The sequence below is a fragment of the Xenopus tropicalis genome, chromosome 6, assembly GCF_000004195.4.
Source record: "Xenopus tropicalis strain Nigerian chromosome 6, UCB_Xtro_10.0, whole genome shotgun sequence".
Taxonomy (NCBI): domain Eukaryota; kingdom Metazoa; phylum Chordata; class Amphibia; order Anura; family Pipidae; genus Xenopus; species Xenopus tropicalis.
Window position 1 is genome coordinate 11779947 of NC_030682.2, and position 144179 is coordinate 11924125.

General features: G+C 43.3%; 5 protein-coding genes and 6 long non-coding RNA genes across 14 annotated transcripts; 8 read left to right on the forward strand and 3 right to left on the reverse strand.

Moving 5' to 3' along the window:
- The first annotated feature begins 13584 nt into the window (after positions 1-13584).
- Positions 13585-23310, forward strand: LOC101732654 (protegrin-3-like). The gene is made up of 4 exons (XM_018094755.2): positions 13585-13836; positions 13931-14029; positions 22386-22469; positions 22992-23310. The coding sequence occupies exons 1-4, from the start codon at positions 13591-13593 to the stop codon at positions 23160-23162; spliced, it is 600 nt and encodes a 199-aa protein (XP_017950244.2). The 5' UTR covers positions 13585-13590; the 3' UTR covers positions 23163-23310.
- LOC116411565 lies at positions 22104-88223 on the reverse strand. Its single transcript, XR_004223204.1, has 3 exons — positions 87920-88223; positions 84473-84577; positions 22104-23273 (listed from the first exon to the last, which is right to left on the reverse strand). It is a non-coding gene; the product is annotated as an uncharacterized LOC116411565 (long non-coding RNA).
- LOC101732593 (cathelicidin-related peptide Oh-Cath) lies at positions 25060-28489 on the forward strand. Its single transcript, XM_004915519.4, has 4 exons — positions 25060-25301; positions 26905-27006; positions 27353-27445; positions 28274-28489. Exons 1-4 carry the CDS (start codon positions 25113-25115, stop codon positions 28385-28387), a joined length of 498 nt encoding a protein of 165 aa, XP_004915576.2. The 5' UTR covers positions 25060-25112; the 3' UTR covers positions 28388-28489.
- LOC116411563 lies at positions 32645-34144 on the forward strand. The gene is made up of 3 exons (XR_004223202.1): positions 32645-32824; positions 32992-33041; positions 33935-34144. It is a non-coding gene; the product is annotated as an uncharacterized LOC116411563 (long non-coding RNA).
- On the forward strand, positions 67008-70152 carry LOC101732500. The gene is made up of 3 exons (XR_208742.4): positions 67008-67187; positions 67367-67437; positions 69949-70152. It is a non-coding gene; the product is annotated as an uncharacterized LOC101732500 (long non-coding RNA).
- Positions 77224-81290, forward strand: LOC116411560. Of its 2 annotated transcripts, XM_031904029.1 has the most exons (5): positions 77224-77433; positions 78437-78814; positions 79904-80126; positions 80239-80283; positions 80996-81290. In XM_031904029.1, the coding sequence occupies exons 1-5, from the start codon at positions 77364-77366 to the stop codon at positions 81039-81041; spliced, it is 762 nt and encodes a 253-aa protein (XP_031759889.1). In that variant the 5' UTR covers positions 77224-77363; the 3' UTR covers positions 81042-81290. The 2 variants fall into 2 exon arrangements, with proteins under 2 accessions (XP_031759889.1, XP_031759888.1); XM_031904028.1 differs by lacking the exon at positions 77224-77433 and having other exon boundaries at positions 78345-78814.
- Positions 88224-93646: 5423 nt separating the features above from the next.
- On the forward strand, positions 93647-96644 carry LOC116411562. Of its 2 annotated transcripts, XM_031904031.1 has the most exons (4): positions 93647-93756; positions 94611-94988; positions 96067-96289; positions 96397-96644. In XM_031904031.1, the coding sequence occupies exons 1-4, from the start codon at positions 93687-93689 to the stop codon at positions 96443-96445; spliced, it is 720 nt and encodes a 239-aa protein (XP_031759891.1). In that variant the 5' UTR covers positions 93647-93686; the 3' UTR covers positions 96446-96644. The 2 variants fall into 2 exon arrangements, with proteins under 2 accessions (XP_031759891.1, XP_031759890.1); XM_031904030.1 differs by lacking the exon at positions 93647-93756 and having other exon boundaries at positions 94504-94988.
- A 3023-nt stretch (positions 96645-99667) lies between these two features.
- On the forward strand, positions 99668-100742 carry LOC101732461. The gene is made up of 3 exons (XR_208741.4): positions 99668-99850; positions 100030-100100; positions 100533-100742. It is a non-coding gene; the product is annotated as an uncharacterized LOC101732461 (long non-coding RNA).
- Positions 100743-105289: 4547 nt separating this feature from the next.
- On the forward strand, positions 105290-106375 carry LOC116411564. Its single transcript, XR_004223203.1, has 3 exons — positions 105290-105463; positions 105643-105713; positions 106166-106375. It is a non-coding gene; the product is annotated as an uncharacterized LOC116411564 (long non-coding RNA).
- Positions 106376-117272: 10897 nt separating this feature from the next.
- Positions 117273-120413, reverse strand: LOC116411579. 2 transcript variants are annotated; one of them, XM_031904078.1, is made up of 4 exons: positions 120218-120413; positions 118642-119019; positions 117779-118001; positions 117273-117671 (listed from the first exon to the last, which is right to left on the reverse strand). In XM_031904078.1, exons 1-4 carry the CDS (start codon positions 120285-120287, stop codon positions 117623-117625), a joined length of 720 nt encoding a protein of 239 aa, XP_031759938.1. In that variant the 5' UTR covers positions 120288-120413; the 3' UTR covers positions 117273-117622. The 2 variants fall into 2 exon arrangements, with proteins under 2 accessions (XP_031759938.1, XP_031759937.1); XM_031904077.1 differs by lacking the exon at positions 120218-120413 and having other exon boundaries at positions 118642-119209.
- Positions 120414-129367: 8954 nt separating this feature from the next.
- Positions 129368-142448, reverse strand: LOC116411559. The gene is made up of 4 exons (XR_004223201.1): positions 142294-142448; positions 136766-136872; positions 136091-136163; positions 129368-129815 (listed from the first exon to the last, which is right to left on the reverse strand). It is a non-coding gene; the product is annotated as an uncharacterized LOC116411559 (long non-coding RNA).
- Positions 142449-144179: the final 1731 nt, after the last annotated feature.

The following is a 144179-nucleotide window of genomic DNA, read 5'->3' on the forward strand; positions in this document are numbered from 1 at the left end:
GCAGGGTGCTGTGTGTTTAGGTGCCACCCATCTACACCCAGCGTCAGCCTTCTGTCTGGGTCTCCTTATGTTTCTGGCCGGCTCCTCTGTTCCTCTCAACACAGGCACCCACCCACTCACCCACCCACTCACTCACCCACCCACTCACTAAACCTCTCTCTCTTTGGCTCAGGGGTTGCCAAGGTTTTTCAGTTCAAGCCCCACTTGTAGCCCGAACCGTTGGCCAGAACCCCCCCCCCCACCCCTGGCTAATAAAATGGGCACAGATACAGCAAACAGTGTATCAGCCATGGCTGTAAGAATATCTTGTTCAGCAAATACATCTTTCTATAACCTATCTATCTATCTATCTATCTATCTATATATCTATCTATCTATCATCTATCTATATGCCTATCTATTATCTATCTATCATCTATCTATCTATCTATCATCTATCTATATGACTATCTATTATCTATCTATCTATCTGTCTATCTATCATCTATCTATCTATCTGTTTATCTATCTCTCTATCTATCTATCAATCACCTATCTATCTATCTATCTATCTATCTATCTATCTATCATCTATCTATCTATCTATCATCTATCTATCTACCACCTATCTATCTATCTATCTATCATCTATCTATATGCCTATCTATTATCTATCTATCTATCTATCTATCATCTATCTATATATCTATCATCTATCTATCTATCTATCACCTATCTATCTATCTATCTATCGATCTATCTATCATCTATCTATATGCCTATCTATTATCTATCTATCTATCATCTATCTATCTGTCTATCTATCTGTCATCTATCTATCTATCTATCTATCTATCTATCAATCAATCACCTATCTATCTATCTATCTATCTATCACCTATCTATCTATCTATCTATCTATCTATCTATCATCTATCTATCACCTATCTAACTATTATCTATCTATCTATATCTATCATATATCTATCTATCTATCCATCTATCTATCTATCTATTATCTATTTATCCATCTATCTATCATCTATCTATATCTATCTATCTTTATCTATCATCTATCTATCTTTATCTATGCATATCTATCTATCTATCTATCTATCATCTATCTATCTATCACCTATCTATCTAACTATTATCTATCTATCTTTATCTATCATATATCTATCTATCTATCTATTATCTATTTATCCATCTATCTATCATCTATCTATATCTATCTATCTATCTATCTTTATCTATCATCTATCTATCTTTATCTATGCATATCTATCTATATATCTATTTATCCATCATCCATGTGTGTGAGATTGCACCCAGCGTATCAGTAGAGTAGCCGGGAGTTGTTACTGTACATCTAAATACTCTGGTGTCAGTCGTTCCCGGCAGCTGCAGCTTCAAGTTATATTTCCCTTATAAAAGATGTAGAAGTGACTATAGGATTATGTGCCACTCGCTTTTATGAAACTGATGCTGCCGCCCTACATTATTACCTCCCATAATCCTTCTATTGTGTTATAATCCCCATACAATAGTAAGCCAGGAGGGTGCTGCTGGGTGCCTGGACGCTGCCGTAGGGATCTGTGTTCAGAATTATTTGGGGCGAAGGGACTAAACCATTGGTGCAACAGTGACACCTAGTGGTGAGCAGGGAATTACATATATACAGATAGTAATGATCACTGCCCAGGGAACAGATGGAATTTATTGGATTTCTCTGCTGCAGCAGATCCATATGATACAGAGGTACCGGACTGTAACGGGTCAGCCCAACCCACATACAGTTCTCAGAAGCTCCCCGTATCCATGGTGCCTTCAACTGCCCCTCCAACGTATCCAGCCAGTTAATAACCCAAATGCAACTCCCAACCTCAGTCCTGAAAGCCAATGTTTTGAGCTTCTTGGTTTAAAAAGACCCTGACAAATGAGATTCATTCAGAGAAGCTGGAAGTCATTTTCCCCCTCTGTTGCCTTTAGAATGGATGGGAATTTCCATGAGAATTTCCCATTGAGTCTCTATTGGACCATAGGGATTCCCCTGTACTAAGCACAATTCAGCAGGAACAGCCCCCTAAGTTTGCTCATAGCCTGTACAGAGATATACCATAAAACTATGGCACATAGGGATTCCCCTGTACTAAGCACAATTCAGCAGGAACAGCCCCCTAAGTTTGCTCATAGCCAGTACAGAGAGATACCAAAAGAACTATGGCACATAGGGATTCCCCTGTACTAAGCACAATTCAGCAGGAACAGCCCCCTAAGTTTGCTCATAGCCAGTACAGAGAGATACCAAAAAAACTATGGCACATAGGGATTCCCCTGTACTAAGCACAATTCAGCAGGAACAGCCCCCTAAGTTTGCTCATAGCCTGTACAGAGAGATACCATAAAACTATGGCACATAGGGATTCCCCTGTACTAAGTACAATTCAGCAGGAACAGCCCCCTAAGTTTGCTCATAGCCGGTACAGAGAGATACCAAAAAAACTATGGCACATAGGGATTCCCCTGTACTAAGCACAATTCAGCAGGAACAGCCCCCTAAGTTTGCTCATAGCCTGTACAGAGAGATACCATAAAACTATGGCACATAGGGATTCCCCTGTACTAAGCACAGTTCAGCAGGAACCGCCCACTAGTGCTCACCTGACCGTGTGTGCTGCTGGGTGCTGATCGCAGTTTGTGTGGTGCTCGTTGAGCTCAATCATGAGCAATTGCAGCCCTGGAGGGTGTGGTGCGCCCAAGGATGCTGATCCAGGAAAGCCCCAGGCCTCATCTGAGTCACCTAGGCCTCGGGGTGCTTCTGCAGAAGGAGGAGTTTCTGAGGGGCCCCAAGCGGAGTCCCCAGTGCAAGTTGCGGGGTTTGACCCTGATATGCTGCCGCATGAACCGGGATTCCAGGAAAATCTGGCTAAAGGAATTCAGAAGTTTAAGGAGAAAAGGGCTGAGCTTGCGGCTCTGAAATCTCTAATAAAGACCAAGAGGTACGAGTGCGCTAAGGCCTACAGCCTGGCCCGGCCCCGCAAGAAGGTAGAGATTGCTGCCCTGTGCGACAAGCAGCGCACTCTGGAGCGGGAGCTGGACTTCCTTGGCAAGGGAATCGGTGCGGTAAAGGAATCGTTTGATAATGCCGAGCGGTTCCGGGAGATGGAGCAGAGACGCCAGGAGGAAAAATACAGGGCATCGCTGAGAAGCAGAGCCATTACTGAGGTGTCCAGCGATGAGGAGCCTGAAAGCTCTGGGGCCCTCCAGCCAAACCGGCCAGCTCCAAAGTGCCAAGGAACACCCACTGGCACTCCTACTGGTACCCCCACTGGTACCCCCTCAGGTACACCGGGCCTCCTAAGGGAGATCAGGCAGGTGGAGTCTCCTTGCTCCCTGAGGCCGCAAAAAATGGTCTTTTCTATGGAAGAAATTGAAGATATTGACCCCAAGGAAAAGGTGAAAGCAAAGGAAAAGAAACAGCAGCTGGAAGTAAGTAGCTTTGTCTATACAGAATCTGATTTCCCTGTCCTGCCCTAACCCCAAAATCAGCCTATGTCTATGGGTGTCTCCCAGGCTGCCCCTCAGTCAGCTGAGGATGTTGGGGTGCAGTCAGCCCCTGCTGCGTTTGCCAGTTGGGCACAAAAAGCAAATGCCAATGTGGCTGCAGCAGGGAACAGTGAGAATCTGCCATCTGGGAGGAATGCAGGGCAGCCGGCGCAGAACATGGCTGAAAGGGAGTCAGTTTGCCACACTGCTGCAAACATCGGTGCAGAACAACAAGCGGGCCCTGAGGGTGACATCTCACAGCAGCCAGAGGCCACTACATCCACTACTGTGTCTCTCCCAGACCAGGAAAAAGCCAGTTGTGATGGGAACAACTCGGAGCGGAACCATAAAGGCAAAGCTGCAGTCGCTGAGCAGCAGGAGGAACAGCGAAAGGGAAACAAGAAGAAGACCAAGCCTGCTCCTAAATCTGGCAGGAAGAAGGCGGCTGCAAAAGACTCTGCAGCGGACTCTTGTAGTTCAGCAATTCCAACTGCTGCCATTTCCAATGGTGCAAGTGTGCGTGGGCGTGACTGCAGTGAGGGGATCGGTGAGCGACTGCCTGAGGCTGGTGAGTGCACTGGGAATGTGAATTCTGTGGGTGTAAATGTGTGTGGGGGGAAAGTGTTGGGGGGCTCGGGTCCAACTGTGCAAGGGTCAAATGCTGTTGTGCAAGAGGTGAATGTGGGTGCAGATACAAGTGTTGTGGGTGCAGGTATGAGTGCTGTGGGTACAAGTGCTGTGGGTGCAGGAACGAGTGCTGTGGGTGCAGGAACGAGTGCTGTGGGTGCAGGTACAAGAACTGTGGGTGCAGGTACGAGTGCTGTGGGTGTGGGTACAAGAGCTGTGGGTGCAGGTACAAGAGCTGTGGGTGTGGGTACAAGTGCTGTGGGTGCAGGTACAAGAGCTGTGGGTGCAGGTATGAGTGCTGTGGGTGCAGGTATGAGAGCTGTAGGTGCAGATATGAGTGCTGTGGGTGCAGGGGTGAATGACCCAACTGGTGCAGTTAATGCCACAGCGGCGGGTGTGAGTGCAGTGAATGAGGTGGCGGGAGTGAGTGGCCAAAGCTTTGCTAATATTGTCCGTGGCAAGGCTAAAGTGCCTGGCAGTGTGAATGTGGCGAAGGTGGCAGTGAGTGGGGTGCGTGTGGGTGACAAGCCTGCAGTGGGGAATTACCCCCGACGTGGGAGGATCTACCCCGCAGACTCGGGGAGGCGCAGGAATGTGGTGCGGTTGCAGTGGGAGGGTCCCTTGCCTGAGGGAAATATTGTCGTTGATAAGATCTGTGATATGGGCTTCACTGCAAATGATATTTATTGTTTTGTGCATAACAAAGTGTTCAAAGATTATACCATCAGCTTCATGAGGCCCCAGGAGTTAGACGAGTTCTGGGAAAAGTTTAGGGATGCCACAGGGATGTGGGAGGGGTTTCGGGCAGTGCCCGTGTCTAGGCCTGGGGTCTGCAAGGTCACCATTCTCATAGAGAACGAGTCCATCCCCCCCGCAGACCTTAAGATCTGGCTGAGGAGGTATGGGGATGTGATAGGGGAGCTGGAGAGGGACTTTGGGTACAGGGGGATATGGACGGGGGGCTGGCAGGCTAAGGTGCGCCTACGCACAGTAGGCAATGTCACCCAGCACATCCCCAGCTCCGCATACATTGGCCGGGATTTAGTCTGCTGCTTTTATCCTGGGCAGCCCAGGGAATGTTGGAAGTGCGGCTCCACCAGGCATTTCAGTATTAGTTGCGATGTACTGAAATGCGCCATGTGCCTTGGGGTAGGTCATGTGGCAAAGCACTGTCCCAAAAGTATCCGGTGCAACTTGTGCGGAGAGCTCGGCCATGCGTACGGTTCCTGTCCTATGTCGTGGCAAAGCATTGATGAGGAATACCGCAAGGAAATGGGGGTACTGGAGTCTGAGGCAACACAGGGTCAGGTGGTTGGGGAAACTCAGCCTGTGCCTGATCCTGACCCCCCGTTCATCCCCCCATAATTCATCTCATCCTTCCCAGGGCCCCCAGCCTTCCCGGGCCCCGCAGTCTTCCCAGGCCCCACAGTCTTCCCGGGCCCTGCAGTCTTCCCAGGCCCCACAGTCTTCCCAGGCCCCGCAGTCTTCCCGGGCCCCGCAGTCTTCCCAGGCCCCGCTGTCCTCCACATCCGTTAGGGCAACACGGGGAAGGGGGAGAGGGCAACCTAGTGGACGGTCACTAATGTCCCAAAGGGTAGTTCAGGAGACCCCCCCTTCTGAGCGGCCTAGTGTGGCTAACAACACATTGGGGGATTGGGTTAAAGTAGGCGAACCCCAGAAAGCCACCTTGGCCAAACAAAAGGCTACCAACTCGAGTGGGGGGAATCACAGGAAGAAAGAGGAAAGGGCAGAGGGTGCCCATGCAAAGGAGGGGGCTGATCCCTTTCCTTTATCCGTAAATAGAGTTGCTCCTTTATCTTGGGGGGAGAGGGCAGAGTTGGAGGAGGAGCTAAACAGGGAGCTGGCACGGTCTGATAACGCCAACTCTTCCTCTTCGGAATTTGAGGACATAAGTCCGGCTGAAGCTGAAAAGCTTCCATCTGGTCTCTCTGCAAAGAGGGAATGCTCTGATGATGATAGGAAGGTAAAAAGGAGGGTGGAAACCTCCTCATCTTAATCACCCTGTAAATGGCTGTTCCCCCTCCGATACGCGTCGTGACCATTAATGTCGCGAGCGTTAAGTCTGTAGGCGCAAGAGACACAGCCTTTTTTTTTCTCTCCCGAGTTGAGGCAGACATTTTATTTTTGCAAGAGACCAGATTATGCAATCTTCAGGTGCTCCATAGGGCCAAGAAGGAATGGGTGCACGGTCCTTCCTACTGGTCTCTTGCGGCCGAGATGTACAGCGGAGTGGCGGTCCTTTTTAAGACCAGAATGGGCAGAATCTTCGCCTTATTAATGTGTACGGTCCTCAGACCCTAAAGGCGAGGAGGGACCTGTTTAGCAGGATTAAGCCCTTTCTTTTTACAGCCCGGCCGATAATTTTTGGCGGTGACTTTAACACCGTGACTAGGCCTATGGATAGGGGAGGTGCCGCAGGTCGGCTGGGCTATGATAGCATTTACCTGAATAGCATAATTAGTCAGGCCGGCCTAGAGGATGTGCACATTCGCCACTTCCCTGACCGCACGGGTTTCACTTTTTATAGAGGAACATGTAGAAGTAGGATAGACAGGTTTTTTGTTAAACAGGACTTCATAGTGTCTCCTCCTGAGGTGACAGCCGTGGAGTTCTCCGATCACTGTATGGTGAGTGTGTCCTTGAATGTTTCAGAGTCCCCTCAGAGGGGAAGGGGTCTTTGGTGCCTGAATTCGGCCCTCCTGGGGGAGGAGTGTGTAAATCAGTCCTTCAGGGAGTTCTTTCAGGCTCAGGAATCCTTATTAGATCTGTGCAACACTAAGGCGGAGTGGTGGGAGATGGTCAAAAAGAGGGCAGCAGGACTCTTTCGAGGCCTAGCAAACAAGATACAAATTGATAAAGATCGTGCCTACCAATCTCTCAGGAGAAAGTTAGACAGACTGGTGTCTGATGGGGCCCAAGGTGGGGAAGTTGCCAGGGTCCGTGCCCTCATGAAGGAGTATCAGTATGACAGGTACTCTTCCCTGGTTTTGGAGAGGGACTACGGGAAGCACCCCTCGCCCGACAGTTACCAAAACTGCCGGGAAGTGTTTTCCCGCAAGTCCATACACGGCTTGCAAAATGAGGCTGGGGTGCTAGTGACTTCGGTCCCTGGTATTCTCAGAGTTGTTAAGAACTACTATGCTGAACTCCTGAAGGGGCAGGGGCTCTCCCGGGCCAGTATGTCTTCCTTTCTGGAAGAGACCCCTATTCTGCAAGATGAGAATATTTCTTTTGATGAATTGGAGTGTGACATTGGAGTTGAGGAGGTCAGGAAGGCAATTGAAGGCTTAGGCCTCAAAAAGTCTCCAGGGCCTGACGGTTTAACAGCCGAATTTTATAAACAGTTTGTTGATGTCCTGGCCCCTCGTCTCACAGAGGTATTCAATAGCACCCTGGAAGAGGGCCTACTCCCTCCCTCTATGAGACACTCAGCTCTTATTCTCCTCACCAAGGGTTTGGACCAGTCTAAGGTTGAGAACTGGCGCCCCATCGCTCTTCTCAATACAGACCGAAAGATTCTGGCAAAGGTCATGTTCAACCGCCTTTTTCCTTTTGCAGAAAGGCTTCTTTCCCCCTCTCAGCACTGCACAGTGAAGGGCCGCAGCACCTTTTCCGCTGTCCTTGGCATCCGGGAGGTCCTAGAGCGGTGCAGGATCTGCGAGTGGGGTAAGTATCTGCTGACTTTGGATCAGTCAAAGGCTTTTGATAGGGTAAACCACGAGTATCTCTGGTTGCTCCTTGACAGGTACGGTCTTCCGGGTAAATTTGTTAATTGGCTAAAGATTTTGTATAAAGGGGCCGAGAGTTTCCCACTTGTGAATGGTTGGTCCGGGGAGAGCTTTGGGGTTTCTTCTGGGGTCCGACAGGGCTGTCCTTTGAGCCCTTTGCTTTATGTATTTGCCATTGATCCCCTCATAAGGCGGATAGAGTGCGATGCATTAGCAGGGGTTCCTCTGTCTCCCGGGAGGGCCCTGAAGGTCTCCGCTTATGCAGACGATGTCACAGTAGTCGTGTCTAGTGGGGAGGAGGCAGAGACTGTGGCACGGGTGCTAAGGGACTACTCAAGGGCCTCTGGGTCCTTGATTAATCAGAATAAGTGTGAAACTTTCTGGATGGGGAAGGGAGATCCTGCCTTCGATCTTCCGGATGTCTTCCCAGTGGCCCAGCCCAAAATTAAAATTCTTGGTATCGAATTTGGCCATGGCGATTATGCCAAGCAAATTTGGGAGGGCAAGTTGGAAACCGCATCTGTTCTGGTGAACCGGTGGAAAGGGTTGAAATTTACCCTCAGAGAAAGGGTGGATCTTATCAAAACCTACCTGATTCCAATCTTTTTGTATCTCAGCCATGTGTGCCTTTTGCCAGAAGCTTTCTACGTTAAGATCAAAGGTCTCTTCTTCCAACTGTTATGGGGGAATAAGACAAACCTCATCAAAAGGAATATTACCTACCTACAAAGGAAGGAGGGGGGTCTCGGTATGGTGAACCCCGTTGTGTTCTTCGTGAACACCTTTATTAAGTACAACTATAACAACCTCCTCTTGGAGAAGCCTCCTTTGTGGGTGGAGATCTTCAGAGTTTGGGCCCTTCCTTTTCTTGAGTGTTGGAAGAGAGGCGGCTTGGTAAAGAGCGTGCGTGCTCCTCATGCCCCTCTCCCGCCTTATGTTGCCGTGAGTCTGAAGGTGATGAGGCGGTGGTGTGTGTCTGTTGGGGAGATCAGGGCTTCTCCAAGAAGGGACATCGATAGGAGAGTCTTGGGTTCCTACTTTCATGCATCACTGGCCCTGAAAGACTGTCCAGACGAAGTGTTGAGATCAGGGCTCTCTTTAGTCAATTCCCCAAGGGTTCCCCCGAAGCTCAGGGATGTCGTCTGGCGCTCCTTCCACGGGAAGCTCTATGTTAATGGGAATCTGAAGTACAGACGCACTGATGACCGTGACTGCCCACGAGAGGAATGCTCTGGGGAAGTGGAAACGATGGACCACTTCTTGCTTCAGTGCCCCTTTAACATAGATGTTTACAAACAAGTCTCTGCTGCCTTGGGCATTCCTTGCCTCTCTGGTTGTAATTACCAGGAGTGGGCCTATGGGGCATTCAAGCGACACAGGGGGTATGATTTGGGCACCCTTTTCTTAGTCAGCTCTGTTGTCCGCTTTTACACCTGGAACGCACGGTGCAAGGTTTCTCTCAGGCGTGAAGTCCTCCCCGGTCCAGTGGTGGTGGATATGGTACTGGGTGAGCTCGGGAAGATACGCTCTTTGGAGAGACAAAGGATGGATGAAGCAAGGTGGAAGGGTCTGTGGAGGGGCATTCAGTTTGACCCACCGTGAGTCTCTTGCTAATTCTGATGTCTCTTTGGTGATGGGCTAATACTTTTCACCCCCCTTAGATTTTTGCCTTCGTCGTATTTTTCTGATGGGGCTTCATACAGTTTTAGGTGAGTAGCCCAATCTTTTGTCTTCCTGGAGTCAGAGCCATGTTTTGTGTATATAGTTGTTTATAGTAGGGTGGCACCCAGCCAGGCTGAGCCGCTCATTGAAGTTGAGTTAAAGTTGGAAATTGAGCAGCGTTGTATAGCTCAGGTGCAACTATACATCAGCTTTGTAACATTTGTACAGTTGCCCACAGAGCAAGCGGATACGTTTTATGGATAAGCTAATTATGTTTACTGCATGTAAATCTATTTAATGCTTTTGCTTATTTGTTATGTTATTTTAAGCTTTATTGTATTAGGATGCAAGAACTCAATAAACAAAAATTTCCCCTGTACTAAGCACAATTCAGCAGGAACAGCCCCCTAAGTTTGCTCCTAGCCTGTACAGAGAGATACCATAAAACTATGGCACATAGGGATTCCCCTGTACTAAGCACAATTCAGCAGGAACAGCCCCCTAAGTTTGCTCATAGCCTGTACAGAGAGATACCATAAAACTATGGCACATAGGGATTCCCCTGTACTAAGCACAATTCAGCAGGAACAGCCCCCTAAATTTGCTCATAGCCTGTACAGAGAGATACCATAAAACTATGGCAGCATAGGGATTCCCCTGTACTAAGCACAATTCAGCAGGAACAGCCCCCTAAGTTTGCTCATAGCCGGTACAGAGAGATACCAAAAAAACTATGGCAGCATAGGGATTCCCCTGTACTAAGCACAATTCAGCAGGAACAGCCCCCTAAGTTTGCTCATAGCCTGTACAGAGAGATACCACAGAACTATGGCAGTGTAGGGATTCCCCTGTACTAAGCACAATTCAGCAGGAACAGCCCCCTAAGTTTGCTCATAGCCGGTACAGAGAGATACCATAAAACTATGGCACATAGGGATTCCCCTGTACTAAGCACAATTCAGCAGGAACAGCCCCCTAAGTTTGCTCATAGCCTGTACAGAGAGATACCATAAAACTATGGCACATAGGGATTCCCCTGTACTAAGCACAATTCAGCAGGAACAGCCCCCTAAGTTTGCTCATAGCCGGTACAGAGAGATACCACAGAACTATGGTAAATGAGTCGCCAGTTTAAATTTAGAAACAAAATTTACAAGGTTTCCTTTATTTCCTTTATTTATTGTTTTATTTCTCTGGTTTCTGTTCTTTTCTACATAACAGAATATTTAATTTTTCAAATTTCCATTCCTTGTTACATTCTTTCTTGGCTTGCTCACAGCGCTACCTAGTGGCACATCAGGACATTGCCACATTACTGTAAAAATTTGATTATTTACCCGCACAGTGGGGCAGGTTTGTGGGTAAGAGACAGTTCTAGGTGCTTCTGTGATAGAGACACTGGCAGAGAAGCTGGAGGGATGCTCTCTATCTCTTATAATATACTGGCATGGTATAAGATATCCACAGTACTTGGGCCCTAGCTAAACTGTATTTAAATGTTGATTTCACTGTAATTCCCCTTAATATTGTTTTAGCACCTGCAACAATCTGACTTTTGCTGTAGCGTGCAACTCTGCTGCAGAAGCACAGACCCGGGGCAATGTATGTAAATACTGTGATTAGGAAATAGGGTTTCCGAAGCAGAAACAGCTGAGCGAGCAGTTTCCTAAGAAAGTTTCTTTCAACAGAAACAAGCAGAAAAAATCCATGCACCATCATTTCCCACCAATATCTTGTTAAAGAGATCCACTGTGCTGTGTTGCCACACATAAGATATTCCTTTCTGCTGAGCGACTGTACCGTTCTTTTTGTAGAGTCGTAATTTGACCTTCTCTTCCCCTTATTGGGGCGACGGTCCTTTGCTGTTTCTATATTAAGTTCGTTAAAGTGATTTCCTTTTCTCTGTAATAAAAAACAGTACCTGTACTTGATACCAACTAAGATATAATTACCGGGTCCGATACATGGCAGAAACAGTCCTATTGGGTGTTGTATTTAATGGTTTAAATGATTCGCCTTTTTCTCTGTAATAATAAAACAGTACCTGCTACTTGATCCCAACTAAGATATATTTACCCCTTAATTGGGGGCAGAACAGCCTATTGGCTTTATTTAATGGTTAAATGATTCCTTTTTCTCTGTAATAAATACAAATCCATTTCTACCGTGTACTGTGAATACCAGGAGACTGCATATTGCCCTTATGTGGGGCTGGCAGAACAGCTATTGGGTTTGTTAATTGGTATAAATGTTTAGTCCCTTTGTCCTCCTGTAATAATAAAACAGTACCTGTACTTGATCCCCAACTAAGATATAATTACCCCTTATTGGGGCAGAACAGCCCTATTGGGTTTATTTAATGGTTAAATGATTCCCTTTTCTCTGTAATAATAAAACAGTACCTGTACTTGATCCCAACTAAGATATAATTACCCCTTATTGGGGCAGAACAGTCCTATTGGGTTTATTTAATGGTTAAATGATTCCCTTTTCTCTGTAATAATAAAACAGTACCTGTACTTGATCCCAACTAAGATATAATTACCCCTTATTGGGGGCAGAGCAGCCCTATTGGGTTTATTAAATAATTGATTTTTAGCAGACTTAAGTTATGGAGTTCCAAATTGCGGAAAGATCCCTTCTGGATAACAGGTCCCATACCTGTACATGGAATTGGCACTGTATTTATCCTGCTGTGTGTTTTGGGAAATGATGAAATAGTGGTTATTTCTCTCACACAGATACAAAGCCGGCGGAGCCACAAATGAGGAAACTGGGGACACTTGCGACACCGCACAACACAACACAACACAATAACACGCAATGCATTTCCCTTTCCCTGAATATTACTGAAAAGTGTATTTTTTACAGGCAGTTTCTACAGTTTGTGCCATTTTTTTCTGCCTCCTATAACTGCCCCGTTACATATCTGTAGCTGACACAGGGGCACACAGTCATTATACTGATGAATTAAACACTTCAAGCCAATCATTTATTACTGAGTCCCAAGGAACTGACACTCAATGGTAGTCATTAGCTAAATGGAGTCAGGTCTCTAATATTCCCCAGGATCCGGGAGCAGGTTAAGGTGGACTGAAGAAGGGAAGGGTAATGGGGCTGGAAGGCAGGTTATACGGTTGCAGTATTCTGGGTGGGACAGGATGAGAATTTAACATCATGAGTTTAAAGGAGGTGTAAAGCCTAAACATGATTATGGTTGGAATTTGCAGGAATTCATTATTGTTTAGCAAAACCAATCCAAATGGTAATACAGTATATGCGGGATACGCAGAGCCCCTCACCTGTATAACTCAGCCTGCAGCCTTGTGCCTTTATATGGGCACAGAACCCCTCAGTGACTGCTAATATCCTTATCATTTACAGTAGGGGGTACATTATCCCTTATAATACATGAGTGATACTCAGAGTTCCCTGTATAACTCAGCCTGCAGCCTTGTGCCTTTATATGGGCACAGAACCCCTCAGTGACTGCTAATATCCTTATCATTTACAGTAGGGGGTACATTATCCCTTATAATACATGAGTGATACTCAGAGTTCCCTGTATAACTCAGCCTGCAGCCTTGTGCCTTTATATGGGCACAGAACCCCTCAGTGACTGCTAATATCCTTATCATTTACAGTAGGGGGTACATTATCCCTTATAATACATGAGTGATACTCAGAGTTCCCTGTATAACTCAGCCTGCAGCCTTGTGCCTTTATATGGGCACAGAACCCCTCAGTGACTGCTAATATCCTTATCATTTACAGTAGGGGGTACATTACCCCTTATAATACATGAGTGAAGGCTTTGACAGTGGATAATAATAGGGGGATACTGTAGAATGGACAAAACAAACTTCCTTTTTCATGAAAGTTTCTAGGAGTTTTTCCATGTGCCCGGCGGTACCCAGAACACGGCTGATGGTGCAATAATACAGTAAATGGCGTAAGGGTGTTTTTTCCCAAAGATCAGATTTGTAATATACAAATATTTCTATGCAAAGTGTAAGACGATGGGATGAGTATAAAAGGGGCTCCTGTCCTGTACAGAAAGCTCATGTATCCAGCAAACATGGGGGCCCCGCTGAGACCCCTCCTGCTGCTCTGCCTTTGCCTAGCGGCACATTCCCTCTCATTGCCCAGAATACCCATGACGGACATGGAGGTATCGGCCATGGCGATGGTCAGCACCGAATACTACAACAGAGGATCCAGTGACAACTCTGTCTTTCAGCTCTTCGAATCTGATATTAACTACTTTACGGTAAGTAATGGAAACGTAAATGTAGCCTGAAAAATATTCTTTTTTTAAAGGGGAAGTACTCATATTCCAAATATATCACTTTCCCCATTTGCAGAATGGCTCTGATGCGCAGATACAGTTCACTATAAAGGAGACTGGGTGCCAGAAATCAGACAACCAGGTCGTACAGGAATGTGACTTCCTTGAGAATGGGGTGAGTTATATCTCAGGTACCCCGGGGCAATAAAATATCATCTATGCATGGGGGGGGGGGTTATTGAGTGTCTGTTAGATAGAATTAATCCATTGAAGCCCCCTTTCTAGTTACCACTGATCTACCAGTTAACGAACACGTGATGCCAATAAGGAAAGGAACATCCCAGTGCAATGCATTGTGGGTTATGTAGTTCCTGCATGCTGTCTGTAAGCTGTGGGGAAGTTGTTACAATTTGTAACATCAGTGTTTTAGTCCCTCCTCCCCTGACAGGATTTCAAATGATGCAGAAAGAGTAGAACTGTTTTGCCGGATTTCAGCATAAAATAAATGTATTTATTCATAGTTTTTAAAGGAACAGATTGGGGGTTTTAGGGGTTTTTGTGTTGTTTTGGTTCAGAAGCCGGAGTTCCCCTTTAAACAAACCCCTACCCTTGAACTTTTTCATATAAATTAATTGTTTTACTTTGAGACACTAATTGCATTTCAACTAAATATGTGAATTATATGTGATATTTTAAAAAGTGTAATGATAGTGACAGCTGGAGCAAGGCTAAATATATACTGGGGCACAGAAGGCTAAATATATACTGGGGCACAGAAGGCTAAATATATACTGGGGCACAGAAGGCTAAATATATACTGGGGGCACAGAAGGCTAAATATATTACTGGGGCAGCAAAATGGCAGGCTAAATAATACTGGGGCACAGAAGGCTAAATATATACTGGGGCACAGAAGGCTAAATATATACTGGGGCATAGAAGGCTAAATATATACTGGGGCACAGAAGGCTAAATATATACTGGGGCACAGAAGGCTAAATATATACTGGGGCACAGAAGGCTAAATATATACTGGGGCACAGAAGGCTAAATATATACTGGGGCACAGAAGGCTAAATATATACTGGGGCACAGAAGGCTAAATATATACTGGGGCACAGAAGGCTAAATATATACTGGGGCACAGAAGGCTAAATATATACTGGGGCACAGAAGGCTAAATATATACTGGGGCATAGAAGGCTAAATATATACTGGGGCACAGAAGGCTAATATATACTGGGGCACAGAAGGCTAAATTATACTGGGGCACAGAAGGCTAAATATATACTGGGGCACAGAAGGCTAAATACTATACTGGGGCACAGAAGGCTAAATATATATGGGCACAGAAGGCTAAATATATACTGGGCACAGAAGGCTAAATATATACTGGGGCACAGAAGGCTAAATATATACTAAATATATACTGGGGCACAGAAGGCTAAATATATACTGGCTAAAAACAGAAGGCTAAATATATACTGGGGCACAGAAGGCAAACCTATATGGGCACAGAAGGCTAAATATATACTGGGGCACAGAAGGCTAAATATATACTGGGGCACAGAAGGCTAAATATATACTGGGGCACAGAAGGCTAAATATATACTGGGGCACAGAAGGCTAAATATATACTGGGGCACAGAAGGCTAAATATATACTGGGGCATAGAAGGTTCAGTGTAACCTTTTATGAAACAAAACAATTTTTCAGTGTGAATGAAATGTATAACCCACTCCAGATACCTTGTGCTTCGGTTTAAACAAAAAAATACTTAACTCTGGAGCGCCCTCCTCTGTCCAGACATCCCAGATGAGGTCTTATGGGGTAAAATAAAATAAAATATATAGCGTAATACAGTAATATGATATTAATAATCACCCCTCTAAACGTGTTTGTATCTAAAACAAATCTAGTGAACACCGCTACTAAATTTACTTCACTTTTCTGTGAAAACACATGAATACAATCCACCGCAAATTGTTTAAAGTTCGTGTCTATTTGAATGAACTTCCGTATTTCACACTTTTCCGTGACTTCCTTTATCCTTAGCCAATTGTGCAGATACTTACAGACCAACACTGTGGTCTTGGAGCTTATAACAAATTCCCTCGTGGTTGAACTATAACGCCCAGCTTCTCTTTTTCCACTTTCTCCTGCTGCTGGACAAATATACAACGGACATGTGTAAAATCCTAAAACTTTATTCTAAAACATATTAAAAGTTAAACTCACAAACGCCATAAAAATTGCGCCCATCGGGAGTCCTTTTATAAACAGCGTCGGATCCTTGCTTGCTTATCAGTCTCTTTATGCGATCTGCAGTACTCGCTTCCATCCTGGCTTGCAAATCTCTCCGTTCGCTTTCTCCCTTTGGCGTCTCTCTCCACCGCTGACGCGTTTCGCCGACTGACTTCCTCTGAGCGATGATGTCATGTCCCTTGGTCCGTGTATTTAAGGGGTCCCACAGTTAAGGCTGATGCCACACGTGGCGTTTTTCCGCTGCGTTTTTTCTCGGCCTAAAAACGCCGCACAAGCCACACATGGCGTTTTTCAGCCTAGTACTGGTGACGTAAGCAAATCCCGTTTCCATGGTGCTAATAGTGCAAAATAGCACAAAATGCCGTGTATTTCTGCTAGGTCTGGCAGCTGCCTTTGCGTATACATAGGAATAGCTTGCTTTGCAAGTACTGGCGTATTTCGGCCTACGCTTGAAAAATCTGTGCTAAGGCGTTTTCTAGCGTATTTCGGCTTTGTGTGGTTTGCTTCGCGTCTTTTCAAGCTATTTCTATGGATGGTGATATGGGGCGTTTTCCAGCCGCCGAGAGAATTAGAAAAAATGCAGCGGAAAAACGCCACGTGTGGCATCAGCCTTAAGTTTTTAAAACTTTATTAGTCCAAATGTCTCTTGATTGCACCCTCCAGCTGAATCCCATTTAGTGTTAGATGGTAATGCTACAAACCATGATTGAATAACATAGGTTGTATAAAAGAGGAAAAAAATATATAAATAAATAAATTGTAAAACCATTATAAAAAAGCTCTAAGATTGTAATCTATATTGAGGCCAAAAGGGGTTAGGGTTTTCAATTTATAAATCATGAATTGTCGCGACTTTTTCATAGCCATTATGACTTTCGTGAATTGTTGCGACTTTTGCATAGCAATTACGACTTTCGCGAATTGTCGCGACTTTTTCGTATTGAGCGCTCGAAAAATTCGCAACACTTTCCGAAAAAATCGCGAAATACCGATCATTACGAAAAAAACGCATTCGGACGCTTTTCGGACGTTCGTGGATTAGTAAATGTGCCCCATAGTGTCTCCAAGCATTCCAAGTTAGTTCACAATAGCAACCCTAGTGGATTCAAATGTTTGGGCATAGAAAAGGTTAATTTGGACAGGAGAGGAGGAGATATAGTAAGAACCACGTTACGTAGAGATAGTTGGTGGATTTATAAATTGAAAACCCTAACCCCTTTTGGCCTCAATATAGATTACAATCTTAGAGCTTTTTTATAATGGTTTTACAATTTATTTATTTATATATTTTTTTCCTCTTTTATATAACCTATGTTATTCAATCATGGTTTGTAGCATTACTATCTAACACTAAATGGGATTCAGCTGGAGGGTGCAATCAAGAGACATTTGGACTAATAAAGTTTTAAAAACTTTAACTGTGGGACCCCTTAAATACACGGACCAAGGGACATGACATCATCGCTCAGAGGAAGCCAGTCGGCGAAACGCGTCGGCGGTGGAGAGAGACGCCAAAGGGAGAAAGCGAACGGAGAGATTTGCAAGCCAGAATGGAAGCGAGTACTGCAGATCGCATAAAGAGACTGATAAGCAAGCAAGGATCCGACGCTGTTTATAAAAGGACTCCCGATGGGCGCAATTTTTATGGCGTTTGTGAGTTTAAACTTTGAATATGTTTTAGAATAAAGTTTTAGGATTTTACACATGTCCGTTGTATATTTGTCCAGCAGCAGGAGAAAGTGGAAAAAGAGAAGTTGGGAGTTATAGTTCAACCACGAGGGAATTTGTTACAAGCTCCAAGAACCACAGTGTTGGTCTGTAAGTATCTGCACAATTGGTTAAGGATAAAGGAAGTCACGGAAAAGTGTGAAATACGGAAGTTCATTCAAATAGACACGAACTTTAAACAATTTGCGGTGGATTGTATTCATGTGTTTTCACAGAAAAGTGAAGTAAATTTAGTAGCGGTGTTCACTAGATTTGTTTTAGATACAAACACGTTTAGAGGGGTGATTATTAATATCATATTACTGTATTACGCTATATTTTTTATTTTATTTTACTCCATAAGTCCTCATCTGGGAAGTCTGGACAGAGGAGGGCGCTCCAGAGTTAAAGTATTTTTTTAAGTGTAACCTGGGGCATAGAAGGTTCAGTGTAACCTGGGGCATAGAAGGTTCAGTGTAACCTGGGGCAAGGCTGAGTATAAAGTGGGGGAAGGCTAAATATACTGTATACTGGGGCATAGAAGGTTCAATATATACTGGGGCATAGAAGGCTCAATATATACTGGGGCACAGAAGGCTAAATATATACTGGGGCATAGAAGGCTCAATATATACTGGGGCATAGAAGGCTCAATATATACTGGGGCACAAGAAGGCTAAATATATACTGGGTGGCCACAGAATGGCCTAAATATATACCTGGGCATAGAAGGCTCATATATATACTGGGGCACAGAAGGCTAAATATATACAGGGGCACAGAAGGCTAAATATATACTGGGGCATAGAAGGCTCCCAATATATACTGGGGCATAGAGGGCTCAATATATACTGGGGCACAGAAGGCTAAATATATACTTGGGGCATAGAAGGCTCAATATATATACTGGGGCATAGAAGGCTAATATAACCCTGGGGCACAGAAGGCTAAATATATACTGGATAGAAGGCTCAATATATAACTGGCAAAGAAGGCTCACACACACTCACAACACGCGCGGCTAAATATATACTGGGCACAGAAGGCTCAATATATACTGGGGCATAGAAGGCTCCAAATATATACTGGGGCACAGAAGGCTAAATATTACTGGGCACAGAAGGCTCAATATATACTGGCAAGGAAGCCAGATATATATCTGCGGCACAGACCACACACACTCACCACACACCTAAATATATACTGGGGCATAGAAGGCTCAATATATACTGGGGCACAGAAGCTCAATATATACTGGGGCACAGAAGGCTAATATATACTGGGCAACAGAAGGCTCAATATATACTGGGGCATAGAGGCTCAATATATACTGGGCACAGAAGGCTAAATATATACTTGGGGCATAGAAGGCTCAATAATATTGGGGCACAGAAGGCTCAATATATACTGGGGCATAGAAGGCTCAATATATACTGGGCACAGAAGGCTAATATATACTGGGGCACAGGAAGGCTAAATATATACTGGGGGCATAGAAGGGCTACATATATACTGGGGCACAGAAGGCTAAATATATACTGGGGCACAGAAGGCTAAATATATACTGGGGCACAGAAGGCTCAATATATACTGGGGCACAGAAGGCTAAATATATACTGGGGCACAGAAGGCTCAATATATACTGGGGCACAGAAGGCTAAATATATACTGGGGCATAGAAGGCTACATATATACTGGGGCACAGAAGGCTAAATATATACTGGGGCATAGAAGGCTCAATATATACTGGGGCACAGAAGGCTACATATACAGGTCCTTCTCAAAAAATTAGCATATTGTGATAAAGTTCATTATTTTCTGTAATGTAATGATAAACATTAGACCTTCATATATTTTAGATTCATTACACACAACTGAAGTAGTTCAAGCCTTTTCTTGTTTTAATATTGATGATTGTGGCATACAGCTCATGAAAACCCAAAATTCCTATCTCAAAAAATTAGCATATCATGAAAAGGTTCTCTAAACGAGCTATTAACCTAATCATCTGAATCAGCTAATTAACTTTAAACACCTGCAAAAGATTCCTGAGGCTTTTAGGGCTCTGGCACACGGGGAAGATTAGTCGCCCGCGATTAACTCCCTGTTCGTGGGCGACTAATCTCCCCGAGTTGCCTAGCCCTGCCATCCCACCGGCGAACATGTAAGTCGCCGGCGGGATGGCAGACGCGGCGGGGCGATTTCCGGAAGTCGCCGAAAAAGACTCGCGAGTCTTTTTCGGCGATTTGCGCGAAATCGCGCCGCCCCGTCTGCCATCCCGCCGGCGACTTACATGTTCGCCAGTGGGATGGCAGGGCTAGGCAACTCGGGGAGATTAGTCGCCCGCGAACAGGGGGTTAATCGCGGGCGACTAATCTTCCCCGTGTGCCAGAGCCCTTAAAAACTCCCAGCCTGGTTCATTACTCAAAACCGCAATCATGGGTAAGACTGCCGACCTGACTGCTGTCCAGAAGGCCATCATTGACACCCTCAAGCAAGAGGGTAAGACACAGAAAGAAATTTCTGAACGAATAGGCTGTTCCCAGAGTGCTGTATCGGGCACCTCAGTGGGAAGTCTGTGGGAAGGAAAAAGTGTGGCAGAAAACGCTGCACAACGAGAAGAGGTGACCGGACCCTGAGGAAGATTGTGGAGAAGGACCGATTCCAGACCTTGGGGGACCTGCGGAACCAGTGGACTGAGTCTGGAGTAGAAACATCCAGAGCCACCGTGTACAGGCGTGTGCAGGAAATGGACTACAGGTGCCGCATTCCCCAGGACTGGACTGTTGCTCAGTGGTCCAAAGTACTTTTTTTGGATGAAAGCAAATTTTGCATGTAATTTGGAAATCAAGGTGCCAGAGTCTGGAGGAAGACTGGGGAGAGGGAAATGCCAAAATGCCTGAAGTCCAGTGTCAAGTACCCACAGTCAGTGATGGTCTGGGGTGCCATGTCAGCTGCTGGTGTTGGTCCACTGTGTTTTATCAAGGGCAGGGTCAATGTAGCTAGCTATCAGGAGATTTTGGAGCACTTCATGCTTCCATCTGCTGAAAAGCTTTATGGAGATGAAGATTTCATTTTTCAGCATGACCTGGCACCTGCTCACAGTGCCAAAACCACTGGTAAATGCTTTACTGACCATGCTATTACTGTGCTCAATTGGCCTGCCAACTCTCCTGACCTGAACCCCATAGAGAATCTGTGGGATATTGTGAAGAGGAAGTTGAGAGACACAAGAGCCAACACTCTGGATGAGCTTAAGGCCGCTATTGAAGCATCCTGGGCCTCCATAACACCTGAGCAGTGCCACAGGCTGATTGCCTCCATGCCACGCCACATTGAAGCAGTCATTTCTGCAAAAGGATTCCCGACCAAGTATTGAGTGCATAACTGAACATAATTATTTGAAGGTTGACTTTTTTGTATTAAAAACACTTTTCTTTTATTGGTCGGATGAAATATGCTAATTTTTTGAGATAGGAATTTTGGGTTTTCATGAGCTGTATGCCAAAGTCATCAATATTAAAACACTAAAAGGCTTGAACTACTTCAGTTGTGTGTAATGAATCTAAAATATATGAAAGTCTAATGTTTATCATTACATTACAGAAAATAATGAACTTTATCACAATATGCTAATTTTTTGAGAAGGACCTGTATACTGGGGCATAGAAGGCTCAATATATACAGGGGCACAGAAGGCTCAATATATACAGGGGCACAGAAGGCTAAATATATACTGGGGCACAGAAGGCTAAATATATACTGGGGCACAGAAGGCTAAATATATACTGGGGCACAGAAGGCTAAATATATACTGGGGCATAGAAGGCTCAATATATACTGGGGCATAGAAGGCTAAATATATACTGGGGCATAGAAGGCTAAATATATACTGGGGCATAGAAGGTTCAATATATACTGGGGCATAGAAGCTCAATATATACTGGGGCATAGAAGGCTCAATATACTGGGCATAGAAGGCTCAATATATACTGGGGCATAGAAGGCTCAATATATACTGGGGCATAGAAGGCTCAATATATACTGGGGCATAGAAGGCTCAATATATACTGGGGCATAGAAGGCTCAATATATACTGGGGCATAGAAGGCTCAATATATACTGGGGCATAGAAGGCTCAATATATACTGGGGCATAGAAGGTTCAATATAACCTGGGGCAAGGCTGAGTATAACGTGGGGCAAGGCTAAATATAAGCTGAAATATATAAGGCTAAATACTCATTAGTTATAAAACAAAAAGAGAGAACACAAAGCAATGTTTTAAGTGTGTTACTACTCAGTAGTCAAAGCATTAGAATATTCAACAAAAAATTTCCCATGGCCCTGGATGGTTCCAAATGTCAAAGGACCGCTAGACTCGCTGCTTGGGGAAGGGTACAACTGCAGGCTGAGCCCTTGGTGGAAACTGAAAATAAACATTCAGTTCTTAATATTTCCATTAGGAATATCCACAGGGCAAGTAACAAATTAAGAAAGAGCAAGAAGAGTAACATCCATGTTCAAAGTCTGTGTTTCTCTTTGATCTTTCTTCTGCAGGTAATGAAAAGGTGCACCTCTAGCTTCTTCCCAGAGGATGAGCTCCCAGCCATTGTCATAACCTGTGATGCCGTCCAGAATGCTGTAAGTGTGTCTCTAGTAACCATGATTGTGTTAGTGTTGGTGTATAAAAGAAATAGGGCTGGCCCCATCCGGGGTTTGGAGCAGTGGAAGGGCTCAGCCAGTAGGCCACTTAGGGTGAGAACCAGGGAAGTTGCCATTAGCTCTCCTAGATACACGTTAAAGCCCAGCTTAAAGGTCAGTTAAGCTGAGAATTGGGGTAAATATGTATTTGCTGCCCTAGATATTCTAGGAGATATTTTTATATATCTGTACTAATGGGCTAAGGGATAGTCCTGACCAAAGGTTGGACCTTTGACATTGATGGTACATAGTGATACTAAACCTGCACCATTGCCCCAAGCAACCATAGCAATCAAAATCTTTGCTTCCATTGTAGTCGGCTGATCAAAACAAAATTTTGATTTGGTTTCTCCTGACAATAGCTCTGGGCAATTTAGCGCCTAGGTTAGTAAATTAATGCCCACTGTGTTTTCATATAAACATACCAGAGTTTCTATCAAATGCATTCTTCTGCCTACATAGCCTATTCGTGTAAGAAGATCAAGAAATGGAGGCCGCGGTGGTGGAGGTCGAGGTGGTGGTCGTGGCGGTGGCGGAAGTCGTGGTGGTGGAAGCCGTGGTGGTGGTGGAAGAAGTGGCTCTGGATCTTCCATTGCTGGAGGTGGTGGAGGCCGTATGAATGGATATGCATAAAGTGCCTTCCTCTGAATGAAGCTCTTCCATGGGTGCTATTGGCTGCTCCAGATGATGCAATGCTCCCACAAAGGTTCAGGGCCAAATGTTGCCTCTTCCTTGTGTACTTCTCTACATTGAATGCAATAAAAGAGCAGTTTTAAATTGGTCTTCTTCATAAGTGTTGCTATGCGCTATTATAACAAGTAACACACCCTCATTTATATAACTGATGACCTTATTGAATTGAGACGGCTCAATTTGCAACATGATTGTTCTATTCTCAGAATTACATTTGCGCTGACAGACCTTGTTACGTGAATACAGGATGATTTGGGTCGGCACAGCTTGTCTCTGTCCATTATTCTTTGGGATGGATCAGTACAACTTAATAGCCAATATAGTTTAGTACAACTCCTCTCTTATTTATATTCCAGTCATATTGTTGGCTTTACCGATCACATTTGTATAGTATCTGTTCAAACAGAAAGAGTATATTCTAGTAGCCAGAACCAGATGCAAACAACTGATCCTTTGGGCAAACTGTATAGACTATCTCTCCAGTAAAGCAGGCCATATATGCCCAGATCTGTTTGGACAGTTTGAACCTTATTGTCCATCCATCTGGGCATGAATGTCAGGGTCAGGGTTCAGTTGGAAACTGGAAGAAGAAACATAGCTGCTCTCCACTTCCTGCAGTTCTGTCTATTTGGACTGTTGGGCTGCACTAACAGAACCATAGAACTGTATGGCCAGTCATAGAGTATCCATCCATTTGGCCCATGGTGGTCAGCCATTGTAAAGCCACCTTATTTGTATTCCCTGTAAAGTGCCCATACACCTTCGGATCCGCTCGCTTGGCGATCTTCTCCCGATATCCCCCACCTACGGGTGGGCGATATCGGGAGAATCCAGGCTAATTCGGTCGTTTGGCCCTGGGGCCAAGCGATCGATTATAACGAAGGGTATAGGCAAAGTCGGTTTGGGGACCGCATCAACGAGCCAATACCGTCCCCGATCCGACTAGATTTTTTAAACTGCCTGATCGATATCTGGCCAATTTCAGGCCAGATATTGGTCGGGCAGGCCCGTCGGTAGTCCCCATACACGGGCCGATTAGCTGCCGTATCGGTACCCATATCGGCAGCTAGAATCGGCCGGGACCTTAACTCTCTACCTAACTACTGTAGTCATTGTTTCCTAATCTGCGTGCCCAGTAAGTGTGGTGGCCAAATGAAAAGGAAACATTCTGAATTAGTGGGCAAAGGGAAAAGCAATACTGAACCAAATGAGTCTACTATCTGTGTCTTACTGCAGAGGCTGAACCAGCAGCTACTAATAGTGCACAGCTAGTTCACTACCTACCTACCAATTCAAAGTGGGCATTGCCAGGCAAGATCCAATAACAACTGTTGTTTTACCCCAGTAGGAAGCACCTCTGCTTTCTAGCAATGGTGCCATCTGTTAGGGACTGTACCCAACAACAGTGAATTTATGTATCTAGACCAGTGGTTCTCAACCTTCCTAATGCCGCGACCCTTTAATACAGTTCCTCATGTTGTGGTGACCCCCAACCATAAAATTATTCCTAAGACCATTGGAAATATGTGTTTTCCCATGGTCTTAGGCGACTCCTGTGAAAGGGTCGTTCGACCACCAAAGGGGCCGCGACCCACAGGTTGAGAACCACTGATCTATGATCTATGCTATGACACATGGTTACTGGTAGCATGTGGCACAACATGTTCAGAGGACCCTGGTAGGGAAAACATGACAGATTTGGGTGGGCGGAGCTATAGGACAAATACAATATTAAGACATTTGCATGTGTCAAGCATCTGGTTACAAATGGCCGATGGTGTTGCAAGTGTTTGGTTTCTCAACCACGCTATGCACTTAAGCAAGAGACTGAGGCTTCTAAAGTCTTTATAAGAAGAAACGCAAAGTATTCAAGTCCCAATAAACCACAATATGGAGAGCTGGGTGACAGTCAGACTCCTGCTTACTGTGGGTGCCATATTCAACTCTCTGTCTCTGGTGCAAAACATATCCATCCCGGACAAAGAATTAACCCAAAAGGCTGCAGATCTCTACAATGAGCAAGAGAATGTCGCTTATATATTCAGACCAGCAGAGAATCACCCTGAGAGAGACCTGTATGTAAGTACAACGCCCTGAGCATTAAAGGGGGACTGTAGCGCTGGTTGGTGTAAATATTTTCATCACATTAATATTTATATCTCATTAAATAAAATATTAAATAAAATACTCAATGTAGCATCTGCATATATTTGTTTTATGCACGTTTAACAATAACTAACACCAAATTTATCTGCAGCAATAGAGCATTATGGGAGCAGTAATCATAATATGGTCTCCTTTGAGATACTGTATGTTGCAGAGACAACACTATGATGGAGTAACTAAGGCACTACATTTTAGACTAGCTAAAATAGAGAATGGAAAGGGTATTGCAGCAAAGGGAAAAACAAATCAAATTATTTTTTACATGATAAAGAAAAAAAAAGCAAGAAGGGGTGGGAGTCAGAGGGAGGTTAATTGGTCAATGAGAGCAGGGAAAAAGCACAGATTCTGAACTGTTATTTTTCATATGTCTACACAACTGAGGGGCCTTTTTAACAGACCAAATTCTAATACAGGAATGGGATCCCTTATCCGGAAACCCGTTATCCAGAAAGCTCCGAATTACGGAAAGCCTGTCTCCCATAGACTCCATTTTAATCAAATCATACAGAATTTTAAAACTGATTTCCTTTTTCTCTGTAATAATAAAACAGTACCTGTACTTGATCCCAACTAAGATATAATTACCCCTTATTGGGGCAGAACAGCCCTATTGGGTTTATTTCATGGTTAAATGATTCCCTTTTCTCTGTAATAATAAAACAGTACCTGTACTTGATCCCAACTAAGATATAATTACCCCTTATTGGGGCAGAACAGCCCTATTGGGTTTATTTAATGGTTAAATGATTCCCTTTTCTCTATAATAATAAAACAGTACCTGTACTTGATCCCAACTAAGATATAATTACCCCTTATTGGGGGCAGAACAGCCCTATTGGGTTTATTTCATGGTTAAATGATTCCCTTTTCTCTGTAATAATAAAACAGTACCTGTACTTGATCCCAACTAAGATATAATTACCCCTTATTGGGGCAGAACAGTCCTATTGGGTTTATTTAATGGTTAAATGATTCCCTTTTCTCTGTAATAATAAAACAGTACCTGTACTTGATCCCAACTAAGATATAATTACCCCTTATTGGGGGCAGAACAGTCCTATTGGGTTTATTTAATGGTTAAATGATTCCCTTTTCTCTGTAATAATAAAACAGTACCTGTACTTGATCCCAACTATGGTATAGTTGCTCCTTATTGGATGCAAAACAATCCTATTGGGTTTAATTAATGTTTTATTGTTTTTTTAGTAGACTTAAGTTATGAAGATCCAAATTATGGAAAAACTACTTATCTGGAATACCCTTGGTCCCGAGCATTCTGCATAACAGGTCCTATACCTGTACATTATATCCTGCCCACTACGCCATTTGCTTGGCCATTTTTCATATTCCCTGATTCTTCAGGTTTCCATAGAAAACATAGATACTTCAAATAAGATACTGATGAGAAGGTTGTAAACCAAGGTCAAAGGAAATTAGAAGAGGTTTATCTGTAGGGTGAATTGAAGTAGGGCCCTAAACAATATTGCTCCACTGATTGCTCTGCTTCCTTTCTCAGTTGGAGGAGAATCCCCCGCTGGTGAGATTCATTATCAAGGAGACTGAGTGCCTCAGGGCAGAGACCAACACCGATGCTGATTGTTCTTTTAAACCGGATGGTGTAAGTAGTAGCACATAACAAAAGTCAGTAGGATCCTAGGGCAGGTTGGGGGCTCTAACGTCTATCAGAGAGTAACTTATAATAAAGTGCCCCAATGTTACAGCCCTGGGCTAAATTCTTCCTGCCCATACCCCACCCAGTTATACCCAGGAATGCCCCAATCCATCCCAAACTCCTCCCTCTGTAAGCTCCACCTCTTTTCAAGTCCAAAACTCAGCACTATTAGAAACTATGGTCCAAAGATATTCAGCCAATGGCTGAATCCACCAGATTCTCCACCTTCTGAGTGGTACTAACACTGTTTTATCTTCTGCTAATGACCTTTTCCTATCTGCTTGTTCTACAGGAGACCAAGCTTTGTACAGCCTTCATTTCTGATCAAACTCCAGTAGAAGTGACCTGTAACCCCCTGCCTTCAGAACCCCAAGTTAACTCAAAGGTATGACCCTAAAACATTCATAAAGGGACATTATTACATTACAGTCCAGTTAAGGATGTTGATGAAGGATAAATATCCATTATGGCTTTTCTAAGAGACAGTTCCTTCAAACGTTCTATCCTGATACCAAAAGTCACCAAGGAGAGAAGCCACGGGCCTATTAGAGGCCACAGATCTCCAAGGTGGCTTCTAATATCCTTATATTTCAAAACATGGGTTACGTGATTTTGTACAATATGTACATTTAATGGGTCACATGACACAAGTGACATTATTTATAACTGATAGCATCATTATGTGCTCTTTATAAGGATATATTTTATAGGTTATTCATAGCTTTTGAGTAATATACACCTGTACAAGCCTCATTTATGAACCCAATGAAGTGTGCAAGTACAAATTTCAGATTCAAATCATCATTTTCTACCAATAATGCCCAGATTTCAACCTCATTTGAGCCCAGTGCTTCAGAACGAGTTGCAGCTAGCATCTCCATATTGGGGACGGGGAGACTTCTGGTGCATGTATTAAGAAAAGTATCAGTGTCTCTTGTAGTGGGAGCGAGTCTGTTGCGGCTATGGACACAACCCTGTAATTACCGCCGTGTGAACTGTGGGGTTAATACCAGGGTTCCCTAGCATCAATAGACACACTTAAGCTCCATTTAGAAGAGGCAAGTTGGACACTCTCGTGCATAGAGTAACCATTAGGGATGCACCGAATCCACTTTTTTCGGATTAGGCCAAAATCAGAGAGTGAGAATCTTGGGAGAAATCTATAGACATTTGCGTTAAATGTTTATACTAAATATTTGTGTTTCCTTTCCAGTATTCCCGCACTAAAAGGTCCACAAAAACAAAGAAATGTAAAACCAGTGGCTGCCGATTTACTGGAGCTGGAAGCGCAATAGCTGGTGTAAAGCCTCTTCGCTCAATTGGCTAATTACTAAAGGGATAGGCTCTCCCCCAATGAAAGCTTTCTTCTCCATGCACTTCCCATTAATGTTGGGCTGTTTTCTGCTAATAAATATATCCAGTCATCATATAATTGTGGTGTTTTCTATTTACAGTGTAGTAAACAATATGTTTCAGATTATAAATGTCACATAAAGTCTGTGCCACTGTGACAGAATGCTCTGTTATACAGATAGCTAGAATCTCAGCCATAAAGCAGGGCAGGACTGCTGCTTACAATGGGGGGGATCAGATAGGATCTGTGCCACTGTGACAGAATGCTCTGTTATACAGATAGCTAGAATCTCAGCCATAAAGCAGGGCAGGACTGCTGCTTACAATGGGGGGATCAGATAGGATCTGTGCCACTGTGACAGAATGCTCTGTTATACAGATAGCTAGAATCTCAGCCATAAAGCAGGGCAGGACTGCTGCTTACAATGGGGGGATCAGATAGGATCTGTGCCACTGTGACAGAATGCTCTGTTATACAGATAGCTAGAATCTCAGCCATAAAGCAGGGCAGGACTGCTGCTTACAATGGGGGGATCAGGTAGGATCTGTGCCACTGTGACAGAATGCTCTGTTATACAGATAGCTAGAATCTCAGCCATAAAGCAGGGCAGGACTGCTGCTTACAATGGGGGATCAGATAGGATCTGTGCCACTGTGACAGAATGCTCTGTTATACAGATAGCTAGAATCTCAGCCATAAAGCAGGGCAGGACTGCTGCTTACAATGGGGGGATCAGATAGGATCTGTGCCACTGTGACAGAATGCTCTGTTATAGAGATAGCTAGAATCTCAGCCATAAAGCAGGGCAGGACTGCTGCTTACAATGGGGGGGGGGGGGGGATCAGATAGGATCTGTGCCACTGTGACAGAATGCACTGTTATACAGATAGCTAGAATCTCAGCCATAAAGCAGGGCAGGACTGCTGCTTACAATGGGGGGATCAGATAGGATCTGTGCCACTGTGACAGAATGCTCTGTTATACAGATAGCTAGAATCTCAGCCATAAAGCAGGGCAGGACTGCTGCTTACAATGGGATAGATCAGACAACATATGTGCCTAAAGCAGGGCTGGACACACAACATGTTTTCTCTTTATTAGCAAAAACTCTGTTGTTCCTGAAATGTATGTCCCTGGGGGTGAGTACTAGTGGAACTAATAGACGGTATAATTACCCATTGGGTGTAAACTGAGTTTAAGAACTGATTGATACTTGGAAGCAGCAACTATTGCTGTCATTTCTGTGTGTCTTGGGAGTGTGAGGAGGAATCCTGATTGGTTATTGGCAGACACCAGGGGAACGGGATTAATTTTATATTTAGGAAGCTCCTGTAACCCCAATCCTGCTAATCATATAGCGGCACCCAATAGTGATGTAATATACAATAAGTGGATTATCCCTGTGTGACCTGCACCAACCAGAATATCTCAGTAACAGAGTTGCCAAATTTGTCAAAATGTCTAACTGCCCGGGGCGAGTGAGGAGCAGGGTAAATATCAGGGCTGTGGGTGGGAAACTCCCCCAGACTACAAACAATATCTCTCTAGTGATGAGTCTAATATAGATTGCACCATAGTTATTGCCTACAAACAGGCCTTTAGGGCCACCTTCCGCTCTTACAGGGCCCCCTCGCATGGACTTCTAAGGATGAGTTCTACCCTCAGTTTCGAGCAGCAGCTCCAAAAATGTGGGGCTGACCCCCAAGGGGCATTTGCAGCAGTGACTGGGAGAGTCCAGCTTGAAGGCCATTCATGGTGAGATTTGGCAACTACACCTACAGTACATAGTCCCTTGGACAAATGAAACCTTGCACAAAACAAACTGTAAGGAGTGCACAGACAATTATTCACAACTAACTCAGACTCATTCGCTTATTTGGGTTTTTTCAAAGACCTTCACAAAAGAAATTAGAACATAGCTCTACTGGAAGGTCATCTTGGCTGAGATTTGCAGTTAACAATTATTTTACATCCTATATATACTTGGAACTATGGACGTACTGTGCATCCTCTCAGGCCCTTTAGTCTTTATTCCATAGGGACTGGGAATACTGTGCATCCTCTCAGGCCCTTTAGTCTTTATTCCATAGGGTCTGGAAATACTGTGCATCCTCTCAGGCCCTTTAGTCTTTATTCCATAGGGTCTGGAAATACTGTGCATCCTCTCAGGCCCTTTAGTCTTTATTCCATAGGGTCTGGACATACTGTGCATCCTCTCAGGCCCTTTAGTCTTTATTCCATAGGGACTGGACATACTGTGCATCCTCTCAGGCCCTTTAGTCTTTATTCCATAGGGACTGGACATACTGTGCATCCTCTCAGGCCCTTTAGTCTTTATTCCATAGGGTCTGGGCATACTGTGCATCCTCTCAGGCCCTTTAGTCTTTATTCCATAGGGTCTGGACATACTGTGCATCCTCTCAGGCCCTTTAGTCTTTATTCCATAGGGTCTGGACATACTGTGCATCCTCTCAGGCCCTTTAGTCTTTATTCCATAGGGACTGGACATACTGTGCATCCTCTCAGGCCCTTTAGTCCTTTATTCCAGAGGGTCTGGACATACTGTGCATCCTCTCAGGCCCTTTAGTCTTTATTCCATAGGGTCTGGACATACTGTGCATCCTCTCAGGCCCTTTAGTCTTTATTCCATAGGGTCTGGACATACTGTGCATCCTCTCAGGCCCTTTAGTCTTTATTCCATAGGGTCTGGACATACTGTGCATCCTCTCAGGCCCTTTAGTCTTTATTCCATAGGGTCTGGACATACTGTGCATCCTCTCAGGCCCTTTAGTCTTTATTCCAGAGGGTCTGGACATACTGTGCATCCTCTCAGGTCCTTTTTGCTGTTGCCTTAGGGTGTGTGTAATGTATGAATATATCGGGGAAATAAAATATACTTTATATTGTTATACATATGGTAGATATTATTTGTACTGTTTTTACAGGCACTATGGGAACTGGGTCTCTATGGTAATGGTGTTTGATGTCACTACGAAGCATCACTGGGGACTGTGCCATTATGTAAAATGGCACCTGTATAGTAAATAAGGCCCTGTAATATTTGTATTGGGGTTTTAGATTTATGCTATAAACACATTTATATTAGTTATTATCAAATAACAAAGATTTAGAATAGGACACAAGTAAAGAATAACTGCAATTGTAGGATGATTTTAGACATCAAGAACAAAGGTGGGAGTCCATAAAGTTCAACCCTTCCAAGTAAACCCAGCACACATTGATGGCAGGATCTTTTAGCCACGTTTTTAGATAGTGGTATCTGAGATATAGTGGTTTAGGAACCTAGTACAGGTATGGGATCCCTTATCCAGAAACCCATTATCCAGAAAGTTCCAAATTACAGTCTCCCATAGACTCCATTTTAATCAAATAATTCAGAATTTTAAAACTGATTTCCTTTTTCTCTGTAATAATACAACAGTACCTGTACTTGATCCCAACTAAGATATAATTACCCCTTATTGGGGCAGAACAGCCCTATTGGGTTTATTTAATGGTTAAATGATTCCCTTTTCTCTGTAATAATAAAACAGTACCTGTACTTGATCCCAACTAAGATATAATTACCCCTTATTGGGGCAGAACAGCCCTATTGGGTTTATTTAATGGTTAAATGATTCCCTTTTCTCTGTAATAATAAAACAGTACCTGTACTTGATCCCAACTAAGATATAATTACCCCTTATTGGGGCAGAACAGCCCTATTGGGTTTATTTAATGGTTAAATGATTCCCTTTTCTCTGTAATAATAAAACAGTACCTGTACTTGATCCCAACTAAGATATAATTACCCCTTATTGGGGGCAAAACAATCATATTGGGTTTAAATGATGTTTAAATGATTTTTTAGTAGACTTAAGGCATGGAGATCCAAATTACAGAAAGACCCCTTATCCGGAATGCCCTAGGACCTGATAACAGGTCCGATACCTGTACATATGAACCCAGTATTCCGAGCATTGAATACCGACATTTCGGAAGAGAGAAACACATATTGTCAAATATATATATATATATATATATCTCTGGAGGATTATAAAACTATAAATACGACAATATTATGTAACATTATTTATGCTGATAGTTACCACAATCAACTATAATTAACAATAATCATTGACACTGAAATAGAAGCGGATTAGGAATTCCTGACATGATAGGGCGGGGAGTGGGGACAGGGCTGTATATAAGGGGCTGGGGCTTTGGGGAGACACCAGACTGATCCCTGCAGTAACAGAGCAGCACCAGTGGGTCCAACTGCACAGAACCATGAAGTACCTGGGAATCCTGCTGCTTCTTGTATTCTCTGCAACTCTCATCTCCGGGGAACATCCTGAGGAAACAGGATGGCGGCGTGAATGTGATCGCTGTGAGGAATGCTGTGAGATGGTAATGCTACTTCATCATTTTCACTTCATATTAGGCTACGGGCGCCTTTCAGCTCAGCATTATTTAAAGAAGCTCCGGCCTGACTTGTTACCCAGGGGCTGGGAATGTGGGCAGGGAGTTGGCACAGGAATGGGGGCAGCAATTCTCACTCTGTTTAATGCTTACAGGTGCGACGGTGTGAACAGTGTACAAGGCAGGAGTGCTGCGAATGGAATAGGTAAGCCATTTTTATTTTAAATTCACTGAAATTACAAATAGGGCCTTTCTTTCTAATAAGATGTGGGAAAAACACAAAATTCTAACGTTTTCTGTCTGAATTTCCCCTCTGTGTATGTGCTGCTCCCCCCGGGGAAGTCCGGGCTGACCCTTATATCCCTTATAGCTTGGCTGCCCCATAATGCCCATTGTCTGTCTATCTGGGTCCCAGTTTAAAGGGGAAGGAAAGGTAAAAACTCAGTAAGCTTTATCAGAAAGGTCTATTTAAATACATAAGCACTCACAAAAGAAACACAGGATTTTTGTCTTTTTTTTTGTAAACATGTTTTTTGGTATCAGACTTACTGCTCTCAGAAAAATCCTTCAGGACAGGGGCAAGAGTTTGCTCAATATGCTCCTCTCTCCCTCCTTTCTCCTGCTCCCCCCTCCCATCAGAATTTGCCCCCCCCCCATCAGAATTTGCTCCCCCTCCAAACTGTGCTGTGTTATCTGAGCTACCAGCAGCCAGAGCTGAAGCACAAAAGCTACTGAGACCAAGCTAAAATGGCAGCTGCTATCTTAAGCAAACACAGGGAGATTCTAGAGCCATTTACTCAGGTATGGTAAAGCTTTCTGCAGAATAAATATAGCGTTCTAGCTTTGTAAAATGCCAAAATTCCTTTCTTTCTCCTTTAACCACTGTGGACAGCCCAAACAGTCCCAGGGCTGATCTAGAGACAAAAGAGAGCCCCCCACTCTCCCCTACAGCCCCAGTATATGTGCTCCACGTAACCCAACATGGCAGGATCCATGGGATACACTGTAAATGGCTGTACAGAACTGTCTGGTACTAACAATAATGTACTGTAAGGTTCTGTTATCCCCCTGTGTAACATTCCCTTCTCTTTATTACAGACGCGGCCATAGAAAATAGGCGACCGACTCATAATGGGACCCACCATCAATCAATAACCAGAGGCCTTTGGTTGGTTCCTGTTGCGAGTCTGGGGCAGCAGATTATATTATACTGTATGTTGTACCTTCTCCATGTGCTGCAGAGAATTCTCACAGACTGGATACTGACAAATCCCAATAAAGTTCCCCTGAATGTGCTATAAACCCTCACACTGTGTATTTCTTACTGTGCCGCACACAGACTGGGCTCCCTCTGTCAGGGGATACTGTACATATTTATTATTGTCCCTGCCCCACTGCAATGTTCTACCTGCCAGGGCTGGGGTATGTATGGAACTGGAGCAGGCTGGCTGCTATCACCATCAAGAAGTCAATTCCATGACCTCCCAAGGTTCAAGGATTCCATCTGTTCCATTACTGAATCTTACCTGCAATAAGCATGTGCCATTGGCTGCTGCATTTGGCCCAATCTGTTTTCACTCCTTGAGACTACAAGTAAAATGTAGTCCCTAGATGAAAGATGAGTGTAGATGTGCCCAGACCAGGGATGACTGTGACATACTTTAGTTGGCCAGCTTAAATATATTGCAATATATGGACAAACTATCTGCTGGCCAGGGTGTTACATCTATGGTCCATATATCTCTGCAGGTACTCAGGGCCAGGGCACTCATATTGTGCCCCCACTCTATCTAATTTATTTTATAAGGTTCCATAATTAGTGGAAACAAATTCTTTACCTGCAAATGATGCAATTAGGTCTAATCCTAGCTTTCCTGTTAGAAGACACTTTAATTTGCACCTCGTCTTTTTTTTGAATAGCAAAGTCATTGTCAAAAGATCTGGAGGTGCTTCTATGACAATAGTATTAGATGGGCCCTAGGAGAGTCAGTTAACTTAGGCCAAGGAGCTCTTGCTACAGTTCAATATGCATTGCTGTTCAATATGCTATAGGGCCAAAAGTATTTAGACACCCCTTTTAAAATGTCTTCTCCTCAGCTGGACCATGCACTGTCTTTCAGCAACATACTGTAAGTACAAGAACTATTTATTGGGTGCATTTTTACATCTTACCTATCTTATGCCTTCATGAACACAGCAAGTCATGTACGGAATATGTTTGATCAGATGGCAGAAGAATAAATTGATTGGACTGCACAGAGCCCTTACCTACACCCAACTGAACACCTACATGATGGATTGAAACCCAAAGTGCTGGATAAACCTGATCAACTAACATTAGTGCCCAATCTGTAGTGTAACTTGGACACTCCAGGCCCCTCTGCATAAAAAACTGAGGGGCCCGGAGCAAATAGTCCCTCCTACCCCTGTCCCTCTTGCACCAAACCTCCCAACCCATGCTGCAGTGCTATTTTAAAGGTAGAAGAGGGTCCGGGGAGGGCGGACTATGGTACAGCAGACAGGGATCTGCTGTATAGATAGTTACACGCCATGCCCAACTTTATAAATACTCGTGTGACTTAACAGAGATAAATCCCATGAACAATGTGTTAACATATAGAGGAACTCAGCACAGCATAACAGATATGATTATACAATCATAGGAAGGAAAACATCATATTAATCCTCTTGGTTTGGGAATGAGATGATGGGGGATGCAACAAAGGAAGAATATTTTTGGCCATATAGTAAATATGTAGGCAGACAGGTGTGTTCTTAGACATCTATCCTTAATTATATCCATTTTCTAGGAGGGTCATTAGATTGGATAAAGGAGTACCCATCCATCTGGGGTTTATACATGGTCCTTTGACTTTCCAAGAGTGAGAAAGACACACATTAAATAGTATGAGCTTCAACTGAGTAGCTAGATGACAACCGGATCTTTTCAACATCTTTTCTGGAACATAATCAATCACATTGTCTAGAAGATCTGCACTTGGTTCCATCATTTCTGTGTGAAATATATGATATACATGAGAATAGGTTAGAGATAAATGGAAGAATTAATTCAGTGGCCAAGACCATTTTCTGTCAAAAAAGGGCACCAATTTGTGGGTTTTGTTCACTCTTTGTGAACTGGTGACTGGAAAATGGTTTGAAGGGAGATATATTTCCCCTAGGTTCATCTCCTACTCACTCATGTATAGCGGTCCTGAGTGGGTTAATTCCCCAAGGAGGTCTCACCTGGGGAATAATAAGCAGGTTGGATCTGCAAGCAGCACAGAGAGAGTGAGTGCCCCAAGGCAGACAGAGAACTGAGACCTGAGAGAGGAGAGTGGAATAGCTTGGAGTGAGCTTCATCTGATTTCCCTCACATCTTACAGATGCTGCATCAGATATTTCTCTTTAATTATTCCACCAATCACTTAACTCATTTATGAAAGCGGCCCTTCTCTCGTTCTGTGGCTCTACCATCATTTCCCACTTAATCATCCACACTCATTTACAAGGGCTTGCTCCCTAAGTGGGAAGACACACAGAGCAACTAGTAGCAGCTACTTGTCGTGGCTACTAAAACAGACATGCTGATCATTTACTGATTATTGTCCCTACGTGTGTTTTAGCAGAGGCAATTCTCAGTATTGTCTATGGCAGGGGATTTTCTGGGGTGCAGTAGCCGTGACAAGTAGCTGCTACTGAGTAGCTCTGTGTGTCTTCACCCTAACCCTAGAGGGCTTGCTAAAAGTAAGTAAAAAAAATTAGGCAAGAATGGGACTCTTAGTATCAGAAACAGGTAAATTTGTTGATGAGAGCAGGGAAAAAGTGCAGATTCTGAACTGTTACTTTTCGTCTGACTAAACAACTGAGTGAATAATCCTAAGTAATTTCAATTAACAAGGAGGTGGAAAGATGATAGCAAGAGACCTTAGATCATAGTATGGCTTAGATCTGACTCACATTAGCTTTTAGCTTGTGCTCAGAGCCAGTAGGCCCGCAGGAGATTGGATGAAGGGCATAGGCGGAGGGTGACTTTTTTGTTTGGGGAGGCTAAATATGGCCCATACACAGACTGACCTACAGCTAATGTGACACTTAGTGGATTCGCTGCTGGCGTAAAAAATTAACCTCCCAACTACCTCTTGCCGTTCCCACTGACTCCCAGGGATACTGCGCAAAAGTGCGGGTGGGGGTGCTTTTAACCCTAAAATGCTTAGGATGTAAAAGTATTCATATGTGCTCTTCTGTTGGGGGTTCTCTATACATTTGTGTTTGTGATCAGTTAGCTTCAAGGGGTAGTTCACCTTTAAATTAACTTTAACATGATCTAGACATTGATATTCTGAGACAATTTGCAATTGGTCATCTTTTATTTTTAATAGTTTTTCGGTTATTTAGCTTATTGTTCAGCAGCTCTCCATTTGGTATTTCAGCAGCTATCTGGTTGCTAGGGTCTTATTTACCAGGTAGTGGTTTAAACAAGAGATGGGAATATGAATAGTTAAGGGGCCTGCATGGAAAAATAAAACTTTAGCTTCACAGAGCAATACTTTTTGGTCAGTGACCCTCATTTGAAAGCTGGAAAGAGGCAGAAGCGAAAGGCAAATTATTCAAAAACTATAAAAAATTAACTAGGAAGACCAATTGCAAAGGTGCTAGGAATAGGCCATTCTATAACATACTACAAATTAACTTAAAAGTGAACCTCCCCTTTAGATGTGTTTAAGTTAGCTTTATAGAGAGAGAGGCAGCAGGTACTGACATCCCAGGCACGTTATATAAAGTGAGACGCAGTCTTTATATACAAAACCAGCACATTATATGCAGTGAGACGCAGTCTATATATACAAAACCAGCACATTATATGCAGTGAGACGCAGTCTATATATACAAAACCAGCACATTATATGCAGTGAGACGCAGTCTATATATACAAAACCAGCACATTATATGCAGTGAGACGCAGTCTATATATACAAAACCAGCACATTATACGCAGTGAGAGGCAGTCTATATATACAAAACCAGCACATTATACGCAGTGAGACGCAGTCTATATATACAATACCAGCACATTATACGCAGTGAGAGGCAGTCTATATATACAAAACCAGCACATTATATGCCATGAGGAGCAGTGGGCACTGATGGCAGATATTCAGGCCCTGGCACTATAACACTGGCACTGATACACAACATTGGCCCCACTGTAACTAACTAGGAATGAACAAAACAATGACAAAAGTAAAAGAAAAATAGAAAGTGCAAAAAACCATAACAAATATATAAAAGCACAATGAGCTTTGTCAGGGGGGAAAGTTAATTTCAGCTAGTGACTCAGCCTTTAGAACATATACAGTATAGTTACTTGTGTATAGTACCTGTGGGATGAAAACTGCAGCAAAAGTTCAAAGCTGTGCACTGGCTCCAGTTTGCAAAATCTCCCGATCCCTGTCTGCATCTGTGCCTTGATTGGTCAATTTTACTGCCTGTCAAGAAAGCTGTGCTCTGATTGGATCTTTCTTCTTGTGGATTCTCTAATCAGAGCACCGCTTTCTTGACAGGCAGTAAAATTGACCAATCAAGGCGCAGGTGCAGACAGGGATCGGGAAATTTTGCACAGCTGATTTCTGCAGAACCCCGAGAAGATTTGCAGGGCAGTGCAGAAACGGAGCTAGGTTTTAAGGTGCCAAATCAGGTTTGGGGAGGCTTAGCCTCCCCAAGCCTTATTGAAAATCCGCCTATGATGAAGGGCTTCATTTCAGTGCTCAGCATTTACAGGTTAAACTAATAGTTCTGCTTAAAGGGGACCTGTCACCCTAAGAAAATCCAAATTATTTTTTATTGTGTTTGCCAAGCAAACAGGTCAGCGGAGTGCCCTGCAGGGATCAGATCTGGGCCGCCGGGGCCCACCAGGGCCAGTCCGATGCTGACCTTAGGCATAGAGGCAAGGCAGACAATTACTTTCATTTTCCATTCAGCACTTCCTAGATGTCACTGCCACCCTCCTCACTCTCCCCCACCCTCCTCACCATCTAATTGTGTAGCCAGTGCATGGGCATGTGTATCAGGCCCCCCAGTTCTGGCACATACACAAGATTTTGGGATGATACAAAACTTGATTTAATAACAGTGCACACAAAATGGCGCCTGCCTGCTGGCTGTGATTGGGTAATACCAAAACTGAAGGAAACAAGTTTTATGTTATTTATATAGTGTAAGTGAAGTTTATTTTGCTGGACAAACACAATAGAAAAGAATTTGGAATTACAACTTAGGGTGACAGGTCAGTATCATGAGGTTAAGTGGATAGTAAATCGCTTTCTCTCAGTTTTATATGGCGATAGTGATTTACGGACAGTGTTGCAATATGGGTGTAAATATGTTGCCTGTTGGGCCAAAACTTGGGCAACATTTTATCTTCAAGTGTAATTCCTGAGAAGGGAACATGTAGAATGCGGGAGCCTATAAATCATATTGTCTCTGAGAGTACAATGACAGTAGTATCAAGGCATTTTAAAGAGACTGTAAGCTCTTTTGGGCAGGGCTCTCTTCTTGTATCGGTTATTGGTTGCTTTATATGTTACTCTGTATGTCTCCTTGTAGATTGTAAGCTCTTTTGGGCAGGGCTCTCTTCACCTCTTGTATCGGTTACTGATTGCTTTATATGTTACTCCTTGTAGAGTGTAAGCTCTTTTGGGCAGGGCTCTCTTCACCTCTTGTATCGGTTACTGATTGCTTTATATGTTACTCCTTGTAGAGTGTAAGCTCTTTTGGGCAGGGCTCTCTTCACCTCTTGTATCGGTTATTGGTTGCTTTATATGTTACTCTGTATGTCCAATGTATAAAACCCACTTATTGTACAGCGCTGCGGGATATGTTGGCGCTTTATAAATAAATGTTAATAATAATAATAATGCAGTGGTGGAGATGTTTAAAGATACAGGGCACTGACAGGTTATTTCCCTCTATGCGCAGACACCAGGGAAGCTCCTGTAACCCCAATCCTGCTAATCATATAGTAGCACCCAATAGTGATTTAATATACAGTTTGAGGTTAATCTGTGTGTGACGCCAGTCCATGACCTGCACCGCCCAGAATATCTCAGTAACAGAGAGACAGAGAGGGCTGTTGCCAAATTTACTGTAATTTATAATTGCCCGGGGTGAGTGAGGAGCAGGGTAAATATCATTGCCATGTGTGTGGAAATTTCCCCGGACTACAAACAATATATCTCTAGTGACTAGTCCAATACAGACTGACCTATAGTTATTGTCTGCAAATAAACCGTTAGAGTCACTCACAGGTTATACCCCAGGGCACTTACACTGACATTTGGGTCATAATGGGAACTGGCGATTCTTAAACAACATTTTATTGAACATTAACAGACAGTAATGGGCCACAATAGGATTCGGCACAGCAATTTAGCACCAACAGACCATACAGCTTACAGGGCCCCCTCGCATGGACTCCTAAGGATGAGTTCTACCCTCAGAACACAATGGGGGGCTGAGCCCTGAGGGGATTTGCAGCAGTGACTGGGTGAGTCCAGCTTGAAGGCCATTCATGGTGAGATTTGGCAACTACACCTACATGGTCTCCTGGGCAGTGATGCCTGAAAGCCTTGCACTACACAATCTGTGAGGTGTGCACAGACAGTCTAGTATGGAAATGTATTATTTACAACTTATTCAGACCCATGCACACAAGAGAAATTAAAGGGACAACTGCTCCTTCTACTAGAAGGCCACCTTGGCTGAGATTTGTGGTGGACACTTACTTTCCATCCTAGATCTACTCGGAACTATGGCTGAATGATAGATACATTTAAGTTTTCAAACATACAGTACATTATATGTTACCTTGTAATAAGCTAAGAGAGGCCCTGACCAAATGTTAAGCCAAAAGCTACATGTCTAGGGATGGGTTCCATAGTCTCGGATTCCTAGGATGAGGTATTTAATGCTATTGCCGTTCCTCAGTGGAGTTTGTGCTTCTCATACACAAGCCTGACTCACCTGTGCCACAGCACCTATGTTTAGGAACATTATCAATGGCCGACCCTCACTCAATGGGGCATATTTACCAAAGTGTGAATATTCTTCTCAATTCTCCAAGAGTATTTTTACAACACATCTAATATTAACCAAAAAATTGTAAGTACATTGTTATGAGAGAAATGTAGTGGAGTGATTTTACCCATACAATTGTAGTGGATAAAACTTGGGGTACAAGTGCCACTGCAGAACCTGCTCTCTAGATAGTTACAGGCTTTCCATTCCCTCATTAACTGACAATGGTCACTGAGTTCTTACTCCATAGGATGTTGGCATACAACCTCTCCGGCCCTTATTATTCTATAGCATCCAAGCAAACTGTGCATCCTCTCGGGCCCTTTAGTCTTTATTCCATAGGGTCTGGACATACTGTGCATCCTCTCGGGCCCTTTAGTCTTTATTCCATAGGGTCTGGACATACTGTGCATCCTCTCAGGCCCTTTAGTCTTTATTCCATAGGGTCTGGACATACTGTACATCCTCTCAGGCCCTTTAGTCTTTATTCCATAGGGTCTGGACATACTGTACATCCTCTCAGGCCCTTTAGTCTTTATTCCATAGGCTCTAGACATACTGTACATTCTCTCAGGCCCTTTAGTCTTTATTCCATAGGCTCTAGACATACTGTACATTCTCTCAGGCCCTTTAGTCTTTATTCCATAGGGTCTGGACATACTGTGCATTCTCTCAGGCCATTTAGTCTTTATTCCATAGGGTCTGGACATACCGTGCATCCTCTCAGGCCCTTTAGTCTTTATTCCATAGGGTCTGGACATACTGTACATCCTCTCAGGCCCTTTAGTCTTTATTCCATAGGGTCTGGACATACTGTACATCCTCTCAGGCCCTTTAGTCTTTATTCCATAGGCTCCAGACATACTGTGCATCCTCTCAGGCCCTTTAGTCTTTATTCCATAGGCTCCAGACATACTGTACATCCTCTCAGGCCCTTTAGTCTTTATTCCATAGGCTCTAGACATACTGTACATTCTCTCAGGCCCTTTAGTCTTTATTCCATAGGGTCTGGACATACTGTGCATTCTCTCAGGCCATTTAGTCTTTATTCCATAGGGTCTGGACATACTGTACATCCTCTCAGGCCCTTTAGTCTTTATTCCATAGGGTCTGGACATACTGTACATCCTCTCAGGCCCTTTAGTCTTTATTCCATAGGGTCTGGACATACTGTACATGCTCTCAGGCCCTTTAGTCTTTATTCCATAGGCTCCAGACATACTGTGCATCCTCTCAGGCCCTTTAGTCTTTATTCCATAGGCTCCAGACATACTGTACATCCTCTCAGGCCCTTTAGTCTTTATTCCATAGGCTCTAGACATACTGTACACCCTATGGGGTTGACCCAAGTACTGCCAAACATGAGACACATGGCAAAAGTCAATATATTCTGTGATATAGTAAATAATTTTATTTATTTTTTATATAATTTTTTTGCCATTGGCATCTGGTATGCGTCATCTATGAACATATTGGTGGACTAAAATATATTTTATATTGTTATACATGTGTTATATATTATTTGCACTGGATCTCTATGGTAAAGGTGTTTGTTATGACTACACAGCATGACTGGGGACTGTGCCATTATTAGACATTGTATTATTATGTTAGTATTATGTAACATTATTTATATTAATAGTTAACACTAATGATTACAATTAGGTAACATTATTGATACTAAAATAGAAGTGGGTTTGTGATTCCTGACACGGTCCAGCCGGGTGGGGAGTGAGGACCCTGCACAGAACCATGAAGTACCTGGGAATCCTGCTGCTCCTTGTACCCTCTGTAACTCTCCTCTCCGGAGGCCTTTGGGACAATCCAGGTTTGCATGAATTGCGACCATTGTGAGGAATGTTGTGAGACGGTAATGTAAGTTCATCCTTTTCACTTCATATTTGGCTAAGGGCACCTATAATTAGCCACTTTCAGCTCATCGTTATTAAAATAAACTCCGGCCTGGCTTGTTACCCAGGGGCTGGGAATGTGGGCAGGGAGTTGGCACTGGAACGGGGGCGGCGATTGTTTAATGCATACAGATTGCCTGAACGCAGGCCAGGGTGTGACCATTCAGTTCTGTGATTGGATAAATTAAGTATTTAGAATTTACTATAATTGCTGATAGGACCTTTCCTTAGAATAAAATGTGGGCAAAATCACAAGATTCTGAAGTTTTCTGTCTGAATTTCCCTCTGTGTATGTGCTGCTCCCCCTGGGGGAAGTCCGGGCTGAGCGAATCTACCTGCCTTCCTCTCCCTTCTGCACTTGTGATGATCACTTAGATCCCTTATAGCTTGGCTGCCCCATAATGCCCATTGCCTGTCTATCTGGGTCCCATTTTAACCTCTGTGGATGGCCAGAACAGTCCCGGGGTTGAGCTAGAGACAAATGAGCCCCCCCCACCCTCTCCTACAGCCCCAGTATATGTGCTCCATGTAACCCAACATGGCATGATCCATGGGATACACTGTAAATGGCTGTACAGAACTGTCTGGTACTAACAATAATGTACTGTAAGGTTCTGTTATCCCCCTGTGTAACATTCCCTTCTCTTTATTACAGACACGGCCACAGAAAATAGCCGACCGACTCATAATGGGACCCACCATCAATCAATAACCAGAGTCTGGGGCAGCAGATTATATTATACTGTATGTTGTACCTTCTCCATGTGCTGCAGAGAATTCTCACAGACTGGATACTGACAAATCCCAATAAAGTTCCCCTGAATGTGCTATAAACCCTCACACTGTGTATTTCTTACTGTGCCGCACACAGACTGGGCTCCCTCTGTCAGGGGATACTGTACATATTTATTATTGTCCCTGCCCCACTGCAATGTTCTACCTGCCAGGGCTGGGGTATGTATGGAACTGGAGCAGGCTGGCTGCTATCCCCATCAGGATCCAACTGGCCCACTGGGACACCAGGAAAAATCCCGGTGGGCCCTGGTGGTGACCAAAGATGGGGTGCCAGGAGAAGGGTGGGAATAACAGATATTCAGTTTGAGAAAAACAACACTGTGTATAGTAACTGAGGGAGAAGACACCAAGAATACCATTAGTGCTTCTCTATGGCTTCACTTGGTCTCAATAATGTACAGAATTAATGCTCCATTCTTAAGTTCAAACCAAGTGGATGAGGTGTAACTGGAAACAAAAAGAGTGGAATGCTCAATGAGCAGACCTCAAGTGGATTTCCTAGAAAAAGGTTAAATTAAATTAAATAAATAGGACAAATGAAGTGTATAAGTAACCAACTAATGAAGCAAAGAGTAAACGATACACGAACAGATTCAGTAGCAAAAATCAATGATCTGTTCACTAATTTATATTAGAATTATATAAAAGTAAAAATGTACCAAGTGATCAAGCTAGGCTCGGGTGTTCAAACCCTGAGCCTGATGCTAAGGTTCAAACATTAATCTCTCAATAGTGTAGAAGCAGAGAAATCCAAGTGCTCACCAAAAGCCGGTAGTGGTTCGGGTGCTCAAAGCCCCGAACCCGCAGCTGAAGGGGAAAATCTCCAAAGTTGAAAGTAGGACGTCAAGCACTCCGGACTCGTGGAATCTGCTAAAATCCAACGTTTATTTCATCATGTTTAAAAACAATAGACGCCTGACGCGTTTCGTGCCTTTGGGGCACTTAATCATAGGCCACCATAGGTGTAACTGGGTTACCAAATGCCTTTTTTCACCTAATCCAGCAGACTAAGACTTACATCCCTGCACAATAAAAAGTGATCCGTTCCCTGTGTATGGGGGCCGGGTTGCACTGAGCAATATGGTGGAAAACCAGTACGGTGGGGGGTCTTTGTGCAGCTAATACTGATTTATTAAACAACAAAGGGCAAATACAAGAGCCACAGTAAAATGTAAAACTACTTATATTAGCAACACACTACACACTTTTATATTGATATAAATATTGGATTTTAGGGCCCACACGCAGTTCCAAAAATGCCCTTTTTATTGGCATCTCTCAATCAGAATACTTCAATCTTCTATGATTTCAGTCTAAATGCTTTGGTTCCTCAGCTGGTCAATATCAATGTGATGTTACCCAGTTACTTTCTTGTGGTACATTTTGCATCTAGACTAAAAGATCATATGATCTAAATTTACCAACATGACCAACTCTGACCTGGAACCTACTGGGGACATTGTGGCTCAAGGTTCATTTTACCTGAGGGATAATTCTCTAAGAGAAACTTTTAACTTTTGACCTTTGTATACACTAATGGGGGGGGGGGGGTAACACTAGTAGAGCTATCCTACATTTGTCACTATTTATTTTGATAGGTTCTGCCATTTTATAAGGAATTACCTCTCATTGGCCAATGTTAGTAACATCTTAAAGTTAGAGATGAGCAATTACATCGGTACATCTCTCTGGGCCATTTGTGGGACGCCTACACTCTATGCCCTACCCAAGGTTTTGGGCCTAGAGTTCCCTGACCTCAACAGGTTCAAGGATTCCATCTGATCCATCACTGAACTTTACCAGCAATAAACACATATCATTGGCTGTTGCATTTGGTCCAATCTGTTTTCATTTCTCCTTGAGATTTTGCCCACTACAATTACTAAGCCCAAGCTTACAGAGAGCCATGATATGGTGGGCTCTATCATCCTCCTCTGATGAATATAACCCCAAACTTGCTGGGGTTGTTTTGACTTTGGGAATGCTGATGGAATAGGGAAGGAGGTAGGTATATGTAAATATTGGCCCAACTCTATATTAGGTATATACATTTGATCGGGAATTATTTGATGTTTCTAAAGAAGGTCTGTGTCTGGCTTTCCTGTTAGGCGATGCTTTAATCTGGGCCTTGTCTTTAATTGAACAAAGCCATTTTAAAAAGATCTGAAGGTGCTTCTATGACGGCCGTAGTAGAGTCACTTCACTTAGGTCTTGGATGGCCTACATTGAGTGGAATACGTTAAGTTGCCATTTCTCTTTAAAAATTCCTTGTCTACACTGCTGAGCTCCAAACTGTCTCTAAGCAACATCAGTACCAGAACTATTCACCGGGCTCATGTCTTGCCTCCACTGAATCCAATAGCAGTAATGTTCTCTGGAAGGATGAATCGTGTCTCACCATCTATCATAATAGAGTCTGAAGTTGATGGGTTTCTAGAGAGCCTTATGTGTATCCATCTTTTGTGTCCAAACACACAACAAGTTGTGTACGAATAAGTTTGCTGAGATGGGAGTAGAAGAGCCTGTGGGGTGAACTGGAACCCCAAGTGTAGGCTAAATCTGATCACCCAACATCAGTGCCCAAGCTTATTGATACTTTTGTGGCTTAACAGAAACAAATCTCACCAACAATGTTTTCACATATAGAGAAACTGCATACCAGATATAAATCAAAGGAAAAATTCCTATTAATCCCATTGGTTTGAGAATGAGATGTTGGGGGATGGGACACAGGCAAAAGCCAATATTATTTGTGATATAGTGAATATAAAGTTAGCCAGATGTGGCCCCTGTGTAATTTTCCAAGTAAATAAATTGGATGATCTATTTGTAAGGATTGTTTCTCCGAGGTAAGGATAATTGGGGAGCGTTGGGTAACCCCACTGTGTGATTGAGTTGAACAGATCCTGGGAGCAGACCCAGGTGATACTGTATGGGCAGGATCAAGTGACCCCCCCATTGTTTAAAGGGCTTGGGTAAAGCTCAGTTATTTGAATCCCCCTTAGTAAGAGGAGGTTCAGTTAGTTTAATCTCCCTTAGTAAGAGGAGGTTCAGTTAGTTGAATCCCCCTTAGTAAGAGGAGGTTCAGTTAGTTGAATCCCCCTTAGTAAGAGTAGTTTCAGTTAGTTGAATCCCCCTTAGTAAGAGGAGGTTCAGTTAGTTGAATCCCCCTTAGTAAGAGGAGGTTCAGTTAGTTGAATCCCCCTTAGTAAGAGGAGGTTCAGTTAGTTGAATCCCCATTAGTAAGAGGAGGTTCAGTTAGTTGAATCCCCCTTAATAAGAGGAGGTTCAGTTAGTTGAATCCCCCTTAGTAAGAGGAGGTTCAGTTAGTTGAATCCCCTTTAGTAAGAGGAGGTTCAGTTAGTTGAATCCCCCTTAGTAAGAGGAGGTTCAGTTAGTTGAATCCCCCTTAGTAAGAGGAGGTTCAGTTAGTTGAATCCCCCTTAGTAAGAGGAGGTTCAGTTAGTTGAATCCCCCTTAGTAAGAGGAGGTTCAGTTAGTTGAATCCCCCTTAGTAAGAGGAGGTTCAGTTAGTTGAATCCCCCTTAGTAAGATGAGGTTCAGTTAGTTGAATCCCCTTTAGTAAGAGGAGGTTCAGTTAGTTTAATCCCCCTTAGTAAGAGGAGAGATGTAAGTGAGTGAGAGCAAAAGGCAGTGCCCCTGATGTGCCCCAGTGGGTGCCCTTAGTGGCATGAATATTCCATGGGTGCAAAGTATTGATAGTAGGGATGGGTTGTGCCCCGCTGAAGGAGCGACACACCCCTGTCAGGGTAATTTGATAATTTGATGGCACCCATCAAATCCTCATTATTAGTGTTTTATTGTTCCACATCTCACAACCTGTTTCCCTTAATCAGCAGAACGTTTGCTGTCCCTGCAACGTAAGTCCCTGGGGGTGAGTACTAGTGGAACTAATAGGCAGATAATTACCCATTGGGTGTAGCCAGAGTCTAAGAACTGATTGATATCTGGAAAAAGTAACTATTGTCATCATATCTGCGTGTCTCCATGTAGGGAGTGTGGGGAGGAATCCTATTTTTATCTTCTTGCAACCCCAATCATGATAATAATCTAGTGGCACCCAATATTGATTTTATAAACAGTAAGTGCTTATCCGTGTGTGACTCCAGCCCATGGCTGGCACCACCCAGAATACCTCAGTAAGAGAGGGCTGTTGCCTAATTTTCTGTCATTTATAGTTGCCCTGGATGAGCGAGGAGCAGGGTAAATATCAGGGCTGTGTGTGTGTGGAAACTACTGGTCTATAAACAATATATCTCTAGTGATAAGTCCAATATAGTTTGTTTGTATACAAACAGGCCTTCGGGGTCACTCATGGGTAAAGGTGCCCATATACGTTAAGATCCACTCGTTTAGCGAGGTCGCCAAGTGAGCGGATCTTCTCCCGATATCCCCCACCTACGGATTGGGGCCCTGGGGCCAAACGATTGAATTATAATGGCGGCAATGGCACAGTTGGCTTCCGGGACCGCATCAACGAGCCGACACGGCCCACGATCCGACTGAATCTTTTAACCTGCCCGATCGATATCTGGTCAATTTCAGGCCAGATATCAGTCAGGTATGGCGGTCGTTTCTGCCCCTACACGGGCCGATAAGCTGCTGAATCGGTCTAAGGGACCCATATCGGCAGCTACTATCGGCCCGTGTATGGGGACCTTAACACAGGTTATACACCAGAGCACACTGAAATTTGGGTCAGAAAGGACCCCCAAGGGGCATTTGTAGCTGGGTGAGTACAGTTTGAAGGTCAATTATGGTGGGATTTTGCAACTACATGGTCTCAAAGCCATGCACTTGCGTGTGAGGTGTACACAGACAATTGTGCATGGGAATATACCATTCACAACTTATTCACACCCACGCACTTATCTGAGTTTTCTAAAAACCCTTACAAAAGAGAAATTAGAACATTACTCCTTCCATTGGAACCTTGACTGAGATTTGACTTATTTTCCATCCTAGATATACTTGGAACTATGGCTGAATGACAGATACATCAATGCTCTCAAATACACGTTACCTAATTATGAGCTAAAAGGGGCCCTGACCAAATGTTAGACCTCAACAGAGGCTTGAACTGGAAGAGACCAAAAGCTACATGTCTAGGGATGGGTTCCATATTCTCGGATTCCTAGGATGTGTTCCTAGAACAAACTGTACATCCTCTCAGGTCCTTTAGTCTTTAGTCCATAGAGAACATACTGTACATCTTCTTGAGTTGACCCAAGTTTCCATACCATACATGGCAAGGCCTTATTAACTATCCAGGTGCCACCTACTTGTACATAATGCCTTAATGGCCGTACTGAAGTTTCTTATAGTGACAGTATGTATATATTTAAAAACATCCTAAATTAAATTTCTTTTGCCATTGGCCTTTGGGTTTGTGCAATGTATGAATATATATTGGTGGACTAAATATATTATATATATATATATAGTAGATATTATCTGTATTGTTTTTATAGATAATATGTGCACCGGGTCTCTATAGTAATGGTGTGTGATGTGACTACACAGCATTATCTGTATAGAATTATAGTATTATTATGTCAGTATTATATAACATTGTTTACACTAATAGTTACACTAACAATTATAATTAGCTTATATCATTGATACTGAAATAGAAGCGGATTAGGAATTGCTGACATGATAGGGCGGGGCGGGGAGTGGGGACAGGGCTGTATATAAGGGGCTGGGGCTTTGGGGAGACACCAGACTGATCCCTGCAGTAACAGAGCAGCACCAGTGGGTCCAACTGCACAGAACCATGAAGTACCTGGGAATCCTGCTGCTTCTTGTATTCTCTGCAACTCTCATCTCCGGGGAACGTCATGAGCAACCAGGACGGCGGCGTGAATGTGAGCGCTGTGAGCAATGCTGTAGGATGGTAATGCTACTTCATCATTTTCACTTCATATTTGGCTAATAAGATGCTTTCAGCTCATTGTGATTTAAATAATCTTCAGCCTGACTTGTTACCCAGGGGCTGGGAATGTGGGCAGGGAGTTGGCACAGGAATGGGGGCAGCAATTCTCACTTTGTTTAATATTTACAGTTTGGCTTTGGAGGTTTTTTCCGGCCATGGTGTAGACACTGTGCAAGATTTCAGTGCTGCTTCTGGACAGGGTGAGTCACTTTTATTTAAAATTAACTAAAATAACTGATCTTTTCTTTAAATAAGATGCATTTAGAATTACAAGATTTTGAAGCTTTCTGTCTGAATTTCCCTCTGTGTATGTGCTGCTCCCCCTGGGGGAAGTCCGGGCTGAGCGGATCTACCTGCCTTCCTCTCCCTTCTGCACTTGTGATGATCACTTAGATCCCTTATAGCTTGGCTGCCCCATAATGCCCATTGCCTGTCTATCTGGGTCCCATTTTAACCTCTGTGGGTGGCAAAAGAGACAAAAAAAGCCCCCACTCTCCCCTACAGCCCCAGTATATGTGCTCCATGTAACCCAACATGGCAGGATCCATGGGATACACTGTAAATGGCCGTACAGAACTGTCTGGTACTAACAATAATGTACTGTAAGGCTCTGTTATCCCCCTGTGTAACATTCCCTTCTCTTTATTACAGACACGGCCATGGAAAATAGCCAACCGACTCATAATGGGACCTGCCATCACTCAATAACCAGAGGCCTTTGGTTGGTTCCTGTTGCGAGTCTGGGGCAGCAGATTATATTATACTGTATGTTGTACCTTCTCCATGTGCTGCAGAGAATTCTCACAGACTGGATACTGACAAATCCCAATAAAGTTCCCCTGAATGTGCTATAAACCCTCACACTCTGTATTTCTTACTGTGCCGCACACAGACTGGGCTCCCTCTGTCAGGGGATACTGTACATATTTATTATTGTCCCTGCCCCACTGCAATGTTCTACCTGCCAGGGCTGGGGTATGTATGGAACTGGAGCAGGCTCACTGCTATCACCATCAGGATCCAACTGGCCCACTGGGACTCTGGGAAAAGTCCCCCTGGCCCTTGCAGGTAAGAGATGAAACGTGGGGTGCCAGGAGAAGGGCGGGAATAACCCATTTTCAGTTTAATATAAACACTGTGTATAATAACTGAGGTGGAAGACACCAAGAATACCATTATCTATGGCTTCACTTGGCCTCAATAATGTACAAAAATAATGATCCATCCTTATATGCAAACTGCGCTGGCAATTCAAAGTGAGGATATGCACTTTGAATTGCCACATTGAGCCGGCGCATTCATGGGACTTGTATGCACAGGAGTAGAGGGTGCTGAGCCCTCTTTGCACATTGAGCGCTGGGCTGAAACTGTGGGAAAGGCCAGGGTGTGTGGGTAAGTACTCCTGATATACTGGACTCTACTGGGACCTAATGTCTTAAGGTTCACATTTTCTCTGGGGATGATACTCAAAGAGAGACTATTCCCCTTCTTTTTATATACTAATGGGGATCACACATCCCTCACTATTTATTTTGACAGGTCCCATCAGTTTATAAGGAATTACCTCTCATTTGCCAATGTTGGTAACATCCTGAAGTTAGAGATGTGCAGTTATGTTACATCAGAACCCTTGATTTAAAGCAGTGGTTCTCAACCTTCCTAATGCCTGGGGTCTTCTCAATGACCTCTATAGCTTCAAGAATTCCATCTCATCCATTATTGACCCTTACCAACAATAAACACGCATCATTGGCTGCTGCATTTGGTCTGTCTTCTTCCTCTGATGAATAAAACCCACAACCCGCTGGGGTTGTTTGACAGTGGATTACCACTGTCAAACAACCCCAGTGCGTTGTGGGTTTTATTCTTCAGAGGAAGAAGACAGACCAAATGCAGCAGCCAATGGTGGTGGTACAGAGATGGGGGTGGGTGTGTGCAAAGTATGGCCCAAATCAAGTACTTCAAGTACATAAAATAATTTGACCTGTAAGCTGCTTTTTCTGTTTTCTGCAAGTTTTATACTTGGAAAGCAAGTTACAGGTAAAATGTAGTCCCTAAAGGAAATATGAGTATAGGACTGGCCAGACTAGGGATGACTGTGACATAGTTTAGTTGGCCAACTTGAATATATTGCAATATATCAACAAACTATCTGCTGGCCAGGGTGTTACACCCTTGGTGCTAAACCGTAGGGCCAATTTATTTTTCTTTAATTTTCAGAAAGTTCATAAACTAGTGTAAACCAATACTTTACCTGCAAATAAGTCAAAGCAACGCAAATCTATCCATTCTCTACGGGGGGTCATTAGAGTTGGATAAGGGGGCACCCAGGCACCCAGGCACTGGGATTTATTCATGATCCTTTGGCTCCAAAAGAGTAAGGAAGACACAGAATGAATAGTTTGAGCTTCTAATGAGGGGTTAAATGGTAGCTAGATGACAAGTGGATCTTTTCAAATACTGGAACATTATCAATCACATTGCCCAGAAGATCTGCCCAGACTTGCTTTTTATCATTTCTGTGTGAAATTAAACAAAAAAAAAGTGGAAGAATTCATTCAGTGGCCAAGACCATTTTCTGTCTAAAAGGAGCAACAATTTGGTTTTGTTTACTCTTCCAGATGGTGCACCAGATATTTCTCTTTAATTATTGCACTTAAATCATATATGAAAGTGCTCATTTTCCTGTTTAGTAGCTCTACCATCATTTCCCAAGTACTCACCCACAATGTCAGGATCAGCCAGGACTCAAGCTCTGGTTTGTGTGTTTCTCCTGGTGGGCATTTGCCTTCTGAGCCACTGGAGGTGCTTAGGGCTGTTCCTGACCAATCCTCTTGTCACTCTTCTAGTATTTTCTCTGCCTGCTCCCTTTCCTCCACCCACCTTATTATCCTCATGTGTTTTCCATTCTGTAATCACGACCCTTTAGAAGTCTGTCCCTGACCATTGCACCTATTGCACCTTGTTTGGTTATTGAGCTTCACTGTGCTTCTGTGATTCTGTGATCTGTATCCTGTTCCAGTCCTTGTTACCTGCCTGCTGAGGTTCTGTTCCTGTTCCAGTCCTTGTTACTTGCCTACTGAGGTTCTGTTCCTGTTCCAGTCCTTGTTACCTGCCTACTGAGGTTCTGTTCCTGTTCCAGTCCTTGTTACCTGCCTACTGAGGTTCTGTTCCTGTTCCAGTCCTTGTTACCTGCCTACTGAGGTTCTGTTCCTGTTCCAGTCCTTGTTACCTGCCTACTGAGGTTCTGTTCCTGTTCCAGTCCTTATTACTTGCCCACTGAGGTTCTGTTCCTGTCCCAGTCCTTGTTACCTGCCTACTGAGGTTCTGTTCCTGTTCCAGTCCTTGTTACCTGCCTACTGAGGTTCTGTTCCTGTTCCAGTCCTTGTTACCTGCCTACTGAGGTTCTGTTCCTGTTCAAGTCCTTGTTACCTGCCTACTGAGGTTCTGTTCCTGTTCAAGTCCTTGTTACCTGCCTACTGAGGTTCTGTTCCTGTTCCAGTCCTTGTTACCTGCCTACTGAAGTTCCGTTCCTGTTCCAGTCCTTGTTACCTGCCTACTGAGGTTCCGTTCCTGTTCCAGTCCTTGTTACCTGCCTACTGAGGTTCTGTTCCTGTTCCAGTTCTTGTTACCTGCCTACTGAGGTTCCGTTCCTGTTCCAGTCCTTGTTACCTGCCTACTGAGGTTCCGTTCCTGTTCCGGTCCTTGTTTCCTGCCTACTGAGGTTCCATTTCTGTTCCAGACCTTGTTACTTGCCTACTGAGGTTCTGTTCCTGTTCCAGTCCTTGTTACCTGCCTACTGAGGTTCTGTTTCTGTTCCAGTCCTTGTTACCTGCCTACTGAGGTTCCGTTCCTGTTCCAGTCCTTGTTACTTACCTACTGAGGTTCCGTTCCTGTTCCAGTCCTTGTTTCCTGCCTACTGAGGTTCCGTTTCTGTTCCAGACCTTGCTACTTGCCTACTGAGGTTCCGTTCCAGTCCTTGTTACCTGCCTACTGAGGTTCTGTTTCTGTTCCAGTCCTTGTTACCTGCCTACTGAGGTTCCGTTCCTGTTCCAGTCCTTGTTACCTGCCTACTGAGGTTCTGTTCCTGTTCCAGTCCTTGTCACCTGCCTACTGAGGTTCCGTTCCTGTTCCAGTCCTTGTCACCTGCCTACTGAGGTTCCGTTCCTGTTCCAGTCCTTGTCACCTGCCTACTGAGGTTCTGTTCCTGTTCCAGTCCTTGTTACCTGCCTACTGAGGTTCCGTTCCTGGTACAGTCCTTATTTCCTGCCTACTGAGATTCTAGAGGCATAGAGGCGGGTCAGGCAATATATGATTGACAGCTGGGAATTTTAAATGCTTATATAATGTGTATAGATGTGTTATAAAAAATGACTTTGGGTTACATGTTTAATTTGAAAAGGGCTTTTATTATACAGTTTTTTATGTCTGGGTGACAGGTCCACTTTAAAACCTTTCACATTGAAATCATGTCCCTTCAGCTTGGTTCTGCCATTTCCGGTCATACCCCAATTTATCCTTTCTTTTCACTGAGGACTCAGTGCAGCATTTCTGTGAGTGTTTATGGCTGTATTTATCTGATAAAGTTTTTACCTTTCCTTCTCCTTTAACTCCAGACTTTCCATTAAGATCACTGGAAAATAGCCAATGAGGACTCCATTAACTCCAGACATGCTGGTAAGATCAGTGGATAGACTAAAAGCATTACCTGCACTTGCACATACCAATACCAAAATATTGCAGTGGCCTCTGTGTGTGATGTATCAATATATTGGTGAACTCAAATATATTTTATATTATGTTATATATATAGTGTGTATATTTATATTGGTTTTAAAGACGATATGTGCACTGGGTTACTACATGAAAATATTAATGTGACTACACCGCATCACTGGAGGCTGTGCCATTGTAAGTTGTTGGCACCTGTATAGTTAAAAAGGCACGTATTTCCAAGAATAGTTACACTAATGATTATACCTGGGAATCCTGCTGCTTCTTGTATTCTCTGCAACTCTCATCTCCGGACGTGTTGCTGATGAACCAGGACATGGGTGTGAGAACTGCGAGGGCTGTTGCGACACGGTAATGCTACTTCATCATTTTCCCCTAATATTTGGCTAAGGGGCCCATAATTAGCCACTTTCAGCTCAGCATTATGTAAAGAAGCCCCGGCCTGACTTGTTACCCAGGGGCTGGGAATGTGGGCAGGGAGTTGGCACAGGAATGGGGGCAGCAATTCTCACTCTGTTTAATGCTTACAGATTGACTCTGATAATGAAGTCATTGCATCGTGTGCTCATTGTGTGAAGCATCTGTGCTGTGACAGGATACTGTGAGTATTAAAAATTCATTACAATAACTTACAGGACCTTTCCTTAGAATAAGATGTGGGTAAAATCACAAGATTCTGAAGCTTTCTGTCTGAATTTCCCTCTGTGTATGTGCTGCTCCCCCTGGGGGAAGTCCGGGCTGAGCGGATCTACCTGCCTTCCTCTCCCTTCTGCACTTGTGATGATCACTTAGATCCCTTATAGCTTGGCTGCCCCATAATGCCCATTGCCTGTGTATCTGGGTCCCATTTTAACCTCTGTGGATGGCAAAAGAGACCAAAAAAATGCCCCCACTCTCCCCCACAGCCCCAGTATATGTGCTCCATGTAACCCAACATGGCAGGATCCATGGGATACACTGTAAATGGCCGTACAGAACTGTCTGGTACTAACAATAATGTACTGTACTGTCACGGTTGGGATGCTTGTGAGGGGACATGATTACCCTGTACAGTACAGGGGATTATAGGCAGATACGGGGATGCTCTTTTTTTCCAATAAGAATGATCAGCGCACCAGAGGCCCCCCCTTTAGATTAGAGAAACTGAACTTTCATTTGAAGCAGCGTCGGGGGTTCCTCACGGTGAGGGCAGTGAGGTTGGGGAATGCCCTTCCTAGTGAAAAAGAATAGTATCCAAAGCTATTGTAATACTAAAATCTACAACTAGTACTGATGTTGGTATGTATGGTTATGTATGTGAGTGGATAGATAGGTCAGTGTGGGTCTGTATGTGAGTGTATAGATAGGTCAGTGTGGGTCTGTATGTGAGTGGATAGGTCAGTGTGGGTCTGTATGTGAGTGTATAGATAGGTCAGTATGGGTCTGTATGTGAGTGGATAGGTCAGTGTGGGTCTGTATGTGAGTGGATAGGTCAGTATGGGTCTGTATGTGAGTGGATAGGTCAGTATGGGTCTGTATGTGAGTGGATAGGTCAGTGTGGGTCTGTATGTGAGTGGATAGATAGGTCAGTGTGGGTCTGTATGTGAGTGGATAGATAGGTCAGTATGGGTCTGTATGTGAGTGGATAGATAGGTCAGTGTGGGTCTGTATGTGAGTGGATAGATAGGTCAGTATGGGTCTGTATGTGAGTGGATAGGTCAGTGTGGGTCTGTATGTGAGTGGATAGATAGGTCAGTGTGGGTCTGTATGTGAGTGGATAGATAGGTCAGTATGGGTCTGTATGTGAGTGGATAGGTCAGTGTGGGTCTGTATGTGAGTGGATAGATAGGTCAGTATGGGTCTGTATGTGAGTGGATAGGTCAGTATGGGTCTGTATGTGAGTGGATAGGTCAGTGTGGGTCTGTATGTGAGTGGATAGATAGGTCAGCGTGGGTCTGTATGTGAGTGGATAGGTCAGTGTGGGTCTGTATGCGAGTGTATAGATAGGTCAGTATGGGTCTGTATGTGAGTGGATAGGTCAGTATGGGTCTGTATGTGAGTGTATAGATAGGTCAGTGTGGGTCTGTATGTGAGTGGATAGGTCAGTGTGGGTCTGTATGCGAGTGTATAGATAGGTCAGTATGGGTCTGTATGTGAGTGGATAGGTCAGTATGGGTCTGTATGTGAGTGTATAGATAGGTCAGTGTGGGTCTGTATGTGAGTGGATAGATAGGTCAGTGTGGGTCTGTATGTGAGTGGATAGATAGGTCAGTATGGGTCTGTATGTGAGTGGATAGATAGGTCAGTATGGGTCTGTATGTGAGTGGATAGGTCAGTATGGGTCTGTATGTGAGTGGATAGGTCAGTGTGGGTCTGTATGCGAGTGTATAGATAGGTCAGTATGGGTCTGTATGTGAGTGGATAGGTCAGTATGGGTCTGTATGTGAGTGTATAGATAGGTCAGTGTGGGTCTGTATGTGAGTGGATAGATAGGTCAGTGTGGGTCTGTATGTGAGTGGATAGATAGGTCAGTGTGGGTCTGTATGTGAATGGATAGATAGGTCAGTATGGGTCTGTATGTGAGTGGATAGATAGGTCAGTGTGGGTCTGTATGTGAGTGGATAGATAGGTCAGTATGGGTCTGTATGTGAGTGGATAGGTCAGTATGGGTCTGTATGTGAATGGATAGATAGGTCAGTGTGGGTCTGTATGTGAGTGTATAGATAGGTCAGTATGGGTCTGTATGTGAGTGTATAGATAGGTCAGTATGGGTCTGTATGTGAGTGTATAGATAGGTCAGTATGGGTCTGTATGTGAGTGGATAGATAGGTCAGTGTGGGTCTGTATGTGAGTGGATAGATAGGTCAGTGTGGGTCTGTATGTGAGTGTATAGATAGGTCAGCATGGGTCTGTATGTGAGTGGATAGGTCAGTATGGGTCTGTATGTGAGTGGATAGATAGGTCAGTATGGGTCTGTATGTGAGTGGATAGATAGGTCAGTATGGGTCTGTATGTGAGTGTATAGATAGGTCAGTATGGGTCTGTATGTGAGTGGATAGGTCAGTGTGGGTCTGTATGTGAGTGGATAGATAGGTCAGTGTGGGTCTGTATGTGAGTGTATAGATAGGTCAGTATGGGTCTGTATGTGAGTGGATAGGTCAGTATGGGTCTGTATGTGAGTGGATAGATAGGTCAGTATGGGTCTGTATGTGAGTGGATAGATAGGTCAGTATGGGTCTGTATGTGAGTGGATAGGTCAGTGTGGGTCTGTATGTGAGTGGATAGATAGGTCAGTGTGGGTCTGTATGTGAGTGTATAGATAGGTCAGTATGGGTCTGTATGTGAGTGGATAGGTCAGTATGGGTCTGTATGTGAGTGGATAGATAGGTCAGTATGGGTCTGTATGTGAGTGGATGGATAGGTCAGTGTGGGTCTGTATGTGAGTGGATAGATAGGTTAGTGTGGGTCTGTATGTGAGTGGATAGGTCAGTATGGGTCTGTATGTGAGTGGATAGATAGGTCAGTGTGGGTCTGTATGTGAGTGTATAGATAGGTTAGTGTGGGTCTGTATGTGAGTGGATAGGTCAGTATGGGTCTGTATGTGAGTGGATAGATAGGTTAGTGTGGGTCTGTATGTGAGTGGATAGGTTAGTGTGGGTCTGTATGTGAGTGTATAGATAGGTCAGTATGGGTCTGTATGTGAGTGGATAGGTCAGTATGGGTCTGTATGTGAGTGGATAGATAGGTCAGTATGGGTCTGTATGTGAGTGGATAGGTCAGTGTGGGTCTGTATGTGAGTGGATAGATAGGTTAGTGTGGGTCTGTATGTGAGTGGATAGGTCAGTATGGGTCTGTATGTGAGTGGATAGATAGGTCAGTGTGGGTCTGTATGTGAGTGTATAGATAGGTTAGTGTGGGTCTGTATGTGAGTGGATAGGTCAGTATGGGTCTGTATGTGAGTGGATAGATAGGTTAGTGTGGGTCTGTATGTGAGTGGATAGGTTAGTGTGGGTCTGTATGTGAGTGGATAGATAGGTCAGTATGGGTCTGTATGTGAGTGGATAGATAGGTCAGTATGGGTCTGTATGTGAGTGGATAGATAGGTCAGTATGGGTCTGTATGTGAGTGGATAGATAGGTCAGTATGGGTCTGTATGTGAGTGGATAGATAGGTCAGTGTGGGTCTGTATGTGAGTGGATAGGTCAGTATGGGTCTGTATGTGAGTGGATAGGTCAGTATGGGTCTGTATGTGAGTGGATAGGTCAGTATGGGTCTGTATGTGAGTGGATAGATAGGTCAGTATGGGTCTGTATGTGAGTGGATAGATAGGTCAGTATGGGTCTGTATGTGAGTGGATAGATAGGTCAGTATGGGTCTGTATGTGATGTGGTATATATACAATACCAAAAACCTCAGCACTTATGTCCAATAAAGTTCAAAAAGTAGTGGTGATGAAAGTGTAGTCCTGCTGCTCCTCCTCACGACAACCCCTTTGACTGGGTTCCAAAGCGTTTATATAGGACAGTATAACGGGAGCGCATAAATATGGGAAACAAAAAACAAATTATAGTGCAAAATAGTTTTGACAATTGGGCTATAAAGAAAACCGCAAACACCATGAATCACCATGTGCAGTAGTACAATATGCTCACCAGATGGCGATAGGTGGTTAGCCAAAAGTATATCCAAACTCTGATTGCAGCCGTATCAAGATGTAGATAATGTACAGACACTCCAAATACTCTACGCCACAGGTGTCAAACACAAGGCCCGCGGGCCAAATCCGGCCCGCCAGGCCTTGCAATGTGGCCCGCACCGATCTCGCCGGCCGTACTTGCTATCTATTACGCATGCGCATAGAATCTATGCGCATGCGTATTAGATAGCAAGTACGGCCGGCTATGGCATAGTAGAATCATCTATGCCATAGCTGGCCGTACTTGCTATCTATTACGCATGCACATAGATTCTATGCGCATGCGTAATAGATAGCAAGTACGGTCGGCGAGATCACAAGCCACAAGTCACGCGAGATTCAGGAGGCAAGTGCTAAAGAGCGTGTGCTAAAAAATACACAGGAGAGCGTATGGCCGTATGCTAAAAAATAAACAGGAGAGCGTATGGCCGTATGCTAAAAAATACACAGGAGAGCGTATGGCCGTATGCTAAAAAATACACAGGAGAGCGTATGGCCGTATGCTAAAAAATACACAGGAGAGCGTATGGCCGTATGCTAAAAAATACACAGGAGAGCGTATGGCCGTATGCTAAAAAATACACAGGAGAGCGTATGGCCGTATGCTAAAAAATACACAGGAGAGCGTATGGCCGTATGCTAAAAAATACACAGGAGAGCGTATGGCCGTATGCTAAAAAATACACAGGAGAGCGTATGGCCGTATGCTAAGAAATACACAGGAGAGCGTATGGCCGTATGCTAAGAAATACACAGGAGAGCGTATGGCCGTATGCTAAGAAATACACAGGAGAGCGTATGGCCGTATGCTAAGAAATACACAGGAGAGCGTGTGCTAAAAAGTACACAGGAGAGCGTGTGCTAAAAAGTACAAAGGAGAGCGTGTGCTAAAAAGTACACAGGAGAGGGTGTGCTAAAAAATACACAGGAGAGCGTGTGCTAAAAAGTACAAAGGAGAGCGTGTGCTAAAAAATACACAGCAGAAGCTGCCAGTTCCTGGCATAAAGTGCAGGCATAAAAATCAGAATCTGCTATCTGTACCCAGCCAGGCATTTATTGACTGACTCCATCTGCCAAATCAAGCTATCCCTGTGCAGTTTTCAACTTTTTCCTTCTAACGCAGATTTCCAAAAAACTACATCTTTTACTGCCAATATTGATCCCAAAATGTCCAGGAAAAGAAAAGTTGACGGTGAAGGCAGACAATTTAAGTGAGTTGGTTAACAGCACTGTTAAGGAAAAGATTGTTCCACTCATTTTAAATTCACATTTCTGGTTAACGTTGTCAGTTTATGACTGTTCAGTAAACCATTCAGCCCGCGATTTAGGCTGGATTTTAGATTTTGGCCCCTTCTCTGATTGAGTTAGACACCCCTGCTCTACGCGTTTCGCGTACTAAACGGTACGCTTCTTCAGGAGTTTCAGTATGGGTCTGTATGTGAGTGGATAGATAGGTCAGTGTGGGTCTGTATGTGAGTGGATAGATAGGTCAGTATGGGTCTGTATGTGAGTGTATAGATAGGTCAGTGGTCTGTATGGGTTTAGATAGGTCAGTATGGGTCTGTATGTGAGTGTATAGATAGGTCAGTGTGGGTCAGTGTGGTCTGTATGTGAGTGTATAGGTCAGTGTGGGTCTGTATGTGAGTGTAATAGGTCAGTGTGGGTCTGTATGTGAGTGTATAGGTCAGTGTGGGTCTGTATGTGAGTGGATAGGTCAGTGTGGGTCTGTATGTGAGTGGATAGGTCAGTGTGGGTCTGTATGTGAGTGGATAGATAGGTCAGTATGGGTCTGTATGTGAGTGGATAGGTCAGTATGGGTCTGTATGTGAGTGGATAGGTCAGTGTGGGTCTGTATGTGAGTGGATAGATAGGTCAGTATGGGTCTGTATGTGAGTGGATAGTAGGTCAGTATGGGTTCTGGTATGTGAGTGGATAGGTCAGTGTGGGTCTGTATGTGAGTGGATTGATAGGTCAAGTATGGGTCTGTATGTGAGTGGATAGATAGGTCAGTATGGGTCTGTATGTGAGTGGATAGATAGGCCAGTGTGGGTCTGTATGTGAGTGGATAGATAGGTCAGTATGGGTCTGTATGTGAGTGGATAGATAGGTCAGTATGGGTCTGTATGTGAGGTGGATAGGTCAGTGTGGGTCTGTATGTGAGTGGATTGATAGGTCAGTATGGGTCTGTATGTGAGTGGATAGATAGGTCAGTATGGGTCTGTATGTGAGTGGATAGGTCAGTATGGGTCTGTATGTGAGTGGATAGGTCAGTATGGGTCTGTATGTGAGTGGATAGATAGGTCAGTATGGGTCTGTATGTGAGTGGATAGATAGGTCAGTATGGGTCTGTATGTGAGTGGATAGATAGGTCAGTATGGGTCTGTATGTGAGTGGATAGGTCAGTGTGGGGTCTGTATGTGAGTGGATTGGATAGGTCAGTATGGGTCTGTATGTGAGTGGATAGATAGGTCAGTATGGGTCTGTATGTGAGTGGATAGATAGGTCAGTATGGGTCTGTATGTGAGTGGATAGGTTTAGTGTGGGTCTGTATGTGAGTGTATAGATGGGTCAGTATGGGTCTGTATGTGAGTGTATAGATGGGTCAGTATGGTCTGTTATGTGAGTGGGATAGATAGGTCAGTGTGGGTCTGTATGTGAGTGGATAGATAGGTCAGTGTGGGTCTGTATGTGAGTGGATAGATAGGTCAGTGTGGGTCTGTATGTGAGTGGATAGATAGGTCAGTGTGGGTCTGTATGTGAGTGGATAGATAGGTCAGTGTGGGTCTGTATGTGAGTGGATAGATAGGTCAGTATGGGTCTGTATGTGAGTGGATAGGTCAGTATGGGTCTGTATGTGAGTGGATAGATAGGTCAGTATGGGTCTGTATGTGAGTGGATAGGTCAGTATGGGTCTGTATGTGAGTGGATAGGTCAGTGTGGGTCTGTATGTGAGTGGATAGATAGGTCAGTATGGGTCTGTATGTGAGTGGATAGATAGGTCAGTATGGGTCTGTATGTGAGTGGATAGGTCAGTGTGGGTCTGTATGTGAGTGGATTGATAGGTCAGTATGGGTCTGTATGTGAGTGGATAGATAGGTCAGTATGGGTCTGTATGTGAGTGGATAGATAGGCCAGTGTGGGTCTGTATGTGAGTGGATAGATAGGTCAGTATGGGTCTGTATGTGAGTGGATAGATAGGTCAGTATGGGTCTGTATGTGAGTGGATAGGTCAGTGTGGGTCTGTATGTGAGTGGATTGATAGGTCAGTATGGGTCTGTATGTGAGTGGATAGATAGGTCAGTATGGGTCTGTATGTGAGTGGATAGGTCAGTATGGGTCTGTATGTGAGTGGATAGGTCAGTATGGGTCTGTATGTGAGTGGATAGATAGGTCAGTATGGGTCTGTATGTGAGTGGATAGATAGGTCAGTATGGGTCTGTATGTGAGTGGATAGATAGGTCAGTATGGGTCTGTATGTGAGTGGATAGGTCAGTGTGGGTCTGTATGTGAGTGGATTGATAGGTCAGTATGGGTCTGTATGTGAGTGGATAGATAGGTCAGTATGGGTCTGTATGTGAGTGGATAGATAGGTCAGTATGGGTCTGTATGTGAGTGGATAGGTTAGTGTGGGTCTGTATGTGAGTGTATAGATGGGTCAGTATGGGTCTGTATGTGAGTGTATAGATGGGTCAGTATGGGTCTGTATGTGAGTGGATAGATAGGTCAGTGTGGGTCTGTATGTGAGTGGATAGATAGGTCAGTATGGGTCTGTATGTGAGTGGATAGATAGGTCAGTGTGGGTCTGTATGTGAGTGGATAGATAGGTCAGTGTGGGTCTGTATGTGAGTGGATAGATAGGTCAGTGTGGGTCTGTATGTGAGTGGATAGATAGGTCAGTGTGGGTCTGTATGTGAGTGGATAGATAGGTCAGTATGGGTCTGTATGTGAGTGGATAGGTCAGTATGGGTCTGTATGTGAGTGGATAGATAGGTCAGTATGGGTCTGCCAGGGCTGGGGTATGTATGGAACTGGAGCAGGCTGGCTGCTATCACCATCAGGATCTAAGTGGCCCAATGGGACTCTGGGAAAAATCCCAGTAGGCCCTTGGCCCTGGTGGTCCAGCAGACCAGGACATACATCCCTGCACCCCAACGCAAACAAGGGATCCCTCACCTCTCATTTGCCAATATTAGCAACAGACTGAAGTTAGAGATGTGCAGTTACACCTCTTGATCTAAAAGGATTTACTTGGGGCCATTGTTAAACAAACTTTAGCAGAAAGTTCTCAGGGCCAGGACACCCATACACTGCCGCCTCTCCATTTTACTTTTATTTAGAAGGTTCATTAATTAGTGCAAACCAATCCTTTTCCTGCAAACAACTCATCATCCCATTGATGTTTCCAAAGTAGGTCTAATCCTGGCTTTCCTGTTAGGAGGCGCTTTAATCTGGGCCTTGTCTTTAAAAATTTTGAAAAGATCTGGAGGTGCTTCTATAATAGTATTAGATGGGCCCTAGGAGAATCAATCCCCTTAGGTCAAGGAGCTCTTTCTACAGCTGAATATACATTGCTGTTGGATTGGTTACAGTGAGTGGAATAGGGTGGGCCCCATTTCTATTCCAAGATTGCCTTGTACTCTATAGGGCCAAAAGTATTCAGCAGTACCAGCAGGAGTGCTATAAAGGCTGCCGCCATTGAATCCGGGAGCAGTGATGTTCTCTTGAGTGATGAATCGTGTTACACCATCTATCATGGTAGGGTCTGGCGTTGTTGGGTTCCTAGAGAGCCTTAAATGTACCCATCTTATGCCCCCATAAACACAATAAGTCCTATGAAAATGTTTGCTGAGATGGGAGTAGTAGAACCTGACTGGCCTGTACCCGACTGAACACCTGTGGGATGAATTGGAACCCCCGGTGCAAGCTAAAGCTGAGCATCCTTCAGAGCCCAACCTTATATAATAATACTCTTATGGCTTAACCGAAACAAATCCCACCAACAGTATTTTAACATATAGAGGAAACCCACACAGCATAACAGATAATATAAAACCAAATATAGGAAACAAAATCACATTTATTCCCTTGGTTTGAGAATGAGACACGAGGCAGAAGAATATATTTTGCCATATTGTGGATATGAAGGTACCCAGGCAGTGTAGATGTGGCCCCTGTGTTAGACCCCCTGTAATGACAGCGTAAGGGTAATCCACTTGCAAGGAGTGTCTCCCCGGGGTGGGGATAATTGGGGAGCATTGGGTATCCCCACTGTGTAATTAAACAGATCCTGGGAGTAGACCCAGGTGATACTGTATGGGCAGGATCAAGTGACCCCCCCCCCATTGTTTAAAGGGCTTGGGTAAAGCTCTGTTCAGTTACTTGAATTATGACTTGGTTATCGGCAGACACCAGGGGAACGGGTTTAATATTTATTCATCTTCAGGAAGATCCTGTAACCCCAATCCTGCAGTTATATAGTGGCACCCAATACTGACACAATATGTAGATTATCCCTGTGTGACTTGCACCCCCCAGAACAGAGAGGGCTGCTGCCAAATTTATTGTAATTTATAATTGCCCGGGGCGAGTAAGGTGAACTTCCCCGGACTACAAACAATATCTCTCTAGTGATTAGTCCAATATAGATTGCATCATAGTAGGCCTTTAGGGTCACTCATGGGTAACACAGGTTATACTCCAGAGCACTTACACTGAAATATGAATCAAAAAGAACACTAGCGATTTTTAAACAACATTTAATTGAACACTAACAGACAGTAACGGGCCAAAATAGAATTCTGTGTAGCAATTTAGCACCAACAAGTCCTTCACGACAATACAAGTTGCAGTACCCACACATAGTGCCACCTCCGCTCTTACAGGGCCCCCTCGTATGGACTTCTAGGCATAGGCGTCGGAACAAGGGGGTCTCTACACACGTCGCAAATCCTCCCTCTCCTGCCCCCCAACCAAAGGGGGATTTGTATAATAGCTTTGGTGTAATTTTATTTGGGTAGATTTTCCCAAACTACGAGATGGCATAAGTGACCATTCCTCTAAATATTTTGCTAGCTTCCTGATGAGCTTAAGATAGTTGGCTTTATACAGTGTGGAAAGAGAGACCCCCCCAAATATCCCACAAATGAGTGCCTAAATGTGGCTGTAACTTAATTCTTCTGTGAGTGAGAAGCATTAGAAGAGGATTTAGTGGAACTAGGCCAGTGGGGCTTAAGTGGAGCAGGGGATTGTTTGAGAGATCCGGGTATATTTTCTAGTGACTGTAGACTCAACTTGGAGAGTAAAAGGTGTTGTGATGGAGCAGATTTGTCCATGATATTGGGCAGTTAGACGGACTGGGGCAGTGGGACACCGGGAAAAAACCCAGTGGGCTGGTGGTGGGTTGTGGTGGTGACCAAGGGGTATATTTATCATGATGAGGGAAAAGTGAATTGGAACATTACTAGTGATGTTGCTCATAGCAGCCAATCAGATGCTTTGCTTTGGTTTTCTAACTGTTGAAATCTAATTGCTGATTGGTGGCCCTGGGCAACATCACCGGTAATGCTTCACTCCACTTTTTACACAGCATGATAAATATACCCCCTAGTGTTGGTCTGTCCTTCTCTATAGAGTGATCTGTGGAATATTGAAATTGAAGAACCATCCAGTTCAATAGTGTCATGATGATCTCTTGCCCATCAAAGCAAATATTCTTTTGTAACAAAGTAGTGTAGGCAGGCAAGTATATTGCGAGTGGGTTCCTCTGGCAGGGGTTTAGGGCGTAATGCCCGGTGAGCTCTGGGGCATATATTTTGGGAGGGGTTTCGAAAAATTTTGGTGGGTATCTTGTGGGTGTCATTACAAGATTCTGGAGCATTCCCAATTGGGATGTTGCTTTGTCTGAATTAATTTTCTAGATTCTCTATCCATGGATTCCACTGTATGTTGGAGAGCATCTATCTGGGATTTCAGGGTAAGAGCGTTGTGGTCGGCTTTCGGGTCACTTGCCCTGATTCCTATCAATGTCTTTTCTTTAGATAGATCTGTGATGGTCCAGTGTAATTCTGCTTGGAAGAAGGACACCATTTTGAGATAAAGTTCATTTAGACCTTCAGTTAAGTCATTTTCTGTCAGGCAGGAGGAATGGGGTGTTAGAGCTTGGGAAGAAGTTGCCTCAGACTGAGAGTTCTCTGGCATTGTTTGCGCTGTCTAGTTGTTTAGTTTCCTTTTTAACATATGAAGTTAGATCTTTCTGAGTGTGTGAAAGATCTTCATGCCCAAATAGGAGCTGAAATGTGTTATAAGATGCAAAGGCCGTGTAGCTTGCTGTCCCCTCGCAATATAAACTCCCAGGGCCTGGTCCTACTGGTCACATGAACCGTACACTAAATCCCATTGTAGAACAGCATCCTCATGTCTCCAATGGGGACTTATGACAATGACGTAAGTATATTTTGAGCTTAGCTGCCATCGATCAACCAGTTCTGTGGCTCTTATATAAGTAATAAAGCTATTAAAAGCCCAGCAGTTAGCCCCTGCCCCCCAGCATACACAATATAAATACACAATAATTTGTTTCTTGGCACACAACTGTAAGGGAGTGCCGCTTTCACACCCTTTATATTTATTTTTATAGTGTAAGTTATGTATAAATTTAGGTTAAAATTAACACAATTTATGTAACCGCAAAAACGGACTTTACCTACTTTACTGCTTATTTTAGAGTAACATCAGCTGTTTCTATTATATTGGGATCTGTTTGGTGAATCAGCAGGTTACTGACCTGTGTATTATAGGGGCTGCCATGTACACAAGTGCGCATTGTGGGTATTGTTAATATGTAGAAGTAGTTGGCACCTGTTTAGTTAATAAATTATATAAATATCATGTGACAATATTTATGCTAATACTTTCCCGCTAACAATTATAATTAACAACTATCATTAACTCTAAAATTAGGAATTGCTGACATGATAGGGCGGGGCGGGGAGTGGGGACAGGGCTGTATATAAGGGGCTGGGGCTTTGGGGAGACACCAGACTGATCCCTGCAGTAACAGAGCAGCACCAGTGGGTCCAACTGCACAGAACCATGAAGTACCTGGGAATCCTGCTGCTTCTTATATTCTCTGCAACTCTCATCTCCGGAGGTATTGTTGATGAACCAGGACATGGGTGTGAGAACTGTGAGAACTGTTGCGACACGGTAATGCTACTTCATCATTTCCCCCTGATATTTGGCTGAGGGGCCTATAATTAGCCACTTTCAGCTCAGCATTATGTAAAGAAGCTCCGGCCTGACTTGTTACCCAGGGGCTGGGAATGTGGGCAGGGAGTTGGCACAGGAATGGGGGCAGCAATTCTCACTCTGTTTAATGCTTACAGATTGACTCTGATGATACAGTCATTGCATCGTGTGGTCATTGTGTGAAGCATCTGTGCTGCGACAGGATACTGTGAGTACTCAGTGCAGAACGATAGTCTCTGCATTTTTATTTAAAATTCATTACAATAACTTACAGGACCTTTCCTTAGAATAAGATGTGGGTAAAATCACAAGATTCTGAAGCTTTCTGTCTGAATTTCCCCTCTGTGTATGTGCTGCTCCCCCTGGGGGAAGTCCGGGCTGAGCGGATCTACCTGCCTTCCTCTCCCTTCTGCACTTGTGATGATCCCTTAGATCCCTTATAGCTTGGCTGCCCCATAATGCCCATTGCCTGTGTATCTGGGTCCCATTTTAACCTCTGTGGATGGCCAGAACAGTCCCAGGGCTGAGCTAGAGACAAAAAAAAGCCCCCCACTCTCCCCTACAGCCCCAGTATATGTGCTCCATGTAACCCAACATGGCAGGATCCATGGGATACACTGTATATGGCTGTACAGAACTGTCTGGTACTAACAATAATGTACTGTCACGGTTGGAGTTGTTTTCTCTTAAAATCCCCACTTGGGAAGGGACATGATTACTCTGTACATTGGAGGGGATTATAGACAGATAGGGGGGTTCTTTTTTCCCATAAAAAGGATCAGCGCACCAGAGGCCCCCCCTTTACATTAGAAGAACTGAACTTGGGACCTCCTTCCTACTGTGTCTCATACCACATGGCACTTATTCCCTGGGCATTTATATATATTTATTGTATTTATTTATTATATCACTTGTCCTCCCTGTGTGTAATTTTGTATTCTGTAATACTGTACAGCGCTGGGTACCCTTGTGGCACTTTATAAATAAAGTTATACATACATACATACATACATACATACTTTTATTTGAAACAGCGTCGGGGGTTCCTCATGGTGAGGGCAGTGAGGATGGGGAATGTCCTTCCTAGTGATGGGGTAATGGCAGATTCTGTTAATGCCTATAAGAGGGGCCTGGATGAGTTCTTGAAAAAGCATAGTATCCAAAGCTATTGTGATACTAATACCTACAGTTAGTATTGATGTTGGTATATATAGTTATGTATTTGAGTATGTGAGTGGATAGATAGGTCAGTGTGGGTCTGTATGTGAGTGGATAGATAGGTCAGTGTGGGTCTGTATGTGAGTGGATAGATAGGTCAGTGTGGGTCTGTATGTGAGTGGATAGATAGGTCAGTGTGGGTCTGTATGTGAGTGGATAGATAGGTCAGTGTGGGACTGTATGTGAGTGTATAGATAGGTCAGTATGGGTCTGTATGTGAGTGGATAGATAGGTCGGTGTGGGTCTGTATGTGAGTGGATAGGTCAGTATGGGTCTGTATGTGAGTGGATAGATAGGTCAGTGTGGGTCTGTATGTGAGTGGATAGGTCAGTATGGGTCTGTATGTGAGTGGATAGATAGGTCAGTGTGGGTCTGTATGTGAGTGGATAGATAGGTCAGTGTGGGTCTGTATGTGAGTGGATAGATAGGTCAGTGTAGGTCTGTATGTGAGTGGATAGATAGGTCAGTGTGGGTCTGTATGTGAGTGGATAGATAGGTCAGTGTGGGTCTGTATGTGAGTGGATAGGTCAGTATGGGTCTGTATGTGAGTGGACAGATAGGTCAGTGTGGGTCTGTATGTGAGTGGATAGGTCAGTATGGGTATGTATGTGAGTGGATAGGTCAGTATGGGTCTGTATGTGAGTGGATAGGTCAGTGTGGGTCTGTATGTGAGTGGATAGGTCAGTATGGGTATGTATGTGAGTGGATAGGTCAGTGTGGGTCTGTATGTGAGTGGATAGATAGGTCAGTATGGGTCTGTATGTGAGTGGATAGATAGGTCAGTGTGGGTCTGTATGTGAGTGTATAGATAGGTCAGCATGGGTCTGTATGTGAGTGGATAGGTCAGTATGGCTCTGTATGTGAGTGTATAGATAGGTCAGTGTGGGTCTGTATGTGAGTGGATAGATAGGTCAGTATGGGTCTGTATGTGAGTGGATAGATAGGTCAGTATGGGTCTGTATGTGAGTGGATAGATAGGTCAGTATGGGTCTGTATGTGAGTGGATAGATAGGTCAGTATGGGTCTGTATGTGAGTGGATAGGTCAGTGTGGGTCTGTATGTGAGTGGATAGATAGGTCAGTATGGGTCTGTATGTGAGTGGATAGATAGGTCAGTGTGGGTCTGTATGTGAGTGGATAGATAGGTCAGTATGGGTCTGTATGTGAGTGTATAGATAGGTCAGTATGGGTCTGTATGTGAGTGTATAGATAGGTCAGCATGGGTCTGTATGTGAGTGGATAGATAGGTCAGTGTGGGTCTGTATGTGAGTGGATAGATAGGTCAGTGTGGGTCTGTATGTGAGTGGATAGATAGGTCAGTGTGGGTCTGTATGTGAGTGGATAGATAGATCAGTGTGGGTTTATGTATGTGAGTGTGTGCTGGGTTTACTTGAAAGGGTTGAACTGGTCTTTTTCAAGCCTAAATAGCTATGTAACTACAGTGTATGTACTGTAAGGTTCTGTTATCCCTCTGTGTAACATTCCTTTTTTTTTTATTACAGCAATCGAGGATAGGCGACTGACTCATAATGGGACCCGCCATCACTCAATAACCAGAGGCCTTTGGTTGGTTCCTGTTGTGAGTCTGGGGCAGCAGATTATATTATACTGTATGTTGTACCTTCTCCATGTGCTGCAGAGAATTCTCACAGACTGGATACTGACAAATCCCAATAAAGTTCCCCTGAATGTGCTATAAACCCTCACACTGTGTATTTCTTACTGTGCCGCACACAGACTGGGCTCCCTCTGTCAGGGGATACTGTACATATTTATTATTGTCCCTGCCCCACTGCAATGTTCTACCTGCCAGGGCTGGGGTATGTATGGAACTGGAGAAGGCTGGCTGCTATCACCATCAGGATCTAAGTGGCCCAATGGGACTCTGGGGAAAATCCCAGTAGGCCCCCGGCCCTAGTGGTCCAGCAGACCAGGACATACATCCCTGCACCCCAACACAAACAAGTGACCCCTCACCTCTCATTTGCCAATATTAGCAACAGACTGAAGTTAGAGATGTGCAGTTACACCTCTTGATCTAAAAGGATTTACTTGGGGCCATTGCTAAACAAACTTTAGCAGAAAGTTCTCAGGGCCAGGACACCCATACACTGCCCCCTCTCCATTTTACTTTTATTTAGAAGGTTCATTAATTAGTGCAAACCAATCCTTTTACTGCAAACAACTCATCATCCCATTGATGTTTCCAAAGTAGGTCTAATCCTGGCTTTCCTGTTAGGAGGCGCTTTAATCTGGGCCTTGTCTTTAATTGAACAAAGTCATTTTGAAAAGATCTGGAGGTGCTTCTATAATAGTATTAGATGGGCCCTAGGAGAATCACTCCCCTTAGGTCAAGGAGCTCTTTCTAAAGCTGAATATACATTGCTGTTGGATTGGTTACAGTGAGTGGAATAGGGTGGGCCCCATTTCTATTCCAAGATTGCCTTGTACTCTATAGGGCCAAAAGTATTCAGCAGTACCAGCAGGAGTGCTATAAAGGCTGCCGCCATTGAATCCGGGAGCAGTGATGTTCTCTTGAATCGTGTTGCACCATCTATCATCGTAGGGTCTGGCGTTGTTGGGTTCCTAGAGAGCCTTAAATGTACCCATCTTATGCCCCCATAAACACAATACGTCCTTTATGAAAATGTTTGCTGAGATGGGAGTAGTAGAACCTGACTGGCCTGTACCCGACTGAACACCTGTGGGATGAACTGGAACCCCCGGTGCAAGCTAAAGCTGAGCATCCTTCAGAGCCCAACCTTATATAATAATACTCTTATGGCGTAACCGAAACAAATCCCACAAACAATGTTTTAACATATAGAGGAACCCATCACAGCATAACAGATAATATAAAACCGAATATAGGAAACAAAATCATATTTATTGCCTTGGTTTGAGAATGAAACATGAGGCAGAAGTTAATATATTTTGCCATATTGTGGATATGAAGGTACCCAGGCAGTGCAGATGTGGCCCCTGTGTTAGACCCCCTGTAATGACAGTGTAAGGGTAATCCACTTGCAAGGAGTGTCTCCCTGGGGTGGGGATAAGAAAAATTATGTTGTTTTTAATAGATCTTGGTTTTGCTATCACAGCAACATATTTGTTTCTTATCCCTCTATCTGCTCATTTTGGCTTTTTTTCAGATGTTCGTTGTTTCAAAAAAATGTAATTAAAGACCTAATCATGTGACAGGTGTATGTTCTACATGGATAGGGGCTCTAACTAATGGTTTTAGGTCTCACACAGGCAAGTAGATATTTATGAGTTACTGTAATAAAAATATTTACAAAATAAAGAACAACTAACAAGTTAGTACAGGTATGGGTTCTGTTATCCGGATAAGGGGTCTTTCCATAATTTGGATCTCCATGGCTTAAGTCTGCTAAAAAATCTTTTAAACATTAAATAAACCCAAGAGGATTGTTTTGGCCCCAATAAGGGGTAATTATATCTTAGTTGGGATCAAGTACAGGTACTGTTTTATTATTACAGAGAAAAGGGAATCATTTAACCATGAAATAAACCCAATAGGGCTGTTCTGCCCCAATAAGGGGTAATTATATCTTAGTTGGGATCAAGTACAGGTACTGTTTTATTATTACAGAGAAAAGGGAATCATTTAACCATTAAATAAACCCAATAGGACTGTTCTGCCCCCAATAAGGGGTAATTATATCTTAGTTGGGATCAAGTACAGGTACTGTTTTATTATTACAGAGAAAAGGGAATCATTTAACCATGAAATAAACCCAATAGGGCTGTTCTGCCCCAATAAGGGGTAATTATATCTTAGTTGGGATCAAGTACAGGTACTGTTTTATTATTACAGAGAAAAGGGAATCATTTAACCATTAAATAAACCCAATAGGGCTGTTCTGCCCCAATAAGGGGTAATTATATCTTAGTTGGGATCAAGTACAGGTACTGTTTTATTATTACAGAGAAAAGGGAATCATTTAACCATTAAATAAACCCAATAGGGCTGTTCTGCCCCCAATAAGGGGTAATTATATCTTAGTTGGGATCAAGTACAGGTACTGTTTTATTATTACAGAGAAAAGGGAATCATTTAACCATGAAATAAACCCAATAGGGCTGTTCTGCCCCCAATAAGGGGTAATTATATCTTAGTTGGGATCAAGTACAGGTACTGTTTTATTATTACAGAGAAAAGGGAATCATTTAACCATGAAATAAACCCAATAGGGCTGTTCTGCCCCCAATAAGGGGTAATTATATCTTAGTTGGGATCAAGTACAGGTACTGTTTTATTATTACAGAGAAAAGGGAATCATTTAACCATTAAATAAACCCAATAGGGCTGTTCTGCCCCCAATAAGGGGTAATTATATCTTAGTTGGGATCAAGTACAGGTACTGTTTTATTATTACAGAGAAAAGGGAATCATTTAACCATTAAATAAACCCAATAGGGCTGTTCTGCCCCCAATAAGGGGTAATTATATCTTAGTTGGGATCAGTTACAGGTACTATTTTATTATCACAGAGAAAAAGGAAATCAGTTTTAAAATTCTGAATTATTTGATTATAATGGAGTCTATGGGAGATGGACTTTCCGTAATTTGGAGCTTTCTGCATAATGGGTTTCCGGATAAGGGATCCCATACCTGTACATTCTAACCCCCATTTTGCCTACTCACTGCATTCACCAAAAAAATAAACCACCCCCACAAGTCCTATATCTTCCTATATCAACCTATAAATATATTATTAAATAAGTGCAGTGATTTGTTAGTCATGAAAGGCATCTTCTTTAAACAGATGAGACAAATTAATCGAGGAATAATTCTTCACAATTCATGAAATGAAAAATATTTTCAAAAAGTAATTTAAAAAATGAACTAGAAAGGGAAGTTTGAGAATAAACTTCATGTTGGGTTGAAAAACGTGAAGATCTGTTGTTGGCCCCGCCCACTTTTTCTAACGTTTGACCACAGTTATATAGTAAAAACCACTGTGCAAAGTCTGGTTTTAATAGTGTCTGAATGGCAGCAATTTAAATTTCCCCACTGAAAGTCAATGAGTGACATCTGATTGGCGGTCAGTGGCTCCACCTACTTTTTCTAACCTGGGCCTGCAGTTACTCAGTGACTAACTCTGCAAAGTTTAGGGGGCCTGGAATTAATAGTTAGAGAACGGCAGCATTTGAAATTTAAACCATTAAAGTCAATAGGTAAATTGTGATTGGTGGTTGGTGGCTCCGCCCACTTTTTCTAACCTTGAGTCGAAGTCACCCAGTGGCAAAAAGTGGGCACCCTGGCATAAATAGTGTGAGAATGACAGCATTTTAAATTTAAACCAATAAAATTCAATGGATGAAATCTGATTGGCTGTTAGTGGCCCAACCCACTTTTCCTATTTTTAAACTGCAGTCCCCCAGTGACCAACTTTGCAAAGTTTGGGGACTCAGGCATAAAAATTGTGAGACTGACAGCATTTTACACTTCACCATTGAAAGTAAATAGGTGAAATGTGATTGGCTGTTGGTGTCTCCGCCCACTTTTTCTAACTTTGAACGGCAAATACCCAGTGAGTATCTCTGAAAAGTTTAACAACTATGGAACGAATACTTAAATAATGGCATCAGTTAAATATAAACCAATTAAATCTAATGGGTGGAAATGGATTTGCTGTTGGTGGCTCCGCCCAGTTGTTCTAACCCTGAATATGTAGTCAGCCAGTCACTGACTGCAAAGTTTGGGAACCCTGACAGAAATAGTGTGAGAAAGGCAGCATTTTAAATTTAAACCAAAAAAATTAAATAGGTAAAGTCTGATTGGCTGTTGGTGGCTCCACCCACTTTTTAAAACCTAAAAATGCAGTCCCCTAGTGACCCTGGTGTTAATACTGTGAGAATGGCATCAGGTTGAATTTCCCCATTGAAAACCAATAGTTAAAATCTGATTGGCTGCTGGTGGCTCCACCCACTTTTCCCAACTCGGAACCGCAGTAATCTGGTGACCAGCTCTGCAAACTTTGGGGACCTTAGTGTTAATATTTAAAGAATGGCAGCAGTTGAAATTTAAACATATGAAGTCTATAGGTGAAATCTGATTCACTGTTGTTGGCCCCGCCCACTTTTCTAAACTTGGAACATAGTCACCAAGTGACAAACTGTGCAAAGTTTGGGGACCCTGACATTAAACATGTGAGAATGGCAGCAGTTAAAATTTCCCCACTGAAAACAATGAAAGATGTGTGATTGGCTGTTGGTGGCTCTGCCCACTTTTTCAAAATGAAAACTGCAGTCCCCTAGTGACCAACTGTGAAAGGTTTGGGGCCCCGGTGTTATTACTGTGAGAATGGCAGCAGGTTGGATTTCCCCATGAAAAGTCAATAGGTAAAATCTGATTGGCTGTTGGTGGCTCCACCCACTTAAAAATATACAAAAAAACTCAAATGCGTAGTCACCCAGTGACTGACTATGCAAAGTTTGGGGACCCTGGCACCAAAGCAATAAAAATCAATAGGTGAAATCTGATTGGTTGTTGGTGGCTCCGCCTACTTTTTAAAAGAAAAACTGCAGTCCCCTAGTGACCAACTGTGAAAAGTTTGGGGACCCCGGTGTTAATTCTGTGAGAATGGCAGCAGGTTGGATTTCCAAATTGAAAGTCAATAGATAAACCCTGATTGGCTGTTGGTGGCTCCACCCACTTTTTCTTACCTGGTGCCTAACTCTGCAAAGTTTGGGGCCCCGGTGTTATTACTGTGAGAATGGCAGCAGGTTGGATTTCCACCAAGTCAATAGGTAAAATCTGATTGGCTGTTCATAGCTCCGCCCACTTTTGGGCATCCAGCAATCATCATATTTTCATTCAGGCTGACCCCATGACTGTGTGATTCAAGTTTGGGGAGTGTAGCCCCATAGCTGTAAGATTGGCAGCAGTTTCAGTTTCCCAATAAAAGTCAATGGGTAAAACTTGATTGGCTGTTGTCGGCCCCTCCCACTTTGCGGTTTTTTAAAAAAAAACTTGAATGCCTAGTCACCCAGTGACTGACTGTGCAAAGTTTGGAAACTCTGGCATCAAACCAATAAAAATCAATAAGTGAAATTTGATTGGCTGTTGGTGGCTCCGCCCACTTTTCAAAACTAAAACTGCAGTCCCCTAGTGACCAAGTGTAAAAAGTTTGGGGCCCCGGGGTCATTAATGTGAGAATGGCAGCAGGTTGGATTTCTGCCAAATCAATAGGTAAAATCTGATTGGCTGTTGGTGGCTCCGCCCAATTTCTCTTATCTTGAACCACAGTTACCTGGTGCCTAACCCTGCAATGTTTGGGGCCCCGGTGTCATTACTGTGAGAATGGCAGCAGGTTGGATTTCCGCCAAATCAATAGGTAAAATATGATTGGCTGTTCACAGCTCCGCCCACTTTTTGGCATCTAGCAATCATCATATTTTCATTCAGGCTGAGCCCATGACTGTGTGATTCAAGTTTGGGGAGTGTAGCCCCATAGCTGTAAGATTGGCAGCAGTTTCAATTTCCCCATTAAAGTCAATGGGTGATATTTGATTGGCTGCTGTTGGCCCCTCCCACTTTGGGGTCATCCAACAAAGTCGCTGTTTCATTTGGGGTGACCCCATATTATGTTATTCAAGTTTGGGGGGGTGTAGCTTCAAAGCTGTAAGTGCGGCAGCAACCTGCTCCGCTATAGGGCGAAGAAGTGTGGGGAGTTTGGGTGCTGTACCCCTAAAACTGTAGGAGGAGTAGCGTTTAGAAAATGGGGGGCGCTAAGAAGAAGAACAAGCGGAAGAATCAGCCAAAGTGGAAGGACAGTCTGTGGGGGATTCGGCCAACATAATTACAGAAAAAATACAATTTCTCACATAATTGTAGATTCTTGCAAGGATATTTGGGCATGTTTAATATATTGTATTGATTGGAGCAGTGTCAGTATCCCCCTATATATATATATAGATGGAAGTACTTAGGGTCGTGTCAGGGATGGGCTGATTGGGTTTATTTAATGGTTAAATGATTCCCTTTTCTCTGTAATAATAAAACAGTACCTGTACTTGATCCCAACTAAGATATAAATACCCCTTATTGGGGGCAGAACAGCCCTATTGGGTTTATTTAATGGTTAAATGATTCCCTTTTCTCTGTAATAATAAAACAGTACCTGTACTTGATCCCAACTAAGATATAATTACCCCTTATTGGGGCAGAACAGCCCTATTGGGTTTATTTAATATTTTATTGATTTTTTAGTAGACTTAAGGTATTAAGATCCAAATTACACAAAGACCCCTTATCCAGAATACCCTTGGTCCCGAGCATTCTGGATAATGTTTCCTATACCTGTAGTATTAAACACACTGGGGGTCATTCATACAATTCAGACAGGGCAGAATGATTCACACAGGGAACATATTTGCCCTGCCCGTGTTTATATATAGAAAGCGCATTTCACTGCAATTTGCACAAATAGGAAAGTTATCTGGTTATAAAGCTGTGAGGCCCATTTGTGTAAAGCGCCGGATATGAGCATTGTGACATCATCACTCCGGCAGCTGCAACACTGTTTGACTCTGCATTGTGACATCATCAGCCTGGAAGCTGTAAAGCTTTGAGTCTCACACTGAGTTCTTTGGATGTGAGGAGCTTGATGTGACACATCATGCATCTCTGCATTGCAAAAAGAACGGTAAGTACAAATAAACTGTATTATATATAATGGCAAACAGAGTTTATATGATCGAGATTATTGTAATTTATGCAAGTCAGTTGAATTAATGTAAATGTAACCAATTAACTAAATGTATTCCGATGTTATTGTCTGTTTGGTTATTGGTTTTAACCAAAGTGCCAGATATTTAATTTTCTATTTCTTTTTTCTTCCAGAACAAGATCTCTGAAGGGCGTAGGAGACCCTCCTGCCGAGCAGTGATGGGTCCTACGTCTTTTCATCTTTTATTTATTCTATTTGTACTATTTCAACTTTTCTGTATCACGTCAGGTAAGAAAGATAATTCTCTTCCCTTTTACCCCTAAAATATAAACTGGCTTTGTATGTTTACAACCAATTAAAGGTATAGGACCCATTATCCAGAATGCTCGGGGCCAAGGGTATTCCGGATAAGGGGTCTTTTTGTAATTTGGATCTTCCTACCTTTAGTCTACTAAAAAACAATAAAACATAAACCCAATAGGATTGTTTTTCCTCCAATAAGGATCCATTATACTTTAATTGGTATTGAATACAAGATACTGTTTTATTATTACAGAGAAAAGGGAATCATTTAACCATTAAATAAACCCAATAGGGCTGTTCTGCCCCCAATAAGGGGTAATTATATCTTAGTTGGGATCAAGTACAGGTACTGTTTTATTATTACAGAGAAAAGGGAATCATTTAACCATTAAATAAACCCAATAGGGCTGTTCTGCCCCCAATAAGGGGTAATTATATCTTAGTTGGGATCAAGTACAGGTACTGTTTTATTATTACAGAGAAAAGGGAATCATTTAACCATTAAATAAACCCAATAGGGCTGTTCTGCCCCAATAAGGGGTAATTATATCTTAGTTGGGATCAAGTACAGGTACTGTTTTATTATTACAGAGAAAAGGGAATCATTTAACCATTAAATAAACCCAATAGGGCTGTTCTGCCCCAATAAGGGGTAATTATATCTTAGTTGGGATCAAGTACAGGGACTGTTTTATTATTACAGAGAAAGGGAATCATTTAACCATTAAATAAACCCAATTGGGCTGTTCTGCCCCAATGAGGGGTAATTATATCTTAGTTGGGATCAAGTCTATGGGAGACAGGCTTTCCGTAATTCAGATAACGGGTTTCCAGATAACGGATCCCATACCTGTACTTATATTTATCAATGTAAGATTACATGGGAAATGTTAGGGACACTATTACTAAATGCAGTTTGGCCCCTATTGCAGGATGAGACTGTACTGTACTTATCATGATTGTAATGTCATTTCCCTCTTTTTTATAGCGGTGAAAGTGGAAAACTTCACCTTATTTGAATCAAAGCTGACCCTGAAGGCACATACAGCCAATACCATACCATGTATGTTCCATACACGGCGTCACCTCAACCCACTCAAAGTGCAGTTGGAATGGGGTAAAATAGAGAGGAATGAATACGTGCCTCTTATACACCTGTACGGGGACCATGTAAGAAAGGCATCGTCTGATTATGGAGACAAATACCAAGTTTTTATACCCGAGGTGTCAAAAGGAAACTGCTCTCTGGTGATTAATCCCACAGAAATCACAGACAGCGGCACTTATCAGGTCCGGCTGACAATTGTAGGAAAGCTGTACCAGCCGACTCCTTCTATAGAGGTTGAAGTTGTGAATCAGCCCAAAGGTAAGTTAGAGAGAGATAATTACACCCGATATAAAATGTAATCTAATCCCCAATTAAGCGTTACCCACGTGTAGTTCCATTGCATTTTATACAGATCTTGCATTAATTCACTGAAACCCAAAGCTTTTGTTATAAAAGAGAGATGAATAGTGATGAGAGAATCTGTCCCGTTTCGCCATAAAACTCGCAAAATGACGAAAAATTTGCGCAACGCATTTGTCACGCTTGTCGCTCCTGTGTCTTTTTTGTCACCCACGTCTTTTTTGGTTTCCCGCATCTTTTTATTTGTGACTGCACCGTTTTTGTGATACAACTGCACCCAATTTTGACGCAACCATGGCCAATTTTGACGTGGCCGCATGTTTTTTGGCTGCCCGCATCTTTTTATTTTGCCGCCCAAGCTTTTTTGACGCGACCACACCCTTTTTGTGATGCAACTGCGCCCAATTTTAATGAGACTGTGCCCAATTTTGACGTGCCCACGTGTTTTTTGGTTGCCCACGTCTTTTTATTTTGCCGCCCACGATTTTTTGACGTGACCACACCCTTTTTGTGATGCAACTGTGCCCAATTTTGACGTGGCCGCGTGTTTTTTGGTTGCCCGCATCTTTTTATTTTGCCGCCCACGCTTTTTTGATGCGACCGCACCCTTTTTGTAATGCAACTGCACCCAATTTTGACATGAGCATGCCCAATTTTGATGTGACTGCGTGTTTTGTTGGTTGCCCGCGTCTTTTTATTTTGTCGCCCGCGCTTTTTTGACACGACCGAACCCTTTTTGTGATGCAACTGCGCCCAATTTTGGACGTGACCGCACCCAATTTGACACACGCTTTTTTACGCGCTCTGAATTTTTCTGCAGCGAATTTTCACTGAAGTTTTGCTAAACAATTCGCCAACGGTGAAATGCGGAAATTCGCTGCGAATCCATGCCTGCCAAAAAAATTTGCTCATCGCTAGACATGAACCATAATAACACAGTTCTGGTTTTCCTCATTTACTGACACGTGTGTGCCCCACAACTGCGCCCTCGTCATTTTACTAAATCTATAATTTCATTAAGATTAACGCAATCATTTTGCTTTGCAGGGGAGTCCCGGGGATGGTTTAAGAAAAAGACAACTACTGTCCCACCAACAACGACAACAATGATGGCAACAAAAGCAAAAAAAGGATCAGCAGCGAATAATAATGAATCTGCTAGCGACATCATATTCCACCAACTTGACGCAATTGAGAAGAAAATCTTTATATTTATTATAGTTATTGGGGTTTTCCTCAGTATAGCCGTAATGGCTGGAGTCCTGCTAATGTAAGCAATATTGCTTTTTATGTTTTTGTTTTTTTTTTACAAACATGTATATAATAAAACTGCTATAAAAATCTTGCAGCCATTTTCTAATTCTTTTCCTCTTTTTCTGCAGAATTAAACTAAGGCAAAAAAGCAAAAACGGCGATGAAGAAGAAGGGTAAATAAGCATTTCTAACATTTTTTATTTGCACTACACTTCTTGCACCCAGGGCATTTGGATTTCCCAGGGAGACAAATCAGTAAATAGTTGCATAAATGGCAGAAAAGGGCTTATTTATTATTTCCGCTAGACCTGAGTACAGAGCACGAACTGGCACTTAGTGCCCATATACTTGGGTGGGGCACGGTGCAAAGTGTAAGAAATGGGTGCTTTGTTTTTTCTATTTTGCCTTGCCCCTAAAATGAATTAGCCCTATGTAGTGTTAACTTTTTATAAGATTATGTAACTGTATCATGTTTTGGGGGAAAGGCGTTATTTTAGCAAACGACAAATGTATTATTATTATTTATATAGCGCCATCAATTTATAGAGAGCTTTACAGAATAGAGGGGTACAAAAGACAGAACAGTTAACATGTACATATAAACAATTCACAAAAATGGTTTGCAGTTACATTTGGATGAGGGTCGGAGACACTAGGGGGAGGGCCCTGCTCACAAGAGCTCACATTCTAAAAGGAGGGCTGAGACATAAGGTCAGGGTAACTAGCATGGCGTTAGAGTTCATTTAGGTGTGTAAAGTGACAGTAAGTGCGGAGTTAAAGGTGGAAACCAGTGGTTAGTGAGTGTTAGTGGGAAGATTAGGGGGGCTCAGTGGGTAATTAGGGGGCTCAGCTTTAACAATCTCCTTATTTATTTTGTATGTGCAGGGAAGATGATGAGAGTGAATCAGAAGACAGTTCAGACTCTTCTTAAGAAGGGGCATCATTACATGATGAGGGGGGGAAGGAGGGTGAAGTATATATTGAGAACAAAGAGAAGCTTCTCAATAGAGAATATTGATATAAAAGTCTCAGGGAAGAGAAGAATAAGACCTAAAACCAAGGACACTGTTTCAATTGCCTTTTGGAGGCAGAAAGGACTTTTTTTTGTAAAAAGCAACGCTTTTTTCTCATTTGTATCATTCTTTTTAAATTTCAATAAACAATAAAAAATTTAAGCTATGCTTTATTTTCTACTTGTGTGCATTTTTCAATTTACTCAGTACAATACATTTGATTTATACAGTAAGTAGCAGTACAGGTATGGGACCTGTAATTCAGAATGTTCAGGACCTGGAGTTTTCCATATAACGGCCCCAGGGCCAAACGACCGAACTAGCCTAAATTCTCCCGATATCGATATCGTAGGTGGGGATATCGGGAGAAGATCCGCTCACTTGGCGACCTCTTAACATGTATGGGCACTCATTCTCAAACTCAAAAACATTTCTCCTGCAGATTAGGATTACTGTGTAATTATTACATTTTCTTGCATCTTCTGTGACCGGACACGTTGAGTCCCAGGATCCATTGAAACCAATAGTAACAACACATGGGTTTGAGCTAAAATATCCATATTGCACAACTTACTCGCCAAACGTAAGTGTAAGAAAACATTCTTAATCACGAAAATCAATGCGAGAAATAATACAAGTGAGAAATAATGGTTTTAACAAAAAAAAAACACACAAAATGCAAAATGGGATTGGAGAATCACTGGTGAAACCCACTGGTGACAACTGTGCCCACAGACACTGACAATTTGCTATTGTTTTTGATTTTTTTGTAGTTTTTCAGTTACAGTATTTGGCTTTTTGTTCAGCAACTCTCAAGAATAGAATTTCAGTAGCTATATGGTTGCTAGGGTCTTGCTTACCTTAGCAACCCTAGCAACCCCAGAGTTTTAAATGAGAGAGAGGAATAGGAGAGAAACAGAAAGGAAAGATAAGTAATAAAAATGAATTGTAGCCTCACAGAGCAAATTATTTTTGTCTGCCAGGGTCAGTGACCCCAATTTGAAAGCTGAAAGATGTAGAAGTGGAAGGCAAATAATTATAAAATAATGAAGACCAATTGCAAAGTAGTTGCAAAGTAGTAGGACTAGGCCATTCTATAACATACTAAAAGATAATTTAAAGGTAACCCACCTGTTTAATGGGACATGCAGATGTTATAAGACCGTCCCCTTCATCTGGTAGGAACTGAGCACTGCCCAATGAGAGCCCAACAGAGACAAGGGGGCCTATTTATTAAGCTGTGTAAAATAAATACCCTTGTGACTCAAGTTTGGGGGAGTGCAGCCTCAAAGCTGTAAGGTTGGCAGCAGTTTCAATTTCCCCATAAAAGTCAATCGGCAAAACTTGATTGGCTGTTGTTTGGCCCCTCCAACTTTGCGGTTTAAAAAAAAAACAAAAAAACCTTGAATGCCTAGTCACCCAGTGACTGACTGTGCAAAGTTTGGGAACTCTGGCATCAAACCAATAAAAATCAATAAGTGAAATTTGATTTGCTGTTGGTGGCTCTGCCCACTTTTCAAAACTAAAACTGCAGTCCCCTAGTGACCAACTGTAAAATGTTTGGGGCCCCGGGGTCATTACTGTGGGACTGGCAGCAGGTTGGATTTCCGCCAAATCAATAAGTAAAATCTAATTGGCTGTTCACAGCTCCGCCCACTTTTGGGCATCCAGCAATCATCATATTTTCATTCAGGCTGAGCCCATGACTGTGTGATTCAAGTTTGGGGAGTGTAGCTTCAAATCTGTAAGATTGGCAGCAGTTTCAATTTCCCCATTAAAGTCAATGGGTAGATTTTAATGGCTGTTGTTGGCCCCTCCCACTTTGGGGTCATCTAACAAATGTCACTTTCATTCGGGGTGACCTCATTATTATGTTATTCAAGTTTAAGGGGTGCAGCTTCAAAGCTGTAAGTGTGGCAGCAGTTTGAAAATCTTCCCTGTCAAAGTCAATGGGAAAATTGGGGGGTTCGGAGCGGCGCCACAAAAAGACGGGGGGGCGGGATCGCTTAGAAAAGCACAAGCAACCTGCTCCTCTATAGGGCGAAGAAGTGTGGGGAGTTTGGGTATTGTACCCCTAAAACTGTAGGAGGAGTAGCGTTTAGAAAATGGGGGCGCTAAGAAGAAGAAGAAGAAGCGGAAGAATCAGCCAAAGTGGAAGAACAGTCTGTGGGGGATTCAGCCAACATAATTACAGAAAAAATACATTTTCTCACATAATTGTAGATTCTTGCAAGGATATCTGGGCATGTTTAATATAACAATTCAGAATTTTAAAACTGATTCCCTTTTCTCTGTAATAATAAAACAGTACCTGTACTTGATCCCAACTAAGATATAATTACCCCTTATTGGGGGCAGAACAGCCCTATTGGGTTTATTTCATGGTTAAATGATTCCCTTTTCTCTGTAATAATAAAACAGTACCTGTACTTGATCCCAACTAAGATATAATTACCCCTTATTGGGGCAGAACAGCCCTATTGGGTTTATTTCATGGTTAAATGATTCCCTTTTCTCTGTAATAATAAAACAGTACCTGTACTTGATCCCAACTAAGATATAATTACCCCTTATTGGGGGCAGAACAGCCCTATTGGGTTTATTTCATGGTTAAATGATTCCCTTTTCTCTGTAATAATAAAACAGTACCTGTACTTGATCCCAACTAAGATATAATTACCCCTTATTGGGGCAGAACAACCCTATTGGGTTTATTTAATGGTTAAATGATTCCCTTTTCTCTGTAATAATAAAACAGTACCTGTACTTGATCCCAACTAAGATATAATTACCCCTTATTGGGGGCAGAACAGCCCTATTGGGTTTATTTAATGGTTAAATGATTCCCTTTTCTCTGTAATAATAAAACAGTACCTGTACTTGATCCCAACTAAGATATAATTACACCTTATTGGGGGCAGAACAGCCCTATTGGGTTTATTTAATGGTTAAATGATTCCCTTTTCTCTGTAATAATAAAACAGTACCTGTACTTGATCCCAACTAAGATATAATTACCCCTTATTGGGGGCAGAACAGCCCTATTGAGTTTAATTACTGTTTCAATAATGTTTGTAGCAGACTTTAGGTAGGAGACCCGAATTACGGAAAGACCCCTTATCTGGAAAACCCCAGGTCCAGAGCATTTCAGATAATGGGTCCCTGTACTATAATTTTATCACCACAAAACCAATATTGATACTCAGGCTTATATCCGTGGTGTCCCTACATACATTACAGTGCCAGGAATGCTTGTGTTTGTTTTTTATGCAGAAGTAGTTCATTAGGATGGAATGAATGCTAAAAGGATATGGTTATATTGGTGTCAGGAGTCATTCGCCGGCTTTACCTTATTGTCTTCCCCGAATCTGATGATCTCGTGAGCAAAATTCGGTGTTGGTTTAACCCGGACAAACACCCGCACAGTGCTCGGCCTGCTGCTCATTCTGTCTTTCTGCAATAGAAATACAACACATTAATATATAATATAATTGTGCTGGGCAGCATCTCACACCAGTACAATGAAACAACACTGAGCCCACTAATTTGCCCCCAAGCAATTCAGGTAATGGAAATGACAAGACAGTCGCAACAATGGAAAATAACCTGAGGGTGGGGTGCTGTTTCCTACTGGCTGAGGAGATGGGTGGGGGGGTCATATCTTGGGTGCCTAAAGACCCAAATACAGAGCTGTTGGTTCTACCAGAGGGAGACAGAAGAGGCCCAGAGCACTTTATAAAGTCTTTTTATAAATTAAACATGAAACCCAAATTCTTTATTTAAATAAATGTATTTAAAAATCTGAGCTGTCAATCATATATTGCCTGCCCCGCCTCTAAAGAGGCGGGGCAGGCAATATATGATTGACAGCTCAGATTTTTAATTATAATTACTTTAACTTTCCATTCAGCACTTCCTAGATATCACCTAAATGGCAAATGCATAATGATACAAAGTGATACAAAGCTTGGCCTTAATAACAGTGTTTACAAAATGGCGCCTCCCTGCTGGCTGTGACTGTAAAATCCAAGACTTAAGGAAAAAAAATGAAATAGTTTATATAGTGTAAGTAAAGTTTATTTTGCTTAACTAACGTGATAGAAACGGATTTGGAATCATTTTTTAGGGACAGGTCCCCTTGTGTTGTCCAATGTATTACATGTAGTGGGCCAATTATTATTGCATACAGCATGCAGGAGGGCCAGATTCAATTACAACGATGAGTTTATATAGCAAAGGAGCTTCTAAATAGACAGGGGGTCATAAAAATCCTACGGAGGGGCCACATTCAGCCCGTGGGCCTCCAGTTGGGCAGCCCTGCCTTAGCGGATATGACTGGTTTGATACCCAGCAAAATCATTTTAAAACCCCTTAAACTTTAGGAATTGTCATTTTTCACTGAATTGTACACAGAGCGGAAAAACACAATACCATTTCAATGCATGACGGCAATAGAACACATGAGGCATAAAGTGCCGGTTCAATGTGTTATACCCCCAGAACACATGCAAAGATAAATACAGGTCCTTTTCAAAAAATTAGCATATTGTGATAAAGTTCATTATTTTCTGTAATGTACTGATAAACATTAGACTTTCATATATTTTAGATTCATTACACACAACTGAAGTAGTTCAAGCCTTTTCTTGTTTTAATATTGATGATTGTGGCATACAGCTCATGAAAACCCAAAATTCCTATCTCAAAAAATTAGCATATTTCATCCGCCCAATAAAAAAAAAGTGTTTTTAATACAAAAAAAGTCAACCTTCAAATAATTATGTTCAGTTATGCACTCAATACTTGGTCGGGAATCCTTTTGCAGAAATGACTGCTTCAATGTGGCGTGGCATGGAGGCAATCAGCCTGTGGCACTGCTCAGGTGTTATGGAGGCCCAGGATGCTTCAATAGCGGCCTTAAGCTCATCCAGAGTGTTGGCTCTTGTGTCTCTCAACTTTCTCTTCACAATATCCCACAGATTCTCTATGGGGTTCAGGTCAGGAGAGTTGGCAGGCCAATTGAGCACAGTAATACCATGGTCAGTAAACCATTTACCAGTGGTTTTGGCACTGTGAGCAGGTGCCAGGTCATGCTGAAAAATGAAATCTTCATCTCCATAAAGCTTTTCAGCAGATGGAAGCATGAAGTGCTCCAAAATCTCCTGATAGCTAGCTGCATTGACCCTGCCCTTGATAAAACACAGTGGACCAACACCAGCAGCTGACATGGCACCCCAGACCATCACTGACTGTGGGTACTTGACACTGGACTTCAGGCATTTTGGCATTTCCCTCTCCCCAGTCTTCCTCCAGACTCTGGCACCTTGATTTCCGAATGACATACTTTGGACCACTGAGCAACAGTCCAGTGCTGCTTCTCTGTAGCCCAGGTCAGGCGCTTCTGCCGCTGTTTCTGGTTCAAAAGTGGCTTGACCTGGGGAATGCAGCACCTGTAGCCCATTTCCTGCACACGCCTGTACACGGTGGCTCTGGATGTTTCTACTCCAGACTCAGTCCACTGCTTCCGCAGGTCCCCCAAGGTCAGGAATCGGTCCTTCTCCACAATCTTCCTCAGGGCCCAGTCACCTCTTCTCGTTGTGCAGCGTTTTCTGCCACACTTTTTCCTTCCCACAGACTTCCCACTGAGGTGCCTTGATACAGCACTCTGGGAACAGCCTATTTGTTCAGAAATTTCTTTCTGTGTCTTACCCTCTTGCTTGAGGGTGTCAATGATGGCCTTCTGGGCAGCAGTCAGGTCGGCAGTCTTACCCATGATTGCGGTTTTGAGTAATGAACCAGGCTGGGAGTTTTTAAAAGCCTCAGGAATCTTTTGCAGGTTTTTAGAGTTAATTTGTTGATTCAGATGATTAGGTTAATAGCTCATTTAGAGAACCTTTTCATGATATGCTAATTTTTTGAGATAGGAATTTTGGGTTTTCATGAGCTGTATGCCACAATCATCAATATTAAAACAAGAAAAGGCTTGAACTACTTCAGTTGTGTGTAATGAATCTAAAATATATGAAAGTTTAATGTTTATCAGTACATTACAGAAAATAATGAACTTTATCACAATATGCTAATTTTTTGAAAAGGACCTGTACAGGTATGGGACCCGTTATCCAGAATGCTCGGGACCAGGGGTTTTCCGGATAAGGGATCTTTCCGTAATTCGGATCTCCTACCTTAAGTCTTACAATGGGGTCTATGGGAGATGGCCTTTCCGTAATTCAGAACTTTCCGGATAAGGGGTCCAATACCTGTACAGTGCCAATTCCATGTAGGAAACTGCCAGAACACACGGTAGAATTACAGCAGGGCAATTTGTTTATAAATAATGTCACTGAACACACAGGGTCTATGGGAGATGGCCTTTCTGTAATTCAGAACTTTCCAGATAAGGGGTTTCCGGATAAGGGGTCCGATACCTGTACAGTGCCAATTCCATATAGGAAACTGCCACAACACACGGTAGAATTACAGCAGGGCAATTTGTTTATAAATAATGTCACTGAACACACAGGGTCTATGGGAGATGGCCTTTCTGTAATTCAGAACTTTCCGGATAAGGGGTCCGATACTTGTAGAGTGCCAATTCCATGTAGGAAACTGCCAGAACACACGGTAGAATTACAGCAGGGCAATTAGTTTATAAATAATGTCACTGAACACACAGGTTAAGCACATAAAGCAACCAATGAAAAGCCTAGAACTGTTAATATGGGATTATGACGGGCGGAGGGATTTATAAAGCTAACAGGGAGCACAAAAGCGGGACCCAGTGCTACTTACACACCATTTAGTGCGGCACGGCAGCACAAACGGCTCTCTCACATGAAAAGTTGCTCCTGAGCAGCTGCTTGTTGCTAAAGGCCCGCCCCCTTCCTTCTCCATGGCAACCGCATAAACTCAGGCAGAGAGGGAGAGCGAGTCGGAACGCCTCATACACTGCCCCGCCCTTTGTACTGACTGTGGGGCGGTGGGGCAGCCAGCCCTGTGCGGTTATTCTCACAACTACCGGCTCTGTCTGTGTTCCAGGGCTCCCATTGGCGCTGGGCCTGATTGGGCACAATCGGTGTAAACTCTCCCGTCTCCATAGCAACTGTTCCAGGACCGGAAGTTCCGCTGTCACCTGGGCTCCCTGACTCCTGTTACTCTCACCTGTCAGTCACTCCCCAGACTCCTCCCCCAGCCACTCACCTCTCCACAAGCGCCTCCCTCCAGCGCCAGTTCCCAAAGCCGACTCCATACTGTAACGCCTAGCAACGTACTAGCGCATTTGTGGCACTTACTAGCACATTTACACTTCACCAAGTGCACAAAGGGTTAATTTGTTTATCAGTTCTACTTATGCTCTGTTACACTGCTACTGAAATAAAATAATCAGGTTTTTAACAGAAAGCCCTGCGCACTCTTCTCTTTTTACTCAAAGTCAAACCAAGAGCCAATTTATACATGTATTAAAATAAAAAGCCCATGAAATGAACTGAGCATCCCGCCATTATTGTAGGAATAGCAGCAAGATGATGGAATTACAGCCACAGGAGTTACCGTTACATTGTAAACAAGGAAGGTTTCCCGCCCTGTGAGACTTTAGGGACTCAGTGCACTTAAGCTGCCCATACACACTCAGACTTTAGTCTTCTGATGAACGTTCAGATATCAGTCACACGTTTAAAAGCAACAAACATTCAGCCTGAAATTGTAGGATAAAGCCCTAAAAAATAAAAATGGGAGGATGTTCTGAACATGAAATAGTTACAGGCACCAATCGTATGAAAGTGACTCCCACTGTAGGGCCCCAAGGATATGGTCAGATACACAATACAGGCGCAGATTGTATCCTAATCCAACTGAAATGATCTAACCTGTCCCATCGACTAAACGACCGTTCACGATAGTACGAAAATTATCAGGACAATAGTTGTAGTAGAAACTGTTTTGCTCGGCACAGATACAGTCGCCTTGGTCCTGCCGCCCACTCCCTCCGTCCCAGACCCAGTCAGACAATCGCAATACCAAACCCTTTTGCAACCAGATGATAATCTGACTGAAGAGGTTTTTTGTTTGTTTTTAATAACGTAACTAGAGATCCCCAGGCCTGGGTGCAGGGCATGCAGCCGGGCCCCCCTCCCCTCCCCTGAACACATATTTTGTGGCAAATTCGCAACAGTGCAAGCATTCAGCGGGCCCTGAGGGGGTGCGGGCCACGGGTGGGATCGTACCCTCTGCACCCCCGGTAGTTCCGCCACTGTTTGTTTTTTCTTTTGCTCAGCCCTCTGTCCCTGACCCACCTGACTTGTTCCCATAGCCTGCCCTTACCCTCCCAGACCCACCTGACCTGTTCCCATAGCCTGCCCTTACCCTCCCAGACCCAGTCACACTGTCCCACACCCTTTTTTGCAGCCACATGAACATCAAAATCAAAGAGTGCTCAGCTGTAGCACACTAGCAAGTAGCTAGCAATAGCACTAGGCAGCTGCCGCAGGCACTAGGACAGCAGAAAGGCCTGGCCGCCCCAATATGAAGTGCTAGTTCTGCACTATCGATATGCTCAAAGTCTTGCACGCTAATTATCTGCCCGACTCCCTCTCACACCTATGACTTTTATATGCTCAGCCGCCACTTTGTGATGTTACTGCATCGTCAGCATACGTGTTCATGATGCGTTATTGCGTCAGTCATCGCCGGCTGCAAGGAAGGGGAGGGGAAGCCGGTACAGTAGACAGAGTGATGAGTGTGGGCCAGGCCAGGGTAGAAGGCACAGGCAGATTGTTACCCAGGGCAGGCCCTAAAACTAGGCACCTAGTGGCTAATCTGGCCCTGATATGGAAATGTGGTATATAAATAACAGGAAATAAATAAATTTGCGTCAAGCAGCTGTAGGCAAAGCACCCATGTGATGCTCTCACTGTCGCACACATCTACTGCACCACTTTAGCCATAGTATACTATGCCAAGTATAGACACTTATTTTGGACATTTTGTATTCCGAGGTTCAACATTTATTCTTAGGAACCAATTTCCATTAGAAGGTGTTCCAATCTGAACAGGTTCTAATCAAGAGAAGTGCCCCCAGCACTATTCAGTGAGAGGGCAAAAGCTTTTGGTGAGGGCCACATGGGGCGGATTGTGGGCCTGTGGATAAACGTACCTATGCTTGAAAAATCTGATTGTTGCGTCTGCACTGGGAGACATTGTGTCGGGCCAGCTGCAGCCACACTAAGTGGAATTGGGCAAAAAACTGCTCGCGGATGCAATTTACCTGCAGGCAGTGGTGTTTCTAGACTGTGCGTGCCCCCCTGCAAAAAAATCTTTGGAGGGGCCTGGCGTTTCACTGGCCTAAAAGGAAAGCAATGGCATTCTGTTAGTAATGAATTATTGGCTGCAGAGAGAGACTGGGGGAAGTGTGAGGGAGTGATAGCTTTCTGGCCCAGTATACATAGCTACATATATACATGACTGCAGTAATGGCACAGATAGGGATGCCATCTTTTCTGGAAAAAAAACAGCCTTTCTATATTTTTATCTTTCTGTCCTATTAATAAAATTGTAATCAGGCATTATTTTTACTGGCCATGTGGGGCAACCATAAGCACAAAGGATTGTGCCCATTTATCTCTATGGCATGTAATCTCTTGCCAGCACTGCTTCCTATAGGGGTCCCACGTGGGTGGGCTGTGCAAGGCAGGGGTGCCAGGGGCAAGGGAACCCATGAAGTGACTGCCTGAGTCTGAGATCCTACCATCGCCATAAGGGAAACTGAGATGCACTCTATAGAGTTTCTTATTTGGGATTGTGCAGATACTGTCATCTCATCTGAAATTTCTCATTTATCAGCGCCCTCTGCTGGCTGTGTGTGTGTGTGTATATATATATATGTATACTTGAATAGATGTCGTTTTAGGATAATCTTCTCACTTTCTCAAGCTCTGCGCACAGTTTTGCAATTGTTTTTTATTATTTAATTTGTACAGTTTTTAAATTGTTTGCCTTTCTCTTCTGCCTCTTGTCAGATTAAAATGGGGGGGGGGGGGCCCTTATTGGGGCAGAACAATCCTATTGGGTTTATTTAATGGTTAAATGATTCCCTTTTCTCTGTAATAATAAAACAGTACCTGTACTTGATCCCAACTAAGATATAATTACCCCTTATTGGGGGCAGAACAGCCCTATTGGGTTTATTTAATGGTTAAATGATTCCCTTTTCTCTGTAATAATAAAACAGTACCTGTACTTGATCCCAACTAAGATATAATTACCCCTTATTGGGGCAGAACAGCCCTATTGGGTTTATTTAATGGTTAAATGATTCCCTTTTCTCTGTAATAATAAAACAGTACCTGTACTTGATCCCAACTAAGATATAATTACCCCTTATTGGGGCAGAACAGCCCTATTGGGTTTATTTAATGGTTAAATGATTCCCTTTTCTCTGTAATAATAAAACAGTACCTGTACTTGATCCCAACTAAGATATAATTACCCCTTATTGGGGGCAGAACAGCCCTATTGGGTTTATTTAATGGTTAAATGATTCCCTTTTCTCTGTAATAATAAAACAGTACCTGTACTTGATCCCAACTAAGATATAATTACCCCTTATTGGGGGCAGAACAGCCCTATTGGGTTTATTTAATGGTTAAATGATTCCCTTTTCTCTGTAATAATAAAACAGTACCTGTACTTGATCCCAACTAAGATATAATTACCCCTTATTGGGGCAGAACAGCCCTATTGGGTTTATTTAATGGTTAAATGATTCCCTTTTCTCTGTAATAATAAAACAGTACCTGTACTTGATCCCAACTAAGATATAATTACCCCTTATTGGGGCAGAACAGCCCTATTGGGTTTATTTAATGGTTAAATGATTCCCTTTTCTCTGTAATAATAAAACAGTACCTGTACTTGATCCCAACTAAGATATAATTACCCCTTATTGGGGGCAGAACAGCCCTATTGGGTTTATTTAATGGTTAAATGATTCCCTTTTCTCTGTAATAATAAAACAGTACCTGTACTTGATCCCAACTAAGATATAATTACCCCTTATTGGGGGCAAAACAATCCTATTGGGTTTGATTAATGGTTTTTTGATTTTTTAGTAGACTTAGGGGCTGATTTACTAACCCACGAATCCGACCCGAATTGGAAAAGTTCCGACTTGAAAAAGAACATTTTGCGACTTTTTCGTATGTTTTGCGATTTTTTCGGATTCTTTACGAATTTTTCGTTACCAATACGATTTTTGCGTAAAAACGCGAGTTTTTCGTATCCATTACGAAAGTTGCGTAAAAAGTTACGCATTTTTCGTAGCGTTAAAACTTACGCGAAAAGTTGCGCATTTTTCGTAGCATTAAAACTTAAAAGGTGCAAAGTTTCGCGTAAGTTTTAACGCTACGAAAAATGCGCAACTTTTCGCGTAAGTTTTAACGCTACGAAAAATGCGCAACTTTTTACGCAACTTTCGTAATGGATACGAAAAACTCGCGTTTTTACGCAAAAATTGTATTGGTAACGAAAAATTCGTAAAGAATCCGAAAAAAAACGCAAAACATACGAAAAAATCGCAAAATACCGATCATTACGAAAAAAACGCAATCGGACTCATTTCGACCCGTTCGTGGGTAAGTAAATCAGCCCCTTAAGGTATGGAGATCCAAATTACAGAAAGACCCCTTATCCGGAATACCATTGGTCCCGAGCATTCTGGATAATGGGTCCTATACCTGTAGTATTAAACACACTGGGGGTCATTTATACAATTCACACAGGGCAGAATGATTCACACAGGGAACATATTTGCCCTGCCCGTGTTTATATATAGAAAGCGGCACAAGACTGGTGCATTTAATGGGCAAGCATAGTTGCAAATTTTTTATTCAGTGTGAATGTGCTTACGGCTTTTGAAATACGGCAGATTCACAAACTGCCAATATTTATATGCACTCGCAAATCGCAATTTCATTTGTGAATTTTTGTGCACAATTCGCATTTCACTGCAATTTGCAAAAATAGGAAAGTTATCTGGTTATAAGGCTGTGAGGCCCATTTGTGTAAAGCGCCGGATATGAACATTGTGACATCATCACTCCGGCAGCTGCAACACAGTTTGACTCTGCATTGTGACATCATCAGCCTGGAAGCTGTAAAGCTTTGAGTCTCACACTGAGTTCTTTGGATGTGAGGAGCTTGATGTGACACATCATGCATCTCTGCATTGCAAAAAGAACGGTAAGTACAAATAAACTGTATTATATATAATGGCAAACAGAGTTTATATGATCGAGACTTATTGTCATTTATGCAAGTCAGTTGAATTAATGTAAATGTAACCAATTAACTAAATGTGTTCCAATGTTATTGTCTGTTTGGTTATTGGTTTTAACCAAAGTGCCAGATATGTAAACTGTAAGGCTCAGGTATGATTATTAGATGCTGATAATAACATTGCTAGTTTCTATGCTGAGAGATCATATTCTTATATTTAATTTTCTATTTATCTTTTCTTCCAGAACAAGATCTCTGAAGGGCGTAGGAGACCCTCCTGCCGAGCAGTGATGGGTCCTACGTCTTTTCATCTTTTATTTATTCTATTTGTACTATTTCAACTTTTCTGTATCACGTCAGGTAAGAAAGATAATTCTCTTTCCTTTTACCCCTAAAATATAAACTGGCTTTGTATGTTTACAACCAATTACAGGTATAGGACCCATTATCCAGAATGCTCGGGGCCAAGGGTATTCCGGATAAGGGGTCATTTTGTAATTTGGATCTCCCTACCTTTAGTCTACTAAAAAACAATAAAACATAAACCCAATAGGATTGTTTTTCCTCCAATAAGGATCCATTATACTTTAGTTGGTATCGAAAACAAGATACTGTTTTATTATTACAGAGAAAAGGGAATCATTTAACCATTAAATAAACCCAATAGGGCTGTTCTGCCCCAATAAGGGGTAATTATATCTTAGTTGGGATCAAGTACAGGTACTGTTTTATTATTACAGAGAAAAGGGAATCATTTAACCATGAAATAAACCCAATAGGGCTGTTCTGCCCCAATAAGGGGTAATTATATCTTAGTTGGGATCAAGTACAGGTACTGTTTTATTATTACAGAGAAAAGGGAATCATTTAACCATTAAAAAAACCCAATAGGGCTGTTCTGCCCCAATAAGGGGTAATTATATCTTAGTTGGGATCAAGTACAGGTACTGTTTTATTATTACAGAGAAAATACATTTTAAAAATCTGAATTATTTCATTAAAATGGAGTCTATGGGAGACAGGCTTTCCGTAATTCAGATAACGAGTTTCCAGATAACGGATCCCATACCTGTACTTATATTTATCAATGTAAGATTACCAAGTTAATGGGAAATGTTAGGGACACTATTACTAAATGCAGTTTGGCCCCTATTGCAGGATGAGACTGTACTGTACTTATCATGATTGTAATGTAATTTCCCTCTTCTTTATAGCGGTGAAAGTGGAAAACTTCACCTTATTTGAATCAAAGCTGACCCTGAAGGCACATACAGCCAATACCATACCATGTATGTTCCATACACGGCGTCACCTCAACCCACTCAAAGTGCAGTTGGAATGGGGTAAAATAGAGAGGAATGAATACGTGCCTCTTATACACCTGTACGGGGACCATGTAAGAAAGGCATCGTCTGATTATGGAGACAAATACCAAGTTTTTATACCCGAGGTGTCAAAAGGAAACTGCTCTCTGGTGATTAATCCCACAGAAATCACAGACAGCGGCACTTATCAGGTCCGGCTGACAATTGTAGGAAAGCTGTACCAGCCGACTCCTTCTATAGAGGTTGAAGTTGTGAATCAGCCCAAAGGTAAGTTAGAGAGAGATAATTACACCCGATATAAAATGTAATCTAATCCCCAATTAAGCGTTACCCACGTATAGTTCCATTGCATTTTATACAGATCTTGCATTAATTCATTGAAACCCAAAGCTTTTGTTATAAAAGAGAGATAAATAGTGATGAGAGAATCTGTCCCGTTTCGCCATAAAACTCGCAAAATGATGAAAAATTTGCGCAATGCATTTGTCACGCTTGTCGCTCCTGTGTCTTTTTTGTCACCCACGTCTTTTTTGGTTGCCCGCATCTTTTTATTTGTGACTGCACCGTTTTTGTGATACAACTGCACCCAATTTTGACACAACCATGGCCAATTTTGACGTGGCCGCATGTGTTTTGGCTGCCCGCATCTTTTTATTTTGCCGCCCAAGCTTTTTTGACGCGACCGCACCCTTTTTGTGATGCAACTGCGCCCAATTTTAACGAGACTGTGCCCAATTTTGACGTGCCCACGTGTTTTTTGGTTGCCCACGTCTTTTTATTTTGCCGCCCACGATTTTTTGACGTGACCGCACCTATTTTGTGATGCAACTGCGCCCAATTTTGACGTGGCCGCGTGTTTTTTGGTTGCCCGCATCTTTTTATTTTGCTGCCCACGCTTTTTTTATGCGACCGCACCCTTTTTGTGATGCAACTGCGCCCAATTTTGACATGAGCATGCCCAATTTTGATGTGACTGCGTGTTTTGTTGGTTACACGCGTCTTTTTATTTTGTCGCCCGACACGACCGAACCCTTTTTGTGATGCAACTGCACCCAATTTTGGACGTGACCACACCCAATTTGACGCACGCTTTTTTACGCGCTCCGAATTTTTCTGCAGCGAATTTTCACTGAAGTTTTGCTAAACAATTCGCCACGGTGAAATGCGGAAATTCGCTGCGAATCCATGCCTGCCAAAAAAATTTGCTCATCGCTAGACATGAACCATAATAACACAGTTCTGGTTTTCCTCATTTACTGACGCGTGTGTGCCCCACAACTGCGCCCTCGTCATTTTACTAAATCTATCATTTCATTAAGATTAACGCAATCATTTTGCTTTGCAGGGGAGTCCCGGGGATGGTTTAAGAAAAAGACAACTACTGTCCCACCAACAACGACGACAATGATGGCAACAAAAGCAAAAAAAGGATCAGCAGCAAATAATACTGAATCTGCTAGCGACGTCATATTCCACCAACTTGACGCAATTGAGAGGAAAATCTTTATATTTATTATAGTTATTGGGGTTTTCCTCAGTATAGCCGTAATGGCTGGAGTCCTGCTAATGTAAGTAATATTGCGTTTATCTTTTTGGTTTTTACAAACATGTATATAATAAAACTGCTATAAAAATTTTGCAGCCATTTTCTAATTCTTTTCCTCTTTTTCTACAGAATTAAACTAAGGCAAAAAAGCAAAAAAGGCGATGAAGAAGAAGGGTAAATAAGCATTTCTAACATTTTTTATTTGCACTACACTTCTTGCACCCAGGGCATTTGGATTTACCAGGGAGACAAATCAGTAAATAGTTGCATAAATGGCAGAAAAGGGCTTATTTATTATTTCCGCTAGACCTGAGTACAGAGCACGAACTGGCACTTAGTGCCCATATACTTGGGTGGGGCACGGTGCAAAGTGTAAGAAATGGGTGCTTTGTTTTTTTTTTTGCTTTTTTGCTTTGCCCCTAAAATGAATTAGCCCTATGTAGTGTTAACTTTTTATAAGATTATGTAACTGTATCATGTTTTGGGGGAAAGGAGTTATTTTAGCAAACAACAAATGTATTATTATTATTTATATAGCGCTATCAATTTACAGAGAGCTTTACAGAATAGAGGGGTACAAAAGACAGAACAGTTAACATGTACATATGAACAATTCACAAAAATGGTTTGCAGTTACATTTGGATGAGGGTCAGAGACACTAGGGGGAGGGCCCTGCTCACAAGAGCTCACATTCTAAAAGGGAGGGCTGAGACATAAGGTCAGGGTAACTAGCATGGTGTTAGAGTTCATGTAGGTGTGTAAAGTGACAGTAAGTGCGGAGTGAGAGGTGGAAACCAGTGGTTAGTGAGTGTTAGTGGGAAGATTAGGGGGGGCTCAGGGGGTAATTAGGGGGCTCAGCTTTAACAATCTCCTTATTTATTTTGTATGTGCAGGGAAGATGATGAGAGTGAATCAGAAGACAGTTCAGACTCTTCTTAAGAAGGGGCATCATTACATGATGAGGGAGGGAAGGAGGGTGAAGTATATATTGAGAACAAAGAGAAGCTTCTCAATAGAGAATATTGATATAAAAGTCTCAGGGAAGAGAAGAATAAGACCTAAAACCAAGGACACTGTTTCAATTGCCTTTTGGAGGCAGAAAGGACTTTTTTTTGTAAAAAGCAACGCTTTTTTCTCATTTGTATCATGTATTTCAATAAATAATAAAAATATTAAGCTATGTTTTATTTTCTACTTGTGTCCATTTTTCAATTTAGTCAGTACATTATATTTGATTTATACAGTAAGTAGCAGTACAGGTATGGGACCTGTAATTCAGAATGTTCAGGACCTGGAGTTTTCCATATAACTGCCCCTGGGCCAAACGACCGAATTAGCCAAAATTCGCCGACCCGTAGGTGGGGATATCGGGAGAAGATCCGCTCTCTTGGCGACCTCTTGGCGACGTGTATGGGCACCTTTAAACTTTTAACTAAAGAAAAACACACAAAATGGGATTGGAGAATCACTGGTGAAACCCACTGGTGACATCTGTGCCCATAGACACTGACAATTTGCTATTGTTTTTGATTTCTTTTGTAGTTTTTCAGTTACAGTATTTGGCTTTTTGTTCAGCAACTCTCCAGAATAGAATTTCAGTAGCTATATGGTTGCTAGGGTCTTGTTTACCATAGTAACCCCAGAGGTTTAAATGAGAGAGAGGAATATGGATAGGTGAGAAACAGAATAGAAAGATAATAAAAATGAATTGTAGCCTCACAGAGCAAATTTTTTGTGTCTGCCAGGGTCAGTGACCCCAATTTGAAAGATGAAAGATGTAGAAGTGGAAAGCAAATAATTATAAAATAATGAAGACCAATTGCAAAGTAGTTGCAAAGTAGTAGGATTAGGCCATTCTATAACATACAAAAAGGTAATTTAAATGTAACCCTCACCTTTAATGGGACATGCAGATGTTATAAGACCGTCCCCTTCATCTGGTAGGAACTGAGCACTGCCCAATGAGAGCCCAACAGGGACAAGGGGGCCTAATTATTATGTTGTGTAAAATAAATACTCCCCAAAAAATGGTGTAAAATGCTATGTGTGGTGAATTATGTAACCGCAGGGCCCCCCACCCGACGTCCCCCCATGAGTTTAATGCGTCAGGGGCGGAAGGGTCGGCCAGGAGCAGGAAGGAAGGGGATCACTCACCTGTATTTACCCTGGGCCGGGGCAGTTTTCTCCTAACAGGAGCACCGGCCGGGGGTATCAGGTAAGTGAGTGGGGTAAGTGAGTGACTGAGAGCAAAAGGCATTGCTCCTGATGTGCCCCAGTGGGTGCCCTTAGTATTGCATGTAGGGATGGGCGCCCCCCCGCCAGGGTATTTTGATGGAACAGATGGACAGAATAACAGACTTTTACGCAGGTGTCAGATCCCTATTTTTAGTGTTTTATTGTTCCCTATCCCACAATGTGTTTTCCCTTTATCAGCAGAAAGCCTGTTGCTCCTGCAATGTATGTCCCTGGGGGTGAGTACTAGTGGAACTAATAGATTAATTACCCATTGGGTGTAGACTGAAGTTAAGAACTGATTGATTCTTGGAAGCAGCAATTATTGCCGTCATATCTGTCTCCATGTTGGGAGTGTGAGGAGGAATCCTGATTGGTTATCGGCAGACACCAGGGGAACGGGTTTATTATTTATTAATCTTCAAGATCCCGTAACCCCAATCCTGCAGTTATATAGCGGCACCTAATATTCCTTGGCCTAAACTATATACTGGTATATACGCTTTATTTCAAGTCCTGGGAGTTCTTTGCTTTATCCGGATATAAATACACAATAATTTGGTTCTTGGCACACAACTGTAAGGGAGTGCCGCTTTCACCCTTTATATTTATTTATATAGTGTAAGTTATGTATAAATTTAGGTTAAAATTAACACAATTTATGTAACCGCAAAAACTGATTTTACCTAGAAACCCATGTAACGTACATAAACGCTTACAGAGCAAACTCCACAGACCCCCAATGAATTAAAAAACTTAAGGTAAATTTCACTGCCCCCAATTAACTGACTGACTTATTAGCACATTAACTAATTATTTGAACTATTTATACTAACTACTTATTATAGAGTAACATCAGCTGTTTCTATTATATTGGGATCTGTTTGGTGAATCAGCAGGTTACTGGCCTGTGTATTATAGGGGGCTGCCATGTACACAAGTGCGCAGAACCAGCATTTTGGGTATTGTTAATATGTAGAAGTAGTTGGCACCTGTTTAGTTAATAAATTATATAAATATCATGTGACAATATTTATGCTAATACTTTCCCGCTAACAATTATAATTAACAACTATCATTATCTCTAAAATAGAAGCGGATTAGGAATTGCTGACATGATAGGGCGGGGCGGGGAGTGGGGACAGGGCTGTATATAAGGGGCTGGGGCTTTGGGGAGACACCAGACTGATCCCTGCAGTAACAGAGCAGCACCAGTGGGTCCAACTGAACAGAACCATGAAGTACCTGGGAATCCTGCTGCTTCTTGTATTCTCTGCAACTCTCATCTCCGGAGGTATTCATGATGAACCAGGAAATGAGTGTGAGAACTGCGAGGGCTGTTGCGACACGGTAATGCTACTTCATCATTTTCCCCTAATATTTGGCTAAGGGGCCTATAATTAGCCACTTTCCGCTCAGCATTATTTAAAGAAGCTCCGGCCTGACTTGTTACCCAGGGGCTGGGAATGTGGGCAGGGAGTTGGCACAGGAATGGGGGCAGCAATTCTCACTCTGTTTAATGCTTACAGATTGACTCTGATAATGAAGTCATTGCATCGTGCGCTCATTGTGTGAAGCATCTGTGCTGCGACAGGATACCGTGAGTATTTAAAATTCACTACAATAACTTACAGGACCTTTCCTTAGAATAAGATGTGGGTAAAATCACAAGATTCTGAAGTTTTCTGTCAGAATTTCCCCTCTGTGTATGTGCGGGGCTGAGCGGATCTACCTGCCTTCCTCTCCCTTCTGCACTTGTGATGATCCCTTATAGCTTGGCTGCCCCATAATTCCCATTGCCTGTCTATCTGGGTCCCATTTTAACCTCTGTGGATGGCAAAAGAGACAAAAGAGACAAAAGAGAGCCCCCCACTCTCTCCTACAGCCCCAGTATATGTGCTCCATGTAACCCAACATGGCAGGATCCATGGGATACACTGTAAATGGCCGTACAGAACTGTCTGGTACTAACAATAATGTACTGTAAGGTTCTGTTATCCCCCTGTGTAACATTCTTTTCTCTTTATTACAGACATGGCCGTAGAGCTTAGTAGACCGACTCATATTGGGACCCACCATCACTCAATAACCAGAGGCCTTTGGTTGGTTCCTGTTGCGAGTCTGGGGCAGCAGATTATATTATACTGTATGTTGTACCTTCTCCATGTGCTGCAGAGAATTCTCACAGACTGGATACTGACAAATCCCAATAAAGTTCCCCTGAATGTGCTATAAACCCTCACACTGTGTATTTCTTACTGTGCCGCACACAGACTGGGCTCCCTCTGTCAGGGGATACTGTACATATTTATTATTGTCCCTGCCCCACTGCAATGTTCTACCTGCCAGGGCTGGGGTATGTATGGAACTGGAGCAGGCTGGCTGCTATCACCATCAATACTCTACATACTCAGTTATTGTACCACCTCTTCTCATGTAGTGATCCCTCACCTCTCATTTGCCAATATTAGCAACAGACTGAAGTTAGAAATGTGCAGTTACATCTGAACTCAATATAAAAGGATTTACTTGGGGCCATTGTTAAACAAACTTTAGCAGAAAGTTCTCAGGGCCAGGACACCCATACACTGCCCCCCCCCCTCTCCATTTTACTCTCATTTAGAAGGTTCATTAATTAGTGCAAACCAATCCTTTTCCTGCAAACAACTCATCATCCCATTGATGTTTCCAAAGTAGGTCTAATCCTGGCTTTCCTGTTAGGAGGCGCTTTAATCTGGGCCTTGTCTTTAATTGAACAAAGTCATTTTGAAAAGATCTGGAGGTGCTTCTATAATAGTATTAGATGGGCCCTAGGAGAATCACTCCCCTTAGGTCAAGGAGCTCTTTCTACAGCTGAATATACATTGCTGTTGGATTGGTTACAGTGAGTGGAATAGGGTGGGCCCTATTGGGCCAAAAGTATTCAGACATTTATATTGAAATTCCTTGTCCTCAGCTGGACCATGTATTGCTGAGTTTCAAACTTTCTCTGAGCAACATCAGTACAAGAACTATTCCTTTGGTGCATGTTTTGTTCATCAATGAGCAGCCACACTCAAACCCGGCCGCACCAAACATAATGTCAGGAGTCGGCAGGAGTGGTATAAAGGCTGCCGCCACTGAATCCAGGAGCAGTGATATTCTCTTGAGTGATGAATCGTGTTGCACCATCTATCATGGTAGGGACTGGAGTTGTTGGGTTCCTAGAGAGCCTTAAACGTACCCATCTTATGCCCCCATAAACACAATAAGTCCTCTATGAAAATGTTTGCTGAGATGGGAGTAGTAGAACCTGACTGGCCTGTACCCAACTGAACACCTGTGGGACGAACTGGAACCCCCGGTGCAAGCTACACCTGATCACCCAACTTCCCCCTACTTAGCCTTATTAATACTCTTATGGCTTAGCAAAAACAAATCCCACCAACAATGAGAATGAGATGTTGGGGCATGAGACACAGGCAGAAGTCAATATTTTTTGCCATATTGTGAATATGAAGGTAGCCAGGTATCTGCTTAGATTTGGCCCCTGTGTTAGTCATCCTGTAATTAAAGTGTAATTGCAAAATGCGTTTCCCTGAGGTAGGGATAATTGGGGAGCGTTGGGTATCCCCACTGTGTGATTGAGTTGAACAGATCCTGGGAGTAGACCCAGGTGATACTGTATGGGAAGGATCAGGTGACCCCCCCCCATTGTATAAAGGGCTTGGGTAAAGCTCTGTTCAGTTACTTGAATCCCCCTTAATAAGAGGAGAGACGTAAGTGAAAGGATTGGGGTAAGTGAGTGAGAGCAGAAGGCAGTGCTCCTGATGTGCCCCAGTGGGTGCCCTTAGTATTGCATGTAGGGATGGGCACCACCCCCGCCAGGGTATTTTGATGGAACAGATGGACAGAATAACAGACTTTTACGCAGGTGTCAGATCCCTATTTTTAGTGTTTTATTGTTCCCTATCCCACAATGTGTTTTCCCTTTATCAGCTGAAAGTGTTGCTCCTGCAATGTATGTCCTTGGGGGTGAGTACTAGTGGACAGAATGAAGGGGTCGTTCACTTTTGAGTTAACTTTTAGTATGATGTAGAGAGTAATATTCGGAGACAATTTGCAAGTGGTCTTCATTTTTTATTCTTTGTGTTTTTTTTTAGTTATTTCAATTTTTGTTTAGTAGCTCTCCAGTTTGGAGTTTCAGCAGCTATTTGGTTGCTAGGGTCCAAATTAACTTAGCAACCAGGGAGCAGGTTGAATGAGCAACTGGTATATAAATAAGAGAGGGACTGAAAAAAAATAAATCATAAAAAGTAACAATAACAATAAAACTGTAGGCATTGGAGCAATAGTTTTTGGCTGCCGGGGTCAGTGACCCCCATTTGCAAGCTCCAAATAGTTAGAAGAAGAAGGCAAATTGTGAAAAAACTATAAAAAATAAATAATGAAGACCAATTGAAAAGCTGCTTAGAATAGGCCATTCAATAACATACTAAAAGTTGATTACCCATTGGGTGTTGACTGAAATAAAGAACTGGCTGATTCTTGGAAGCAGCAATTATTGCCGTCATATCTGTCTCCATGTTGGGAGTGTGAGAAGGAATCCTGATTGGTTATCGGCAGACACCAGGGGAACGGGTTTATTTGTATCTTTAGGAAGCTCCTGTAACCCCAATCCTGCTAATCATATAGTTGCACCCAATAGTGATTTAATATACAATATGTAGATTATCCCTGTGTGACCTGCACCGCCCAGAATATCTCAGTAACAGAGAGACAGAGAGGGCTGTTGCCAAATTTACTGTCATTTATAATTGCCCGGGGCAAGTAGGAAGCAGGGTAACTATCAGGGCTGTGTGGGTGGAAACTTCCCACACATTCATCATTCACAACTTATTCATCTTCCTGGTTACATTTAAAATGGTGGAAAATAGACTGAAGAGATATATGGATATATCCAGAAATGTGACCGCTTCCATATGGATCATAGCAGTAACTATAACACCCCATTGAGGAATTTTATACTGGAAGCAGTCACATTTCTGGTTCTTTAATATGAAATTGTATTTACAAAAATGGGGAACATTTAGGGTTTTTATATACAATGGGAATATATATACAGGTATCGGACCCTTTATCCGGAAACCCGTTATCCAGAAAGCTCCGACTTACGGAAAGCCCGTCTCCCATAGACTCCATTTTAATCAAATAATTCAGAATTTTAAAACTGATTTCCTTTTTCTCTACAGTACCTGTACTTGATCCCAACTAAGATATAATTACCCCTTATTGGGGGCAGAACAGCCCTATTGGGTTTATTTAATGGTTAAATGATTCCCTTTTCTCTGTAATAATAAAACAGTACCTGTACTTGATCCCAACTAAGATATAATTACCCCTTATTGGGGGCAGAACAGCCCTATTGGGTTTATTTAATGGTTAAATGATTCCCTTTTCTCTGTAATAATAAAACAGTACCTGTACTTGATCCCAACTAAGATATAATTACCCCTTATTGGGGCAGAACAGCCCTATTGGGTTTATTTAATGGTTAAATGATTCCCTTTTCTCTGTAATAATAAAACAGTACCTGTACTTGATCCCAACTAAGATATAATTACCCCTTATTGGGGGCAGAACAGCCCTATTGGGTTTATTTAATGGTTAAATGATTCCCTTTTCTCTGTAATAATAAAACAGTACCTGTACTTGATCCCAACTAAGATATAATTACCCCTTATTGGGGGCAGAACAGCCCTATTGGGTTTATTTAATGGTTAAATGATTCCCTTTTCTCTGTAATAATAAAACAGTACCTGTACTTGATCCCAACTAAGATATAATTACCCCTTATTGGGGCAGAACAGCCCTATTGGGTTTATTTAATGGTTAAATGATTCCCTTTTCTCTGTAATAATAAAACAGTACCTGTACTTGATCCCAACTAAGATATAAATAATCCTTATTGGATGCAAAACAATCCTATTGGGGTTAATTCATATTTTATTGATTTTTTAGCAGACTTAAGGTATGGAGATCCAAATTATGGAAAGACCCCTTATCCGGAATACCCTTGGTCTGGATAACGGGTCCTATACCTGTACTGCTATATAAACCTTATTTCATGTCCTGCGAGTGCCTTGCTTTATCCAGCTATATATATATACAGTATACAAACACACAATAGCTTGGTTCTTGGCACATAACTGTAAGGAAGTGCAGCTTTCTAGGCAAAACTAGACTAGAAACCTATGTGACATACATAAAAGCTTATATAACTTGTTATCAAGCTAAAGACAATGCAGAGAAGCGTGACGGGACAGGCAGGGGCAAACTCCACTGCCCCCAATGAACTGACTGACTTGTTAGCACATTAACTAATCATTTTAACTATTTATATTAACTGCTTATTATAGAGTAATGTCCAATGTTTGTATTGGGATCTGTCTGGTGAATCAGCAGGTTACTGACCTGTGTATTGGGCTAGGCCCCCTCCAGAAATTTTGGGGCCCCATCCAAGTTATTTATATGGGGGCTGCCATGTACACAAGCGCTCAGCACTACAATTTTGAGTATTGTTAATATGTAGAAGTTGTTGGCATCTGTTTAGTTAATAAATTGTATTAATATATCATCATATTATTGTAAGCATCATGTGACAATATTTATGCTAATACTTCCCGCTAACAATTATAATTAACAACTATCATTAACTCTAAAATAGAAGTGGATTAGGAAATCCTGACATGATAGGGCGGGGCGGGGAGTGGGGACAGGGCTGTATATAAGGGGCTGGGGCTTTGGGGAGACACCAGACTGATCCCTGCAGTAACAGAGCAGCACCAGTGGGTCCAACTGCACAGAACCATGAAGTACCTGGGAATCCTGCTGCTTCTTGTATTCTCTGCAACTCTCATCTCCGGAGGTATTCATGATGAACCAGGACATGAGTGTGAGAACTGCGAGGGCTGTTGCGACACGGTAATGCTACTTCATCATTTTCCCCTAATATTTGGCTAAGGGGCCTATAATTAGCCACTTTCAGCTCAGCATTATGTAAAGAAGCCCCGGCCTGACTTGTTACCCAGGGGCTGGGAATGTGGGCAGGGAGTTGGCACAGGAATGGGGGCAGCAATTCTCACTCTGTTTAATGCTTACAGACTGACTCTGATAATGAAGTCATTGCATCGTGCGCTCATTGTGTGAAGCATCTGTGCTGTGACAGGATACCGTGAGTAATAAAAATTAACTACAATAACTTACAGGACCTTTCCTTAGAATAAGATGTGGGTAAAATCAAAAGATTCTGAAGTTTTCTGTCTGAATTTCCCCTCTGTCTATGTGCTGCTCCCCCTGGGGGAAGTCCGGGCTGAGCGGATCTACCTGCCTTCCTCTCCCTTCTGCACTTGTGATGATCACTTAGATCACTTATAGCTTGGCTGCCCCATAATGCCCATTGCCTGTCTATCTGGGTCCCATTTTAACCAATGTGGATGGCGAAAGAGACAAAAAAAAGCCCCCCACTCTCCCCTACAGCCCCAGTATATGTGCTCCATGTAACCCAACATGGCAGGATCCATGGGATACACTGTAAATGGCCGTACAGAACTGTCTGGTACTAACAATAATGTACTGTAAGGTTCTGTTATCCCCCTGTGTAACATTCCCTTCTCTTTATTACAGACACGGCCGTAGAGATTAGTAGACCAACTCATAATGGGACCCACCATCAATCAATAACCAGAGGCCTTTGGTTGGTTCCTGTTGCGAGTCTGGGGCAGCAGATTATATTATACTGTATGTTGTACCTTCTCCATGTGCTGCAGAGAATTCTCACAGACTGGATACTGACAAATCCCAATAAAGTTCCCCTGAATGTGCTATAAACCCTCACACTGTGTATTTCTTACTGTGCCGCACACAGACTGGGCTCCCTCTGTCAGGGGATACTGTACATACTTATTATTGTCCCTGCCCCACTGCAATGTTCTACCTGCCAGGGCTGGGGTATGTATGGAACTGGAGCAGGCTGGCTGCTATCCCCATCAGGATCCAACTGGCCCACTGGGACACCAAGAAAAAATCAAGGTTTGCCCCAATCCCAGCGGGTAAGTGACCAAAGGTGGGGTGCCAGGAGGAGGGGGGTATTAATGCAAAGATTAATAGCATTGTGTATAATAACTGAACTACAAGACACCTAGAATACTTTCCTGTGGTACATTTTGCATCTGATCATGTGATCTAAATCTACCAGTGTGGAGATCCTTATTTATAGGGTCCTCTGCTCTGACCTGGACTCATGGATCAAGGTTCACTTTTCCCTGGGATCTTGCACTTCAGTTCTGGTCTGTAATCCTCCAGATTCTCCAAGAGAAACCCTTTACTCACCCCCTTACTTTTATAAACTAATGAGGGGAGATAACACTATTACATCTCTCACTATTTATTTTGACAGATACCATCTCTTTGTAAGGAATTGCCCCTCATTTGCCAATTCTAGTAACAGTCTGAGGTTAGAGATGTTTAAACTAAACCTTTACCTGCAAGTAAAACCAAAAATAAGGAACCCAAGAGTTAGTTAATATAGGCATGAACTAGAATGAGTAGTATTCCGAGACGCCCCCTAGTGATCAACACAGGGTAATACAACTTTTTATTAAAAACTGGTTGGTTGGGGCGAGACTGGGGAAGTACACTCCTTCTCTGCTCCCAAAGTTTCCCTATTTTGAAACCTAAGGTGCGCACAGAAGTGTGGCTCCTACAATGGCAGCAGGGTTAGATTTAGAGTTGGGTGTGGGTTAGGGTTTTGCGGGTTAAGGGCAGGCCCGGATTTTTGGAGAGGCCACAAAGGCCCGGGCCTGGGGTGGCACAAACTGGGGGGCGGCATGCCGCCCCGCTGCACCAAAATCTTGAAATTTTGCTTCCATACGGAGCAATGGGGACCTCTCCCCTCTGCTCAGTATGTAAGTGTAGACTTCCGCAAATGGTGGCGAATGGGGGCGCCTCTGGGCGCCCGGATTAGAAATCTGCCGCTGGTTAAGGGCGGGTTAAGGTTGGGTATGGGTTGGGTTTTGTGGGTTAAGGTCGGGTATGGGTTAGGGTTTTGCGGGTTAAGGTCGGGTATGGGTTAATGGGTTAGGGTTTTGAGGTTGAAGGTTGGGTATGGGTTGGGGTTTTGCAGATTAAGGTTGGGTATGGGTTAGGGTTTTGTGGGTTACGGTCGGGTATGGGTTAGGGTTTTGCGGGTTAAGGTCGGGTATGAGTTAGGGTTTTGCAGATTAAGGTTGGGTATGGGTTAGGGTTTTGTGGGTTAAGGTTGGGTATGAGTTAGGGTTTTGTGGGTTAAGGTTGGGTATGGGTTAGGGTTTTGTGGGTTAAGGTTGGGTATGGGTTAGGGTTTTGTGGGTTAAGGTGCCCCCGAAACTATCCACTTTCATGTGCCATGTTGTGCCAGTGTTTGCTCTTTATATTGTGTACAGTATGTGGAGGGTGCTGATCCCTTGTGCATACCAAGCACGGGGCATATAATGGAGGAGAGGCCAGGGGGCGCTGCTGAGCTCTCTTTCGATCACTGAGCATAACAAATCAGATAAGTCACATCCCTTGTGTGAGCCAGAGGGACATTACCTTCGTATCCCAGCGCCCAGAACTGCCCCAGAACAGGGTGTATTACACAGGCGGGGGATTGGGAGGTTTATTGGATGGCAGTGCTGCTACTGGGAATCACTAACACTATCCTGTCTCTGTGAGAGGAGAAACTCTTATTGGTTACACGCACAGCCCCAGGGAACCGATTTGTCTTTGGAAAGTACCTGTGACCTCAATGATGCTAATATTATAGTGGCACTATATACTGATTTAATACGCAGTTTGATGACTCCAAGTAATGAGTTGCACCGCTCCGGAATATTTCAGTAGCAGAGAGATCTGTGCAGAGATGCTGGGAGTTGCAGCATAAGTATCAACTGCAGGGGGCAATTTATGAAACCAAGGGGTAATTTTTATTGTGGCAATAGCTTTTCCAAAATCTGTTTCCCCCTATTTACGTTGCATTCATTTTAATGCTTTTTGAGGTTTATAAATTGGGCAGCTCAGCACTGTCACCCAGCTCTAACACCCAATAGCACAGAATGGAGTTTATTGGGGGCAGAACAGTCCTATTGGGTTTATTTAATGGTTAAATAATTCCCTTTTCTCTGTAATAATAAAACAGTACCTGTACTTGATCCCAACTAAGATATAATTACCCCTTATTGGGGCAGAACAGCCCTATTGGGTTTATTTAATGGTTAAATGATTCCCTTTTCTCTGTAATAATAAAACAGTACCTGTACTTGATCCCAACTAAGATATAATTACCCCTTATTGGGGGCAGAACAGCCCTATTGGGTTTATTTAATGGTTAAATGATTCCCTTTTCTCTGTAATAATAAAACAGTACCTGTACTTGATCCCAACTAAGATATAATTACCCCTTATTGGGGGCAGAACAGCCCTATTGGGTTTATTTAATGGTTAAATAATTCCCTTTTCTCTGTAATAATAAAACAGTACCTGTACTTGATCCCAACTAAGATATAATTACCCCTTATTGGGGGCAGAACAGCCCTATTGGGTTTATTTAATGGTTAAATGATTCCCTTTTCTCTGTAATAATAAAACAGTACCTGTACTTGATCCCAACTAAGATATAATTACCCCTTATTGGGGCAGAACAGCCCTATTGGGTTTATTTCATGGTTAAATAATTCCCTTTTCTCTGTAATAATAAAACAGTACCTGTACTTGATCCCAACTAAGATATAATTACCCCTTATTGGGGGCAGAACAGCCCTATTGGGTTTATTTCATGGTTAAATAATTCCCTTTTCTCTGTAATAATAAAACAGTACCTGTACTTGATCCCAACTAAGATATAATTACCCCTTATTGGGGCAGAACAGCCCTATTGGGTTTATTTAATGGTTAAATGATTCCCTTTTCTCTGTAATAATAAAACAGTACCTGTACTTGATCCCAACTAAGATATAATTACCCCTTATTGGGGGCAGAACTATTGGGTTTATTTAATGTTTAAATTATTTTTTAGCAGACTTAGGGCATGGAGATCCAAATTATGGAAAGACCCCTTATCCGGAAGACCCCAGGTCCCGAGCATTCTGGATAACAGATCCCATACCTTTACTAACTTGTCAGTTGCTCTTTATTTTGTAAATGTTATTATTACAGTAACTCATAAATATCTACTTGCCTGTGTGAGACCTAAAACCATTAGTTAGAGCCCCTATCCATGTAGAACATACACCTGTCACATTATTAGGTCTTTAATTACATTTTTTGAAACAATGAACATCTGAAAAAAAGCCGAAATGAGCAGATAGAGGGATAAGAAATATGTTGTTGTGATAGCAAAACCAAGATCTATTAAAAACAACATCATTTTTCTTATCCCCACCCCGGGGAGACACTCCTTGCAAGTGGATTACCCTTACACTGTCATTGCAGGGGGTCTAACACAGGGGCCACATCTACACTGCCTGGGTACCTTCATATCCACAATATGGCAAAATATATTAACTTCTGCCTCATGTTTCATTCTCAAACCAATTGAATAAATGTGATTTTGTTTCCTATATTTGGTTTTATATTATCTGTTATGCTGTGTGGGTTTCCTCTATATGTTAAAACACTGTTGGTGGGATTTGTTTCGGTTAGGCCATAAGAGTATTATTATATAAGGTTGGGCTCTGAAGGATGCTCCGCTTTAGCTTGCACCGGGGGTTCCAGTTCCTCCCACAGGCGTTCAGATCTTTTCAAAATGATTTTGTTCAATTAAAGACAAGGCCCAGATTAAAGCGCCTCCTAACAGGAAAGCCAGGATTAGACCTACTTTGGAAACATCAATGGGATGATGAGTTGTTTGCAGGCAGTGTCATTCTGTGGCTACTAAAGCAAATAAAGTGCTGTCTTGTATAAAAAGGGCATTGACTCAAGGGATGAGAACATAATTTTGCCCCTTTATAGGTCCCTGGTAAGGCCTCACCTTGAGTATGGGGGGCAGTTTTGGGCTCCAGTCCTTAAGAAGGATATTAATGAGCTGGAGAGAGTGCAGAGACTGCAACTAAACTGGTAAAGGGGATGGAAGGGTTAAACTATGAGGTTAGACTGTCAGGGTTGGGGTTGTTTTCTCTGGAAAAGAGGCGCTTGCGTGGGGACATGATTACTCTGTACAAGTACATTAGAGGGGATTATAGGCAGATGGGGGGGGGTTCTTTTTTCCCATAAAAACGATCAACGCACCAGAGGCCCCCCCTTTAGATTAGAGGAACGGAGCTTCCATTTGAAGCAGCGTCGGGGGTTCCTCACGGTGAGGGCAGTGAGGGGGTTGGGGAATGCCCTGCCGGGGGATGTTGGGTAGGGGGTTCCTCACGGTGAGGGCAGTGAGGGGGTTGGGGAATGCCCTGCTGGGGGATGTTGGGTAGGGGGTTCCTCACGGTGAGGGCAGTGAGGTTGGGGAATGCCCTTCCAAGTGATGCTGTAATGGCAGATTCTGTTAATGCCTATAAGAGGGGCCTGGATGAGTTCTTGATCAATCAGAATATCCAAGGCTATTGTGATACTAATACCTACAGTTAGTATTAGTGGTTGTATATATAGTTTATGTATGTGAGTGTATAGATTGGTAAGTATAGGTTGTGTGTGCTGGGTTTACTTGGAAGGGTTGAACTTGATGGACTCTGGTCTTTTTTCAGCCCTATGTAACTATGTAACTATGGTTTGCACTAATTAATGAACCTTCTAAATAAGAGTAAAATGGAGAGGGGGGGGCAGTGTATGGGTGTCCTGGCCCTGAGAACTTTCTGCTGACGTTTGTTTAACAATGGCCCCAAGTAAATGCTTTTAGATCAAGAGGTGTAACTGCACATCTCTAACTTCAGTCTGTTGCTAATATTGGCAAATGAGAGGTGAGGGATCCCTTGTTTGCATTGGGGTGCAGGGATGTATGTCCTGGTCTGCTGGATTAAGTGATACAAGGCATTTTGTAACCCAGTTACAAAAGAATAAATTACTAGGATCAGATTTGGGTAGATCATTATTTCTGTACATTATTGAGACCAAGTGAAGCCATAGAGAAGCACTAATTGTATTTTTGGTGTCTTCTCCCTCAGTTACTATACACAGTGTTGTTTAATCCCCCCAACCTCCTGCTGGAACCCCACAGTGTGAGGGTTTATAGCACATTCAAGTGAACTTTATAGGGAATTTATAGAGAATTCTCTGCAGCACATGGAGAAGGTACAACATACAGTATAATATAATCTTCTGCCCCAGACTCGCGACAGAGACCAACCAAAGGCCAATGGGACCCAGATAGACAGGCAATGGGCATTATGGGGCAGCCAAGCTATAAGGGATCTAAGTGATCATCACAAGTGCAGAAGGGAGAGGAAGGCAGGTAGATCCGCTCAGCCCGGACTTCCCCCAGGGGGAGCAGCACATAGACAGAGGGGAAATTCAGACAGAAAGCTTCAGAATCTTGTGATTTTACCCACATCTTATTCTAAGGAAAGGTCCTGTAAGTTATTGTAGTGAATTTTAAATACTCACGGTTTCCCGATGCAGCACAGATTCATCACACAATGATCACACTCTGGCCTGACTGCATCATCAGAGTCAATCTGTAAGCATTAAACAGAGTGAGAATTGCTGCCCCCATTCCTGTGCCAACTCCCTGCCCACATTCCCAGCCCCTGGGTAACAAGTCAGGCCGGAGCTTCTTTACATAATGCTGAGCTGAAAGTGGCTAATTATAGGCCCCTCAGCCAAATATTAGGGGGAAATGATGAAGTAGCATTACCGTGTCGCAACAGCCCTCGCAGTTCTCATACTCATTTCCTGGTTCATCAACAATACCTCCGGAGATGAGTTAATGATAGTTGTTAATTATAATTGTTAGCGGGAAAGTATTAGCATAAATATTGTCACATGATATTTATATAATTTATTAACTAAACAGATGCCGACTACTTCTACATATTAACAATACCCAAAATGCTGGTTCTGCGCACTTGTGTACATGGCAGCCCCCTATAATACACAGGCCAGTAACCTGCTGATTCACCAAACAGATCCCAATATAATAGAAACAGCTGATGTTACTCTATAATAAGTAGTTAGTATAAATAGTTCAAATAATTAGTTAATGTGATAATAAGTCAGTCAGTTAATTGGGGGCAGTGAAATTTACCTTAAGTTTTTTAATTCACTGGGGGTCTGTGGAGTTTGCTCTATAAGCGTTTATGTACGTTACATGGGTTTCTAGTTAAAATCAATTTTTGCGGTTACATAAATTGTGTTAATTTTAACCTAAATTTATACATAACATACACTATATAAATAAATATAAAGGGTGTGAAAGCGAAACTCTTGTGTGCCAAGAACCAAATTATTGTATATATATTGCCGGATAAAGCAAAGAACTCGCAGGACTTGAAATAAAGCGTATATACCAGTATATAGTGTATATTCCCATTATATATAAAAACCCTGAATTCCTTGGCCAATTTTAGGCCAAGGAATATTAGGTGCCACTATATAACTGCAGGATTGGGGTTACGGGATCTTCCTGAAGATGAATAAATAATAATCCCGTTCCCCCGGTGTCTGCCGATAACCAATCAGGATTCCTCCTCACACTCCCAACATGGAGACAGATATGACGGCAATAATTGCTGCTTCCAAGAATCAATCAGTTCTTAACTTCAGTCTACACCCAATGGGTAATTAATCTATTAGTTCCACTAGTACTCACCCCCAGGGACATACATTGCAGGAGCAACAGGCTTTCAGCTGATAAAGGGAAAACATGTTGTGGGATAGGGAACAATAAAACACTAAAAATAGGGATCTGACACCTGCGTAAAAGTCTGTTATTCTGTCCATCTGTTCCATCAAAATACCGTGGCGGGGGGGCGCCCATCCCTACATGCAATACCAAGGGCACCCACTGGGGCACATTGTATTGCTCTCAGTCACTTACCCCACTCACTTTCCTGATACCCCCGGGCGGTGCTCCTGTTAGGAGAAAACTGCCCCGGCCCAGGGTAAATACAGGTGAGTGATCCCCTTCCTTCCTGCTCCTGGCCGACCCTTCCGCCCCTGATGCATTAAACTTATGCGCACCCAGGGGAGGACGTCGGGTGGGGGGCCCTGCGGTGACATAATTCATCACACATAGAATTTTACACCATATTTTGGGGATATTTATTTTACACAGCATAATAATTAGGCCCCCTTGTCTCTGTTGGGCTCTCATTGGGCAGTGCTCAGTTCCTACCAGATGAAGGGGACAGTCTTAAATAGTGCTGGGCGGTATGACCAAAAATTTATATCACGGTATTTTTCAAAATTATATCGGTATCACGGTATTTGACGGTATTTTTTTTCCCCCATGCATGATTAGGTGACCACCCCAAACACCCGCCACCCGCACCCCCCCGCCACCCCAAACACCCCCCCATCCGCACGCAGCCCCCCCACCCCCCCATCCGCACGCACCCCCCCACCCCCAACACCCCCCCATCCGCACGCACCCCCCCCACCCCCCCATCCGCACGCACCCCCCCACCCCAAACACCCCCCCATCCGCACACACACCCCCCACCCCACCCCAAACACCCCCCATCCCCTTCACATAAATATAACCCCCCACCCCACCCCCCCCAAACACAACCCCATCCCCTTCACATAAGTATAACCCACCCACCCCCACCCCAAACACCCCCCCATCCCCTTCACATAAATATAACCCCCCACCCCACCCCCCCAAACATAACCCCATCCCCTTCACATAAGTATAACCCACCCACCCCCACCCCAAACACCCCCCCATCCCCTTCACATAAATATAACCCCCCACCCCACCCCACCCCCCCAAACACAACCCCATCCCCTTCACATAAGTATAACCCACCCACCCCCACCCCAAACACCCCCCATCCCCTTCACATAAATATAACCCCCCACCCCACCCCCCCCCCCAAACACAACCCCATCCCCTTCACATAAGTATAACCCACCCACCCCCACCCATCCCCTTCACATAAAATATAATTACTGGCCAGGAACCCCCCGACAGCTCACATTGGTATCCGACTCTGAATGCGTCCTAGTGATGGCGCTTTTGTAGAGTGTGCGCGCTGACGTCACGTGCGCGCTGACGTCACGTGCGCACCTGCGGTGACATAATTCATCACACATAGAATTTTACACCATATTTTGGGGATATTTATTTTACACAGCATAATAATTAGGCCCCCTTGTCTCTGTTGGGCTCTCATTGGGCAGTGCTCAGTTCCTACCAGATGAAGGGGACAGTCTTAAATAGTGCTGGGCGGTATGACCAAAAATTTATATCACGGTATTTTTCAAAATTATATCGGTATCACGGTATTTGACGGTATTTTTTTTCCCCCATGCATGATTAGGTGACCACCCCAAACACCCGCCACCCGCACCCCCCCGCCACCCCAAACACCCCCCCATCCGCACGCAGCCCCCCCACCCCCCCATCCGCACGCACCCCCCCACCCCCAACACCCCCCATCCGCACGCACCCCCCCCACCCCCCCATCCGCACGCACCCCCCCACCCCAAACACCCCCCCATCCGCACACACACCCCCCACCCCACCCCAAACACCCCCCATCCCCTTCACATAAATATAACCCCCCACCCCACCCCCCCCAAACACAACCCCATCCCCTTCACATAAGTATAACCCACCCACCCCCACCCCAAACACCCCCCCATCCCCTTCACATAAATATAACCCCCCACCCCACCCCCCCAAACATAACCCCATCCCCTTCACATAAGTATAACCCACCCACCCCCACCCCAAACACCCCCCCATCCCCTTCACATAAATATAACCCCCCACCCCACCCCACCCCCCCAAACACAACCCCATCCCCTTCACATAAGTATAACCCACCCACCCCAAACACCCCCCCATCCCCTTCACATAAATATAACCCCCCACCCCACCCCCCCCCCAAACACAACCCCATCCCCTTCACATAAGTATAACCCACCCACCCCCACCCATCCCCTTCACATAAAATATAATTACTGGCCAGGAACCCCCCGACAGCTCACATTGGTATCCGACTCTGAATGCGTCCTAGTGATGGCGCTTTTGTAGAGTGTGCGCGCTGACGTCACGTGCGCGCTGACGTCACGTGCGCACCCGGAAGTATTCAGCACACCGGTATGGGGGTATGTAGAAAATTCATATCGGTTTCAAAAAAAAAACCGGTGATCGGTTTTTACCGGTATACCGCCCAGCACTAGTCTTAAAACATCTGCATGTCGCATTAAAGGGGTGGGTTACCTTTAAATTACCTTTTAGTATGTTATATTCATCTGGTATGAACTGAGCACTGCCCAATGAGAGCCCAACTAGTCCTAGTCCTACTACTTTGCAACTACTTTGCAATTGGTCTTCATTATTTTATAATTATTTGCCTTCCACTTCTACATCTTTCAGCTTTCAAATTGGGGTCACTGACCCTGGCAGACAAAAATAATTTGCTCTGTGAGGCTACAATTCATTTTTATTATCTTACTATTCTGTTTCTCTCCTATTCAAATTCCTCTCTCTCATTTAAACCTCTGGGGTTGCTAAGGTAAACAAGACCCTAGCAACCATATAGCTACTGAAATTCTGTTCTGGAGAGTTGCTGAACAAAAAGCCAAATACTGTAACTGAAAAACTACAAAAAAAATCAAAAACAATAGGAAATTGTCAGTATCTATGGGCACAGTTGTCACCAGTGGGTTTTACCAGTGATTCTCCAATCCCATTTTGTGTGTTTTTCTTTAGTTAAAAGTTTAAAGGTGCCCATACACGTCGCCAAGAGGTCGCCAAGTGAGCGGATCTTCTCCCGATATCCCCACCTACGGGTCAGCGATATTGGGAGAATTTAGGCTAGTTCGGTCGTTTGGCCCTGGGGCCGTTATATGGAAAACTCCAGGTCCTGAACATTCTGAATTACAGGTCCCATACCTGTACTGCTACTTACTGTATAAATCAAATATAATGTACTGACTAAATTGAAAAATGGACACAAGTAGAAAATAAAACATAGCTTAATATTTTTATTATTTATTGAAATACATGATACAAATGAGAAAAAAGCGTAACTTTTTACAAAAAAAAAAGTCCTTTCTGCCTCCAAAAGGCAATTGAAACAGTGTCCTTGGTTTTAGGTCTTATTCTTCTCTTCCCTGAGACTTTTATATCAATATTCTCTATTGAGAAGCTTCTCTTTGTTCTCAATATATACTTCACCCTCCTTCCCTCCCTCATCATGTAATGATGCCCCTTCTTAAGAAGAGTCTGAACTGTCTTCTGATTCACTCTCATCATCTTCCCTGCACATACAAAATAAATAAGGAGATTGTTAAAGCTGAGCCCCCCTAATTACCCACTGAGCCCCCCTAATCTTCCCACTAACACTCACTAACCACTGGTTCCCACCTCTCACTCTGCACTTACTGTCACTTTACACATGAACTCTAACGCCATGCTAGTTACCCTGACCTTATGTCTCAGCCCTCCTTTTAGAATGTAAGCTCTTGTGAGCAGGGCCCTCCCCCTAGTGTCTCCGACCCTCATCCAATATAACTGCAAACCATTTTTGTGAATTGTTTATATGTACAGGTTAACTGTTCTGTCTTTTGTACCCCTCTATTCTGTAAAGCGCTGCGTAAATTGATGGCGCTATATAAATAATAATAATACATTTGTTGTTTGCTAAAATAACTCCTTTCCCCCAAAACATGATACAGTTACATAATCTTATAAAAAGCTAACACTACATAGGGCTAATTCATTTTAGGGGCAAAGCAAAAAAGAAAAAACAAAGCACCCATTTCTTACACTTTGCACCGTGCCCCACCCAAGTATATGGGCACTAAGTGCCAGTTCGTGCTCTGTACTCAGGTCTAGCGGAAATAATAAATAATCCCTTTTCTGTCATTTATGCAACTATTTACTGATTTGTCTCCCTGGTAAATCCAAATGCCCTGGGTGCAAGAAGTGCAGTGCAAATAAAAAATGTTAGAAATGCTTATTTACCCTTCTTCTTCATCGCCTTTTTTGCTTTTTTGCCTTAGTTTAATTCTGCAGAAAAAGAGGAAAAGAATTAGAAAATGGCTGCAAGATTTTTATAGCAGTTTTATTATATACATGTTTGTAAAAAACAAAAACATAAAAGCAATATTACTTACATTAGCAGGACTCCAGCCATTACGGCTATACTGAGGAAAACCCCAATAACTATAATAAATATAAAGATTTTCTTCTCAATTGCGTCAAGTTGGTGGAATATGACGTCGCTAGCAGATTCATTATTATTTGCTGCTGATCCTTTTTTTGCTTTTGTTGTCATCAATGTCGTCGTTGTTGGTGGGACAGTAGTTGTCTTTTTCTTAAACCATCCCCGGGACTCCCCTGCAAAGCAAAATGATTGCGTTAATCTTAATGAAATGATAGATTTAGTAAAATGACGAGGGCGCAGTTGTGGGGCACACACGCGTCAGTAAATGAGGAAAACCAGAACTGTGTTATTATGGCTCATGTCTAGCGATGAGCGAATTTTTTTGCCAGGCATGGATTCGCAGCGAATTTCCGCATTTCACCGTTGGCGAATTGTCTCAGTGAAAATTCGCTGTGGAAAAATTTGCTGCGCATAAAAAAAATGTAGCTGCGTGTCAAAATTGTGAGCAGTCACGGCCAAATTGGCCGCGGTCGCGTCAAAAAAGCGCGGACGACAAAATAAAAAGACACAGGGGACAAAAAATATAGCACAACAAATGTGTTTCACGAATTTTCTTCCCATTTCGCGAATTTTATGGCGAAGCGAAACGGGACAGATTTGCTCATCTCTCTTTTATAACAAAAGCTTTGGATTGCAATGAATTAATGCAAGTTCTGTATAAAATGCAATGGAACTACACGTGGGTAACACTGGAGCATTATATTGAGTTGGTTAATGCGCTTACAATACAGGCACTTTTTCGTTTGAGTCAGAAGCTTAATTGGGGATTACGTTACATTTTATATCAGCTGTAATTATCTCTCTCTAACTTACCTTTGGGCTGATTCACAACTTCAACCTCTATAGAAGGAGTCGGCTGGTACAGCTTTCCTACAATTGTCAGCCGGACCTGATAAGTGCCGCTGTCTGTGATTTCTGTGGGATTAATCACCAGAGAGCAGTTTCCTTTTGACACCTCGGGTATAAAAACTTGGTATTTGTCTCCATAATCAGACGATGCCTTTCTTACATGGTCCCCGTACAGGTGTATTAGAGGCACGTATTCATTCCTATCTATTTTACCCCATTCCAACTGCACTTTGAGTGGGTTGAGGTGACGCCGTGTATGGAACATACATGGTATGATATTGGCTGTATGTGCCTTCAGGGTCAGCTTTGATTCAAATAAGGTGAAGTTTTCCACTTTCACCGCTATAAAAAAGAGGGAAATGACATTACAATCATGATAAGTACAGTACAGTCTCATCCTGCAATAGGGGCCAAACTGCATTTAGTAATAGTGTCCCTAACATTTCCCATTAACTCGGTAATCTTACATTGATAAATATAAGTACAGGTATGGGATCCGTTATCTGGAAACCCGTTATCTGAATTACGGAAAGCCTGTCTCCCATAGACTCCATTTTAATGAAATAATTCAGATTTTTAAAATGTATTTCCTTATTCTCTGTAATAATAAAACGGTATCTTGTATTCGATACCAACTAAGATATAATTATCCCTTATTGGGGGCAGAACAGCCCTATTGGGTTTATTTCATGGTTAAATGATTCCCTTTTCTCTGTAATAATAAAACAGTACCTGTACTTGATCCCAACTAAGATATAATTACCCCTTATTGGGGCAGAACAGCCCTATTGGGTTTATTTCATGGTTAAATGATTCCCTTTTCTCTGTAATAATAAAACAGTACCTGTACTTGATCCCAACTAAGATATAATTACCCCTTATTGGGGGCAGAACAGCCCTATTGGGTTTATTTAATGGTTAAATGATTCCCTTTTCTCTGTAATAATAAAACAGTACCTGTACTTGATCCCAACTAAGATATAATTACCCCTTATTGGGGGCAGAACAGCCCTATTGGGTTTATTTAATGGTTAAATGATTCCCTTTTCTCTGTAATAATAAAACAGTAGCTGTACTTGATCCCAACTAAGATATAATTACCCCTTATTGGGGGCAGAACAATCCTATTGAGTTTAATTAATGTTTTATTGTTTTTTAGTAGACTAAGAGCTCTGGCACATGGGGAGATTAGTCGCCCGCGACAAAAAGCCTCGCGAGGCAACTTCGGCGATTTCCCGAAATCGCGCCTCCACGTGTGCCATCTCACCGGCAACTTACATTGTCGCCGGTGGGATGGCAACTTGCGGCAACTCGGGGAGATTAGTCGCCCGCGAACAGGGAGTTTTGTCGCGGGCGACTAATCTCCCCGTGTACCAGAGCCCTAAAGGTATGGAGATCCAAATTACAAAAAGACCCCTTATCCGGAATACCCTTGGCCCCAAGCATTCTGGATAATGGGTCCTATACCTGTAATTGGTTGTAAACATACAAAGCCAGTTTATATTTCAGGGGTAAAATGCAAAAGAATTATCTTTCTTACCTGACGTGATACAGAAAAGTTGAAATAGTTCAAATAAAATAAATAAAAGATGAAAAGACGCAGGACCCATCACTGCTCGGCAGGAGGGTCTCCTACGCCCTTCAGAGATCTTGTTCTGGAAGAAAAAATAAATAGAAAAATATAAGAATATGATCTCTCAGCATAGAAACTAGCAATGTTATTATCAGCATCTAAATGATCATATCTGAGCCTTACAGTTTACATATCTGGCACTTTGGTTAAAACCAATAACCAAACAGACAATAACATTGGAACACATTTAGTTAATTGGTTACATTTACATTAATTCAATTGACTTGCATAAATTACAATAATCTCGATCATATAAACTCTGTTTGCCATTATATATAATACAGTTTATTTGTACTTACCGTTCTTTTTGCAATGCAGAGATGCATGATGTGTCACATCAAGCTCCTCACATCCAAAGAACTCAGTGTGAGACTCAAAGCTTTACAGCTTCCAGGCTGATGATGTCACAATGCAGAGCCAAACAGTGTTGCAGCTGCCGGAGTGATGATGTCACAATGCTCATATCCGACGCTTTACACAAATGGGCCTCACAGCTTTATAACCAGATAACTTTCCTATTTGTGCAAATTGCAGTGAAATGCGAATTGCGCACAAAAATTCACGAATGAAATTTCGATTTGCCCGAGCGCGTAGAGAGTGCGTATAAATAAATAAATATTGGCAGTTTGTGAATCTGCCGTATTTAAAAAGCCGTAAGGACATTCACACTGAATAAACAATTTGCAACTATGTTTGCCCATTAAATACACCAGTCTTGTGCTGCTTTCTATATATAAACACAGGCAGGGCAAATATGTTCCCTGTGCGAATCATTCTGCCCTGTGTGAATTGTATAAATGACCCCCAGTGTGTTTAATACTACTAAAACCATGGAAATGAGAATGTAGATAAATGGGCAATTGTTAACCAAATTCATAATATTAACAGGTAAATTACTGGCATGGTTGGACTGGGCCCTATTGGGCCCCGGCAGCCCAGACCTGATCCTTTTTACTGCTCCACCGGCCGCTGGTGTCCTCCCCTGACACGTTGTCGGGCCCTTGCGGTGGGTAAGGGGGGCGCGGCCAGAGGGGCACCTTGGGAAATCAGTTTTACAATTCTGAATTATTTCAATATAATGGAGTCTATGGGAGATGGACTTTCCGTAATTTGGAGCTTTCTGGATAATGGGTTTCTGGATAAGGGATCCCATACCCATGCTTACATGCTATTGTACTTACAGTCTATTTGTCCATGTCTTGCATGAGTTTTCTAAAGGTAACGTCTGCTTCCCCACAAGCCCATCCCTGACATGGCCCTCAGTACTTCCATCTATATATATATATAGGGGGGATACTGACACTGCTCCAATCAACACAATATATTAAACATGCCCAAATATCCTTGCAAGAATCTACAATTATTTGAGAAATTGTTTTTTTTTTTTTTTTTAATTACTTTTTGAAAATATTTTTCATTTGATGAATTTTGAAGAATTATTCCTCAATTAATTTGTCTCATCTGTTTAAAGAAGATGCCTTTCTTGAATAACAAATCACTGCACTTATTTAATAATATATTTATAGGTTGATATAGGAAGATATAGGACTTGAGGGGGTGGGTTATTTTTTTGGTGAATGCAGTGAGTAGGTATCAAGCAAAATGGGGGTTAGAATGTACAGGTATGGGATCCCTTATCCGGAAACCCATTATGCAGAAAGCTCCGAATTACAGAAAGCCTGTCTCCCATAGACTCCATTTTAATCAAATAATTCAGAATTTTAAAATTGATTTCCTTTTTCTCTGTAATAATAAAACAGTACCTGTACTTGATCCCAACTAAGATATAATTACCCCTTATTGGGGGCAGAACAGCCCTATTGGGTTTATTTCATGGTTAAATGATTCCCTTTTCTCTGTAATAATAAAACAGTACCTGTACTTGATCCCAACTAAGATATAATTACCCCTTATTGGGGCAGAACAGCCCTATTGGGTTTATTTCATGGTTAAATGATTCCCTTTTCTCTGTAATAATAAAACAGTACCTGTACTTGATCCCAACTAAGATATAATTACCCCTTATTGGGGGCAGAACAGCCCTATTGGGTTTATTTCATGGTTAAATGATTCCCTTTTCTCTGTAATAATAAAACAGTACCTGTACTTGATCCCAACTAAGATATAATTACCCCTTATTGGGGCAGAACAGCCCTATTGGGTTTATTTAATGGTTAAATGATTCCCTTTTCTCTGTAATAATAAAACAGTACCTGTACTTGATCCCAACTAAGATATAAATACCCCCAAGTCTTATATTAGATATAATAACCCCAACTTTGTCCCCATTTATTGTAGTGAGTATTCAATTTAGGCTATGGTCGCCTAGGGTCGAGTGTAGAAATCTCACGTAGGAGAAAGGGAGGAAAGGGTGACGTCAGGGGTGTGGTCGATGATGTCAGGGGTGGGGTTATGGTGTGGTGATTGGCTGATTGCCAGGTCAGTCTAATAGAGTCCTGCCTGGTTTCCCTGATATAAAAAAGTCATTGTATATAATGTATTGTCAATGTGCCGCCCAGTGGTTACTGGTTATTTAATTCTGTATAAAATACTTATCTTATATTGCTTTTTTGTTACATTCACATGCTTTGTTATGGTGCCACCTAGTGACCAAAGTCATCAATGTGTGTGAATGTTCCTTCCCAGCTCTCCATGTACAAAGAGGTGCTGAAGAAAGGAAATATTCATTATTACCACCACCACTTAATTATCCACCCTAAATAAAGAATAAGTGTGGATTCTAAGTGCCTTGGTGGGTTCTTCTATCTATATATAATTGCAGATAATTCAAAGACAGCATATTAAATGCTGAAACTGAGAAATGTTACTGTTTTCTGAAATATATATATATATATATTCATTTTAAATTTGATGCCAGCAAAACCTTCCAAAAAAGTAGGGACAGGGGCAACAAAAGACACACAGTGGGACATCTCACCAATTGGCTAAAGGTCAGCACTGAGTATAAAAAAAAGAGGGGATCCCAAGGAGGCGGAGTCTGTCACAAGTACAAATAGGGAGGGGTAGCCCACTGTGAAATACTGTGCAGGGGCAAATATTGCAATTTAAAAAGGATATTCCTCAAGGTAAAACCTGCAAAGCATTTGGGGATTTCATCATCGGATTCTCGAAGATTGAAGCAGCGTTTGACCAATAGCCGCATCATAGCCCAGCCCCCCATGATGACGCGACCCGCCCCCGTGACATCATGCTCCGCCTCCCTGCCCAGAGTTCCCTGGCAGGAGAGGTGGCAACCATAACAGGGGGCAAATAGTGGAATTTAATAATGATGTTCCTCAATTTAATAACTGCAAAGGGGGATTTTATCACTTACCCTGCACAATTACATTAAAGGAGAAGGAAAGTCATTTTGGCATTTTACTGCCAATAGATTGTCCACATTAGTGCCACCTAGAACAATATATTTATTCTGCAGAAACCATTACCATACCTGAGTAAACAGCTTTAGAAGCTTTCTCCATTTGCTTTAGATAGCAGCTGCCATTTTAAGTTGCTTCCTACCTGCAGTGTCTAGCTCAGATCACACATTCCTAATGGAGGTGTGAGGGAGTTCTTAGCATTCTGGTGGGAGGGGGAGCAGGAGAGAGGAGAGAGCTGCGCAGACTCTGGGAATTAAGGATGTTTATGAAGTCAGACACTGGAACATCATGTTTACAAAAAGAGAGACAAGAAATCCTGTGTTTCTTTTGATAGAGGACTCAGTGCAGCATTACTGTAACTGCTTATGGCTGTATTTACACAGACCCAATTTTTACCATTCCTTTTCCTTTAAAAGAGCTAGAGAATCCGTAGAAATGTCTTTATGCAGTATGCTGCCATCCAGGTGACCCAGTCTTTTTCTAAAAATGGCTTTGCTTATTACAGCAAGCCAGTGTGGCTACTCTTTAAAAGAGCCTGGCTGCTAAACTGGGCTGCCTACTGTCCCAGCCTGTCACCAATTGAAACCCTTTTGCACTTTATAAAAGGAAAAATATGGAGATGCCCTAACTGTTAAGGTGCCCATACACATTAAGATCCGTTCTCTTGGCGAGGTCGCCAAGCGAGCGGCTCTTCTCCCAATATCCCCACCTACGGGTGGGCGATATCGTAAAAATGTAAGCTAATTCAATCGTTTGGCCCAATTTCAGGCCAGATATCGGTCGGGCATGCCCCTCATTCCTGCCCCTACACGGGCCAATAAGCTGCCGAATCGCTCTAAGGGCCACCTTTACTCAAAGTGGGGAACATGCCCCTCGCCCAACTTTTTTAGAATGTGTTGCCAGCATCAAATTCAAAATGAGATTTTACAGAAAATTCCTCAGTTTCCATATTTCACATGTCGTCTTTGTACTATTTGCAATAGAATATAGGGCTGAAATGATCTGCAAGCCATTCTTTTCTTAATTACATTTTACACAGGGTCCTGACTTATTTTAAAAATGGGGTTGCATAACATGAGGGATAGTGAGTGATTTATCTGGGTTTGGCTGTAGTCATGTAGTAGTAGTAGTAATATAGTAGTAGTAGTAATATAGTAGTAGTAGTAGTTATATATTAGTAGTAGTAGTAGTAGTAGTAATATAGTAGTAGTAGTAGTAATATAGTAGCAGTATTAATACTTGTGTGATGCCAGACTGTGACCTGCACCGCCCAGAATATCTCAGTAACAGAGAGACAGAGAGGGCTGTTGCCAAATTTACTGTAATTTATAATTGCCCGGGGCGAGTGAGGCGCAGGGTAATTATCAGGGCTGTGTGTGAGGAAACTTCCCTGGAATACAAACAATATCTCTCTAGTAATGAGTCCAATATAGATTGCACCAAAGTTTTGGTCTACAAATATTACTTTTCTTGACACGCTTGGAGAATACTTTAGACCCTTTACCCTTTGAATGTTGGAGGCTTTGTGCACAGCTAGAGCGGTGACACTATGGACACAAATGGTTCCTAACATCTTAACACAACAAAATTCATTATAGTGATTTGCACCAAGTTACTATGGGTTACACAACATGGTAACTCTGCTCTTACTGGTCACACTGACACCTTGGGATGAGTCTTCAGCAGGGGTTCCAAAACTGTAGGGCTGGCCCCCCTAAGGCAGTGGTTTCGGAACCCTCAAGAGGGGCCAAGAACACCCAGAAGCCCAGCCTGAGCTTCCAGGTGTTTATAGGATCAACCATCAAGCAATAACCACAGCATTTTGGTTGGTTTGTGTTCAGAGCAGAGTTTGGAATTAAGGTGCTGTGTCTTCTTCATGTGCTGGAAACATCAGATACATTCCAATCACTATAATTGGCTATAAACCTTCATACAGTGTATTTCTCACCATGCCCAAGCTCTGGGGAGTAAGAATGAACCCAGTCTCAGTTCAAGCTAAGTAGCAGACCTTACTCATTTCTTTAAGAACAAAATTGAACTCATTAGACTGAGCATGCCATTTTTTGATAATCTCATAACAACTTCCTGTGGACTCACATCCAATTTACACTCTTTCATCCCCACAACAATAGATGACGTTAGTAAACTTTGGTCTGCTCCACTTTTTCCACATCCAAATTCTTGGAAAGGCTTTTTTACAACCGCCTGGTCCCATATCTCACAATTCCATTCTTGATCCCCTGCACCCTGGCTTCCACCCAACACACTCAGTAGAAACTGCCAAAGTAACCAATGATCTTCTCCTGGCACAGTCTAATGGTCACTATTCCATACATCCTTCTAGATCTTTCCACAGCCTTTGACACAGTTGACCACCTACTCCTGCTAGATATTGAGTCCTCAGATGGCATTTGTGAAACTGCTCTTTCCTGGTATAGATCTTATCTTTCTGATTGCTCCTTTAAAGGTACCTTCTCTAACTCTATCGCCACCTCATTCCCTCTCTCTGTTCCTCAAGGTTCGGTCTTAGGCCCCCTGCTGTTCTCTATATACTTTCCTAGGAAAACTTATTTAGTACCACCTTTATGCTGATTTCCCGCCTTGATTACTGCAACTAACTCCTTGTATTGAGTTCCAACACATTGTATTTCACAATTCAATATCAGCCGCTCCCCTATTCATATATCTTCACTGGCTCTTAATATTTTCGCAAATTCAAATTGCTCCTCCCTATATTTCAGATTTCACCCCTTTGTGCAACCTACGCTTTGCTTCTCTCTTCACCCCATTGGTGACTTGTCGTGGACTTCTCCCTGTCTCTGGAACTCTTTGCCTGAAGCTGGAAGACTCTCCCCTTCTTCCAAACTCTCCCTAAAGACCCCCCTGTTTAAGGAAGCTTATCTTGATGGATTAGACATTAACTTGTCATAATTCACCATTTGTATTTATATTCCTTATTTTTTAAAAGTATCCTAGCCCTGTCGATTGTAAGTTCTTGCTAATAGGGCCCTCTGATCCTGTTTTTTACACTGTAATCCTTGTTTGTTATATTTCTATAAGACCCCTGTTTTTGGTCAAGATCAGAGGGGTCATTCAAGAGCAAACCCCTTAGTGCCCATCATAGAAGCACTTGTGTCCCTGAGAAATGAAAGAGAAAGCCCAGGGCCATCCCCAACGCAGTGGGCATAGTTGAAAATGTTGCACTTTGCACACTGCATGGGGCATTGTAAATTACCCCTCAAGTTGAATTACGATTTTAGGCTTTGTGTGTCACTTTTATGTTTAGGAAGCCATGTTTAGAATGACCTTTTGCTTATAACCTCTAATTAAAACTGTTGTAGGTTTGCCAAAATTCTATCACAAAATTCATTTGGATTGTTCACTATATTGAGTTGGGTCACATTTCTTATGCCGTAATAGCTGGCTATGGGATAGTTTTGTTTGCACATGAATATTTTAACATGGAAAACCAAGAACAGCTCAAATGATGGTAACATACAGTATATATTATATATATATATATATATATATCATATATATATATATATATAGAAAATAATCATCTGTGGCCAGCACACCCTTCAATGTTTGATAAAACATTGAAGGGTGTGCTGGCCACAGATGATTATTTTCTATACGGACATTATTTTGGCTAGCACCCCGCAGAATATTGAGCCTTGGAGTGCGGACACCATTTGGATTGATATATATATATATATATATATATATGGGTGCCACCTAGATTCTGAAACAAAGGGGCTGATTCACTAATGTATGAATCCGAATCACGAAATCCAATCATTTCTGATGATCACAAATCGCCATTCCCAAACGATCGTTTCCATTCGAAAATTCCGGAACTTTTGGATCAAAACCCGACATTTTTGTATTCAAATGATTCTTTTCGTTTGAATACAAAAATTTCGTATTTTGATCCAAAAGTTCCGGAATTTTCGAATGGAAACGATCGTTTGGGAATGGCGATCCGATAGTCACGAAATTTTCGCATTCCAATGATCGTAAACGGCGCAAAACCCTTTCTGACACTTCAATGCATGATGTGGGAAGCCTCCCATAGGGCTCAATGGCACTCTGCAGCTCCAACCTGGCCCAAGGAAAGTCTCCCATAGGGCTCAATGGCACTCTGCAGCTCCAACCCGGCCCAAGGAAAGTCTCCCATAGGGCTCAATGGCACTCTGCAGCTCCAACCCGGCCCAAGGAAAGTCTCCCATAGGGCTCAATGGCACTCTGCAGCTCCAACCCGGCCCAAGGGAAGTCTCCCATAGGGCTCAATGGCACTCTGCAGCTCCAACCCGGCCCAAGGAAAGTCTCCCATAGGGCTCAATGGCACTCTGCAGCTCCAACCCGGCCCAAGGGAAGTCTCCCATAGGGCTCAATGGCACTCTGCAGCTCCAACCCGGCCCAAGGAAAGTCTCCCATAGGGCTCAATGGCACTCTGCAGCTCCAACCCGGCCCAAGGGAAGTCTCCCATAGGGCTCAATGGCACTCTGCAGCTCCAACCCGGCCCAAGGAAAGTCTCCCATAGGGCTCACTGGCACTCTGCAGCTCCAACCTGGCCCAAGGAAAGTCTCCCATAGGGCTCAATGGCACTCTGCAGCTCCAACCTGGCCCAAGGAAAGTCTCCCATAGGGCTCAATGGCACTCTGCAGCTCCAACCTGGCCCAAGGAAAGCCTCCCATAGGGCTCAATGGCACTCTGCAGCTCCAACCTGGCCCAAGGAAAGTCTCCCATAGGGCTCAATGGCACTCTGCAGCTCCAACCCGGCCCAAGGAAAGTCTCCCATAGGGCTCACTGGCACTCTGCAGCTCCAACCCGGCCCAAGGAAAGTCTCCCATAGGGCTCAATGGAAATCTGCAGCTCCAACCCGGCCCAAGGAAAGTCTCCCATAGGGCTCAATGGCACTCTGCAGCTCCAACCCGGCCCAAGGAAAGTCTCCCATAGGGCTCAATGGCACTCTGCAGCTCCAACCCGGCCCAAGGAAAGTCTCCCATAGGGCTCAATGGCACTCTGCAGCTCCAACCCGGCCCAAGGAAAGTCTCCCATAGGGCTCAATGGCACTCTGCAGCTCCAACCTGACCCAAGGAAAGTCTCCCATAGGGCTCAATGGCACTCTGCAGCTCCAACCCGGCCCAAGGAAAGTCTCCCATAGGGCTCAATGGCACTCTGCAGCTCCAACCCGGCCCAAGGAAAGTCTCCCATAGGGCTCAATGGCACTCTGCAGATCCAACCCGGCCCAAGGAAAGTCTCCCATAGGGCTCAATGGCACTCTGCAGCTCCAACCCGGCCCAAGGAAAGTCACCCATAGGGCTCAATGGCACTCTGCAGCTCCAACCCGACCCAAGGAAAGTCTCCCATAGGGCTCAATGGCACTCTGCAGCTCCAACCCGGCCCAAGGAAAGTCTCCCATAGGGCTCAATGGCACTCTGCAGCTCCAACCCGGCCCAAGGAAAGTCATGATACCGAAGCTTGAATGAATCCAAAACTTTCGTACTTGTTGCAACAATACGATTTTGTTGCACAAATTGTCGCACAAAGTAAGAAAAAGTTGCGTAAATTAATGAAAACATCGTAGAAAATACGCACAATTCTAATAAAATACAATTTTTTTTTAATCGTACCCATAGTGTTATTTATGGCACTGCTGGGCTGCCCACCCTGTCACCCACAGTGTATAGTGATACTGAAGCTTTGCTATTGATTATGATTTACCACAGCTAATTACAGTCCAGCTAATTGATTTAACAGTAGGAGAGCAGTTCCTGAGTAGCTCCATTCTCCTTGAGATTGTGTCCATGAAAAAATGAAAAGGAAATATTAATACTATGTATCATTTTTCATGCTATAGTTTATAATTACCCTAATTATAATGAATCTAACAATTATCATTGACACTGAAATAGAGTGGGATTAGGAATTCCTGACATGGCACAGAAGGGCGGGGAGTGAGGGCAAGGCTGTATATAAGGGGCTGGGGCTTTGGGGAGACACCAGACTGATCCCTGCAGTAACAGAGCAGCACCAGTGGATCCAACTGCACAGAACCATGAAGTACCTGGGAATCCTGCTGCTTCTTGTATTCTCTGCAACTCTCATCTCCGGAGATCCTATTGAGGAACCAGAATGGTGGCGTAAATGCAAGTATTGCCAGGAATGCTGTAAGACGGTAATGCTACTTGATCATGTTTACCTTATATTTGACTAAGGGCACCTCATCTTATTCAATGAAGCTCCGGCCTGACTTGTTACCCAGGGGCTGGGAATGTGGGCAGGGAGTTGGCACAGGAATGGGGGCAGCAATTCTCACTCTGTTTAATGCTTACAGATTGACTTTGACGGAGGGGTCAGGCCGGGGTGTGAACACTGTGCAAGGCCGAAGTGCTGCAAATGAATAAGGCGAGTCATTTTTATTTAAAAACCCCTATGATAGCTGATAGGACCTTTCCTTAGAGTAAGATGTGGGCAAAATCACAAGATTCAGAAGCTTTATGTCTGAACTTCCCCTCTGTATATGTGCTGCTCCCCCTGGGGGAAGTCCGGGCTGAGCGGATCTACCTGCCTTCCTCTCCCTTCTGCACTTGTGATGATCACTTAGATCCCTTATAGCTTGGCCGCCCCATAATGCCCATTACCTGTCTATCTGGGTCCCATTTTAACCACTGTGTGCGGCCCAAACAGTCCCAGGGTTGAGCTAGAGACAAAAGAGCCCCCTACTCTCTCCTACAGCCCCAGTAAATGTGCTCCATGTAACCCAACATGGCATGATCCATGGGATACACTGTAAATGGCCGTACAGAACTGTCTGGTACTAACAATAACGTACTGTAAGGTTCTGTTATCCCCCTGTGTAACATTCCCTTCTCTTTATTACAGACACGGCCATAGAAAATAGCCGACCGACTCATAATGGGACCCACCATCACTCAATAACCAGAGGCCTTTGGTTGGTTCCTGTTGCGAGTCTGGGGCAGCAGATTATATTATACTGTATGTTGTACCTTCTCCATGTGCTGCAGAGAATTCTCACAGACTGGATACTGACAAATCCCAATAAAGTTCCCCTGAATGTGCTATAAACCCTCACACTGTGTATTTCTTACTGTGCCGCACACAGACTGGGCTCCCTCTGTCAGGGGATACTGTACATATTTATTATTGTCCCTGCCCCACTGCAATGTTCTACCTGCCAGGGGGGCACAGTCATCCCAAAGAATTTCAAGTTTATTAGGCGGGCCTGGCCGTGCTGCTGGGTCTCCTTTACCTAATTAAATAGGTTAAAAATTCATTGGTGGTCAGCAGCTAATCTGATTGGTTGTGCACCGTGTGTACACATGATGTCAGCTAGAGGGGAAGAAGAAGGCGCCAGAGAACAATCCAATGAAGAAGCTGCCAGAAGAGCCGAAGAAGCCACTGAGGAGAAAGAGAAAGGGCTCGCTGAGGTAGAATAAGGCCCCCGACGAACTCTGAAGGTACGTTCCATTATACCCACTGGCCACCAATGAAACCCTTTACCCCACGCTACAAACATTTTTTTTTAATAATTTATATGGGGGCCCACCAATAATTTTTTTTAAACTTGTAAGGGGGGCCCCAGAAACAAATGCTTGTTTTTTAACTAGTGGGGGGGGGGGGATTGTGTATCCGCCAATGATTATTTTTATTACTTGTAAGGGAGGGGGGGGGGCAGAGGCTTTTATATGGCAAAGAACTTGATATATTTTCTTAACAGAAAGAAATAGAAAGCTTATGTATGAGATTGCAAGTCTTCCTTGTCGGCATTTGACTGCGTTGTGATGCATTATTCACAGAAAATTCCCTGTGTATTTGAACTGATGTATGAGGTTTGCATGCTATGTGGGTTTTTTGAATTTTTGAAGAACTTAAGTGTTTTAAGCGCTAACCTGGGGGACCGAGAAGCTGTAGTCATATCCTTTGGAAGCACCAGTCTTCAACTAAGCCCTCTTGGGCCTCTGGGTGGTACAGGACCCACAACATGGCAAAGGACCCATAACACTTAACAAGAACACCAAGGTACAGAAAGAGATTGGGCAAAAACTTCAGTACAAAATGGAAGCCAGGTTAGGCAAGGGTAGTGAGTGGGAAGAGTTTGTGCAGGCCATGGGTGGGGATTTGGCATGATCAGACATGGCGGGGGTGAGTTAGGGGCATGGACAGTTGTGCACGGGGTATTTTTTTTCCAATTGGCTTACTGCTTAGATGTTCCATATAGGACATTTCTCCTTGTTTGTCCAGAAGAAAAACATTTTCGGGCCCCTCTGCACAAAAACGCGAGTGAATACTGAGGAAGCAGACCCCCACCAGAAGTAGTAATAGAATAGTAAGGAGTAATAAAGGCTATTTTAGTGGGACAACATTTAAAATTGATTATATTTATCGATTATATTTATATTTAGACGCTTATAGTACATTTTCATATTTGTTATAGTTCCCCTTTAAAGATGACACAGAGCATTGTCTATGCAAATGTAATACATTGTGACGAGGGCCAGTTATCCACTTTTTCCTACATTCAGCTTATTTAAACCCCCATTATTAGGCAAATATCACCACCAGACTCGTTAGCCATTTTGTGCTTCCCCTTGAAGTAAAACAATTCAAATCAATCTCAATGTTTAACCCTTGTGAAACCAACATTTTCAGTTTGTGGATCCTCTTTCTAACATATACCCTGAAGATCATTCCCTCCTCACCAATCAGCAATGCTAGTTTCTAAAGTCTTTCAAAATGGAACCTTCTCTGTGTGCAGCTGCTACTAAAAGTTATAATAAAATGATTAATGTCAATGGTTTGCAAAAATGAATCCGAAGCCTCCATATTTCCGTTTCATGTAAAGAGGCGATTGTCAATATACCTTTTCCAATAAACTAAATTGTATTCCTGAGCTAATAATATGCCAATTATAATGGTTTACCAATATCCCATAAATACATTCTAGTAACTAGGGGTGAGCCTAGCACCCACTGCTGTCCATTTTACCTGTAAATAAAAGGCATTTTCAAACCAAATAAGTAATTTTTTTGTCCAATAAGAATACTTCCCAGGCTAAAATCAATGGCTCCAGTGAGTCGCTTGTTCATGTCTGTGAAGGTTCTCATTCATTCAGGTCAGGGTAGATCTGTAGTAATAAGTCAACTAGATGTGTTGTGTTTTTTCTTGAAGTTTCCCCAGCCATCCGATTGGCTTTCTCCCTTCAGAATGACTTGTACAAAGATGTTCCTAGAATAAATACATTGGAATGTTGCTCCAATCAGGATAATTGGGTGTTATTAAACCTTCAAGGGAGAGGTGCCAAAACTAGAAGGTTTAATAATCTCATAGCTCCAATCATACTAATACTGAACTTACCTCCATGAGATCTTTGATCCCATACTGGTTATGGCTGATTGGAGCAACATTCCAGGGTATTTATTCCAGGAAAATCTTTCTACAAATCATTTTGAATCAGGGTCGGACTGACGGTGCTGCCCCTCCCGACCGCTCTTCCCCTGACGCGTCAAATTTACGCACTCGGAGGAGGACGTTGGGTGGGGGGCCCTGCGAGGGGGGTTAGGGGGGCATATTCAGGGTGTTTTATCTTGGTACCTAATGCTATGTGGGAGATAAGATGCTGCAAAGTGGAAGTTTTGATGGGATTTTTGGAAATGTCATCAAAATTGCCAGCTTTAGGAAAGCTTTGTGGCTTGGTACTTTGGAGTAGATAGACATGGGTACCCATTTTAGATTCGGGGGGTTGTGTACTTTCCAAAAATATATGACTTTCTGGGGTGAGTGTACTTTTTACTAGATTTATCCCACATATAATGATGTAAATGTGTTGATTTTGCAGGAGCTGAAATGACAGAAATGATAGATCATATGGGGGTATGTTCACATTGGGGCCCCTAAATGCCACATACTTAGGTAAACCTATACATATTGGGCATCAAACTGTTCAGGGGACCCCTGGCGTTCATATTTAGGGTGTTTTATTTGGTTACTTTATGACCTGTAGGAGATAAGATACTGTAGACTGGAAGCTTTGAAGTAATTTTTAAAAAAAATCACAAATTTTGATAAAAACCAATAACTTTAGGAAAGCATTGCGACTTGATAGTTTGGAGTAGACAGACAGTTGTGCCTATTCTGTATTCCCCAGAATCTGTTCTTTCCAAAAATGTACAATTTTCTGGGATAAACCTTCTGTTAGTGGAAATTTTGTCCTTGAAATCTAAAGTATGCAGCTTTCTGGAGCAGTGTTCTAGAAATTTGGTAATGTACTGCTGGGGGTTTTTGACCTATACAAGTGAGAAACCTCCATAAAACTATATATATTTGGTATTGGCACGATCAGAAGGGATAGTACTTTCCAAATCAGTTGTATTAGTGCATAATATTATTTTTGTTTCTGGTATATGTGTTTATATTATGGAAAATGTGATTTCTTTTATTTTTTAGACATTTAGAAGCCTAGGTCTTGTTACAGAATTGGAATTACAGGAAAATTCTACCAATTATTAACTTAACTTAACTTAGGTTGTCCTGAAAAAAACAATATATAGTTTTCCTGGGTAAACTAAAAGTCCCCCCAAGGAAAGGCCCCTAAATTGAAAGAGTGCAAAATGTTCCAAAACTGTCTGGCAATACACATTCCGCTTTGGCCAAAATGGCTGGCAGTGAAAGGGTTAAACAGCCCCCTAGTTATATAGGGCTTGGGGCAAGCAGCAGGGGTGCCCACCTTACAACGATGGGCCCTGAGTTCGATTCGTGCCCTGGGTGCCCTGCTTACACCAATGGGGCTCAGCTCTGATACTCAGTGGGTAGGTATCAGAATTGAGACCAATTGATGTAAGCAGGGCACCCAGGGCAGGAGTCGAACCCCAGGCCCATCAATGTAAGGCGGGCACCCACATACTGGGCCCCTAACCTTGTGACCCTGGACAAGTCACTTGACCTCCTAGCGTCCCGGCAATGATGGCGCCTAGAAATAGATGGCATCATTGCTGTTTTGACTTTTTAAATCACTGGCTTCATTTACATTTCCCCACAAATCCTCTTTTTTGCATTTTCAAGGGCAGCTCATGATTTCTGATGGCAGCTATTAAATTGTCCCTGTCACAGTGAGTGGAATTGTGCTGTCTATGGCAGCAGGAAGCAACTGTCACAGGAAAAATCCCTTTCTTATCACTGGCAATAAGAAGCCAATTAATAGGTGAGCTAAGCTACAGCGCAGGGACAATGGGGCGTCCGAGCCAAAATAAGCATTTTAGGGTCATTTCTGGAAATCTGATAAGGATACATGGAAATACTCATAGAACAGAAGAATCTACACTGGGGAGCTGATAGGGGAGTAATGGAGATATTTTATGAGCAGTATAAGAGTGCCCAGCTGGTATATAATACAGGAGATATCCTCTGAGCACTATCTGTTATCCCCTGCTGGTATATGGTACAGGAGATTCACCCTACTTCTATGCATTATCAGTAACCCTTCAGCCAGTATAGAGTTCAGCAGGGGGGATGCTAACCATTTAACTGCGCTCCTGGGCCCTGGCACTTGTGGCCCCCGTTTAGCCACATATTTCCCTCTTCTTTTAATATATATTATATATATATATATATATATATATATATATATATATATATATATATATATATATATATATATATATATATATATATATATATATAAAATACACAGAAACCCTCCCGGGACTCTACCCTGTTTTGTCTAGACAACTGCCCCAGTACTGAGCATGTTGCAGACTACACTGATTCCCAAGCTGCCATGGCTCATGTATCTTAACTGATCACTAATGAGCTCTGAGCAGCGAAAAGCCAATTGCCTTTGCGTCTTTATACAAAATGAATAATAAAGTGGTCAAGTTCCATTTGTCAAAACACTGTCCGGTCAGGGATCGCACCATAGGGCGGCCTAATTTGTTTTGTAAGCAAACTTGATTTTTTTTGCAGATGGGATCTATTGATAGGCTAATGAAGTTACTTTCTGCACAAGCTGGCCAATCTACAACCCCCCCTCCAGTTAGCACTAATTAATGGAGATCCCTGTACAATTACCTCATTAACATAACTTACTTGCACTCTGCGGCCTGGGCAGAATCAGAATGGGGGGTGAAATAAGAGGAGGCTTCGGGGGGTCACTGCAACTACTCCTACACTGCAGTGACTCTCACTGTGATAAATCATAGCAGAGGCACAGAAGCCATTGCTCCCTGTAATACCCAGAACCCCTCGCTCCAAGCTGCCACCGACCATCCCACTGCTTGAATGGTTGACTGGAGAAAGAGAAGAGGGATGTCTCTCGTACCTAGGGATGGAGTCACATTCACACAAAGCTCAGGTGAGTGAGTAGGAGGTGTCTCACCTGTGCTGATCTGTGTAGGAATTATCTCCTTGTAGTTGCGCTGCTGCGGGAAGGTCTCATCCTCTTGTTTAACCTGGAAAATAAGAGTCAGCGGCACAGGAGTCATTTGCACCATATCTTTAGTCAGATCTCTCGAGTCTGCTGCTTTTTGTCCCATACAGAAGGGCTCATTCACACACATGATTTTATTAGCGCAATTATCTCTTTATAACAAAGTAGTACAGATTCACAGCCATTTATAGAACTTGTCTTAAATGCTGCAGTTTGGTACCTGATATTCCCGTGTCACCCTATTCTCTTCCCCCAGAGACTCTTGCGCATACAGTAAAGGTCCCCGGGAGTTGTGAGTGGAGAGATTCTGTCACTGGATTCCCCCAGGGAAGATATTTAGGTTGTGAATTCACAGAGAACACTGCATTTTATATTTTATATCTAGACTCCAATTGGGTTGCTAAGCTAACCAATTATGAAAAAACAAAAAAAAAATGTAGCCTCAAGGTCAGCCTGCTTCGTGCTTACCAGCTGGTCCTAGCAACTAGATTCCCAGAGCTGGAGAAGAGAATGGGGAGCTACTGGGGTTTCCTCAAATACACAGATCTTCCCTGCTAATGGGCTGTAATAAAATGTACAGTTCTCCTTTAAATAAAAACAATACAGGGTCATTATATTACTGACCTGCAGGGGGAGCCGGGAGCAATCTTCTCTCTGGAGGATCTGTACAATCTCTCAGAATTTCTGGGATTCTCTCATTCCTGGTGATCTCAGGATTAGAGTGTCACGGCCTGGTAGGGAAGAGGCCACTTTTATGTTAAACATATCACATGACTTACGGTAAGGATGACAGGTCACGCATGTACTTTGCAGATTTGCCAAATAAAAATAAAAAGATTTACCCCTTGTCGTACATGGTTAGATCAATAGGTACTGTGTATTACTAGACCACTTGCTTTGCCCCATAACGTCAGAAAAAGGGTCAGTTCCCTTAAAAGATGGTGTTCTAGCCCCACCCACTGCTTGAGTAAAGGGGCCATACATGCCAAGATGGATCTTCTCCCGATATCCCCACTTACGGGTGGGCGATATCGAGCTAATTCAGTCGTCTGGCCCTGGGGCCAAACCATCGAATTAGAACAACGTTTATAGGCGTCCATCAGTTCGGGGACAGCATCAACGAGCCAATGCGGACCCGGTCCGACTAATTTTTAAACCTGCCCAATCGATATGTGGCCTTTTTGGCACAGGAATCAGACATGGGGATAAAGGGACAGACTTGTTCAGTGCTGGGAAACTATGCTTTTTGCTCCCAACTCCAATTGCAGGAACAGAGAACAGGGAGCCGGATTTACTCACATCAGCTGGGATTCTCGTTGGAGGATTTTTCGCATGTTAAAGCAGTCGCTGGCTGTGGGGATTTGGGGGAAAGTTTTATTGTGCAATATTGCTTTAAGAATACAACCCTGATGTTGCTGGACTACAGCTCCCAGCATGCCCCAAGCTTCATTATATGTTACATTATTGTGGGATTTGTAGCCCAGTAACAACGGAGTAACGTTTGGTTGAGCCGCGCTGTGCAGCAGGGTTTATATCCCCTTTACAGCCCCTACATTTGCCTCAGCCCTGTGCTACACCCGGAGCCACTATGTTGCCCCAAAGCAGCCATACTGGGATGGATGTGCTGCTCCTTTCCTACCGATACAGAACATAAGACTGGTGCTTATACCAGGGGCAGGGTGTTAGATTGCTAGCCCCTGTGCCCCCCAAGGTGCATGCTGGGACAGATCTTGCCCTCCCAGTGCAGGAATAAGTGGTACTTGTTATCACTCCCCCTACATAATGTGCCCCCCATGTTATCCCTCCCCCCTCCCCTACATAATGTGCCCCCCCATGTTATCCCTCCCCCCTCCCCTACATAATGTGCCCTCCCGTGTTATCACTCCCCCCTCCCCTACATAATGTACCCTCCCCATGTTATCACTCCCGCCTCCCCTGTATCGTGGGGTATTATCTCCCTTTTGTAGCACCCAGTCTCCCCACTCAGTGTGCCCCTCTCCCTTCTGCCTCCTTTCTCTTCTCTTTAGCTCTTTCTCTTGGAGCCACCCTCCCCTTTTTGCCCCCTCTCTCCTGGGTTGGGCCACTGCCCCTTTGCCCCCTCTCTCCCAGTGCCACTCTCCCCCCTTTTACCCCCTTTATCCTGGGCGGGCCACTGCCCCTTTGCCCCCTCTCTCCCAGTGCCACTCTCCCCCCTTTTGCCCCCTTTCTCCTGGGCTGGGCCACTGCCCCTTTGCCCCCTCTCTCCCATTGCCACTCTCACCCCTTTGCATGTAGTCTCGCTGTTATGGCCCCTATCCCATCTCCCCCTTGCTAGGGATATGCCAAGTCACCACAAACCCACAGTAGCTTCCCCCAAGCTCCCCAGCCTGTCCTGCTCCCACAATATTCTTCGCATGTAGAGAATTTTCAGTATCTACTGTATATGTGAGCGGGCACTTGGGTGGGGACTGGGGGTGTCGGTGTAACTGTGCTGTAATGGGGCAGGGTGGGGTTACACAGCTAAATACTGAAAAGGTGAAAGTACCTCAGTACCCTTGCATCCATTTTTTTTTTTAAACAGATTTGGAAAAAAATGCAATGAGTCTTTTCAAAAGAAAGTTTTGGCAAAAAAGTAAAAGCTCAGCAATTTTTGGGGGCAAACATTTGTTTTGCAAAAACTCATGGCAAAACCCCCCCCCCCCAAAAGTAAGCGGCATAAATCCATGTTGGTAAAACAATTCTCTTGGGTTCTACTCATTTTTTAATGTTTTTATAGTTTTGAATATAGATCCTACACTTGTATAAAGCCAGTTATATTTATATGTTACTGTGTTCTGGTTTAAGGTATTTGGATCGTTTTTTGTGGTTTTTAAAAATACATGGTAATTTGATCAAAATGGTTTAAAGTGATGGAATTTCACAATATATCCAGATCAATACCGTGGGTGTTTCTCCTGTCTCTCAGTATCAGGTGCATGCTTTTTGATGTTTTATTGTCCAATTCTGTTTCACACAGAGAAACGAATTCATATACAGGTATCGGACCCCTTAAACAGAAAGCTCAGAATTAAGGAAAGCCCATCTCCCATTGACTCCATTATAAGCAAATAATACGTGTTTTTAAAAATTAATTCCTTTTTCTCTGTAATAATAAAACAGTACTTGTACTTGATCCCAACTAAGATATAATTACCCCTTATTGGGGGCAGAACAGCCCTATTGGGTTTATTTAATGGTTAAATGATTCCCTTTTCTCTGTAATAATAAAACAGTACCTGTACTTGATCCCAACTAAGATATAATTACCCCTTATTGGGGGCAGAACAGCCCTATTGGGTTTATTTAATGGTTAAATGATTCCCTTTTCTCTGTAATAATAAAACAGTACCTGTACTTGATCCCAACTAAGATATAATTACCCCTTATTGGGGGCAGAACAATCCTATTGGGTTTATTTAATGGATAAATGATTCCCTTTTCTCTGTAATAATAAAACAGTACCTGTACTTGATCCCAACTAAGATATAATTACCCCTTATTGGGGGCAGAACAGCCCTATTGGGTTTATTTAATGTTTAAATATTGAAAGCATTGCAACTTGGTAGTTTGGAGAAACAGACAGTTCTACCTATTCTGGATTCCCCAGAATCTGTTATTTCCAAAAATGTATAATTTTCTGGGATAAACCTTCTGTTAGCGTAGAGAAACGTCACGTCTTTATAAGCGCAATGCTTTTATACGCACCTTTCTTCAGGTGGTGCTTCGCGTACACAGCATATTTACCACAAATTAAATGAATGCGCTGGGGGAGGAAAGCGCAGCATGGTTAAAAATGCAGCGTAAGAACGTGACGCACATATAAAGGTGCGAGTGAATGCGCACAGCAAGTGGAATTGTGCTGTCAATGGCAGCTGGAAGCAACTGCTTGGTATATGGTACAGGAGATTCACCCTACTTCTATGCATTATCAGTAACCCTTCAGCCAGTATAGAGTTCAGCCCCACCAGCCCAATAAATAGTGACGGTCTGTGGCACCTTACAGCCCCCCTGGCATTCCCAGTACCCAGAGGCACAAACAGCCCCCCAGCCCAATAAATAGTGACTGTCTGTGGCACCTTACAGCCCCCCCTGGCATTCCCAGTACCCAGAGGCACAAACAGCCCCCCCAGCCCAATAAACAGTGACTGTCTGTGGCACCTTACAGCCCCCCTGGCATTCCCAGTACCCAGAGGCACAAACAGCCCCCCCAGCCCAATAAATAGTGACTGTCTGTGGCACCTTACAGCCCCCCTGGCATTCCCAGTACCCAGAGGCACAAACAGCCCCCCCAGCCCAATAAATAGTGACTGTCTGTGGCACCTTACAGCCCCCCTGGCATTCCCAGTACACAGAGACACAAACAGCCCCCCCCCCCACCAGCCCAATAAAAAGTGACTGTCTGTGGCACCTTACAGCCCCCCTGGCATCCCCAGTACCCAGAGGCACAAACAGCCCCCCCCAGCCCAATAAATAGTGACTGTCTGTGGCACCTTACAGCCCCCCTGGCATTCCCAGTACCCAGAGGCACAAACAGCCCCCCCCCAGCCCAATAAATAGTGACTGTCTGTGGCACCTTACAGCCCCCCTGGCATTCCCAGTACCCAGAGGCACAAACAGCCCCCCCAGCCCAATAAATAGTGACTGTCTGTGGCACCTTACAGCCCCCCTGGCATTCCCAGTACCCAGAAGCACAAACAGACCCCCCCCCCAGCCCAATAAATAGTGACTGTCTGTGGCACCTTACAGCCCCCCTGGCATTCCCAGTACCCAGAGGCACAAACAGCCCCCCCAGCCCAATAAATAGTGACTGTCTGTGGCACCTTACAGCCCCCCTGGCATTCCCAGTACCCAGAAGCACAAACAGACCCCCCCCCCAGCCCAATAAATAGTGACTGTCTGTGGCACCTTACAGCCCCCCTGGCATTCCCAGTACCCAGAAGCACAAACAGACCCCCCCCCCAGCCCAATAAATAGTGACTGTCTGTGGCACCTTACAGCCCCCCTGGCATTCCCAGTACCCAGAGGCACAAACAGACCCCCCCCCAGCCCAATAAATAGTGACTGTCTGTGGCACCTTACAGCCCCCCTGGCATTCCCAGTACCCAGAAGCACAAACAGACCCCCCCCCCAGCCCAATAAATAGTGACTGTCTGTGGCACCTTACAGCCCCCCTGGCATTCGCAGTACCCAGAGGCACAAACAGCCCCCCCCAGCCCAATAAATAGTGACTGTCTGTGGCACCTTACAGCCCCCCTGGCATTCCCAGTACCCAGAGGCACAAACAGCCCCCCCCAGCCCAATAAATAGTGACTGTCTGTGGCACCTTACAGCCCACCTGGCATTCCCAGTACCCAGAGGCACAAACAGCCCCCCCCCAGCCCAATAAATAGTGACTGTCTGTGGCACCTTACAGCCCCCCTGGCATTTGCCAGACCCCACAGATTCTGTATGAACAAACCCGGGTTTGTACATACAGAATCTGTGGGGTCAGGCAAATGCCAGGGAGGCTGTAAGGTGCCACAGACAGTCACTATTTATTGGGCTGGGGGGGGCTGTTTGTGCCTCTGGGTACTGGGACAGCCCAGTGAGACACAGTGGGTACAGATGGCAGATATTCAGGCCCTGGCACTGACACACAGCATTGGCCCCACTGTAACTAGAAATGAACAAAACAATGACAAAAGTAAAAAAAAAATAGTAAGTGCAAAAAACAACAACAACAAATATATAAAAGCAGAATGAGCTTTTTCGGGGGGAAAGAGTTAACTTACCCTCCATCTGTTAGGGTAGGGGATAGGGATATTATAGATGTCAGGTGACAAAAAACATATTAAATTCCAGCTAGTGACTCAGCCTTTAGAACATATACATGTAACCCTTTCTTGGCTGTAACCAAGCCAACAGCACAGCTAGATAGGTTTAGAGCATGGGGTACACACGACTCAATCCTTCAGGATGGGCCTTCGCTAAGTGGAAGTGACCAAACAGAGCTATGGTGTAATGCAACTACAACCCACTGTACCTGTGTGCAGTGCAGAATAACAAATGGGCGCCAGAAGGTTCTTGCAGTTGAACAGTAGAATTGGTTTATTGTCAGAGACAATCAATATGCAGGGTTATAGCAATATACTCACATACAGCAGTTCAGCATAGCATTTCCCTGGGGACAGCACAGAGAGGGTGCACACCCGCTCCTCCCAACTCCCCTTGAGCCTGGGCAGGGTCAGTGCCACCGGGTCAGTTGCTCACTCTGTGGAACAGGCAGCTTGGGTACCCCACTCCTCAGGTTGAACCCCTCTAGCCCTCAGGCCCCACGGCAACTTTGGATCAGGGGTCACACACTACCTGCCTCCTATGTCTAAACCGTGGCCCTACACTAAGGCAACAGTGCCTGTCTGGGAGGGACTCCCCCAGCTACTTTCCTCTGAGCCAAACTGCTCTTCCTTCCCTCACTATCTCACTTTCCTAGAAAGTGCTCCACACAACTTACTAACTGGGCCTCATTCACGGGGTCCCTGTCCCCGACTTCACCAGAGAGGATGGTAACACTCTGGGGCCTACTGAGGCCTAGTTCTGCTCCAGACCGATGGTCCTTCCCCTGTGAGCAAAGGCAGCCAAAGAGGCAGACCCACCCCCTGCTAAACACTATATCTGAGTGCCAATGGAGTGGTCTCCCTGGTAACCAATAAGACACATATACAAAACTCAAAACTGATACATGGGTCTTTGCCCAGTAACAGCACAAAACCAGGAAGCTGCAGGGTTTATAGCCATAGGGACTAGTTAACCCTATGGATCCCTACATAAATATTTGTCATCTCCTGTTTTAATGGCATAGCTGCGCTAGTGCGTATAGGGGCACCGCCAGATTCTCATAGGACCCTCCTCACAGTGGCACGGTCCAGACTCACCTTCCTGTACCAGGCACAGCTCTCATAATTACACTAACTTTATACCTCAGAAATGAAAGTAAAAATGATTGACAGACTTAAAGCTAAAAATGGACATGTTCTATTCCTACTTCCACTTCATAGCAGGGTTGCCAGGTTGGCGGTTTTCCCGCCAAATTGGGCTACTAATTTAAAGCCCTGGTGGGTTTCCAAAGTACAAACCCGCCAAGGTACAGTTTTGGGCTATTTTTTTTGAGCCTTGGCGGGTTTGTAGTTTGGAAACTAGCCTAAGTTTTTTTTTCCCTAGTGTGCCTGTTCCAGTGCATGCTGGGTAATGTAGTTTGTATTAGCCTACAACTAGGATTAATACAAAACTACAATACCCAGCATGCAATTGGACAGTATAGACAAGAAGCTCCATTTTGTATTCCTATTTGCTCTTTTAGTCTCAACCTGTCTGCCCTACAATCTGCTCCCTGCTCTATACGGTGTGTGATTGTACTGTTACTTTCTACTGGGATGTGGGGCAGTTCTACCCCCTGCTCCCTGCTCTATAGGGTATGTGATTGTACTGTTACTTTCTACTGGGATGTGGGGCAGTTCTACCCCCTGCTCTATAGGGTATGTGATTGTACTGTTACTTTCTACTGGGATGTGGGGCAGTTCTACCCCCTGCTCCCTGCTCTATAGGGTATGTGACTGTACTGTTACTTTCTACTGGGATGTGGGGCAGTTCTACCCCCTGCTCTATAGGGTATGTGATTGTACTGTTACTTTCTACTGGGATGTGGGGCAGTTCTACCCCCTGCTCCCTGCTCTATAGGGTATGTGATTGTACTGTTACTTTCTACTGGGATGTGGGGCAGTTCTACCCCCTGCTCTATAGGGTATGTGATTGTACTGTTACTTTCTACGGGGATGTGGGGCAGTTCTACCCCCTGCTCCCTGCTCTATACGGTGTGTGATTGTACTGTTACTTTCTACGGGGATGTGGGGCAGTTCTACCCCCTGCTCCCTGCTCTATACGGTGTGTGATTGTACTGTTACTTTCTACTGGGATGTGGGGCAGTTCTACCCCCTGCTCTATAGGGTATGTGACTGTACTGTTACTTTCTACTGGGATGTGGGGC

Bases quoted from the DNA above. Each gene is read 5' to 3' on its own strand.
- LOC116411579 (XM_031904077.1), bottom strand. From the start codon at position 119,098: ATGCAGTTTGGCCCCTATTGCAGGATGAGACTGTACTGTACTTATCAT. The intron at 118,002-118,641 runs GTAAGTTAGAGA...TTTGCTTTGCAG, and splicing joins AGTTGTGAATCAGCCCAAAG to GGGAGTCCCGGGGATGGTTT. The intron at 117,672-117,778 runs GTAAGTAATATT...CTTTTTCTGCAG, and splicing joins ATGGCTGGAGTCCTGCTAAT to AATTAAACTAAGGCAAAAAA.
- LOC116411560 (XM_031904028.1), top strand. From the start codon at position 78,358: ATGCAGTTTGGCCCCTATTGCAGGATGAGACTGTACTGTACTTATCAT. The intron at 78,815-79,903 runs GTAAGTTAGAGA...TTTGCTTTGCAG, and splicing joins AGTTGTGAATCAGCCCAAAG to GGGAGTCCCGGGGATGGTTT. The intron at 80,127-80,238 runs GTAAGCAATATT...CTTTTTCTGCAG, and splicing joins ATGGCTGGAGTCCTGCTAAT to AATTAAACTAAGGCAAAAAA.
- LOC116411562 (XM_031904030.1), top strand. From the start codon at position 94,532: ATGCAGTTTGGCCCCTATTGCAGGATGAGACTGTACTGTACTTATCAT. The intron at 94,989-96,066 runs GTAAGTTAGAGA...TTTGCTTTGCAG, and splicing joins AGTTGTGAATCAGCCCAAAG to GGGAGTCCCGGGGATGGTTT. The intron at 96,290-96,396 runs GTAAGTAATATT...CTTTTTCTACAG, and splicing joins ATGGCTGGAGTCCTGCTAAT to AATTAAACTAAGGCAAAAAA.
- LOC101732593 (XM_004915519.4), top strand. From the start codon at position 25,113: ATGGAGAGCTGGGTGACAGTCAGACTCCTGCTTACTGTGGGTGCCATA. The intron at 25,302-26,904 runs GTAAGTACAACG...TTCCTTTCTCAG, and splicing joins ACCCTGAGAGAGACCTGTAT to TTGGAGGAGAATCCCCCGCT. The intron at 27,446-28,273 runs GTATGACCCTAA...TTTCCTTTCCAG, and splicing joins AACCCCAAGTTAACTCAAAG to TATTCCCGCACTAAAAGGTC.
- LOC101732654 (XM_018094755.2), top strand. From the start codon at position 13,591: ATGAGTATAAAAGGGGCTCCTGTCCTGTACAGAAAGCTCATGTATCCA. The intron at 13,837-13,930 runs GTAAGTAATGGA...CCCCATTTGCAG, and splicing joins CTGATATTAACTACTTTACG to AATGGCTCTGATGCGCAGAT. The intron at 14,030-22,385 runs GTGAGTTATATC...TTTCTTCTGCAG, and splicing joins GTGACTTCCTTGAGAATGGG to GTAATGAAAAGGTGCACCTC.